Source organism: Salarias fasciatus, chromosome 5, assembly GCF_902148845.1.
Source record: "Salarias fasciatus chromosome 5, fSalaFa1.1, whole genome shotgun sequence".
Classification (NCBI taxonomy): domain Eukaryota; kingdom Metazoa; phylum Chordata; class Actinopteri; order Blenniiformes; family Blenniidae; genus Salarias; species Salarias fasciatus.
The window spans coordinates 2872011-3016189 of record NC_043749.1 but is presented as its reverse complement, the minus strand read 5'-3'; the positions used below and the strand labels follow the sequence as shown (position 1 = coordinate 3016189).

The 144179-nt window shown below is 43.2% G+C and overlaps 1 protein-coding gene across 1 annotated transcript; it reads right to left on the bottom strand.

The window, feature by feature from the left end:
- Nucleotides 1-55638: 55638 nt before the first annotated feature.
- cntn3b (contactin 3b) lies at nt 55639-126608 on the bottom strand. The gene is made up of 23 exons (XM_030091113.1): nt 126562-126608; nt 117008-117144; nt 113312-113447; nt 97213-97388; nt 91339-91437; nt 87734-87937; nt 84498-84600; nt 84022-84206; nt 83437-83573; nt 81864-81993; nt 79910-80060; nt 74995-75122; nt 73377-73552; nt 69124-69241; nt 68131-68289; nt 67871-68020; nt 63124-63194; nt 60253-60487; nt 59723-59832; nt 58250-58436; nt 56692-56804; nt 56271-56436; nt 55639-55730 (listed from the first exon to the last, which is right to left on the bottom strand). The coding sequence occupies exons 1-23, from the start codon at nt 126570-126572 to the stop codon at nt 55639-55641; spliced, it is 3174 nt and encodes a 1057-aa protein (XP_029946973.1). The 5' UTR covers nt 126573-126608.
- Nucleotides 126609-144179: the final 17571 nt, after the last annotated feature.

Here is a 144179-nt window from a genome sequence, read left to right as displayed (position 1 = left end):
CTGTTTGGCCTCTGTTTAAAAAGGAATCTGCATGTAGCTACACTCTGGGGAGTGTGGTGAACATCCAAATAACATGAAGTACGTTTATGTTTGGAATTACAGCCAGGGCGCAATTTTCCAGGACAGGTTCTTCTTCAGATTAAATATTTTCTTTACAGGGTGGGATACGATCTATTTCCCTCTTCACATGGAGAAAACTTGTCCTTTCAAGCCTTGAATGAAGATTTCTCTGAATAATTGATTGCATAAAGAAAGCATTGCTGTTTTAAAGGACATTATTTGTTATATTAATTAACCAAATGGCTGCTAAATTGGACAACAAACCACATTTTCACATCAGTTTTCAGGAGGAAGGTGCAGAATAATACAAAGAAAAAAAACCCTACTTCATCCAATAATGCCAGCAAACACAGAGCTATGGTAAACTCCTGTTTCATCCAAGTAATATGAAAACACACAGAAATACACACACACACACACACACACACACACGCACACACACACACACACACACACGCACACAGGCATCTGGAGCAAAACCAATGAACGTGAGATGTTCGTGGAACACAAGCATAGACTAACAGTTACTGAGATATGTGAGACATTCGGGGAATGTTGAGAAATTGTAGCTTCTGCCAATGCACAGAGATGATTATGAGAATATTTATGGAGGGTTTCTGTTAAGGTTTGCTGAAAGTTGGACTCGAGGTGCCTGACACTGCCGTAGGTAGAACAGGAGGTCATTTTATCGGAGCAAAAAAATCAAAAACTCACTAAATCCTGGAGATCGCAGGAACTAACGCTGCGACACCGGAGAGCAGCCCACACAGATCACAGGAACACAGACAAGACGCCACACTGATACTGCACCGGGAGATTATCGTACATGTAATGTGTTAAGGTAACAGCATTCGATAGCAGCAATGACCAAGACGAGAGGCTTTCAGGGGAAAATCGATAAATTACAGCATGCAGGAAAGCGATGAATCAAGGGAATATTGGTTAATTGCCGTGCATGAAAGATGTTTAGGCAACATCAATAAATTGCAATAACTATCATAGACTCAACACTTTAAGGGACACAGATAAGCTGAAACGTATAGGAATGCATCTTATGTATGTCATCATGAATGACTCTGTTGCTGATACAAAGTAACTACATTCATAGTTACCATACCAGACAACTGTAGTGCTTGTTAGAAATTTAAGTTACATCAAAAAAAGCAGTAACTTTCCAAAAATGTGAGTCATTTAAGGATAATTAATAAATGGTAACATATACAGTGTTATGAGATTTGTGACAAGATTATTGGATAATTGCACAAAGGCATTCAGCATCACATCTGTGGATTTCAAAAATGATCCATAAATCTGAGACATTCAGGAAGACGTGACGCTTTGCTTCTCAACTGGTAGCAACACGTCTTTCTTAATGTAGTGTAGAGAATAGATAAGGAGGCATGCTGGTTATTGTGAGGCTTTCAGGGATCGTCAGCAAATTGATGGTACACAGATGTAACTCAGATAATGAATAACTGTAGTAACTTAAGTAACGTCAGAAAATTGTGGTGCATATTTTATATGTAAAGCACTGATGAATTCAGTCAGACGATGTTCTGTTTAGTCGGTTATGAACATATTTCAGACGCTTGGATGTGAATTAATATCTTGGGTTTTCAGCTTTTAATAGTTCTGTAGCTCAAGTCAGGCAAAAGTTACACAGCAGCAAGAAAATTATAGAAATAGCAGAGAGGAGAAGAAAGTGGAGATGAAAGCCACAGAACACAACTGCTAATAAGACACGTTCCCGGCTTGAGGCCACATGGTTATCTAAATGTTCCTGTATTCTCTTTACCCTCACATGTACCGAGACACAGCAGCTTAAAGCAAGAATGTGACTCTTAAACACATTAAATGGAGCCACAGCAGCAGGTCAGAAGCAGAAACGGGTTTTTTGACAAGTACAGTAGTCTATACGATACACAACAGCAATAATAATAAGATGAATGGAAGGGCACATTTTTCTACACATGCCATCATGAGATTTTTCAAATGCTGGTTTTTTTTTTTTCCCCCAGCTTCTTTCCATAAAGAAAAAGTTTGCAGGAGTCTTCAGGATTCACACATAATGTTCCTACATGGCTGAAAATAAACAAGAGAGAGATCTGGATCGCCTTCCAACACTAACGAAGCCCCGGCTAGGACGCCCCATTCCCGACACCGAGTGAGCACCAAGAGCAAATTTATTCTGCCAAGTTTTTACCAAATTCAGGAGTTTTGTAACATGGGATTCTGTCCTCGGGCAGCGTCATTGAAATGAGGCATGATTTGAAATTCTTTCGCATGAATCTTAGCAACACGTTGCTCGTGTGCTTTCACGCCAGGAGCGTTTGATTTGGACGGGATTTTTATGCTGCCTGAATTCCTGACTGAAACATTCCTGCTCACCTCCATCTCTCGGTTTGACAATTTATTAAATAAAAAAGATTTAAATGACCTGTCGGGTTTGCAGGGCTGCCCTCTGGCCATCGCAGGCCTGAAGGGAAAGGCCAGCCTCTTGGTGTTTTCTGATTAATATTGTGCGTATAACACACAGATATCTTAATTGGGGGGATTAATTAAAGACAAACTGGTGTATCAACAACTTCATGAGGCAAATTGCCATTTTCAGGTTTTTGTAGTTTCTGTTAAAAGCAACATTATGAGTTAAAACACTAAATCTTCTGATTAAAACATGCTTCTTCTTTTGCAGTATACTAATACCATGTGGTGACTAGGATGAAGTAGCAATAGAATTTTTTGAAGAAGTGACAATTTTAACACGTTTCCAGTTTTTGAATGAGAAGTTAAGGCATAATAAAGCCTGATTCTCTCTGTGTTGGCCTAAAATGACGACACTGCTCATTACCTGCTGCTTCTGTAAAGAGATCCTGCAGGATCATATGCACGCACGTCTTGTCAATAGTTGTGGGTAAAGTGTAAAACAGGGTCTGCAGGCTGGTTTATTGATCACCACTGTTTCCCTGTAGTGAGAAGATCATGGATTTCATTCCGGGTTTTCCCGTGTGACGTTTGCACGTTCTGCCTATGCTCCTCTCCAGTTTCCTCGAAGTCCATGCATTTGACCCTGAAGTGGATAAAACATCATGAAAACCTGAACTTTTCCCTATTTATTTGCTCGCTCCCTCCCTGTCGCCGCCCTCTAAAATCTGACTGACAGGCAGAATGTGACCGAACATCGTGCCCGATGCCGGGTCCTCTGTCTGACCTCTCAAACTCGCCGGCTTCTCGAGCGGCAGTTCGGTTCAATCTCCCGGTGATGGAGCTTTGTAGTGTGCATAATTTCCCCCGCATTTGATTTTAAATGAGGCCCCCGGTGCGACGTGAAGCCCCGCACGCAGCACGTGTCCACATAGGAAGGGGCGGTCCCGAACTGATGTATTCCAGCCCACATCCCGTCTCCGAAGACCTCCGAGGTCTGCTGGGTTAAGTTTTCTAGCCGTAGTGAAAACCCAGGTGAAAGTCGAGGGGTTAGAGAGCGGCATGTTTAGTATTCACGCCGCCTGCGCGCTTCTCTCCAAGTTTAAATGTGGCTTTGAGACACCTTTTCTTTTTTTTGTTTTTTTTTTTTATAGATGCGTCTTTCTGACTAATGGCAGTGTTGTTGTGATGCATAATCGCGTTCTGTCACGTTGTTACATCCGTCTGCTTGTGTGCTTTTTTTCCGTCTTTTACTCGCTCCTGTGTTTGCACTTCATTCATGCCTCGTAATTGCACTTCATTTCCCATACTTTTCACCGGGAAATAAAATACAGTTATTATAAAAATTTCAATTACTCCAGACTGAAGTTGTGATACTTTCAGTCTTCCTTCAACCTTAATAATACCACAATTAGAAGCTATTTTCGTGTTCCCGCACCTGCTCCATCATTTTTTGAATAGTCGGCCCGAGAGCGTCACAACTTAAATTATCCGACACAGCTTGCTTATTGTTGACAATAAAAGGAGTCTATTGAACGGCGTGGATTGTTCTCGTCGCATGCATAAAGCCGCAAAAAGACGGCGCCGCATCAGTCTCTATATTTGATTAAGGGATTGTTTAGCATAGACGGCATTACAACCTCTCCTCAGAATTGATTTGACAGTCTTAAGCCGGCGTCTTTTTTGTCGCTCGCAACGTCCCCATCTGTTTGTCACCTCTTAATATGAACCGAGTCGCTCGAGCTGAAAATGTGTTGCAAGGCTAATATTTACGGAATGCCAGTTATCCTAATGCGTGCTGGAGCTAGCAGCATAATGCCCCGGCGCCGGGCTCACGGTGCAGGCTGCATGACGAATCTGCGCGGGCGTGGGTAATAGGAAATGATTAGGAGAGGCGGTCTCTGGAGCATTATACCACCGTAATGGTGATGCAGCGGAAAACGGGAGGCTTGACCATGTTTGACAGCGGTGATGATGTAATGGAAACGGTTCCTTCTTAACGTCCGCTGATGCCGTTAGAGGGCGGCGGCCTCGCTCAGCCCCGTTAATCACTTTAACCCCTTCACTGTTGAACAGCTGATCCCCGCCTCAGGAAGGACTGACAGGCCGCACAAATAAAGGCATTCCACATTTGCGTGCAGATTTCATCAAAAAGTCCTTTTAAGGTGGAGAAAAGGGAATTTTAGCATGTTTTTCTTTCCACCCCTTTGCAGACATTGCTCAGCTCGCTGCGGCTGAAAATGGTGAGTAGTTAATCATCTGAAGATTGATTTTGCTGTTTTTCTCCAGACTTGCGAGCTTTAAAACCTCACTGAGCATTTTAATGCGACCATCATCATCAGCGCCTCGGATTAAAAATAAACACACACATACACACACACACACACACACACAGAGCATCCCGGGTCGAACTCCGTCTTTTCAGAGCCGAGGGGATACCGAGCGCCCGCAGAGGCTAGCTGCCAACCCACCGGCTCAACCCACGTTGAATTATTTACAATCAAAAAGAAACCCATTTTCTAAAGGTAATGGCAAAAATCTCTTCTGCAACCCCAGTGAAGTACAGTCCCATCTTATGTTTGCAGAATGCTGTCAGAACCTCTTCAGAATCACATAAATATAAATCAGCAGGGGAATTTGTAACGGCTACTTGCGTGGGGAGATCAAGGACAATGATGATATTGTTCTGATTCATTTCTTCAAAGTGAAATCTGGTTAATATGCTTGGCATAATGCCAGCACACCTTTCAAACTGAATGAATACATATTAACAGAAACACACTGAGAGCAGGTACGATTTGAGATTAGATGGAAGGGAACTTTTTAAACATCAGTTCAGTCAAATATGAGGCAACTTTTCAGAGTTTGAATCTGGAACTTGTTTGCTTGACTGGAGAAAATATCACAGGAGAAGAATGCAGACCAGGAGGCCTGTGATTGGTCCTCTCTACTGGCTGCTGGCTTTCGCTCACAGATCAGATTTGCAGTGTTACTGCTCATCTGTCTCCCAAATGGAAAGTAAACACTACCAACAAGTTTCATGCGGTTTTACAGCTGATCCTGTTGTGGAGCTGCTGTCTCGCTATGTCCCGCTCATGAAGGTAACTACTGACTTGATGGTTATTAGTTCACTAAACTCCCATTTACTGGAAAAGAGGAAGCTCATTATTATCACATTTGATTAAATAAGACAGAGAAGCAGCCCAAGGGGAAGTCTGCTCGAAACCAAACCAAAATCAGAATCAATTAAAAAAAGAATAACCAAAAACAAAAACTGGAAGGAGATGGAAAGGTTGGGCAAAATAACAGTGGTTACAAGCAATAACAACAACAACAACAACAACAAAACACGGCTGGCAAGGGCAGAGAAGGAAGATTAATGAGGCTTGGCAATTTTAAGATGAGACAAATTAAGGGTGGCGCTACAAGACAGGAGAGAAAGACATGAAGATCAACAATCAAGGAAACAAGAAATGAAAAATAAATAAGAAAAAGCAAATCAAAGAAACAGAGTGAAAAAAACTATTAGAAATGAAGCAGTACAATGAATATCTCACTGTAAGTCACATTTCCGGGACGTCTGTGAATAAATGTGAGCCTCCTTTTCTCAGTTCCCGTTTACACGACAACTTAAATGGAAACGCATCATTTTTGCACTTCGTTTCAGAGAACTTTCACATTCACATGGCAATGTTTTGAAAATGGCTGCACTTATAGGGTAACGACAGAATGTAGAATGTCGTTAGCATGTAGTGCCACTAGTGGGTGCTGTGGGCTGTTTTTGTATAGAAACCAGACATGTGCTCTCAGAATGTGTGTGAGTTCATGGTTCAGTTGCTATTCCAGGCGACTAAATTCTAAAACTACGAAGTTCCAGGAGAACATGGGAGACAAGAACCTCTGGAAGTGTTATTTTTCATCTGTTCAGCATGTGCATAACTATTTATCTTGGCCATGGTGCACATGTGTAGTAGCATGTATTTTGGGGAAGTTTTTTTTTCCACTTGTTTCCATGGAGATGGAGTCCGTCAGCATCTCAACAAGTTGCATTTTTAGCACCGTTGTCATACAAACAAACACCCGAAATGAAAGGAAAGTTTTCCATTTGCACCTGAGGAAGTTGTGTAAATGGGGTCTGTGGCTCATTTGCATAGAGTTGTGCTGAAGCTCATGTTTTTTTTACTGTACTGGATTCATACACAGTGTGCGTCTCTCTTTGTGTATTTCACAAAAGCGTCGTCAGCTGACACGGTGTTGAAATGCTTTTGTGTTTCTATTATCGGGAGGCTTTTGCATTTTGCCCGTTCTTGTTCGCCGCCGCTCCTGCTGTGCGACCCATTCTCACCGTGCCAATTATCCGAGCGGCGCTCACACATGCGTCACCAACACGTTTTCTGAAGGTTAAGCAAAACGCTGCGAGATACTCCGAAGAGGCTCTCCAAGCCACAGAAGTACCCGGAGATGTGTGTACAGCAGGGCTCTGGATGTGTGCATTTCTCCGGATCCCTGTAGAATACTCCTGACTCCAGCTTACTGGAGATTTTCCTGCCAAGAAGCGAAGGAGTGAGCGAACAGTGATGCAGCCCTCGAACCCTTTGTTGCACTCTTAATTTGTCTTTTGCTGTTGGAATCTTCTGTATTCATAGAAGACGTAGCTTCATGCTCATCGAGCAATGGAACACCAATTAGAGAGATAGACTTTGATAAAGAAATCACACTTTGCAGTGAGAGCTGTTTACCCTGGGCATGGTGTCCAGGTGCAGGAGCAGCATTTCAGAAAAGTTGCATCTCCCCATGTTTACACGGACCGAGTCAAAGCATTTTCCTGAAAGTTGCGTTTTCAGTGGTTCCGAGCACCATTGTCATGTACACAGGTATCCAAAATGTAACAGAAGTTTGTCTTTTTTATCTGGAAATGTCATGTGAACTGCACCTCAGCTGCATGTCTTCTTGTGTGGCCAACGCCCGATGCATCCTAGAAACAGGAGGGTTAAAGAAAGTATGCTTCCTGCCTGTTTTTGGTGTATTTCCTGTAGCCAAGACATTTTCTTGTCCCTCTGGATGAGGTCTTCTTAACCAGATTTTATTTAGCAGAAGCATTTTAATGAACAGACAGGATGCTGTAAGATCTCTTCCTCTTCTTTGGAAACCATCGTAATAACATTCTTTACCATCAAGTCACCTTCAGCACTGTTTTTTCTTCCACCTTCAGCACTGACACCTGCATTAATGTCTGCTTTCCTTCCCCAGACAACAAGATAACAAGTCTCGGCTGCTGCCCGTGGGTGTAAACAGGGTCGCAGAATGAGGCCGGTGTCATGTGTAGATTGCCATGTTATGCAGATGGTGTCAATCTCTAATTAATCCTTGTAGACTGGCATTCCGCGTGTCGCTCTTCATTTGTCAGCTTCAGATTTGATCTACAGCTGACGCGCAGGACTCAGCACCTCGCCTCAGTAAATGTTATCACTTTAGGTAAGAGCTTCAGATTTCTCACTTATGCCTCTGGATTTCCAAAAGAGTGCTGCGAGATTTTATCTCCACGCGAGCGATCCGAGTGTTAATTAATTAAACAGCCCTGTCTCTTTACTCGGCTCTTTAATTACAAGTGAATTAAACAATGCCCAATGTGAATTATGTCTAATCAGAGGAATAGATTTCCCCAATTAAAGTGCCCTCCAGACTGGAGGTGAGGGTAAAAATATGTTGCAGACTGGCTCATAAATCCAAGTATTGATTGGAACACAGAGGCTGGGCGATTTCATTAATACACAGCAGCTCTCTCTTGTGCGCCGCACCGTCAGTTCCTATACACAGGGAGAGAGGATGATTGGGGATCATTAAGCTGACTGCTTATATATGTTGGTCTCTGGGTCAAAGGAGCTGCCGTGAGTTTTTTGGGTGTAAAAATATTTTAATGAGAGACCTTGGACAGCTTCCATGTGTCCTACAATCACTTGTGGAGTGCACATTGTGGAATGTGCTATTCCGTCAAATTGAATAATTTCACAGTGAAATTTGGCCAGAATGTGAATCGGTACAGTAATGAGCTATGTAGGTAATTCATCATTTTCATTCCTTTTTTTAATGATGTGAACCTGGCAAAACCTTACAGGTTGGAGTAGAATGTGTGGCTTGAAGTCTTCCAAAAGCGCTGTTTGCATAACCTTTGTGTGAGGAGACGTGTGGTATTTATCCGAGTTTTCGGCGCCTTAAAATCTAATTAGACTGAAGGCACAGGTAAATATATACAGACGAGGAGGCGCACAATGAAGAAAGGGATGGAAATAGAATGCTGAGCCGAAATCAAGTAAATGAGGACCTCGACTAAATAATGTGAATAAGAAAGCAGTGTTTGTTTCGGCTGTTAACCATTTTTGTTTTTACGGTGTTACTGAAGCCCAAATCCACATTCAAGACTTTTCAGTTAGAAGCAGAATTACTGAGCGATACAAATGCAAGCGTAACTTCTTCACGGATTTTGGGTCTCATTATTGTGTGTCAGTCTGAAAACTCTTTCATAATGTTCCAATAAGTGTTGGTATTTGGGCCCCATTCATGGACATTTCAAAAGTGAACGTGTCGTTTTTGCATTTTTGTTTCAGAAATGTTTCATTTTTACTGTTGCTGTGAAAAAGGACACATAAAACACAGCAAAGTTTTTCCATTTGTTGAAAAAGTTGTCATGTAAATGGGGCTTTAGCCCAGAAGGGATGCTCGATCGTCCGTGTCTCGATGATCTTTTGAAAGTATTATTTTAGAAAACAGGTTCCACATTTCAGTTAACAAGAGGCAGGTAAAACAGCAACAGTTAAGCTTTGTCTTATACTTAGCAAGGAGAGACAATTCTACAACTACTGCTACCTTTCATTGTCGGCATTGTAAACATTTAATCCGTTATTGCCAAAACACACTTCCATTAACTTTCATTAAGTCATGTGTTATGCAAATTATGGCTTTTTCTCTTTTTAAAGTTAGTCAGGATAACGTTCATTAATGGTTTGGCGAAAGCCCCACATGCAGGTAGGTGGAGTGTATGTTTATTCTTAGCCGATGCTGCAGCCATTGTTCATCACCAGTGCGTTTAACAGTAGGAGTTATTAACTGCTGCGATGACGCACATCCAGCGGCGCACAAGACCAGCTGTTTGTACAATGAAGGAGACTAAAAGACACAAGCATGAATACACACAAGTGTGTGTGTGTTTGTATGTATCATATATTTGTGTGTACAGAGTTTGTTTCTGAATTTTAGATGTTAATCTTACCTCTACCCTCTTCCATTAATTAAGGACATCTTGATACATTGTTGTACAATTTTTGAGTCTTTCACTGTTGATATCTAGAAAATCCTCTGGAAGAAACATACTACGATGCAGGAAACATCAACTTGTATTGAATTTATGTATCTGGGCTGACAGGCTGAACACCACACAACAGTCGAAATACTGATCAGTGAATTCTTACAGTTTTGAGGACGATGCCTGATTTACATGCAGTGTAAGAAAAGCCACAGGTAAAAGGTTGGTACAGTGGTGGAACTATAAGAACTACAGCAACGGGAAGCAGAAGAAGATGATGACCGGCTCCACCAACGCAGACGCCCTCCCCACGGATCAGTCAGGGCGTCGATCAGGGGTCACCCCAGGCCTGGAAACAGCACCCAAGGCTACACTCTCCACTCTCGCAAGCTCAAGACAACATTCAGTGGAAAGAAATAAGTTGACCTGACCCACAAATAAAGACAAAATCTCATCTTTCTTTCCTGTTGGGATTTCATTTTTTTGGTTATATAATCCGCCACATTAAGAAAACTGTATCGTCACTGCTGGTTGAGTCTCTTATACTGAATTATTCCACTTATGTGAGGTTCCAGTGAGTCACGTGAGATTGTCCTCTTGCACAGCACAGCCAGCAGAACAAGCTCCTCTGGCATTAATCAGGTAATAACTATTCTGGTACGCACTTCACACCGTCACTCGCTGCATCTTGAGCACCTTATCATCAGCACTAATGTCATCACTGCTCTGAATGCTTCAGCTAACCGATCTCTGGTTTGTTCATGCTGAATAACTCAGTCTAAGACAAAACATTGCATTTTTACTTGAAATACAATAACGTTCATTTTTTTCTTTGCTCGTATTTGTATGGATTTACATAGATCTGAAACTGTGCTTTACATTTGTCTGCACATGCTACCGCTTGCCATCCAACCCTGTCGCCACGGTTCATCTTTTATCAAGAATATCCACCGTCTCTCCGCAGAACGTATCAAAGCCATCTCCAGCTGGTATCTCTTTCTGACATCTCGATGCTTCTCCACCAGAGCCGTCTCTCTGAACTCATTGTTGACGCTCTGAATGGTTGATCCTTGACCCTTGACCCCACCGACCTTCAGTGCCTCCACTCTTGGGCACACCAGCCTCGAACAATGACGGAAAAGAACCTGTGGTTTGAGCAACAAGCTGAACTTGTAAAATTTATGAGCATGATATGATCAAAACAGGAGCAAGATGAGCAACGTGACCTGAATCATGACGCCTTGACAGCCCAACAGTTTTAAATAAAGCAGCAGAACAAGTCTAATGAGAAGAGATGTGAGGTTAAAATTAGAATATATCTGGAGTGTCTGATTGGGAGTTCTCCATGTTTCAAGAGGTGAAATGTGTTAAGACGTGGCAAATACCTGAATTTCATCTTGGAGGTGCCAAAGACAGCCTCCAGCTCTTCATTTCTACTCAGCGTCAAAACAATGACATTTGAAAGTCGGCCCCACAAAAACAACAATCCACTAATTAAAACAGTGACAAAAATGATTAGAAACATGAGCTCGTAAACACCTTTTTTTTTTTTCGTAAAGATTTAAAATCTAACACAACCTTGTGAACCTACTGACTTCAGTCGACTATTACAAGGTGCTCCTGACCTGAAACCACTTCGCTGTTGCTGGGTAGCTCTCAGAGCTGTTCTGTGGTTGGCCGTCACCATGGAGGCTGATCCACTGGAGCAACCAGTATGTCTGAGATTACAGCTCTGGGTCGGTCTGGGACTTACTTGGGGTTCCCCCAGAGGAGCTGGAGGAAGGATGCAGGGAACAGACATGTCTGGCTTCATTGCTCTTTATACTGCGACCCGATACAGACGAAGTGGGAATAACAGAGAAGCATTACACCAACAAGGCCTGCATTAATATTGTGTTCAAACACGTATAACTTACCATGGAGTGACTTTCATTTGGCAGTCACAACAGCTTTCACTCTTCTTGGAAGGATTTCCACAGGATTTTGGAGTTTGGGTGGGAATCCTTGCCCAGTCATTCATCAGGTCCAGCACTAATGTTGGACAAGCTGTCCTGGCTCACAGCGTCCCTTCCTGCTCATCCCACCGGTGCTAAACGGGGTTGAGTTCCTCCACAGTGAACTCATCGAACCAAGAGGCTTTTTCTAAACTGTTGCCACGCATTTGGAAGCGTCTGGTCATTTATTTAACCTTTATTTTACCAGGTAAGTTAATTTGAGAGCTGGTTCTAATTTTCAGTGACGACGTGGGGGGGGGGGGGGCAAAGAAACCAGTGCACACACAGGGAGGACATGCAAACTGCACACAGAAAGGTCCAGCCTTGTGAACCAAGACAGTGAGGTGAGTGCTAACCATTGCACCACCACATGTCTTGGTATCTGATACAATGCACCTGTAGCTAATTCAGTCATCAAGAAGAATAGCAGCAAAACATTTCTTAAAAAAAAAAAAAAAAGTGTTTTTTTAACACCCTTTTAACCACGAGGTTATATTGTTAGAATCAATCATAACATGCTTCTAATTGAGAAAAAGGCATTGGAACAGGAAGTCAATACATGCTACGCTCCCGGCATTCACAGCTAGCTAATAAATAATCAATGGCTCAATTGTAAAACATTTAACTAACAGGGGGGCTACGTTACTTTCTGAGATATTTCAATTGATTAAAGTTAGTATTTTTAGAATGAGAATCATGAGCTGTTCCAATTGTAGGCACGATTCATGAATGTGTAAAGATTCTGTTTGAATGGTTCTTAAAACCAATTTAAATCACATGGCGCCCATTACAAGTGTAAAAAGCAGGGCATAAAATCCAGGAGTACAAACTGTTATTTTCTTTGCTGAGCCTTTGGGGGGTTTTGTGGGAAAAAAACAAAACAAAACAAAAATATCCTTCATTATGTTTACCCAATTAGTTTTCCAGGCAAGCAGCTCAACACACCGAGTCTGTGCAATAACTTGCTGTCACTTCGGATTCTGAGATATTCATATTGCTAAACTCTATCGATCGGCTCTGCATTTAGCACAGGGATCACACTGGGAGTACAGTTCTCTGCTGCCGTGTGAAATGCACACATTGAGGGAGTTTAAAATTAAACACACTGGTCGACATGTCACGGCGCCTCATGGCAAACACCATCGATATGCAATATACTCCGCTGTTCTCATATATAAATATATAAATTTCAGAGAATGAACCCAGCTGCATGGACCCGTGGAGAAAACCACAGGGCTGACCTGAACTCTTCAAACTGCATCAGATGAAGTTCTGTGCAGCGGATGGAAAGCAGCCTAAAGCAGTGGCGGCGATGGCAGCCCAGAGAGTAGGAGTGAATGATCCTCTGTGTCAAAAACCTGCACTAAGATCTAGGGGAACTAAAACAAGATTTTCCACCTTAGTTACTAAAAGCAAGTCATTCATCACCCAGAGAGGAGCTGTCTCGCAGCTATGAAGGTGCTCAGAAGCCAGATTGAAATTTCTATGAAGACTGTTCCTGCTCCGAAGAAGAAAATGATCAGTTTTCAATTATTATAAAGAACTGTGTGCAGAAATGACAGCATTGGCACCCAGGACAGGAAGGAAGAGTTGAAATTTCTGTGGATACTTGCTGTACAAATACCGAAAAAGAAAGAAACACAGGATTCCTTGGGGCACATCCACCGGGAGAATAGAAATTTCCCCAGTTAAAAGTTTGAAGGCATTCATTAAGACATTCATTTTTACCAACTTGGCCAAAGTGTGCAAGTTAAAATCTCACACATCTACCATATTAAGTGCCCGACAAAGCCGACCATGCATATATATATATATATATATATATATATATATGTGTGTGTGTGTATACACCCACTCAGAGCCAAACAAATTCATTCCAATGGACAGGACGAAGAACAGATAAATTAAGCTTGTAACCCTAGAATGCAGCTCATTAAAAAGAAATAGAGCCTAAATCATGGCGTGACATGTGGTATTTAGCAGGTAAAAAGACTGACTCCTCCTTGTCTCTGCTCCTTCACCGGGTTGTCAGGCTCCATTACAGCAGGAGCAGACCTTCCCAGCTCGCCTCCCGGAGCACTCGCGCTGCTCCGCAGCACACCAGTCACCAGCCATGCCTTTGCTATCTAATGCATAATTTGGCGCCTAATTTGACAGTCTTCACTTCAGCCCTGTTTTTTGCCTGTAGCTTCTCAGTCAGCAGAACAAGGGCTGCGTGTATAGCATGCTATTTTTATCCGGGCGCACATCTCTTGTTGATAGGTAATTGTCGGAAAAACCTTTGTCTCATCGCCATCAGAGTGTGGGAGCCTGGCACAGGTACAGCGAGGAATGAAGTGAAATAAGGTCGCGGCAATTTTATTTACTGTATTATTTTATGAGTTGGGCGCGTGGGAGATCGGCGGGGAGGAGTTGAAACGCCCTGAAATGAGGCATTGCATCAAACGCTTGCCCCCCCGTGCCTCATTTCTACATCTCGTCTGGGAAGCCGCTTCCAATTACGAAAATGTGAACCCTTCCCTGGGAACCGTTGCCGAAGTTGTGCGATTATTCCTTTCTAGTCATGAAGCAAAAGCCTCCACAATATCATTTGTGGATAACCTCTGTCTGTGCTGGCTTAAGGAAAATGAAATGGAAACCTGGGAAACAGTTTCCAGTAAAAGTTGCGGCTCTCTCCAGTAAACACAATGCCATTATGTCTGCTTGTAATGAAATCGAGCAGCGCGGAGCCACCGAGCCTCATCTGCAGTCATTGGCGGCGCTCTGGAGATGGACTTCCCCCCCGTGCGCATTCACTGCGTTGAGTGTTTTATCAGCAAACAATGATTCAATGCCCTGTGGTCGACCACACACTGTGCTTCTCACACATCAAGCGAAGGCCTATTAGAAAATACAGGGCATGAGGGGCGGTGGGGGCCGGGGCCGTGAGGCCCGCGTCGCTTTGCACTGCGGGAAATACTGCTGACTGAGCCTTTTGGGGAGACAGGCCACGTCTGTATTCAGAGCTCGGCGAAGTCCGGGACTCCTGTGTGACAGTGGCAATGTTTGCCAAAGTGTTGGTGGTGGTAGGGGGTGGGGAGAGGGGGGGTGAAGCGAGGGGGACTGCAAAACAAATATACCACTGTGGATAAAAAAAAAAAAAAAAGTCTTAGGGCCGGTTCTGTTTGTCTCCAGAAAGCTTTGGACAGTTTTAGAAATATACAGCTGTAACTGGTACACCCGGTTCATAATCCCAATTGTCTGCAAACTCCGAGTCAGACTTTTGACACATGCATTTTGGCATCATGTATGGAATACATTTTGAGTGCAGCCGAGTCACTCAGACAGCTCTGCACAGTCTTTCGTTTATACGAATGTGTGTGTGTGTGTGTGTGTGTGTGTGTGTGTGTGTGTGTGTGTGTGTGTGTCTGTTTCTGCAGCTATCTTGTTAACCTGACCTCACAAACTTTTCAGTGGAAGAGACAAGTGACCACTGAATATAAACCATCAAACTGTATCACTGTTCCTTATCCCTTTAAGCTCGGGGCCATTTTCGCCTAAAAGTTCAACTAAAGACGTACCCAAAGTAAACTGAATGCTGTTCTTGAACTGTTTGGAGTACATGCATGGTTGGGGTCTCATTTGAAAGCTGACAACCTGTATTTTCACCCAGTGCAGTCAGAATTACTCTAGGTGCTACTGCCACAGATTTATTTATGTTGCAGCACACTGAATTAGGATGAATTTCATTCTCGCCTGAATTTTTTCCCTCTTAAAACACCTGGAAATAAGTGTGGAAGCACTGTGCGAGCTTGAAAACACAATTTTACTAAAGCCTGGGGTCTTACAGAGTTCAGGTAAAAATGTCAGAGCAGTACTACAAGAAATGAGTGTTTCACACATGTATTTGTACTGCTATGCCCCGGCGGGGTCAATTTTGGACATCCTCTGTATACCCTCTGAATGCCCTCTGTACAATGGTATATGTTGGTTTTTGGCCCGTTTTTACATTATTTTCACTCCAAAAACTCATAAAGTACTCAAAAAATCACTTCAGATAGGCTTCAGTGTGGGATAAGGCCCTCAGATTGAGAGGAGCAGGGACAGACAGCAGGTGCATCCCTCAGCAGTTGTCTGAGAAGTCACAAAACCCCGCTCGCGGGCCAGCCAGCCATTCAGCAAGCTCATTGGCTACCAGCCCTGTCAGTCAAACGTTTCTACCGACGTGATTGGCTCAGAATACGTTGATTACGAGTGATGACGACCGATGACGTGAGTCCATCAGTTTCGGCAGCGGTTGGCTGGTTAGCCATCGGGGGGCGGGATAAGTCACTTGATTGGTTGAAATATGAAGAATAAGCAACGGAAACCGATCAGTCGCCATATTGGATATCCTCAGCACGAGGGAGAGACGTCTGGATGTTTTTATCTGATAAAAAAATGGATTATTATCGGACGCGCACGCGGAGAGACGCGCCGCGTGCGCGCGCGGTGGCGCGTCTAATTCTGGATTATTTGCTTATTTCAAGACATGTTTTGGACAAAAGGCTATACTTTCTAGCTTTGCCTGGATGCATACGCTTGTACTGTGGCAGTTTTTGCTGGATTATCTGGATTATGGATCGTCTGTGATCAGTTATGAGCCTCCAAAGGTGAGTTGCGCTGTTTACTTAATTTGCTGTATGTTGGACAAATGTGTTTATATTACCCGCTGTGGTAATCACATCTGAAAGTGGTTTATACCAGCGGATTCATGAGAATATCAGCTTTCTAACGGTACATAGTACGTCTGTGGAATATGCAAAATAATTAATAAATGCATGGGGAGAAGTTGACCGGCCCGCCGGCGGGCCGGTCTGAGCTTAAGGGGTTTTTTTAAATAACCCAGAACAGTTTTTTTTCCCCACTAAAACTCTCTCACAGCGGATTTTAGTTCACTACTTAAAAAAATGAAAGAGGCCCTTCAAAAGAATAGGTTTCCCTCTGTCAGGGTATATCAACTCGCATGACAATTAACAGCCATTATAAGGAAAAACCACTAATTCCACACGAGCAAGTATAGGAGATGGTGATAAACAGGAAAAAAGGAGGAAACCTGCAGAACCAGACTCAGGGGAGACTTTCTGCAGAACCAGACCCAGAGGTACAGTCTTTGTTCTGTTCCTGTTGGGTTTAGTGGATAAAAGTAGAGAAAATATTGAATAAACAGACAGTCTGCAGGCAGGGATTCAAACCGTGGATCGGATTCGAGGTAGAAATTTTCTGTTCAATTCAAAAGATATAAATCCACTCTCAACAGTTTCTCCCTCAGACGCAGGTCCTGTTGTGGTCTAAGTAATCTAAAAATGGCTTGAGCTACGCCGGCTTTCTGATGCAGATTTCTGTTTGATTGCTGCTCCTCCTGGACTGAAAGTGCACGAAGTTTGTTTTCTCATTCAAGTCTCTGACATGGTTTTGGGTGCATCAATACTCTCTGCAAGTTTTGCATCATCTTAGCGTATGCTAGTCAGGCCTTTTGATCGCATTCGCCTTCTAGGTAAAAGTGCGCTTACAAAACTGTAAACTACTTGGAGGGAGGACGGAAATCAATGTGAGTAAGAGGTTTCTTGTCATGGGGTCAACATGCATACTTCTCTCTCCGTCAGAGCCGAACATAGCCACATTCACATTCTTCTTTCAAGTAGAACTTGCCTCTGGCAAGCTATTTTTTTCATTTCATGTTTCTATGCCGAGGCACAGGGCCATGGGCATGTTTAGGAAAACGTGAGATCATATTTGAAATTAAAGTTTTTCATATTCATGTACACTACTTTTTTTTTTACAATCACTAATGTGAAAGCTACAGCTATTCCTCATTCATACAGTCATTTTATGCTCACTTCACTGCTTCACGCTTTCATGTCATACCAAAAAAAGTTCTTTTGCTGTTCCACGGTTGGAGAAATGTGTCTCACATGAAAATACATCTATACATATGAAAATTCAACTAAAATAAGTTGCACAATTACCATTCTGTCTTTAAAAATTAGGTGTTAGAACCAAGTTTTGTGGTAGTGGGTTATTAGTCCACAACCTGGAGGGTCAGAGCAGAGGCTCATCTCCTTCTACCCGTCCAGCTTCTGGGGTTTGAGAGTCATACAAGCTATCTCATCGGGATGGATTGCCAAACTTTAACTAGAACTATTTCATGACATCTAGACCAGTGATTTCCAACCTTTTTCTTGAGGAACCCAAATTTTTAACATTGTAAACCTCAGTGAGCCCACCACCACAACCGGCAACAAGTTCCTTTCCTCCTACGATATACTCTTTGGTTTTCCACTTTGTGTTCTTGGTGGACAAGATAACTGGGCTAAAGCATCTCAAAAACTGCAGTTTCTGTGGGGTGTTGCTGGTTTGCAGGGGTCTACATCAAAAGTGGTCAGAGGAAGGTGAAGCAGTGACCTGGTGAGGGGGGTCACATGCAGCCAAGGCCCACTGAATCATGTTGATGATAAAATATGGTCTGTGGAATAATAGAAAGCAGAGATCAAACTGCTGCAGATGTTCATGCTGGTTTCACGAAAAAAGATGTCAGAATACACAGTGTGCTTCTTAATCCAACTGAGCATCTGTGCAGTACAGTCAAGGCAGAACCACGGAGGCTCCGTCATGCAAATTCAAACATCTGAAAGCTCTGCTGTCAACATCTTGTTACTAGATAGCACAGCACCAATCCAGGGTTCTAGAGGAGCCCTTGTCATGGCTCATGGTTGATTTAGCAAGAGGAGGAGCACCGGCAGGTTCATAGACAGCTGACCGGAGTAATACTGTCATTGGTGTTCTCCTCACAGCAAGAAGGTTGAATCTGGCCCTGAGCGCATTCATGCTCCCACCATCCAATCATATGAATTGACACTGAACTGTCTTTCGATGTCAGCGGGTGTGTGAATGACTGTCTGCCTCTTTGTATTAACCCAGTGATCATTTGACAGTGTGTAGCGAGAGCAGCTCGCCATTCACCCAGTGTCGGTTAGGATAAATTCCAGACCATTTGACACTGCAGTCATGACATATATTATGAGCTTTAATACCATTTAGATACTTTCTGTGAGCTAAATCACAAGTTTTGACTCCGCCACGCACCCTGCCGTGTTTCCCTTTTGGAGCCAGTTCCTTCCAAATCAGAAAAATAAGTTTCCATTTTGAGAACACACCTGCTCCCGGTTCACGTGTACGAGAGAGTGACTGGAGGTGAGAAGCAGAAGTGTAGATCTGTGAGCCCCGAGCAAAGAAGTGTCAGGACACCTGCGGACGCTTTCAAGCACCTAGTGAGAAATGCACATTGCACTGAATGAGTTGCCATTTTCAATAAGATCACCGGGAAGTAAACGAATCTTGAGTTCCAGAATCCATCCTATCCTCTCAGTGCAGAGTGGTGAAATGACAGAGCGGAGCTGTTGGGTTGCACCACACTGACATCCGTCACTTCCCCATTCAGCGTCTGTGCTATGTGAATAAGCAGGTGCACCTACGAATCCAACCCTGGGTTTGTTGGTCTTAAAATAAAGTGTGAGGAGACTAATTGGTAGGAATTGACTTTGCTGAAGTAACAGAAAGTAATATGATCCCCACAGTGGTTCACAGTTTTTCATTTCTGGAGAGATCTGAAGAGATGACCCTTTGCATTTCTTCGAGGTAACCTGACGGGATGTTACCTCTCAGAAAGGTAGAGGGCCAACTCTACAGTCTGTGATTTGTCAAAACATTACAGCGAGGCCAAATACTGGCTGTCACACTGACTCTGACCAAAATATCAAAACAAAAAGAAAGAGTTTGCTCTGGATCCCAGAGAGTGTTTAACGATATTTTCTTTGAATATGCAGCTATCCATTGACAAGGCTTTGGCAGGAACCTCAGACAAACCGCGGTTCTAAAGTTGGACTAAATGAAGGAAGCCGTCAGACAGGGTCAAAAACCAGGGCATCCACAAGCAACGGCACAAATAAGTCAAAAACACACTGGAGTCAAAAAAGAGACGCAGCTGAAACATTTCCTGAAAAGACATTCTGACAATGGACGACACACCAGGTAAAGACGGAACAGAGCAGACTTAACGTGACTCGGATTAAAATAATAAGGGGAGCCTGAAGCAGGATGACAGGCGGGCGAGGCGAAACCTGTCACAAGAGTAGAGGTGGCAAAACACAAACAGGAAATGGTGCAAGATGACCAAACAGAACTGGGTCTGCAGAAACATCAACACCAAGAGTCCTTCACATGCCTGAAGCATCAGACCGCAGCAGGATCTGCATGTGTGCTGGACAGCTGTGCACTTCGTTTCAAAGATTTCAGTCAAACTCTGACATCCAAAACAAGATGAATCAGGATGTGACAGCAAAATGTGAGACTACTGTGTAAATTCTTACCTTCAGACATGCAAACTTTCACACAGAAGCAATGCTTTGTTTCAGAAAATAGATATTCTCCTGAGCCAGAGAGAGTCAGACATTGGTTGAATCATTCCAACAGTCAATTTATAGACACCGTTTCAATTAAAACACATGTGCATTTGAACCGTGGGCGGTAGCTCGAGTAATCTGAGAAAACCTGTGCCTGAGAAAAGCCCTAAACTACACAGCAAGGCCCCCAAGCCACAATCGAACTGAGGATATTCTTACTGTTGTCATGTGTGACGGAATCCAAATCCTATAATTCCTGGATATTGCTTATCAAATTCATGCTGAAAACACGGATGTAATATTAGACCTTCTCTTATTAAAAAATAAATTAAAAAAAACACTTTAATTGGATTCAGATAAACAAAGCAATAGGGATGCACTGTTACCACATTTTAAAGAATAAGTATGTTTGAGCAACCTTTATTGGCTTGCCAATACTGAGTACTGATACAAGTGCTTATTAAGTGCCATTTAGACTCCATACGCAAACGATATGTGAAGACCATGTGTTGCTACAAACCAGCTCCACACAGCCACTGTGTCCGGGCTTTGTGAATCTCCAACCAGCTTGAAGGCTCCAGTTCCGCTGCTTGACAGCAGTGTTCAAAATGCAACCTTTTAAAATAGCTTCCAGAGAGGAACTTTTTGAAAATACTATGATTCAGTCTCCATAGAAACGGGAAGAATACACCACCATGGTCAATATTGGATCTGCACATGCAGAAGTACATAGATGATCGTGATAATGACGGCCTCACACACATTGAGCTTACAGAAACAGAGCCGTGTTTGATAAAGTGGGTATTGCAGAATGGGTTTGGGAGTGGCTCAGTGAAGCCCCCCTGCTCCGGATACAGCTGCTGCTCTCACGACAATTACACCACTGACAGTATTAATAGTTTGATCTACTGACTGCATACTGCGTTAATGCCGGTGAATAAAAATGAACTCCATAGCAATTAAACGCAACTTTTTACAGACTGAAGATGCACCATGCTTGCTTGCTTCCATTAACTTTGGTCTCGTTTTAGGCGTCTGAATTTATGGCGACTGGCGGCGTGTCGGTCTCATTCAGCCGACAAGGGAGATTTTAAAAAGTCATTTTTTTACTGCCGCTTTAATTCTTCTCAAGAAACACCTCTGGAATCATTTCCCTACTTTATTGCACCGCTCTTCAATTGCAGACAACTGCAACTCAACATTAGCATTTCTTAGTAGGAAAGGAAGAAAAAAAGGATTTTGTGACAAATATCAGTATGCATAGCTGTTGTATCTTTAAATCTCCATGAACCTCAGTAAAACAGGATCAAATCTGCTTCTGCGGTGTGACGTGCTTCGTCAGCTCCCGGCTCAGTTAGATATAATTACAACTATGCCATCCATGATTCATCACGGCTCAGATACGATACGTACATACATTATTACCAGTAAAACGTTGCTACATGTGAAGAAACTATATTACAGTAAGTACCAAACCATTTATTTCATTGTTCCCACATCTTGGGAGGTGATAGTGCTTCCTCCTCGGTAGCGCACGGGGCAGATGTGTTGTGACTGCACACCCTTTGAATCCCCTTCCTCTCTCTGCTGCAGTGTTAATAATTCATCGGAGTTACATGTTTGAGGCTGCTGGAATCTGTGTGACCACCACACAGATCAGGTACATCCCCCGAGTGAGAGAGCATCATGGACCGCAACACACACACACTCTCATACGAAGAGCCGATCACGATCCCTCCTCCCTGGTGTAGAAATACGCCTGAGATTCCACAACTCTCCCCTTAAATCCCAGGACACGGCGCCACGGAGGGAGGGGTGTTTATGAGGCAGCGGATGGATTGACAGCGGATTGAATAATCGGCAGTATTTATGAGGCCCTCTAAAGTATGGTGGATAATGAAAGATGATGCCGATGCTATGTGAAAAACACCCGAGTGCGAGAAATGTGACCGATATTAAAGTAATCTAATTTCGCCGAATCGAATGCATATGGTGGCGTGGAAGGCGAGGGAGGGCGTCGGCTTCGGAGCAGTGCCGAGCTGTCGATTCAATAACGTGTCCTTCCTGGTGCGGAATCTCATTCAATGCAGCGGAGGTTAAAACTGGATGATATGACGAGGCAATTCCTCTGCAGAAACCTTATTGTTCCTGACAGTGGGGGCAGGCGGCCTCGGAATGACACATGGCGAAACAATGAGGGGAATAAACGCCTGCTGCTTTGTGGGCAGAGCACAGATACGTACATTCATAATTTATGTATAGCTGTCTTGAATGGAAGGTGGGGGAAAAGGATACACACACACACACATACACACTCACACAGGCTTTTCCTTGAACTCCCAACTTCAAATCTTCACGAAAACAGAGCTTTACAAGAAACGCTCTCGGTGACGCGACGCCCGCCATTCAAATTCCAGTCAGCTTGCAACTGTTTGCACAAAAATTGTTGCTCTGATTAGTGCAACAATATACATTTTGATGCTGGAACATCCTGATCCGACGTCTTGGAAAACACAGCATGCCCGGAATGTAAAATCAATCGCGGCCTTCATTAGAGTCGGGTAAAGATTTCTATCGACACGTACAAATGTACTGAGAGTGAAATGGATATATTCAACTGCAACACATTCTGTGTGTGTGTGTGAGAGAGAGAGAGAGAGTGAGTGAGTGAGTGAGTGAGTGTGTGTACTGGGGGTGGAGGAGGAGGAGGAGGTGGAAGTAACCTTAGACAACGTGCCAACAGTGGAGACTGCTCTTTTTAAGTAATAAGATTAGCTGACAGCATGTGTGCAACAAGATAGTCTCAGCTGCGAGCTCGGTCAGATTTACAGTTCGGAGTCACTAAAGAGTTCCCAGTATTGTGATGTGGGATCCATTAAGCCTCGTATTAGCTTTGAATTAACGGCCGCCTCCATACATAGAACGGATCGGCTTTTCTTCATTGCAAGAAAAAAAAAAAAAAAAAAGAACACAAACACAATCTCAGTGAACATTACTCACTTTCGCAGTGTTCAGTCCCCAAGTGCAAGACACTTCCTGTAAGGTGAGCTTGTGTTCTATAGATTCTCACCGACACCTTCCGGCATGCAAGTCTATCATATTATGGTGGTTTGTGGTGGTGGGTGGGTGGTGAGGATGGGGGCGGGGGGAGGGATGCACTTGGCACCAGTGTGTGTGTGTGTGTGTGTGTGTGTGTGTGTGTGTGTGTGTGAACCTGGCAGAGACATGAGATGAGAAAACACACACTGATTCTTATTGTCTCCTGGAGATTGCACATCACGGTTCAGCCCGGGCGGTGTGTTTTCTAAGCTCTTGCAATGCATTTACCGTCCAAAGGGAGGATTAGCAATGAACACGCAACAGGATTGGGGGCTTTTCTGCTGAACGGCTCGATTTTCATATCTCTGTCAACAGAGGCTCGAGTCGGGGTTCAGCAAATAGCCACATTGCTTTTACCAGAGTTCTGCTTGATATAAAAATGCATGGTGGATATTATTGAATCGCTATTAGCTACAGATACGATCAGTTTGTGACATTAGCCTGAATCTGGAGGTAGCTTTTGAGCTTGCTTGTTTGTTCGAAGGTTCACTATCAAGAATAGATTAGAACAGAATAGAATCCTTTATTAATCCCAGAGGGTGCGCTGTCCATCCAATGGGAGCAGTTTGGGGATCAGTGTCTTGCTCAGAGACACTTTGGGGAAGAGGAGGAATACAACCTGCAACCTTTTGATTAAAGACAACCCTTGTACCAAGGGTCAAGGCCGTTGCCTTGTGGCAATTATGTATTTGGAGAGAAATTCCCCCAGAAGTTGGAGGAGGAGAACATGGGTGCGGTCGTGGCTCAGAAAGAGAGTCAGCTTGTAGCCGCAAAGCGTCTTCAGCAGTGGCGGCTGCTGGTCTTCCAAAGAGGGGAAGCTCATTTTCAGCATACATTGTAATATGTGTAATCTGTTTTTTGTATGTAAATTCTATTAGCTTTCATGCCTTTTGTACACCCTGTCAAAGTTAGACAGATCCTCAAAGCCCACTTGTGACCAGACAACGCCTCCCTGAGATGGTTTCATCCAGAGGCGTGGCCAGCAGGACATTTTATTGGTGACAGCACTTCCAGTCAGCAGCTCACCTGGTCAGACCAAGACAGCTGAAAGGACCTGTTACTTTTCCCCACCTTTCGGCACCAGCTCAGTCTTAGGAGTTGATCTGTTCTGCAGTTTAACACCAATTTTCTCTTCCTAAGGAAGAATATCAAATGGCTTCGCCAAAATCCGGTCCACAACATTCACATTGTCTGCCGTTGTGTGCAGCTAGCGAGCAGCTGGAGCTGCTGGAGGCTGGAGCTGTGTGAGAGAAGGGGAGAAGCTCCACAGCTGCTAGTCGAGGACAGAAACTACAGAGTGACCGAAACGAGTCTCCAAACACAACGCTAGTCGTTTTTCACAAACACAAAGTCTCCAGGGATCAGCAAAGCCTCCAAATCAACTGAGAACAGCAGAATGAAAAACTTCAGAAGCGCTTTGGTGCATTTTTTTTACTTCAAGATCGCTGATTTGCTCATTTCGCTGTCAATCAAGCTTCACACAGATCATCCAATCACCATGCAGAAGCTCAGCGTCCAGGCCAGCCCAATTCTCCATAGACCCCCAGAGACGCTGAGCGTCCGTGGGCGGGACCAGCCCAGTATTTTATCCAATGAGCGTCCAGTTTCACTGCAGCAGAACAACCCACTCTAGCTTCCGCATGGACGCTCAGCGTCCGGCTGTTTAAAGCGCCGTGCCGCTGCGAGGAGGAGTGAGAAAAAAGCCGAGTCAATTACTTCAGATAAGTAGCCGATTCTGAACAAAAGATGAACGTGTTGTAGCGCATATTTAGTCAATGAAATGTTCACACAACAGTAAATATTGGACCACTTATTTTTTGATATTTTAGGGGAAGTTGAGCTTCCCTTGCAGTCTTAGAGCAATCGCCACTGGTCTTCAGCCGTAACCGATGAGCAAAAGTGTTACACTGATCAGTGTGTATATTTCATACTGTATTTCTCTTGGTTAATTAGTTCACGTAGGTTGCAGCAGTAGTCATGATCACTCCAAATTTCTGACACTGACAGAATTCTGACAGAATTTTATTGAAGGGCCTGTTTGGTTGCAAGACAAGACTCCGGCCCTCCTTGAACCGGTCTCAGTGTGACATAGGGCCAGTGATGATTGGCTGTCAGTGGAAATCTCAGTCTTTTGGGTGATTATCCTCTTTACTGCTTTATCCGAAGGATTCTGGATTGTTGAAGTCCTATCTAGCTAACATGCTGTAGGCGCAAATCAGAAATCTCAGAAGGAACCCACACAAGCACAGCAGCCCAGAATCGAACCCATCACACTTTCACTATAACGCAGACTGCCAACCACTACACTGCATTGGTCTTTCTTCACCATACATTCTAATGCAGAGGGGGATTGAGCCAATGGGGAATTATTTAGAGTCACTAATTTACTTCAAAATGTAAGCTGCTAAGAACAACCTTCAAACACACAGGAAGAACATGCAAACTCTACAAAGCGTTCAATCCCAGAACTGAAGTGAAGATTCTCTTGCTTGGAGGCAAAAGGAGCTAAGTCCTACAGTAAGCTGCAGACCTCTAGGCAGTGCAGACAGTTGACAAGACCAAGGCCCAATCCCAATTCTCTGCTTAATCCTCACTCCTCAACCTTGGTCCTCAATCTCAAATTAAGTGCTACCTAAAAACAAGTGTTAAGGAATGTAATGTCACTTGGAAATGGGACAACCCTTAAAGACAGTTACGTCCTTGGACCACAGGGGGCAGCACTGCGCAAGAGGGTAGAAGAAAGCCAGAAGTGCAGTGTTTCCTGCAGGAAAAAAGTTTGGCCTGGGGGGAGCGCGCGCGGCGGGGAGTTTTTTGGCCGTCGAGAGGGTGCTAGCGGCCAGCGCGACGCTTCTTTGGACCGTCCGAAGAAGAGAGAGCGCACACGCGTGGACCGCTGTTGTTTTTTCCCTCTCCGTTGTCAAGGCGCTGCAGAATTTAGCGCGGTAGCGGTGGTGGTGGTGGTGGTGGTGGTGGTGGTGGGGGGCCGGCAGCAGTAATACTTTTGGTCAATGATCCATAACAACGCCCTTTATAACTGTAAGTAATGCACCCTGCATTAGAAATATTTAACATTTTGCATGTGTGACCTTGTTAATAAATGCATTCAAATGAATTTTCTTGATTTCTTTCTAATAGCCTTTGCAAATACCTATTATCTGTGATAGAAAGTTAATACAATTACTCCCAAAGTAATATACACAAGTTTTTATTAATAAAATAACAGCAAAACGAACTATTTAACAAGCATTCTGGATTCTCCTTAACTCCAAGGTAGGTCTGGTAGAATCTCAAAATTAAGGGAGATAACGTCCCTTTGTCTCGCTCCTTTCCTCAACTTGTTTAGGAATGGGACAACACTTAACCTCACGGGAGCGCGCATTTTGAGGAATGAGGAGTAAGATTGAGGATTAAGCAGAGAATTGGGATTCGCCCCAAGTCTGTGCCGGGCTGAAGGAGGCACGTCTCTGTGCTGCAGTCTGCAGCGTTATAACCTTGAACACAAACATGTAAAGTAAACTTACACTGCCTCAATTCAAGGGTGTTCAACACATTTGAGTTCAGGGGCCACATCCAGTCCAATTTCATCTTGAATCTTAAGATGTCAGAGGGTCAGGGTTAGGGTTAGGCTGTTTCGATGTGGAATGTGATGAATGAAAAAAGTTTGGCCGTGAAGGACGGTGACTGAGACGTGTTAATTTCTTTCTTGGCAAATATGTTAAAGACATGAATTATTAGTCAGCATAACACATGTTGGAACACGAATTTATATGCACCCCATGCAGCGTGGCAGTACGGTTTGCATGCATCATGGGAAACCATTTACACTGTCTGCTGCTGTATAACTTGCCTGAATGACGGCTTTTAGAGGCGTGCACGGAGAATCTGAATAGGCGTTTAATTGAGCAGGCAGCATAAAACCAGAGCCTGGCAGATGACATATGTTAATATGTCAGTTCTTTTTCTGCACTGTAATTTGTTCTCATGCACACAAGCCTGGAGCAAATTAAATATGTATTCGAATTATTTGAATTATGCATTTGTATCAGCTCCACGCTAAAGCAATGGACGGTGCAGTAATTAACATTCCTAAACTGCTGTTATGCTAAATCGACCCGCGTCAACACGCTTCGGAACGATCAGGCGTCCAGTAAGCACATCTTCATGCGAGCTTCGGATGCTGGATCTTCTCTAATTTTCATAGTTTTCTCTCGTGCTGCGGAGCTCTGTCGTGCGTAGTCAAATAAAACATTGTTTTCTCTTTCTTGCGTGTAGTTTTTGAATCGTCGAGAGGTTTCTTGAAAACAGAGGTGCCAATCATCAGGTATGACTGAAACCAAGAAATCCCTGAGCCGATCGTAGCGTCCCTACTTCTTCATTATGGCTTAATCAAGACACTCGAGCACAGATGTGGGTTCGTCCCGCTGATGTTGATGAGTTTCTCGGTTAAATATACTCGCAGGATTTCTGTCTGTGCGATGACGCGGGGGCCGCTTTGATGCTTTTGTATGCCAAGATGTGTATATCAGCACAAACATCAGGCTGCTGTAGCTGATAATTGTTGCGAGATCCAGCTAAACCGGGTTGGATGAACTTGCACGCCTCTCTGGGTTCTGGCAAAAGGACATTGTAGTGTGATGTTGCGTGTCATTACACTAATTTAATCCCCGACAAGCCCTGCAAGTGTAAATGTGATATCGCTTAAATGAAAAATGCAGAGGACGCGATACTCTGCATGTCACACTTATCGAATACGTTGTGAATAAGCCGCCGACTGAGGTCTTAATTGTCTTCCTTTAGACTGTGAGGGGTCACGCGCAGCCACATACTGAAGCACATACCAATTATCTGCGCCGATACCATGTGATTGGGATGTTAGGGCGAGTCGATCATTGCTAATCCAGTTCGCAGCGAGGTGGCTCTCCTGTGGTTGGGACACGGGGCTTCCTTGATCAGCGTTTCATGGCAGGACCTGGATTTAGTGAGGCCTGTCGGGGCAGGGCAATGTGAATTACGGCTCAATGTTCCTCGACAGTGCTGAGCCGGTGGCTTCATCTGTTCTGACAGGCTCTTGACTGTGTGTGATGATGAGAGACAGCTCCGGGTTGGTGCACTGCACCGGCCCTTCAGCTGACAACGTGAATTATGGAGACCCAGAGGAGCGAGAGCATGCATCAGCAGACCCCCACTCCTATTAATCCAGCCCTCAAAGGTTCCGCAGCGGAGACCCCAGATACACCCCGTCGATGCTCTTCAAACGCCGGCTGAAACACAATGGAGGCAACAGCCTCCAGTCCTCCACTCAATTCTGTTAGCTTCTCAAATTTCATTCCCTCTTTTGCTTAATTTTCCCCTCGATTCTCTTCCCTTTGTTCTGGTATATTTATAGTTAATAGCTCTTAAAATTCTATCAGACTCTATCAAACCCTATGAAATGAACCAATAATCATTTAAGAAATCATTAAATCTCAACCTCATTACTTTGGTTATTAGCTCGCTTTTGTCGACTGTCGTTATATTCCATAATGGCATTTTATCCAATGGTACTTTTACTTCATGTCTTTTCATAATGTCACACTTCATGACTCTGGAGTACTGTCTTAAGGCGCCGCGCTCCAGCGTTTCCACCAATCACATGCTCACTGCTCCTCTTAAGAAAGCACTGTGGTACGAATCCCACAGGATGCAATCTCTAACCAACCCCTTCTATCACTCTTCTTACAATCCTTCAGGTTTTATGATTACAGAACCGTTCCCACTCTTGCCCATGAAGCACTCAGTCTTGACAATATATTATCTCTGTACACTGAATGATGAATCAGACGTGTTAACTAAACATCAGGCAGTCCTCCACACTCTGCCCTGCAGTGTTTTCAAAAAGTAGTATTTTTAGTTGCTTCCAGGTCAGCTGTCAGGAAAACGGACTCACAAAAGGTTGAAAACGTTGTTGGAAAAGGGGACCTAAATCCCACCGCTACAAGATAAGACCACACAGAAACAGCAGGGAAAAGAGAGAGGAGGAGAATGAGACACAGATGTGACTCAAGGTGATCACACACAGACTGAAAAGTACGGAGGCGAAGGCGAGTGAAGCTACAGAGTCATCGCAGATGAGATGAAACGGGAAACATAAAGAAACTGACAAGACGTGAGACAACAACACTGGAGCTCAAGCAGCAGGGAATTCTGGGAACAAAGCAGGATGGCATCAAAAACACTGAAAAACACAGAAAAACAAAGCGGGAGACAATGGTCCCGCTGAAATGATGATGGCGTAGCTTGCGTTGCAGTTTTGTTTTGCTTTTGATGACAACGTCTCTGCAATTTAAGACCTTCCCAAGGCTACTGACAATAAAGATTTGGATTGTCTGCCATTCATGAAATAAGAGCATTTATAATCAGACCTGGAGCGTGGAAAAATACATTGCAATTCAGAGCGTACAACACAAGCTGTGCGCCCAAAACGATCAAACCTTATACCGGCAGCTCAGCGGCCTCGGACACATTTGCACAGCAAGAGAAGCACTTGCAGTTTCTTGGGCCAGATTTCCAATTTAGTGAGCTGGAAGATGTCGGGATCTTCCATTGAGGAGGGTTTTTCTTCCCAGATTGAGTCATATGCTCACTGAAATGGAGGATTTTGTACCGCTTTCATACAGTAAAGTGTTGACCTTGATTTTCTTCCACTTTGTGAGTGAAACATACAACGTGCTTTGTGTAGAAGAGGACTTTCATTTAAACCTTTAACATGTGGCTAATGATACATTTGACCACAGCGGGAGAAGATTAAAAAGCTCCGAAATGTTTCTCTAACCTCCAGCATGGGACTAGCATACAATTAGTGTCAGTGCTGTCTTATTTGGGCTCGGCGCACGTCAATCTGCAAGAAGGCAGTCCAAACAACGAATGACTGAGTAAATTGGTTTACACTTTAAATTTCCCAAACAACAAAACCCTCTTTTGTGCGCGTTTGATTTTATGTTGTCCATGTTACGCAGTGAAAAGGAACAAATCTGGCCTCCGTAGCGTGAGGTATGTAATTGTGTCACACAAGCAGCCTGTGCATTTCAGGATTAAGGGGTTATGGCAGCATGTAGCAAGTGTAATCCAGTGTTTATCTGCCTCTCAACAGTGCAGCGTGCACCATGTGAGCGCCGCTTTCCAGTGATTACCGCGGCACAGAGACCACTCGTAGTGATTGTCGATGACGGGACAGCTGTCAACAATCGCATCGCTTCTCTAAGCTTTTGCTTTCGTGCATTTTAAGTCATTTTTGTTCCTGCTTATTCTCGCCATCGATTCTCCTCTTCCTTATTTCAAATGGCCGTCCTCGTCATGTGGCTCCTCCCTACCGGTGGTCATGTTGGGAACTCGGTGGGAAAAGTTCTTCTTCCACATTCACCCATCCTGTGTTTCAAGGATTCGGTGTCTGCTGTGGGAATTGAACCTGCCAACCTAATCTAGCCTCTTTGGCGTCCAGTGATCCTAATAAATGTATAATAACAAAACAGTTATTAAACTGTATCTGCTGATTCTTTTTGATTTTGTCATTTGTTTATTATTTCATTTGTTAAGCTCCACATTGAGACTGAGGTGGGATCCTGGGTTTTGAGGTATTAGGAATGTGGGACAAGCACTAGAACGAGAAAAACCTTTATGTCTACGCATTAACCATCAGGGGCCGAATAGTTTGCTGGCAAAAGCAGATCGTACTCCTTTGATGAAACATTCAATATGTCTTTGACCACGTTATAGAATCTTGCAGTTTATTTTGATTCTGCTGGACTTTTCCGGAAAAAAATCTGTCAGATTCAATTTCTGATTAATTTTATTTTCCCTTCAAGGTGAATTTACTGTTCCAACATTAAAGTGACATTCCTGCAGCAGACAATATTCAGATCGCCCATCTTAAACAAAGTCTAATACTTGATCATGCATCACAGGGTGAAGGTTTTACGCGTGTTTTTTGCACAAAAGACTCAGGCACTCCAAAAACAGGAAATCGTGGTTTAGACCTCGGAGTGATAAATGCCATAAAGATTAATTGACACTCCATGCAAACAATTCACTCAGGCTAATAGAGCCGCACACCTCAGAGCAGTGCATGGCATCTATCTACACACTGCTGTGTGTAACGCAGACTGTAGACCGAGGGACTGAGGACGCTGTCTGAATGAGTGTAACAGCTGTAGCGGAGCCAGAGTGGGGGCAAGGGGGCGGTCGCCCCAGGGCCCACAAGGTCATAGGGCCCCGTTTCATGTGATGTGTTCACGTTTACTCGTTAAAAAATTATTATAATAAAATGTGCAGTGTGTGCTAGAAGGTATACGCATGTGAGTGTGGGCTCCAATTTGCCAATTCTTACATTACGACTGTCCATGAACGCATCAGAGCTGTAAGCCAGCGCTGATTGGCTGCGCGGCATGAACAAGTTTTTTCTTTTGCACTTGATCTGAACTCTTTAGAGGGAAGTTAAACAGTATGCTAAACACTATGCTAGCCGCTAGAGGTACAACCCAAAACCTAACATCGGAGCCACTGGTGAGTCAGTGAAACCTTCAGAAATATTATCTTTATCAGAATGCTGTGGTCTTAAACACCTGCCTATTTGAATGTGCCTTGTGTTGCTCTCAACTATAAGAGACCGCCGAGTCTATTGTTTTTTTTTTTATTATACATGAATTCCAAAAGATATAGTCTATATCCATCTGAATAGATTGTGTAATTTTAGACCAGCTGTGTTCATTTTATGTTTAAGCTGTATCAAAGATGGTACACATTTAGCCAGTAAGTTTTTAATCTGCATTTTCAGCACCATGGACAGCGGACGCTCTGAGTGACACCTGTCAGGCTGCATTTGTGAGTGTGTGTGCGTGCGTCTGTGTATTTGTTCTTCAGAACAAGTTTGTTAACTGGTTTGTGACTTTATTCTCCTTTCTGAGGCATATAGGTTTGCTTGGCTCAATAAAAGTGAGCATTAGTGTGTTGTTTGATGGTAGCATGAGGGATTGTTTGAATGGTAAATTACTATCATAAGGGCCCGTCGAGAATGCTCCGCCCCCTCTGTACTGAGACCCACGCTCCGCCTCTGTGTAACAGTCATACTTCGATCACTCCTTGAAGTATAGAACTCGGCACTGGTATTGATATGGGTCCTGATCAGCAGATATCATTAAAGATGAGCTTGCTGGACATTGAAAATGGACTTCAAATCAACTCCTGGAACCATTGCCGGTTTTCAGAGGACACTTTATTCAAGTCACGGTACAAAAACAGGTCTGTGTCTTTCAACAAGATTTTCATGCAGGACAGTGCGCCATTACATGCATCAAAGGCTTGCCAGTAAAGACCTCAAGGATGACAGGAAAATGACACGGTTCCTTCCTCACCTGACTCACACCCCCTTGAGAATTTGTGGCTCTTCCTAAGCGGGAGTTTTACCATGAAGGAAAACAGTAAACCTGTCTGAGGAGGCCGTGGTCGGTCGGGAACGCGTAAAGAAATTGACAGATGAGATGGATGGAGGGGTGGCCATCTTGGTGGTCATATTAGAATTTATTTGGAAATGATCAGTTGGTTTGCTCATTGTTTTCATACTAATCAGTGAAAATATACAAGGGAATTGGGAAAACATTCATTTTTTTATTCAGCTGTCTGATAAATCTGCACACCAGTATTTGCCAAAGAATTGCACATGCTGAGAGATTCTCCTCAGAAAAACCAACAAAACCTGATTTTAACGTCCTTAAATATTTAATTTTGAGCATTATTAACATTTTGGATTGAATGAGAGTGTTGGAGTTGTTAAGAAACAAAATTAATCCTCTAAAATACAGCGTTCCTAATAATTGTGCTCACAGTTAATCTCACTTTAAATTGTCCGTTGTTACAATGAATGACAGTATGAATTTCTGAGTCCAACACAAAGGAAATTACCTATGATAAAGTCAAAGCAGATAATAATGGAAGTGATGTGTGTTTAAAATCGTTTGATTCCACACAATCTGCGGTAACAGACGGAGGGGAGGCAATTTGTTATTGGAGCGAAAACAGCGGGCGATGCAAATCTCTCTAACCTGATGGAAAGTGACTTTCAATAAGTCCAAACACTTCAAACTGTCACTCACACACTCTTTGAATTCTCCATTCATCTTACAGTGAGAGTATTTAAGCACTTTCTGGATTTATTGTGCTGATTTAGGGTTGTTAATTCTTTTGAAAACAGTTACACTGATTCATGGACGTTTCATGACCAGAGATATTCTCCAGGGGCGGAATGGGAGGAATCCATCCTGCATGTTCTCACTTCAAGTTCATCTCATGAACTTTATTATTTTCCTTAAATTTTACAAACAACCGTTCCTTTTTCCCAAATCTACATTTCTTAGAACATCCTTCCTATCCTAACTAATCCCACTCTGTTCAGTTTGACTCTGGATTGAGACCCTGGAAATGCTAAAACATAACTGGACTGAAAATGGGAGCTTTTTGTTCTAGCGGACAAGTTCCTGGCATCTGCATTGACCCGCTGTCCACACACAGACCATCCAAACCATCAAAATATACAGTTTGAGTCCTCCGAAGATCCTCAGCACTCTAACATTTCCAGAGAACAATCCGTGTGCCGGGTGTGGCGGAGCCGCCACACTTGCACAGATGTATTATTCCACTGTAGGTGTGACTGTCATTATCACTTGTAAAAAGTTATCAGCCCAACCTAGACGAAGGCAGTCTGCGAATTGCCTCCAAATGAAACACCAGTAATCCCATTAGGAGAGATATGAGGGAAGTGTGAGGGGGATGAACGCGCCTGCTAACTTACACTGAAACGCTGCAGAACGGTTTAATACTTTCCAAACTGTCCTCGGCTCATAATGTCAGAAACGGAGGGCGGAAAGCAATTTCCTAATGTTAAACACTGTAATTGAGCTAAAATTGCACAGGTGTTATGTTATATTGAAGTGGAAAAGGGAAAACTTCCTTACACGATTCTTTCTTCTTCCGCTTTAATGAACCTTCTGAAGTCGAGGAACAAGGAATAAATGTGCTAACGTTAATTATTGTTTCAGGGTGTTCAGATTCAAACTTCTCTACCACCGAGTACGGTGTTAAAAAGAAAAAAAAGGATATCAAGATTTTCTTGTAATTTCATTTCAGCTACTTATTGCTCGCATCTGAGAGAAGATTTATCATTAAGGCTCATTATGTGAACTTTGGCATAATTCTTTTAAGTCATTTCAGCGGAAAATTCTTGAGAAAAAAATTATGAAGCATAAAAATAATCATCTATCACTGTCTTGATGACTGGTGGTGGTGGGGAGGGGGGGGGGGGCAGTGGGGGTGTAATCTGCCACAAAGCAATGTCCTGTAATAAAAATTGCAATGGATATATATATATATATATATATATATATATATTATATATATATAAAAATGTATTAAAAATATCCTTGAAATGCCATTGGACAAGCGCAGAACAAAAACAGTGAAACCACTGGTGCTCAGAGAAGCTCTGAGCCACTGTGGCATCCTGGGATTTCTGGGACCAATCCTTCAACAGCAGATGTTTTAAGTCCCGGAAGGTGCAAGGTGGAGATCGGATTTGGTTTTCCGACCAACTGGATTGAGGTCTGCAGGATGTAGAGGCCAAGTCAACACATCCAACATCCAAGAAAACACACAGCACAGAAGGCTGAGTGGTACCTGTGGCAGGTTTTAAAGGGTTAACCATCGGTTTCTTTTGTTCTTGTCTTTACTGAAAGATTCTTAAAGGTAACAGATCTGACAGAAACAATGCAGAACATCCATTCATGCAGCACAAAGAGTCAGTGTTTGGAGATTAACTATTGTTGGGTGAATTAAGTGAAGCTTTACAAAACCAACTGCTGTTAAGATCCTGCTCAAAGAACACGTTCTTAAGATATTTTGAAGCTTGTTTACAAGTTTGTAACTGGAAACAAAGAAACTCTTATACCAAACCAACACCAACAAAGCTGACTGACCAACAAGGACACATGGACAGACGAGCGCAGACAAGGAGGTCGGAGGAGACGCAGCTGGAAACACTCTGGGATTAATCAGAGATGGAGAAGACTCCACAGCCTCGATCTGCAAAAAACCAAACTGATCAACACACATTTGAAGGTAAGGCACACTGGACAAACACTCCATTGGCACCACAATGGGGAAAACACTTTTTTTTTCTGGGAAACACAACTTTACGAGGCCTCAACTATTAAAAACCTGAACACACAATTTTAAGAAATAGAATACAACACAGATACCAAAACCAAACATCGGACTGAAGGACAGTGAGATGTGAGGACAACATGGAAGCCATGCCATGGTCCACATGGGACCATGAGGGGGCCAGTCCATGAGACGTTGGTCCAACACACTGAGAAAACAAGCCATGAAGAAACAAACCATTTAGCTCTCCTGTCACACACCCAAAATGCAAAATAAAAGTTTTGCGTTGTCACTTAAAAATGTTCCTTGCAATAATAATACTTACTTCGTTTGAAGACTTAATGCGGACACTAACATGAAGCACAAGCAGAAAATAACAATCATCCATATTTTGGTGACATAAAGTGAGAAACATTTGAAATAATCTTATTAAAAGTTCCACACGTTCCTGTTGGGGCTGTTCTCGACAGATGCCACCGTGTAAAGACAATGAATTGTCAGTAGATTTAATCGCTGGTGTTGATGCCAAAACATTCAGATGCTTCATTTCTACCTTTGCTTCACGTCACACGAGGTTAAAAGCAAAAGGGATTTCTCGGTCGCAGTGGGTGAAAAGGAGACACTAGAAAAGTGTGAGAAGACGCTCCATGTCTCGTCTTCTCGACACGATTTCAATTATTACAGCCCCAAAAAGAGTTTGTGATGCAGCGGTGAGAGTAATGGATTATGGATTACAATTACGCAGAGAATAGTTCAATTCTGGACATCATCAGTCATTCCTGAGTACGATCAAAGTGTCAATCATCAAACCTTTTACACTCTATGGGCAATACGTTTCATCTTACACCACGTGTTTTTTTGTTTTATATCTTCACTTATTCACCAATGAATCATCGTTATTTGCTTTGTCTGGACATTGATATTTTCCACTTTTTCAATGGATCCAATGCAAATGATGAAAAGTATTCACCCTGGTTAAAATAAAAGAATTTAAATCATATTTGAAGTTACCTCAGGTCCAGTTTACAAAACATTTTCAAGTGAAAACAGAAAACTTCCTGTTGCATTCTGGGTGTTGAGAACCCAACAACTCAACTTTCCCAGCATGCTGCTGCTCCTCATGTCCAACAGGGGTTCTAGTAAATAGTTCCTCTGCATGTGCAGGAGTGGATGCACAATAAGAACAATTCATAGGTTTAGAGCTGTAAGAAAAATCCACCAAGTGTCTCTCAATGCGTTGGACGAATCCTGCATGGCAGCCGTCTCTGTGGCGAGTGAGCGAATGGTTAAAATAAAAAAGGCTGTGATAAAATCTTTGGCTTGAGTCCAGGTGCTTGGAGGGAAAGCAGAATTACTACTGCAGCAACACTAACCCGTCTGACGACGGTCTAATCCCAGCTCACACTCCCTGTTAGCGGGTGAACAATCCAGCGCTTGGTGAATTCTGCTCCAGAGTGATATGAAGAGCCAAGGTCAAAGGTCAAAAAGCGACTCGCTCTGCGGGAGGTTTCTGTCTTTGCCCCTCTGTGTGTGCTGGTTTCCAGACGTGCATTATGGGGATCTTTAGATGATTTTAATTGGATTATGGATGTAGATATTTGTGTTTGTCTTTCTGTGTTTTCCCTGTGATGGATGGGAAATCCGTGTCTGTCCTGCCTGGGGTCAGCCTGGGGTCAGCAGCACCATCTAATCTTCCACTGGAATAAGTGATGAATGACCTAAAAAAAAACCAAAAAAACAAAAAACAATTTGTTATCTAGTCTTCATACAACTTAATGCTAACTTAAGCAGCAAAAAGAGAAGATCAGTGTTGACTTGATGGTAAAGAAACTGGGTTTCTCGAAGATCAGAACGCTGCAAATGAAGGAGCACCAAAGTGTGAGAACTAACTTCTTACATAATGCACCTTAAAACACTGTAAACATTTTGGGCATTATGTTGGTTTATATTAAAAATGCTGATCAGATGATAGCAACTGCAGAAAAAAAAGTTTTTTGGATCAAAAAGGTATTTTAAAAGAAAATATTCAAAAACTGACCAAAATTCTAGGACAAGATGAGAGATTTGTCAAACTTTTTACCTGTTTGAGTTGGTTTCCAAGCTGTTCTCCAGTTTATCTCATCAAAAAGTTAAAAGTATATGAAGCATCACAGCTGATCAGTCCAAACATGGATATTTATCTACATGTTACTTCTCACCATTATGTCCTGTACGTTGTTCAGATGTAAAGAAATGAAACGAACAGAAAGCGCCCACACACACACACACACACACACACACACACACACACACACACACACACACCTCCCATACTGCAGATATCTGGGGTCAGAGGTTAAAGCAGGAGTGTAGAGGAGTGATGGACGCAGCAGATGGCGGACGGCTGTCACTGTGACCCAGCAGACTTTCACAGACACTGACTCATACTTTCTGCTTGAAAGTAGCACATCACGTACAATTAGAAGCCAGCGTCAGTCTGGGGAGAAAAAGAATACTGCATCTTTCACAATTACTTGGACAGATTTTAATACTGAAATTCCTAATTTTACAATTGATTTAACCTGTAACAGAAAAGCCGGTCTCACAGGAGGAGGTGAAAGATTAAAACCCACATTAATGTGAATTATTTTGAGTCAAAAACATAAAAGTCAAAAGGTTTTCCATCACTGATTAGAAAGAAACACTCAGAGAGTGACTTCTTGATGACATATCAGATTTTATGTTGACTTAAATGGTTCATAAGTGGCAGCTGCTTGCGTTCAGCCCACCAGAGTCTCCGGCGATAATGAATCCAGGCTCAGAGGATTAAAAGCAACAGTGACTGTGGCTGATTTATTCTGTTGTTCGTTACTAGATCTTAATTAAAACATCCTTCCAAGACGGATCACACCAGCTACATATAAAAGAGAGTGTTTTATGATGCAGTGACGTTAAAGAGACAGCACACCATCAAAAAATTCCCACGGGGGTGTCAAACATAAGGCCCGAGGACCAAAACTGGCCTCCAATCTGCCGAACCGCCAAGTAAACATCAAAAATGTCAAGTTAGACCTAAATTTAACATATAGCATTGTCAGAGTCACAACACTCGCTCTGTAAGCTCTAAAAATAGGATAAACGGAACGCTGCAGAGCGGTTTGTTCTCAGCACTTTCTTCTTCTAATGCAAGTCAAACTCTGACAGTTGAGTATGAGAGTCTGTAGCAGTTAGTGTAGCCCGGGGCCTTTAGCCTTAAGCACAGAGAAGAGTCTGGCGAGCTCACTTTTTTGTTTTTCCTATCTCCAGTAACAGATTTCACTAAGATTGCTGAGAGCGACTGAAGTGTAGTCCTCTTAAATCTTTGTAATTTCTCCTGTTTTCTTTCGTGTACTTTTTCCAACATGTAATTCATCTTAAAAGCTGTAAACTTCATTCCAAACTTCTTTGGTGCAATTCCTCAAACTGCTGATTTTATATGATATTTCTACGTCTTTCTTTTCTTTGAACGGTGGTTTAAAAGATGGATGACAGCCCTCAACGCTCCCAGCTGACAATTCGGTGTCTCAGAGAACTCAGACGTTACCAACGCAAAACTCTTTTCCCAAAGATCTGAAACAACTGACGTAGCACCAAAAACACATTTTCACTGTTCTGATACAAGTTATAACCGCTGATTACTTATGATCCTGACATAATATGTCCACTTTGGTTTCTGTTTAGGTCCAGGTGAGAGCAGAAGTGTCCAAACTATGGCACAACTGTGACTCAAAATGTTTAGATGATCCACAAGCAAGTTCTTGGAATATGCTCCATTCACATGCTCCTGGTGGAATCGCACCGCTTTTTGAAACAAGAGTTACCATGATTGTATTTCAATTCTACAAAGGTTAATGTCACATCGTGCGTGCCGACTTTAAAGGAAAATGCCAGAGAAACACAGGATACCAGGACACAGAATTTCAGGTTACTGCGTATGTGCACAACGACATTATTAAATATGTCTTCTGCACATGCGTGAGTAGATGGTCAATAACGATTTCCTCCAGACTGTCGTGACTCCACGTCCATGTTCCCCTGGGTTTGATGCAGAGTGTCTGCAGGGCATTACAAAGCTTTAAAGGTGCTGTAGGCAGGATTCGGCATCTCCGCCATTTTGCTTAGGGTTACCTAAGCAAGATGGCGATTTGACCCATCTAAGATGGCGATTTGAAACCCAGCACAGTCAATCCTGTCCTGTTTTCTCTGACATCACGCCCTTACGCAAGTTAAGCCCCTCTCACAAGAACGTGCGACGAACGCCCCTCGACCAATCACGGTTAGAGCCTCAGGGGCTCTTCTGATTGGTCAAAGACACCTGGAGCGGTCGAGATTCCTTTTCAGCTCAGAACAGAGACAGATGGAAACGCTGCACCCTCGCGGTAGTGCAATTATGCTACACTCCTGAAGGATTATCAATGGATACTCTAACATTTAATTCAAAGAAAACACAGAAAAATTAGCATTGACTAGCAAAATCCTGCCTACAGCACCTTTAATAGTCACATTTTTTTGATTTTTCAAAAATTAAGGACCTAACTTTCATTAATAAAAAAATTCTGGAGATTAGAGAAAAATGTTTGATGATATATAATCATAATAATATACATTACAAATTGTAATATGTGCATCTGCTTAAAAAATCATTTACAAAAAATAAAGCTGTGTAATTTTTTGGAGTTCATGATCATGACATTCTAAATGGTGCAATATAGCATTAAAAGGGTATTAAAATATATACATTTTGAAGGGATGATTTCTGCAGCATCCTGTTACAGCAGAGAGTCTCAAGTAATGGCAATTAAACTGGGTCCATTCAAAAGTCTGTGCTCTGTAAAATAGAAAACAGAGTAGTGCAGAGAAGGGAAGATTCTGCCTGTCTGTTCAGAAATTAATAAAGTTTTTCATTGGATTTACAAGGATTTGAAGCTGCAAAGTGGATTATGGGGGCGATGTTTCAATTGCTGCTTTCACGTCAAGAGGAAACTTTTTCCCAAAAAACGAGCAAACTTTCATCAAAATATTTTTTTTCCTTTATCTTAAGGTGAGGGTTCAATGATAGTTCCAGCCTCTGAGTTTTAGTATTCTTGATATTTTCTGACCTTTTAAAAAAAAAAAAAAATCATCTTAGAAGGTTAAATAGACTGCATTCTGTCTCTTTCACAGCCAAGTCCTTGTTTGGTCATATTCTGGGATGGAAAACTCAATTTTCTTTGATCTAGGTCACCCTTTGAGGAAGAAAAAAAAAAAAAACTTTTAGCATGCAGAGGCTTATGCCAACCTTGTTCTTCTAATTTGCGATCCCTTCTTGACGTGGAGATGCTATACGTTACGTCCGCTCACTCAGCTGGAAGATGCTCGGTACCGTCACAGTCCTCCGTCTTTGGCCAGCAAGGGCATGTTGGGGTTAAGTGCCTTTATCAAGGGCAGCTTGATGGTCGTCATTCAGAGAGGGAAAAATAATCCTTATTAATTTTGCCTGTTCAGATTTTCTCTGGGTTTTAAAGTAGAAACCATCAACTAACCTGATCCAACAGTCTGGGAAATATATTAGCAAATGTCTTCTCGGCGATCAATAACAGATGATCTCTGGTAGATACAGCAGAGGAGGACAACAGAAATGTTTTTAGACATGTCATTACTGCCTTGAAGATAAATCTGTCATCTGAAGATCACTGCTGTAACCAGGCTCCGCATGCAGGACCTGCCAGTGGTCATGAAGTCACCCTCAGAAACCTCCAGGACCGAGCCGCGGTCTCCTGGCCCTCCGTGCCCGACCAGCCGACTCCTGGACGGGTTTCAGCTCTAAAGCAGAGGGATCCGGGGGCTCATCGAGTGGTTTTGGCTTGAGCCCTCCCCGATGACTCAAAGCTCCCTGGTGAAGGTCCCTCCACCTCACTGGACTGTAAATGAATCCCTTGTTGTTGCTCGACTTTATTTTGAAGGATCTTTTCCTTTTGTGTTCGACTGACGTGTTGAAGCAGGAGAACAGCTGAAGATTAAAAACTTGCATTTTTACCTTTAGCTTTTGTCAGCAAAATCACAAATTTTCCTTTCTGTTGTATAATTTCACACGAGTTTGATCCACCAGAAATAGGAATCCTTTCTGATGGGTTTGATAGATGTGGGTAGCTTGAACCTGCTGACCCTGCTGGAGCTGGAAGACTGATGGTGACCAATGATGGCTGTAATAATTATGGCCAGAGGAGCAATAAGAGGGGAGGACGCCGAAATCAGGATGTAAAGGGTTCCCAACCAAGAGCTATTAAAACTAAATTAAACCCTCTATCCATAGAGAAGAATATTGTCATTGATGAAAACAAGCTGGCTTCCATTGATTATCCAGGTATCGTTTCTATGGTTTAGTCTGCTTTACTTTTTAACTTTTATCTAACCCAGGTTTGAGCAAACTATTGGTGAGGTCCATGGCGCTGACCGTGGTGCTGAAATAGCCTCTCAGTCGTGGAGGTGCCAGATTATCAGCAGGTTGTTGATGAATCAGTAGTAATATACATGGTGCACAACTCATCATAATCCACAATCTTTCTGTTTTATACACTTTAACAAGTGATTAGTCAAGAGGCTACAATGGCTCAATGCAAGTCCCCACTCGCTCTGCAATGTCACATATTTCACAGAATTCATATGACAACAAACAGCCAAAAGTAAATCCTTGTTAAAGTCTGTAAATGATGAAGGACATATCTTTAACTGCAAATGTCAACACTTTAAAGGTGCATTAAGGAGTTTTACAACCTTAAAAATACTTATTTTCCACCATAAATATGTTACACATTTTTAATGATGTGTACAATGTGCCCTGACATATTCATTACAAGTACCTCTAACAGCGCTAAATTGTCACTTGAAAGTCACAGTGCCGGTTCGGCACCAGAATTTTTTGGGGGAAAATTTGAAAGGAATGACGTAATGCACGCTCCGGCTGGTTAGGTTTCATTTTGTCCACCATTACTCCGCCAGATGCTTAGTGAGCAACAACTGAGCAGGATCTTCCAGAAAGTAAGAAAAAACTGGCTTCTAGCACTGCCACAGCTCCAGCACAGACTCCACCAGGTAAAAGAAACTTACATTTTACTTGAGTGCTACTAAACGAGCGAGGAACGAGTCCCCCTCTTCCATGCACGTGAGCCACAGGCACGAGTTTTTCACTAAGCTGCATCACGCCCAAGGCCTGCAGGGGGCGCTGTTTCGCATAAAACGTGCAAACTCCTTAATGCACCTTTAAAGAAAGCTTCAGGTTCATTATATCAACACATGTTGCTTCTACACACAAAATTCTTCTGGTTCTTGTTTCTAGGTAACCACATGTGCCAGCCTAATGAAGTCTTACTAGTTTCACTTTAATAAAGTGCAATAAAGTTTGTTTACAACTAAGCAGTATTAAGAAATATGTGTTAATTGGGACCCATTGACACATTCCAGCAGCTGCAAAATTATCAAACACCAATGGGAGGAAAGTCACATTTCCCAGATGGCAGTATTCATATGGCATTAAGTACCAGCTAGACGAGTCAGTTTCCTCTAAATTTTCAGATAATTGATAAATGTAGACTCACATAACCTCAAACTTGAAAAAAAAATGCTTATAAAGTTAATATTATCAATCAACATCACTTCTACACATGGAAAAAGAAACAGCTTGTTTTTTGTAATTGCTTGCAAACTTGGTTGGTGAGGCCAGTTTAGTCTTTCTATTGTCGCTTTATATTTCTATGAGGTTTATTTATTACAGAGTGAAGTAGTATGAAATACGATTCCTCATGTAAATGCACAAATTAGGTTATCACATTAGTTTCCCACTGCATCATTACATCTGTAATCTCCCCCGTCAATCATGATGATGGCTTACTGAGTGGAACGTAAGGCGTGGGTGGGCTGCACTGTGTGGACTGAAACCAGCCTCATCTCACTTTAATTACACTAAATACATGAACACATTCAATTCAAAGAATGTGTTTGATTACATGTATTATGGTGGGATTCAAGGGAACGCCACACACACACACACACTCCAGACAGAAGCAAAAATATTAAACATAAGGTTACAAGCAGGGATCATTTCAAGTTCAACTCCAATCTTTTTTTACAAGGTGCATCACATTTTATGTGGAGAAATCACCCAGCAATGTCAATATTCTGCGTGTCCCCTGTGTGCTTTAGTGTGACCGGATCTTTAGTTTTTCTCTCGCAGTTCAGCGATCGTAAATTGTTGTAATGAATTTAAACTATTACCGTCATTGGAGGAGGAAGCGGCAACAGGAAAAGGTTAAGCAATGACATTCGGGAAGACTTCAAGCAGAAAGTCCTTAAAGTCCAACAGTGAAGCAGAGTGTACGGCGAAAAGCTGCCTGTGCAACAATAGCAAAACATTAATATTTGAAGTCTAAATTAGGTCTCGATAATTATGAGCTGTTTGATATGATGATTTTCTTTTCCTCGCACTAAAGATTGCCTCTAAAAGCTTTACCCTGCTGGTGGCATCGCGCACTTCCCAGGGTGATGGATGGCGCTCGCCTCTGATCGCTCCTTTTCATGTTGTTCTCCGGCCACACAGGGCCGTTACCCGCTCATTAATAACCCTCAGTGATTAATATCCAAACCCCCTCCTGTGTCCCGGCCCTTGTTGTCTGTGAGAAAGGCGCCCTCCTAATTAGTGAACACTGATGGAGCATCTATAATGACTGTGGACAATGTGCTGCAGCTGGAGAGAAATCTATGATTGGCCACCGCCGTACAAGTCTTGGTCTAAAAGCCCCGTGAATCATTTTCAACTCCTGCATCTTTGTGACCATTAGACCTCCTGATCAAAGCTGCAGCGCTGCTGTTAATTACCATGTCAGGACTTGCCAGACCATTATGTTTTGAAAAAAAGGAAAAAAGAAAAAACCCAGCTCTTTCATTTTAAATCTGACGCCTGTGTCCTGAAGTTGACATTTCCTTGTTTGATTAGTGAAGTGTTCAGCGTCACTCATATCGGTGATTATGTGACATTTGGAGCCACAGTGACTCTGATTAAAAGTGACCTGATCCAAAGACTTGAGCTACATGCTGGATTCTTCTGTACCTGTGAAACCACGGCGTCTGGAAATGGCAGACTTTGACTTTTTGTCGAGTCTTTTGGTTTCAGCCCTTATTAATCCATACTGCATTTTTATTTGTCTAATTCGTCCATCTGCCTGAACTTATTCATCTGTCCATCCATCAATCTGTGAAACCATTAACCATCAATCAGTTCACTCATTCAACATCAGTCTGTCCATGTAATGGATTGATTCATCCATTCAGCCAAGCAATTATTCTTTCTATTGACTCATCCATTCTGCCATTATCTCTCAATCCATCCATTTATCCCATGAACCACCAATGTTTCCACTCATTCATTTATTTGTAAATGATGACATTTTGCCATCAAGAAATTACATTTTGTGTGTTTTCTGATCTATTGGCATCTTTCCCCATCCATCCGTTAACACATGTATTTGTCTAAATCATCTGTTTGCCTCAACTTATTCATCTGTCCGTTTAATGGATTGATCCATCCATTCATCTATCCGTCCATCCATCAATCTGTTTCTCCATTCATCATCCATCAAATAAACCTCATTTGAAAATATATGAATTTAGCAAAGCAGTATAAACCATAGAATGAAAGCATATGAAACACATTAGTGTTAAAATAAGTATTAAAGTAATACGGCCATGACTAACTGTACTCAGAGAGCTCCATATTTTCTCAGACGGTACACTCTGAAAGGTTTGAGAACCACTGTTTTAATAAAGGAATATACAGTAATTCCTTCATGGAGTTTGCTGACGGTATCAGTCAACATGTCCTGGATGGCGTGTGCTGAGCTTCCCGAGTGTGTCTGCACCTCCAGACACCGAACCCTGAAATTAACATCATATACTTTATTATTCGCCTTTGCTCTCATCAAGTTTGGTGATCTATTAAAGGATTTTTTTTTTTTAAATCATCACTACACTCATTTGTTTTGTTAGATGAGACAATCTACTGTCACGTCTGTCTGTTACGTTTCGTTTCGAGCCAGGAGCTGGTTGTCTTCTTCAAAGTGTCTCACTCTGTTGGGAACGAGCTCAGTGGTGAAAAAGGGGATTTCTTTGTTGCATGGCAGGAATCTACCGCTCAGCATAGCAAAATTGTGTAATGATTATTAAATCTCATACCTCTTCATGATATTCAACATGCTGGGTTAGTTTTCCCTCTCTTTCTCTTACTCATGAAAGACTCTTTAGAATATCTTTTTTATACCTTGTCATGTTGCAGACCCGTTTCCAATTATTCCATATTTCCTGTGAGAGTTATCAGCAGGTGGAATATCTCACAGCTAATCACACTCTTGCAGTTCGATGTCCAGCACTTTTGAAACACGTTGTTTGACTGTTTTCAAATAAATGACAGTTCTATTTTTCGGATTCAACAGTCCCCCCCCTGCAGCAATGTGGTTTTATTTGACTTTCTTGGCTCCACAATTCAAAACATGTACTTGTTACATTAACTGGTAACTTTAGATTGTGTGTGTATGTGGGTGTCACTGTGTATGTAGAGGATTGTGTCTCAAATTGTGTTCGACCTGCGATGATCTGGTGACCTTTCCAGGGTGTATCGTACGAATACCAGAGTCAGCCAGATAACAGGCTCCAGCTCCCTTCAAACATGACGAAGGAAAAACAGGATTCCATCAACCAGATAGGATCGCACTGTAAATTCCCCAGGATATAGAGGCATGTTATCATAAATGCAAGGTGAATAATCCATGACAAGGTCAATGGTCATACTCATCATTTCCAGTGAGCGCACTATAGCAGCACTCCATTATAGATGCCGCTAATTCACCGACATGTGAATATTAAATACACTTATATAGCTTTTTGTCCCACTTCAGCAGTCCCATCACATTTCACTGAACCAGTCATATTCATCCGTTCACGCTTCGGTCGTACACTCACACAGCAATGATGACGGTGTGAAACGCAGAGACATTTCAACACATGAGCAGGTTGAAATGGAAAATGGAACCATCAACCTTGGGACTGAACGATATTCAACTCTGTAAATTGAGCCCATATGTTGGAGAAACGCAAGCATGATTACAGGTAATCAGAGTCTGTGGCGTGGGACACTGTGGCAGTGGGTATTGTGTTAGTATTGTTTCTTCATCAACCCGGATCAAGGATTTGAGAATATGTTTTGTATATCTCACCTCTTTTAACATCAAGCCTGAGCCGCAACAACTTTATGTCAACAAAAGCAGGAATTAACTTGACATTGGATGCTGATCTACTAAAGAGCCAAACTGCACATTGCATCAAACAGATGTGTAAAATAACACACTACTGATTCTGTGCAGTTGCTTTCATAACTATAGAATGTCAGGCCCGTCTTCAAGGTCTTGAGAATATAAGAGCCACTGTTGGTGAATTGAATTTATGTCAACAGGATAATGTACAGTGCGATTTTCAATGTCTGAACACTTTGTTTACTGTTGTATTTCCTCCTGAAAGAGCTGAGAAAGGAGGCTCAAACTCAGTCACCCTTCAGCAACAACACTGCTGTGTATTGAGCAGCGTTGTCTTCAAGACCTCCGGACCAAAAACCGAAACAAGACAAAGACTTTAAGGGGTTTAGACCAAGTCAAGACCAAGACCAGAGCATCCCAAGACCAACACGAGGCCAAAAGGTAAAGATCAAGTCAAAACTAAGGACCAATCCCAATTCTACCCCTTGGCCTGTTTTAAAGGTGAATGGAAGGAGCAAGAACAAACGCCAATGAAATGAAACAGCACTTGGCTCATCACCCCTGGTCGCTCACTGGCCGTGACGTAGGCCGATGTGACGACTGTTTGCCCTCACTCGTTCTAGCTAGCGATTTCAAAATATAACCATTGGCTCAAAATAAGGCTAAGATTTATGTGGAGTAGCAAACGATCAGAATATATTTTATTAATATGAATAACACTCATGTTTTATAATCAAGTATGTTTAATTATTTACATTCACATGTTTATTTCTGCCTCTGGTCTTCCATCTTTTCAGCAAACGCGGTGCATCATGGGAAATGTGTCATTATCCTTCTTTTCAAGGGCTAAGGGGCACAGTTAGGATTGACCCCAAGACCAGAGACTCCCTGGATAAGAGGGCCAAGACTGAATCAAGAAAATGATCAGACCAAGACTTTAAGGAGCCAAGCAGAGTCAAGACTGCAGCGCCCCAAGACCAACTGTCAAGTCCTCTGAATTTCTGTGCCGCTCCAGACTTGAACGGAATGTTTTCTTCACAGGGATGTTCCACAGGATTCCACTCAAAAAACCAGTGCAAGTTTTCTTTCAATCTTTTATTGTCGTCACATGTCAGGTTTCAGATACAGGCTATTGCAGATTTCTTCAGCTTTTTAAATTCCTTTAGAATTCTCTAATACTTCCACTTTCCAGTTCTTAAGTTCTCTGGGATTTCTTTGCATTTCTTTTTTTTTTTTTTTGTTTGTTTTTTTGTTTAACAATTCTTTGAATCCGTAAGTTTCTTTAGGTTCCTTTAGTTTTCTTTTAGGTTTCTTTAGAATTCTTTAGGCTTCCCTTAGGTTTTGCATTACATTTTAGCAGGTTTCCTTAGTAGGTTGTGCCAGTTTCTCTAGGCTCTTTAGTTCTTAGGTGAAAAACCTTTAAAAGGAAAAAACAGAAAATGTAGCCAATTACTCCTAGGAGTAATTATTTAAGTTTTTTTTTCCTTTTTTCAAAGGTTGAATTCAAAGTAATATGACAACTAATAATGATTTGGCCATAAAGCATCAAGTATTTTTTAACAGAGGCAGACTTTAAATATTTAACACAGAGGTAGCAACCAAATGCAGTAAGAAATCAAATGCTTTTCCGCATAACACATGCTCTCACAGTTCCTTTTTAGTTCATTTTTAAACGCTTACCAGCTGGCCATCCACAGTTGTGAAGAGTTCTTTGCGCCGATTAGTCACAGAGAGGAACACTTTTCTGTTTTATTAACCAGATTAGGTGAGCTGTGTCCTGCTTTATGTGCATCAAGGCTGCAACACGGGCGTCTCCTCCTCACCCAGCCGGCCAGGGACATCAACCAGGTGACTGGTTCCACCTGGTTTTTCTTCTCCTTTGCAGGGAACCAAGACTGCTCTTGAGAACCACTTCACTCATAGAGACATTTCCTCAGCTGGCTCAACGCAACATTCATTTGGAGACTTTATTATAAGGTATTTTCTGTGTTGTTCCGTCTTATTTCTGTCATATCGAATATGAAATACGTTCCATTTGTTCACTCCATGGAAAACTCCAGGAAACACACATGGAAACAGTTTCATTTCCAGCAGGTCACTTTTGTTTAAACAGCTTAATGAACTGAGACACATTTGTGTTCAATTTACTGTCCCCCAAACAGTCCGGAATTTTACATCCTGTCACTGAAATAAATGGAGGCGGATTTCTTGACGCAAACACAAAGTATTGCAACAGTCTCTCCCGCTTGCGTCGACATACGGTTGCTTTTATATTCACCTTTCAGTTTTTCAAATTTTCTGAAAAAAAAAAAAAAAAAGCAGAGGTTATAAGGGAAGAAGGTCAGATTCTTTGAAGAAATATGAAACATTTCTAGCCAAACTAATATACAAAAAGCCTTCCGTGCTGGATTTTCTAATTATTTATAGTGAAAGGGCCTGTTTGAAAGACCGGAATGCTTTAATTATAAAGTCCTGATGCACATAAGTGAATCAGCAATACATTGAAAGGTTTGAAGATGACCTCATGCTGTTCATAAAACATGTCAGTTAAAGCATATCCACACTGCAAACATCTTAAACTGCACAGATTCTGCTTGTAATACTCCAGCCGGGCTGGTTCTGCTGCTCTCAGAAAAAAATTCAATCAGCTTTAGAGTGGATGCTTTGTAAAACATATGAAATGTTCCTTCTGTGCTTGTCGCCGTATGTTTGAAATGATCCACACAAACTGGAGGTTTTCATTATGTTTTTAAAAACGGTAATCGAGCACGAGAGCGCGAACCGAGCCGCTCCACAGAAACGCTTTGATCCACATTGTTTCTCATTACAACAGAGCCGCTGACAGTGATCATTTACATGCATAATAGATCGCACGTCCTCATCTATATTGTAAAAACCAAACATTCAGGGTCAACAAGGGGGTGAATGAAAAGAACAACAGTCTCTGACACAAAAACATGTCTTGGAATCCCACGGCTTACTTTGAGATGACCTCCGGTCAGATATAAAGAAACGTCTATTCTTCATAGATACTGAGTCTGAGCAGGGCTAATGACGGGTAAAATGCACAGCAGAGGAGCCAGAGCAAAGCTGTGCTTTGATGAATAGGGTGATTATATTCTGAAACACTCCTTTGCTCTACAAACTGCTGTGGCATTAAATAATCCCGTTTAGATCTGGCTGACTAAAAAGGGGCCCGCCTCGTCGCGACGTGTGAATCCCACATGCAGAAGCTTTCTGCCGGTTTGGTTTAGATTATAGGGGGAAAAGTGCTTCTAATTTAATCAAGTATGACTATGATGTTAAAGTTAATCTATGTGAAAGTTAATACTCTTCATTTGCACATCAGGCTTTCACTTGGTGGCTGTGAAGAACCGCCAGTGAACTGCCATGAATTATTCACCAGCAGGGTTTTAGAGCTCCACAGGTCTGCTTCACACCCAGAGTCAGTGTTGTGTGGGAATCCAGAAATCTGCTTCTTTTTAAATAGAAAGAAACACAAACACGATCAGAGGCTTGAACTGCAGAAAACTTCCCATGAAAATCTCTACAGAGATGCACGACAAAGCTGTCAGACAGATCAACATCACGACACTGTCCTCACCTTCTAAATGATACGAGCGCTATTAGACTGGATTCAGCCTTTTTAACACGTCTCAAGTGAAAAAACATCAATGTTCACATTCACACGTCAATGTTTTGAAAACAACTTCCGTGGAAATGGCAGGAATGTCAAAAACAATGTAGTTAGTAAATCAGGCCACAAGTTGATGCTGTTGGCTGTTTTTGTAATTAAATTGTAATAAAGCTTTTTGCTTAAGGGTAAAATTTCCTGTCCACTCTTTGAATTGAACTTGGTGGCTGGTTTGATTCCTGAGTGTGTGTCAAAGTCTTCCAAATTGTTCTCGACGTAGAACGACCCTCCTGCATGGAAGCCATCACCGTCAAGCTCAAACATACCAAGCAGTCAGCATTTTGTCCCAGACTGGTTCGAAACTGAAGCACGTTCAGGACTTTCTCATTCGGGGGAGGGGAAGCCAAGGAGACAGTCTGGATCTCAGAAAGAACACAAGAAACAGAACATGGACCATGAAGAAAACTTCCATTAAATCTACCAAGGCTGCAGTTTGTCAACCGACGTCGTTGAATCCAGTATAAAAATACAATCCGTCCCTTTCTAGTGAGCTCAACCTGCAGCTTAGTGGTGACGTGACTGGAGGCAAAGGTGGGGAGTAAACTACATTTCCATTGCAAATCCAAGCAATTTCAACCATTTGACAGCCGAACCAGAAAAATATCTCGAAATAAAATATTTGGACTTTTATATACAGCCAAAAAACACTTCAAAAGGTATTTTACCAGAACATTTCAAAAAATTGAAAAGCTACATAAATAATAATTTAATTGAAAAATTGAAAGCCGTTGAGGGAATAAATATTTTGCTCGCTAAAACTTTTCAACCCGAGTAGCCAAAAAGGCTCATTCAGGTTGAAGAAAGTTTAATTTTTCAATCACAAACATGAATTCCGATTCTTTTCACCGAATGAATACATGAGAACTAATTATGCAAACAGGAACTGGTGGGAGTGAATTTATGGGTGTAATTTCATGAAATGCTTGAAAATAAATGTTTTGAGATTTCCAGACTAAAATCATGTCAATAACAACCCAGTGGAAATGGAGTGATTCATCTTCTGGTACATGAGAGCAGAAAGTCTAGATCCAGAATCTCAGGGTTTAAATTCAAACACTAAATAATTTCATTCATTCAGGCAGAAACATGAAGGAACACCAGAATCTGGAATAAACATTTTTATTAAGTTATAGTTTTACAAAAAAATCCAACACAAATTCACAAACAATGATTAACATGCACAATTTTTTTTTTTAGTATACAAGACAATACAGTTACTTTTCAATATGAAAATGCCCTTCTACATGTCAGTATCTCACAGAGATCATTGATTAATACACCAGTATTAAAGGTCAGAGAACACACTATATAAAAGCAGTAAGGTCATCTTTGCTGGCCATGTCTTAAAAAATATATGCAAGCTATTTACACTGCACCAGGTGCACTCCTGTCTGAGCATCGACGCACACAGAAACCAATCCAGCTGAATCCACCTCATGGATATAAATAGATATGTAGTTTTCGAGTGATCGATACATTTCAACATCGCCCGCTGGCTCCGATCACGTCTTTTGCTTTCTTCAGATTGTACTGTTGTTTTAGAGACGACGGGCTCAACTATGGCCGACCGTGTAAATAATAAGAGAAAAACCAGCTCATGCTCACTTTCAAAATATTTCTGTGCATCCTTGGTGATTGTGTTCGGATATTAAAGGAATCGCTAACTTCGCTCAGATCAACACAAAAACTGCTTTGAGGCGATGTCACACCACAAAATAACACGGTGCCCTTCGTCTGCACAGGCGGCTGAAGCTATTAGTCACGGCTCTAATGGCGACGATGCTCGTTGCTCCGGATGATTTTGGTATCATAGATAAGATTCCCGTGGTGTGGAGCCAGCGTGGTGCCCTGCCTGTCCAGCTAGCAGCTTCCACTTCTCTCTTCCTGCAGCAGACTCACGGCTCGTTCACACGACAACGTACCAAGTGAAAACGCGCGGTTTCAGAAAGGTTTCGTGTTTACACGACAACGTTTTGAAAACGACGACGGTTTACACAGGAATGGTAGAAACGCTGAATAACGATGTAGTTTTCATGTCGGGCCGCTAGAGGGTGCCGTTGGCTGCTTTAGTGATGAAACGACACACAACGAGAACATGGACAGACCACCAAGTTAGATTGTTATTACGGTGACTGTCACTCCAAAACCACCAAGTCCAGGAGAGTCTGGACATGACTGGAGTCCTGGAGTCATGACTCGCTGGAGGAAAACACTGCTATTGGAAATCTATTCGCGCATGTGCTGAAGAACTATTTACTCTAGCCATTGTGTGCATATGCACAAGTTTTTTCAATGACTCCACGCACCGTTGCCATGTAATTGGTGACGTGAAATGCAACAACAGATTTCTGTTTTCACTTGAAAACTCGGCCGTGTAAACGGAGCCGGAACGCTAAAGTGACTCCCTGGCTCCATACTGTGGTGGAAAATGGTATCGCGAGCTGCAACAGACCGGGACTCGGTGATTTGCTTGCTAACGTTTGCAGAAAGCCCTGCGGCACGACACTCGGACATATTAAGAGTTGTTAAAAAAAAAGTTATTTCTTCACATTGTTTTAATCTTTCATAAAAATGTTGCCTATTGTACGTTTAATTCCTCACAGTTTATTCAAGAAACAGAAAAATAAAAATAAAAAAAAAAAACACCACTGGTGTTTGTAACCATCAAACATTTGTGGAGCTGCTTAAATTCAACAAATTAGGGCTTAATAAAAGCAGATAGTCCCACACAGCCAGTCATTTTGTATTCCCCAGCTGAAAGCAATGCCAGCAGCGCACACACACACACACACACACACACACACACACACACGCTCACACACACAAAAGTGACAGAAGTCGAGCTCTGCGTGGAATTTCAATGCTTTAAATGCTGGTGTGACTGGGATTTTTCTGTTGTCGGGAAACAAAGATAGCAGTGGTCCTATCGCTGGAGCGCAGCGCAGCGCTGCCCAACAGTGGGTTTGTTTCAAAGAGCAGCTCAAAAGAATCAACCAGCTAATCGATTTCAGGTCACGGCTCTGATTCAAAGTCACAATCTACCACTACGATACAGAATACTTAAATCTGAACAGCAAGTTCTGTGGAAAAAAAAAGCCCAAAATAAGCCAATACAGTGAGAGCTCTGGTCACACCGTGGAGAAACATGACGAGAAAGCTTGAAAAAAATCAAAGAAAGAAAAAGGAATGCCTTTAAAGTCTGGTCGTGAAGAAGAGAAGTGAAGGACATCTGAAACATCACCGACTGTAACACAACAGAACAAGTGCAAGAAGAAGTCGGCCATCAGTCAATCAAGCAGCTGAATTGTGACAGCCGTAATAATGGGGCAGGAAAATCAATATCCCATTGACTGGTCTGCAGCAGTCTAATCAACGAGCAGAGGGCTTTATGGAACCAGTCAGGGAGCAGATAGGACAGCCTGATTATGTCGGCCGGTCGGACTTTTTACGGGGCCTCTTGGGCCTCGCACCTGTTCAGACGGGGAAGTGAGGACGTCCAGTCACCTTGCATCAATTCCTTGTGCTTTCATTCGACTTTGGGGTGGCAGATGCGTGTGTGCCGGGGGGGGGGGGGCGGTGGGGCGGGCGGAGGGGTGGAAGAGTGCAAAATGCAGACGACGACAGCTTCTAGCTAACGAGCGTACGCAACCCCGCGTTCGGCAAAGGCACAGCAAAGTGTCGCGGTTCGGCTGACCGCGTCCCCGGCTGAACATCGCCGGGACCCCGGCGAGTCGGCTCGCCACTCCGGGTTCCAGACACACTCGTCCTCGTGATAAAAGGGCGTGAAAAGTGGCTCCCTCAGCAGAGCGTCGGCAGGAGTCCCACGCACGGAGATGAGTCGGTGGTAAATGACAGCCATGCCTTTAACTCTATTTCCAGTCAGGGCTCTTTTACCGTGGTATTCACATCAATTATTCTGATGCCTTAATAGCCCATAAATTATGCTACGGATGGAGTCATACATTTATTATACCACAGGCCATAAATACAGGGACCGAAAAAAAGAAAAAGAAAAAAATCCTGCCATATATCTCAATCCGTAGCGGCTTTCCTAAAGCTTCCAACCCTTTTTTGTCTCAGGTGCTCCGGCGTCTCAATGAAAATTTAATCAACATACCATTTCCAATAATGGGTTTCCTCTACATTTCGTGGGGGGAGGGAGGGGGGGGCAGACAATGCCTGAATCTTTCTCCCAATATAGATGAAGAGAAACAAACAAACAAAAAAAGGGATCGGACTCTAGTGAAGGCACTGTTATCTCAGAGTCTGTTGTGCGCCGGGCCGAGTGGTCATCTGGGGTGCAGACGGGATCCGTGCCGGGCGATATGACGAGCGTATCTAGAACACAGGTCGTCTAAATGGAGAGGAGGAACGGTACACAGGGGATACGCTTGACACAGTAACACTGCACGTCTCCTTCCTCCCTCCACAATCCGGGCCTTTCCGCTAGACTGAGAGTGCGGCGTGTGATAGGCATTTATTATTTAGAGGAGCATGAGATAGAGAGCAAAATGGTGAGATCTATCAGGGTAACGTCGGGACGGGGGGGAGGGGCTGTGAAACAGACCTCAGGTTGTGGGGATAAGTGGGTTTCAGGCACAGTTATATTGAATTTGCGATGCATCTTTGATATATTTGACGAACCTTCGAGCCTGAAGTGGATGGATTTTTTTTTTTTTTTTCTTTTTTGGCAAAAAGCTACACAGAATAGAAATAAGGATGGTGTTAAGCTGTGGAGACGTATAGAATCATTTTTGCCTTGATGAGATTATGAATTCCTTTTTTGGGAGATGTTATCATACATTAGAGTTAAAGAGAAAAGCAAGCAGCCTCAGTCACCTACTTTGGTATTGACCGTATGTGAGAAGTCGGGGGTTTTAAGGCATTAGCATCGCTATCGATACTAAGATGATCAGAACTTCTAAACCTAGAGGGGGAGGGTGGCACTTATGACGCTGGAAGAAATACCAAAAAGATATCATGCAACGCGAAGCGTCTCATCTCTATCTGATGTCCCTTTCAAAGAAAAAGTAGCGTGTGGTCCCTTTAAGAGTCCGGTCCTGTCCCGGTCCCGTGTGCCAGTCCGGTGGAGGGTTAGCGTGGGACAGGCTGGCTGTGGAGGGGGAGGGGGAGGGGTGGAGAGGAGAAGAAGGAGGGCTGCGACTGGACATCACCAGATGGAGGAGAGCAGCGCGCCGGCCAGGACGGCCGAGCGGCACAGCAAACTGAGGCGGCCCGCTCCGGAGCCCCGCGCTCCCATACCTGAGGAAAAAAACCACAGGGAGCGGCTGGTGAAGACCTGAGAAACACGCCGTTTCCATCAAACGCAGGAAAACCTGCCGTTTGCTGCACTATCTTCCTTTAAATTTCATCATCAATCAAAAGCCAACTGAATTTTTTTCCCCCCATATCTCTATTATTGCTGGCTTTCAACAGGAGAGGCTATTTAAGTATCGCAAGAAGATAAAGTTGGTATCACATCAAAGCAAACTGAGCCGCCTCGCCATTTTGCACAGCGAGGGGATGGGAGCACAGAAACTGCTTTATATGCTGCGGCGCTGTGCAGCCAGTCAACAAGGAATAATAACCCCAATGGCAGAGATGGATGACACCGCGCACACATTTCTGAAAAGGTCACTTTTCTCGCACTCGAAATAAGTCTATTACACATGGTCGGAAAGGGATGCGATGAAGCCAAATCAAATGTTCATTCTGAATTATTGAATCCTCCCTTAAGCTTTATCAGTGGCCAAAGAGAGAAATATGAAAAACAACATAAGGACAGAAAAACAAGAGACTCACTGAGCTTGTGGATGTGGATGGGCTCGCTGCCGACGCCTTCGCCGCCCTCGCTCACGACCTTGATCTGGATGAGATAGTTGTCGTTGGCGGCCAGGCTGAGCTCGGCCGTGGTTTTGTTGGTGGCGATGGTTTGGATGTCGTTGTAGCGGTGCCTCTTCAGCAGCACCTGAGGCGTCGGAGGAGGGAGGGTCGAGGTTAAAATTGCCACTCTGACAAGTTCGTTAAACCATGACACCATTAATGTTAACTTATGGAGGGAGAAACTTACATGGCAACGTTTTCAAGTGAAAATGGAAAAGACTGGAGTCTACCGAAAACAACTTTTGGCAGTGAAACTCCTCATTGCAGCAGATGAGTGTGGTCTGTCATGAGTTAATTCTGTAGATAAACCTCAGGGGAGTCGCAGGGAACCAGTACTTACCAAATACCCGGTGACCTTTGACTCCGTCTCCATGGCGACCACGGGGTCCCAGTGCAGCGTGAGTGTGGAGCCAATCATTGTCCATTGTATGTTGAGTGGAGCTCGATCTGGAGCTGGAGGAGGAAACCGGCGGTCAATAAACAGGACACGCTGGCGACTGTTTTCTGTGGTCGTCTCTCTGAAACGCTCGCATGCACAGCGAACAATTTGCATCCCCGGATTAGGAAGACGTTTCACTTGCAAAACAAATGAATTGCGGTTTCACCAGAACACTAATTAAGACACAGTGAATACTACGCAGGCTTTGAAGTTCAACACACTGCATCTTAGTAAACAGCAGCTATGAACAAACTTTAAACCTCTTCTGTGCGTTTCCCAAAGGCAACTGGGCTCGAGGTTTTGAAGACGCTGTGCCTCAATTTCATTAATTCTGATGTAGAATGAACTGATGGAGTGGAATGAGAGGCGAAGCGTCTTCAAGACTTCAAGAAAGTCAGGAAGAATTGCAAGCACCATGACTGGAAACCTTACAGAAGTGTCTCTGCTTTCCGTTGAGCTGCTAAAACAAACATATTATGTAACGATGGATGCTGCCAAAAAAAAAAAAAAAAAAGATACCGAGAGCCCACTGTGTGCCTGTGTTCAATTTGAATTAGCTAAAGAGAAACTCTTCATCGTACACAGCAGAAACTGTCATTTCAGTTCTGCTGAGAGCCATTCAAGTGTCAGTAACCTAGCAGTAACCTATCACTTCTCAACAGACACACACCTAAAACACAAAAACAAAAAAGCATTTATTAACTGTCCAACAAGCAGGAAATAGGAAATAGACTTGTGCAGATCATTGTCAATAAAGTATTTTGATGAATTAGCGTAATCAGTCTTATTATCACGTCCGAACCTTAAATAATCATAATTTCTTCAAGCTTCAAGTCAGGTCAGTTGAAAGTGATGAAACATTTCAGATGGGAGGCGAAACATCATGAAATCTTAATATAATTCATTGATTTTAATACTTCAACTGGCATTCAATCTCCTGACCACTGAATCCGTTGGATTTATAAATTTGAGGTTTCACTCGTTAAGTTTGAAAGAAGAACCAGAACTTCATAAAAACTAAGATAGCAATCTTTCCAAATGACTTTAAAAAATAAATATGACTTTTTATTATTGTTGTGGTCTTGTTTCACAGATTTCATTTCAAAGACCTGATCCAATCTAAGGCGAGAAATCACTTCTGTTTATTCAAACTACACTTGACAAAATGAATGGCTTTAATACGTCTCCTCTTCTTGCTGTGCTCCGGAGAGGCTGAAATCATTCCTCCTCCTTCAAGGGCACCTTAAGACCGCTCGGATTCGCTGCAGGTGTCGGCACTAGACCTCCCCGCGCGCGGATGGAAATCTCTTTTGTCAGACTGATTTTCATAAGCGCCAGCAACAAAGTCCAAGAAGCGCTACGCCTATCAGGCCGAGGACGGCGCGGCGTCCCGCGACGGGCTCCGTGAATGAGTCTCCACTGGGAGACGCTCTGAATGGCCCTCCGGGGACGGACTCACGTGGTTTCTTTGTGGTGTTGTTGATGGGCGCCGACTGCGGCCCGGGGCCAGCCGTGTTGAAAGCGGCCACAGAGAGGTAGTACACTGTGTTCGCTTTCAGCCCCGTGATGTTCACCAGCGTGTAGTTTCCAGTGAGGCGCACTTTGCCAACGGTGTCGGGCTTGGTGTCGTCTTCCCAGTACACGACCTGGAAAGAGAGAGACGGGAGGAACGGGAAGCGTTACGGGCCGGAGCAGCCGACGTCTGGGAGCCAAATCTGAAATGCTGCTTGTACTCCAGAAGTGTGGGGAGGGCGGAGATGCTGGATGATACATCTTTCACCGGTACAGTCTCAATTACTGATGCGCATCCTCACAGCCAAACATGTAAACAGTCCATCTGCAGGTCAGATAACTGACCACGGACGAGAAACATCAACCTAAAGCAACGCCATTATCAAAAGTGAAGAGGGAAGGGAGAAATCTTTCAAATATTAAAAAAAAAAAGCTTTATTTGTACTGACAAATCACAGCTTTCTACAGCAAAGCGCGATTCCCCCGCCATGCCAGACGAGATGCAGATCCTGCCTTCCCCGAGGCTACCAGCCCACATCTACAAGTGCCGGAGACACGGTGGTATTTGCAGAAGCAAACTGATTCTACTCGGAGCTTTTCTTTGCATTACCTTTAATATTCACGCTTCTGGTGCAAACTGGCAAATGAGTTAAGTCAATAATGAGCGAGATTCCAACATGGAGGCAGCCCTCTGGGAGGTCTGCGGTTTGTAGTGGATTGTATTTCCAAGTTGTTATCAATTAAAGCTCGTCTGTGGTTAGAGCCGGGATTCAATTGATGGTAAGACAATCTTTTGAATGTGAAATTCCTCACTGTGTGAGTGTGCGTGTTTGTGTGTTTGTGTGTTTGTGTGTGTGTGACCACATCCATCGTTTCCATACTGCTGGTCGATTTGAGATTCAGCAGCCTGGATCCACTTCAGGACCTGCGCTTGGAGCAAGGACAATGTGGCCAGTGCTATGGCAACTGCACAGCTTTGTGCTGAAGGGCCAGAGGTGACAGATATTGAAAGAGCACCAAGGAGGAGGCACAGTGGCGGAGGAGGAGGAGGAGGAGGAGGAGGAGGAGGAGGAGGGCGAACAACAGCAAAGTCCTCTTTGCATTCTTGAAAAAGATGAGGGGTTTTCTTTTGACTCCTGTGGGGGTTTCGCGGTCGCCGCATTGAAGGCCCTTATTCGTGATATTATTATTATCGCTCAGGACGAACCCTCTGCGGAGATACACGAGACGATACAGTGAAATATGGTACGTCAAAGACGGAGGGAAACTAATTTAAAGGACAGCAGAAGGATGGTTATCCTCTGATAAACAAGCCGCAGGGAAAAGCTCAATTATCATCTTATTTTTTTGAGAGGGGGGGGGAGGACGGGAAAAAAGAATAGAAAAGAAAAGAAAAGAATGACTTTGCAGTGAGTCATACCTCATATCCAAGCACTCTTTCAGCGAGGGAAGGGAGAGCTTCCCAGATCACTTCAATTTGTGCTGCAGACACACTCCGAGCCCTAACCCTCTTAGGAGCCACGCTGGGGACTGCAGAAATAGAGCAGAAATGCAGTGAGAATCCCACAGACTCATCCAGCACCATCTCAAACACACACACACACACACACTAATAGCAATAAGAGGTAAGGCACAAAATAGACCTGTAGTTTCACTGAAAAGCTATTTCCCCGCTCTCTTTTAATGGGATCTGTGACTGACATAAGGGAAGACTATCTGCCCGGCAAATTCAATTAACAGGATACCTCCCTGACAGCGCGGCGTGGTAAGTGTCTGCTAGGATTTCCTGTAATCTACCGGCACGATAACTAATATCCAGTTGACATTCCCAGCTTGAGAGGGGTGGGGAGTAACAGCACGAAGAGAAGGAAAAGAACCGGTTTCATGATTACTATTCAAGGTCAGAGTTATAAGGAGAGAGATTATAGCTTGTTTAACTGTGAAGTCTACCTTCCTCCGCCGAGTACACGGTGCCGATGGAGCTGAAGGGCCCCTCCCCGCGGTTGTTGTAGGCCCCCACTTTGACGTCAAACGGCGAGAACGGCGGGATGGTGTCGTTGCGGAAGGAGTAGCGCGACACGCCCGGCGTGGAGATGACGGCCCGCGTCCACGTCACCGTGCCCACGGGCCGGAAGGCGATGATGTAGCCGAAGCCCTCGCCGTTCTGCAGTTCCTCGGGCACGGGCTGGGAGCAAAACACAAAACTATAGTGATATTAAAAGGCATACAGACAAAGAAACAGACAGGCCCGACTCTGCACCTCAGAGCCAGATGGGATGACTGCGCAGCGGGTGATGTTTTTTAAGTTATAAAGATAACTTTTTTTCATGAAATTAGAAAGATTTCTCCTGTTTTCTGAATGTCTTGTATTGCAAATTTTTCCCATGTAAGCATGGTCTAATGTGAAAACTCATCTCAGTACTGCTGTTTGCATGTCACACCACACAAGGCGTGACTTTTAGCCAGTGCTAAAGCACAACATTTCAGCCCAGGGCCCAATTTCATCTTGAGTGGGCGAGACTGGTAAAATAGTGCCTCCCTCATCTTCAAATTGAAATCCCAGAGTTTTTCTGTAGTGGTGCAGGATGTTTTTTTTTTTTTTAAATACGAAGAAATACGACTCAAGGAATTGACTCCATTCTCAATATAAAGCCAATTTCAGTGAAATCTTCTGGTGCAAAATACAGTGAGATATCGCCAAAACTTCTCCTCTGGCTGTTACATTATGCATGTTTTCACAAACTCCCCTTGACAGCATGACTTTGAGGCTAGTTTGACAGCAGTGAGGTAGCTTCGTGTTCACCACAGCATCACTGACATCCCAGCTCAGGTCTCAGGGTTGTGTTGTGTCTATGATTTGTTTTTGCAATTTTTATCATTTGCTTGGGAGTATGGCCTCTTGAGGGCCAGTTTGGGCCCACGGGCCTTATGTTTGACATACCTGAGATAAACAGATGCAAAACGAAAGTGAAATCCATTTGCGTACATGAGTACACGCAATGTTAAACGCGATATCAATAAATAAAGTCTTACAGGTTTCAGGAATAAAAAAAACAAAAAACAAAAAACTATATTTGTCTGACTTTTCTTCACCTTTGATGAGATGCTCATAAAATACCTTTAACCTTCTAAGTAAATGTGTTAATAAAGTATTCATTTGTACAAATTTATAACAGTTTTACTGTTTACAGGTGGAAAAATGTAGACTAAATTGGATTATTTTCTCACTGGGGTTTTGCAAAAGATTACGCACACACTATTGTGCATCATTGTTTTGCCTTATAAATTATTTCAAGCAGTCAAAACCTACATATGACGTATAAATGGTCCTAAGAATTGAAGCACAGCCATACAGTCACTCCACCACTTCTATGTGCACATCTCAATATCTCACTGTGATGTTTTTCCCGTATTATTTTAGATTAAAACCATTTATGATGTGCTCTGAATTGGGAAAAAATATTCTTCACTAAAGCATCGGGATGAAAATGTAACAGCAGCACTTATCTCAATGTGTAACATGTCTTTCCAATCATTAAATTCTTTGATTCTTGTCGATTTATTGTTCACATTTTGTAAGACACTGGGAATTTACCCAGTATAGTGCCTCCTGATCATCACTGTCTTCTTTTAGAGCCAAAATTCTGTTCTTTCAGTGTGTTACTGTGCGCATCAGCACCGCTCCCTGTGTACCAGCCTGTCAAATTTTATCAGGTGAAGCCTCCTATTGTAAGAACACAGCGCAAAGTGAATAAAATGGGAAGGAGGCGAGGGACAGGCAGGACAAGAGGAAGTGAAGGGACTGGAGGAACACGCAGTGCTACCAGAGAGGAGTCCAAGCTGCTGTATTGACTCTAACACAGCTTTACCAAAGGCTGGGAGGGAGCATATTGGAGATGTGGGGGTGCTATTGACAGAAAGAGGTCCAGTAGAGGCAAGCAGAAGAAATCCTATAAACAGTGAGCATCAACACAGTGAGCTGGCACCTTCACCAGCACCTGCCAAAACATGTTTATTCTTCCATTAAGGATCGTCCGCTGACAATATTCCAAAATGTGATATTATGGAAAATCAAGAAGAAAAATGTCCTAGTTTATATTTAATGTTGCAGCTTCCAGTCCTGACGGCTCTGCTGGTTTTAGATTTGAAAATACATGTGGTCTAGTAATGCAGGAGGTTTGACCACAATGGGAGAGGCGGACTTAATAACACCTCAGCAGAATGAGGGATGTGGGGGTGGGGCTGGGGGTGAGCAGCTAAACTAATGAGAGCCATCGAGCTAACTGCTGCTCTCAGTGTCTCTGGTGATGAAGTTGCTGGTGTTGTACCGCTCGGACTGGTGTTTGGGCAGAACATCATTTACAGTCTGTCTCATTTTGTCTCATTCTCATTAATATTAAAGAATCTCCAAATGACCGTGTTCTCCTGCGTACCTACGTCACCTAACGCTCACCAGGTTGTATTGGGAATCATTTACGAGTATGAGTACACCGTGCAGAATCAGATCCCACACTGGGATCGGGATCGGTGCATTCCTACTCCTCCTCATTCTGTTAGCTTCCCACATTCACCTTCCTACCACATTTTTTTCCTTTATATAACTGTGGCTAAAGTGAAAAACTCCTCAGAGGAAGTTCTCTCCATCTGTAGCTACTTTTTGGAGGGGGAGTGGAGGGAGAAACGGCCCTCGTGAGGCTGAGCCAGATGAGAGGTGTCTCCCTCTAATGTGGGTCATAAAATTGCTCCCATTCAATTCTGCACAATTAAGCAAAACCATTACTCGGCAATGGAGAGAACAGTAAAATGTGACAGATGACTTACCTCCCATGTTATCACTAATTCAGCCTTGGTGCCGCCTCCACCTCCGACATCAGTGGGAGCCGTATCGGGAACTGAGAGGTAAAGCCCAGAGGGGAGCAATTAGAACACAGTTTACCCAGCTCAAGCGAAGGCCTCCACAGTGCTGGTGGCCTTACGGCAGACACCGCCTCCCCTTTCACACCCCCCACCAATCCCTCTCGCCACGCAAACACAAACATTTCAGGAGAATTACTGATATTGCTCAAATGCATATGCGGCGAGCCAGGGAGTGTAATATTTTGCAAATGACATTTGACTCAGCCCACTCCGGTTCTATTCCCAAACGGCCGCTTGTGCACCGCGGCGTGCTGGCGAAAAAATGACAGTGTAGGTGGAGGGAGCACTCAAGCGTGTCCTTATAGTATCCTTTGGTAAGTGGAGCCTGGCTTTAGCGAGCGCTGCTGACGTCTGATGTCCGCCAGAGTTTGGTCAGTCGGGGTTGAATGCCGGGAAGAGAGATCCCACTTTTCTCCCGTATCATTCTTTCCAAGCCTCGCTCTCTTTTCAGCATTATTTCATTTTCTAAAGAGAACCTGTTCCACTTTGCTGTATTTTTCGCGTGTGGTTCCTTTACCATAAGCCGCATGAGGACTTTATTATGAATGTCATCGTGAGGTGAACCACATGTTTAGAGCCGTCTGAGCTGAGAGGCTGCTTCAAACCAGATTTTCCAGAAACAGTCTCAGCTCAGCCAATATATGGTCGTGCACACCTGTGGTTCCCAGCCATTCTCATGAGGAGCTGGAATTTTTTACCATTAACTTAAACAACTCAATCACTACCACAGTCTGAACAATTCTTCACAAAGAAAGGCAAGTTAAATCAAGTTTTCTTTATTAGATTTAGCCACAGTGTGTTCCAATTCTCTGAGGATAAACTCTTTGGGTTCACAAGGTGTTTGGTGCAGAGTTTCATACTTTCATTAAGCATTTTTCACCCCATAAGATGCGTTCACCTCTGATTTTCTCCATTGCTTCTATGAAGCCATATTCTACTCTCTCTATTTACAACAACAGCTGCAGTCAATAAGATGACGAGGCTCGTGTTAAGTTACAAGCACTTCTTGAACCAAGTTGGCAAATCCAGCTACGTGAAGAGAAAGATTTCAACACTGTGTAAAAACCACCTTTTCATCCTGTGTCTTCTTCATCAACTGGCCAAAAACATAACAGAGTGAGATCAATCAAATCAGTGATGCAGCGAGAACCGGCCAATCAGGGACAGAGCAGGGCGTTTTCATGGCTTCATCATCCTAGGGGAAAAAAAAAAAGGCTGAATCTAAGTTTTAGATACTGCATTGGTGAATGCTGCATCATGGTGGATTTGGATGAGGGTCTACACAAAGCTGACTGTGTGTATACCCCGTGTACCCTGGACTACACCACTGCTGACACCTCCTGCACGAACTCCTTCCTCCTTTTTCAATCCGATCCTTTTTCCTGCATCAACACGAGATTCAGATTCAGTTATTGTTCCAAACTAGCTTATCTTCAGAGTCGCTGACCACTGGAAATGCTGATCAAACCTGGAGCAAGAGTTCTCTGCTTTACTGGTGAGATGTTCAATGGAGTCTTTCAGTTTCTCCTTCAAGACAAAGGAAATGCATAAGCCTCATGGCAAAAACGAAAATTAGTACAACTGGGCACCTTTTCCACATAATTTAGTTCTATGTAAATGATAATCTACTGTCTTGTTTTTCTGCAGGGTTTCTAATCTGCCACTACTCAGATTTCTGTGTTGACTGTGACTCAAACAGGAGCAACAAATCCTCTGTAACTCATAACAAAGTGGAGCTTAATATGCATCTGGAACAAGGTCAGGCTTTATTTCCCATATCTGCATTAAAATCAGTCAATAAAATATTGAAAAAAAATCATCCAAGCACTCTATTTGAAAAGAGATGCAAAGTTTTGGAAGAAGTTTGGGATTTTGCTGACTTTCAGCACTCAATTAATATTAAGTTAAAATGAAAAAAAAAATAAATGCAAGCCTGCAAAGCTGCAGAAACTACATTAATTGTTCAGACCTTCTGAAATGAACAATTGATCTTTCAATCCATCATTAAAAATGAATTTGTCCTCAGTGTTTTTTTTTTTTTTTTTTTCAGGAAACACGAGGCAGGTGGGCCATTGAAACTCTTTTTGCAGTGGGAAACAAACGCAACAAAGGTTTTAGGCCCATTTAAACAACATTTCTCACTGGAACACGTCATTTTGCAGTTTTCATTTCTGATAAGTCTTGTGTTTACGTGGCAATGTTTTCAAAACAGGAGAGTTATCATTCCAAGCCACAAGTTGGCGCTGTTTTTGTAATGAAGCCGTGAACAATACACCATTCCCCATTTTCAGCACCGTTGTCGTGGAAACTGAAACCCGAAACGCAACTAAATACTGGAATGATCACCTTGTAAAGCAAAAAGAAAATAAAACCTTCATTTCATAATGAGAACATTTATGCCTTCAACACCGTTACTGGAACAGAAGACAGCCAGTCAGTGAACTCACACCAACGCATATGCTTCCTGCTAATGACTGTTATTGTCTTGTAGGCTGAACAGCCTGTATCCTGGAAATGACTTTAAGTGTTTTCTCATGTTGATCCACTTGTTACATCCAGTAGTGTTGCACTGCTGTCTGGCAGTGCATCTGAAAAAAAAAGCCAACAAGCATCATTTGATGCTGAAAATAAGCTGGAGCGGTGTTAACGTGTGTCACCGTGTGTCACCGTGGCTCGCAGTGACCTGCTCCCTTTACTCTTGTGAAGCATTTAGCCCCATCTGCAGCAAGAGCCTTTCATACTCCCTCCATCTCTGCTCCACTTTTCCTTTTCTTCTCGCCATCCGTCTCACGGAGCGATTTGGCTAAAACCTCGGTGGGAAAGTACGCGGACGAGTTTCGGGGATACTTTGAGAGTAAGAGTCCCACCTGCAGCTTCGAGCACTTTGGACTCCAGTGATGTACTCTTAACACCTAAATGGCTGAGTGTAGACGCACAAATGGAGCGCTTGGAGCCGCTGCTTTTCGGCTAAATGTGCCAGCACTGTGCTTTTTGGTCAATCCATTGGATTAGGGAATCATATTTTGTGTTTGTATAGAGCACCTTGTCATGCATATAGCTCTCATACAATGATGGACCCCTGTAAGAAGATACAATAGTGATTTTATGCAAGATTCTGCAATTTTATAAGTTTTCAAGTCCAAAAACTTTCCAACTGGACAGTTTTTGAGAGGATCTTTGACAAGCCTTCTTTTATGTCGCCTAGTTTTGGCTAAAATACGTAGAAATGATCCAATTTAAGGAGACACAGACTTAGATTGACTCATTCCTGTTAGCGATTTTGTTACTGGTCAAGTTGACTCTTTCTGGCAATCCTAAAAGAGGGTCAGCTGTCCCTGTGAGGGAACGACTGTTTTATTCATCTATTCAGCCTTGGGTCGAACATCTCTTTTGTCGATTTTATGCTGTTTTTGTTGTTGTTTTAAGCGATGATATTTTCAAATGTCGACTGGATTGGGATGATTAAAATGTTAAATCTGAATTTCATGAAAGGGTAGGTCAAATTCGTCTGAAGATTGCACGTGCATGTTTGACATTGAAAGACTAGTAAACAAAGTTAATGGAGACAAAAAAATAAATAAAAATAACAGACATTAATGAACTTTTGGATTTCTTGAAACCCTACTGATGGAAATAATACCAGAAATCTGCAGAAGAGGACAATCAAAGTAGGAGAAGGAAACTGTCATTTTCATCAACTTCATCAACATAACAAGAACAAATGAAGTTATTTCAGGTTTTCTGCCCTCTCTGATCTGAAACTAACTTATCTCAACTGATCACTGCGGAGGCAGCGATTCCTCCATCTGATTTATGCTTTGTAGTGGTAGGAGGAGTTGTAGGAGGTAATGTTGTAGTCAAGACCGTCTAACCCCAGGCCGAGTCAAGACCAAGACCTTGCACACATGCAGTGGTCTGGAATAAGTGTTTGACAATCGCTTTACCAGTGGGCATAACTCAAAATAAAAAATACGGACCAAATTCTGAGAAGAAACATGGCAGGAAGTAGAAATGCTGTTCTTGAAAGAGGCACAATCAGAGGCACTAAGAAACATCTGGCGATGCCCTATCACCGGAATTCAAACTTTTAATCTTCAAGTAGCCCGTTGACACTGCCGTGGTTACTGGTGGAACCGCCGTGTATATGTAAGCTTCCAGGAGACGGACAGAAATACATACGGAATGAGGAACACGGGCGGAAGGCCTTGAACATGTTAATATTTGTATCTAAATGAGATAACTACATTTTCCATCCTTTCCAATACATCCAAAAGGATTTAGACTCAAATCTTCGAATCTGCCAGACAGAATAGCTCATGTTTTCTGCATTGAAAAATTGAATTATACAACTGCAGCTAAAACATGTGGCACAGCGTCCACAACTCCAGCAGAGCTTTGAAACATTTCCATTTTTAGCTGCGTATTAGTCAGTTGGAAGAAAAACCTCGGCGAAAGCTTAAAGAAATCATTGCTCGGCTACTGCGTGAGCCAACAATTTACTGTATGCCAGGAAGCCGCCACAAATTAAAACAAACACATTTTGCGAATCGATTATCTGCAGTTCTGTGGTTCCAATCTGAGCCAGGAAGTCACGGGAAGGCGTGCCGTATATTTCCAGTAAGACGTTACTTGAGTGTTGAGTGGGACTCACTGGCGTCCTCGGTTCTGGTCTTGGCGGAGGAGGGGCTGGGCTCCCCCAGGCCCACGGCGTTGCGGGCCACCACCCTGAACTCGTACTCCACCCAGGCGTTCAGCCCCACCACGGTGGCCGTCAGCATGTTGCCGTTGACCACCTCCGGCACTGCGGAATGGAAACGAGGTCCTTAATGGAAAATGCTACTCCCATTCACCTCAACTCAAATTGAATGATGAATAAATAAAACCCCGCCCGGGGGGAGTGTTTGTGGATACCTGTGTCTACGGCCTGCCAGCCCACGGTGAAAGGAGTCCGAGCCTGGATGATGTAGCCGGTGATCGGGCTGCCGTTGTCCCGTCCGGGAGTCCAGGACAGCTGCGCCGTGCTGTCCGTGATCTCCTCCACCGCCACCTTGTCCGGGGGGCCCGGGGGACCTGCGTCAATCGCACGTCAGGGAAGAGGTGAACCCGAGGCGTTCGCCCTGTTTGTCGAAGCGCCGCTCATCAAACTCATAAAGGCCTCCAACACCTTGTTACACATCAAGGCCTTTCCACTCGCTTTAATTACGGGCTGCGTCCTTGATGTGTGGGTGTGTGTCTGATGAGCGGGGCTACTAAATGATGAGTGAAGACGGGATCACAGGAAGCGGGAAGATGAACTGGATGGGATCATTTATTAGAAATGGAAATGGAAGCTGCAGCAGAGGGAGGAGGAGGAGGAGAAGAAGGTAAGAATGCACGCTTTTGTTCCACTCTCCGGCTTTGCGGTGTTGTTATTGTTTGCTCTCGCTGCTCCATTATTCAAATGCCTTCCATGATATTTTGCAGATGTGTAAATGAGCCAATTATAGTCATTTTCTGTGATAAACATTGCCTTCTCAAAGTACCTGGGACAGCTATTACAGTTTGTTAAGGGCATGAATACCAATGTGAAAAACCGAGCCGGATACACCAAACACACATCACTGCGGCTAACTCAGCCACAGAGTCACACACGGCAGCCGGCACGGGCGTGCGCACCAATTTTTATTTTACTTTTCAGTGCATAATGTAAACAGAAGCCGACTCTGCCTGGTGCGGCTGGCTTTTTTTTTTTTTTTCCTCTCGTTTACTCTGTAATGTATCTTTGCAGGAAGCCTCTGGGATTTTTCGCACCTTTCCTTCAAACTCCTTTCACCAGCAATGCTTTGAAGCAGCATTATTTTGCAGCGGGCTATTCGCACGCCAGGCATACACAAACAAGCTGTTGAAATCAATTGGTTCTCTTACCTTTGACTACCAAAATGGCAGAGGTGGACAGGCTCTCCACATCGGTGTCAATAACACAGACGTACTTCCCACCATGGTTCAGCTGGATGTTACGAATCATCAGATCGCCCGATATACTCTAGAGGAGATGGAAATAAATAAGGCTAAATAAGAGATGTGCTGTTGTTTCATCACTCAGCTGCTTTTCTGGCTCTGGCGTGTTTTAACATTTATAACAGCGTCTCCAGGCCACTGATTTTTTTTTCCTTTTTTTTTTTTTTTTTTTTTGCATCTATTTACACACCAACAACAAGCATGGCAGATGTACCCTGCACAAATAACGCTATTGGCTGTCCTTCAGGCACTACCCGACCATCCAGCCTCCTCCCCCGCCCCCCCCTCACAAATAACAACCGGCTACACGCAGGACACGCAAAACAAACACAGTCGAGCTAATTGGCAAGGCAATACCTAATTATTCCCTCATTACATAAGCTCAAGCAAGATACGAGCAGAACTCTCAGCGTATAGAGCAAATATTATTTTACACAAACTGCATGCGGAGGCCATCAGGGACCAAAACAACACAGGACAAAATTGTTGTATTTCTTATACGTGAGGGCATTTATCAGTTCTCGCTGCAGAGAGGGAGATCTTTTTAACAAATCCAGTTTTTAACAAGACTATAAATCCAATCACACAATTCCTCGGTCCAGCCACAAACCCCATCATTTTTGTGAAGAGACATTGTTTTCAAGACGCCATGTGAACGTGAAACTTTTCTGACACGAAAACGCAAAACGATGCTTTTTTGCACTTGGAATGTTGTGTAAGTGGGGTCTTACGCTTTGCTGTTTCCAGTTGCTCGTGAAGCATTTGGTGTTTTCGGGACCATGATTGTAACCTAATTAACTTGCGTTGTCCACTGAAGTATTATTGGAAAAGTCTTTCTCTTTTAAAGGAGCTGTACCATGCTTTTCCTGTGCCTGTCACAGTCATCTACAGTCAATAATAAGCTATTTTAGCACCCCGAGCACTACGTATTACTTTTGCATTACAAAATATTACCATTGCATAGACCCCACGCTGATTGTGGATGAGCGTGTCTAACAAGTCCATGTTGCATATATCTGTGGTGCCTGTGTACCACAATCATGTGAAGCAACAATGAATGACAGTCTATGGAGGCAAGAGGTTCTCCTAAAGAACACTACGATGCTGCACATTCGTATTTGACGCTTCATGATTGGTTCCACCGCCTGACATGAACCAGTGAGCCAGTTTTTTTAAGGGAGAGGGAGGGCAGTCGAGCTCAGACTGAATATTCATATAGGTTACTCAAAAATGCGCGACTGAAGAGAAACATTAAGAGAAACTTAACTCAAGTTTTTATAAAATAATCACAATAACAATACTGAAAGCTCATAAGAGTTGATTTTTCATGATAAGGGTTCTTTCAGTGTCATCTCCTTACAGATATCTAGACTTTCATCTTCTACTGATGTGTGGACTATAACGATCAACCATATCCAGCTGTGTCTTGCTAACTTTTTTACGTGGCACACTTTGTATCGTTATCATAATAATCCCACCCCCTTGTTTATGATTTAAACACTTTGTAAGGTGTCTATGCATTAGGCGTAGACATCTCAGGAAAAAAGTCCTTTCTTCAAAGAAATTTAATGTGAATCAGTGGTTTGATAATCATCAAAGTGCCGTCCTTTTAGGATCGTGTGCTTCTGACAAACATTTTAAAGGGGATGTTAACGGACTACAAACCACTTATAGCTTCAAAGGCTTGTGAAGCATGAAGATGGAAAAGCTGTGGTTTGACATTAGGAGTCATTAATCATGTCAAAGAGAATCTGCAGACAGTGTGAAGCTTTCAGTCAGAAAGTTATACCTGTAGTGGATCTTTCAACAATAACGATCCAAAGCGTAGTGGTCAATCCACCAGGGAACGTCTCAAGAAGAGGAAACGCAGTTACTGAATCGCTCAAATTGTGAGTGCCACAGAAATATGATACAATTTTAAATGGCCTGTATAAGAAATGTGTAAAGCTCTGACAGTCAGATACTGAGGAGCAGTTTCAGCCACAGTGAGCAATACTAGCTTATAGTGTTCAAAGGATATGTCCATATTTTCATTGAAGCAGAATGTGGTTGTGTTGGAGCAACATGAACCTACTGCGGTCCAGCTGTGACTGAAACGCCCACAAATTCTATGGACTGCAGATCTTTATGTGTTTCTGAACAACTACGCTCCACAAGAGAAAAAAGTCTTTGACAGCAAAGACAATATTTGTTGTTGGGTGAAAGAAAAAAAAGAAGCCTGTCACAAACAGAAATGGACAATCCGAGGGTGAAAGGTGGAAAATGTTCAGTCATCAATCCAAAGTGGAGGCTTCAAATTACACTGCTAATTTTGAGCGTCACTTCCAGTGATGGGCTGCATGATGGAAAAGCGTTCCACTGGTTTACAATTATCCAAACGCAAAGACGAGCCCGCAAATGGGCATCCTATGGTTTTTTTTTTTTTTTTTGTTTGTTTTTCCTGCAGAACTCTGTCAACCTCACCGGGGTTTGCTACCTGTGTATTATTAGATCCATCCTGAATGGTGTGAAATTCACGGAACCTGATATTGCACAGTGTGAGAAAAGAAAAAAAAGAGAGCAACCTCTTTGCTGTATAGATTGTGGATGGTCTTTTGATGGTAACGTCAAGAGTCTTATCTGCTGGAGAAATGTGTATACCGAGGGAAGAAGACGTTTACAATCCAGACAACGTTGCTGTGTGTTTTTTTTTTTTTGTATTTTATTTTGACTGCTGATGGGAGGTTTGTCTTGAAGTGGTCTGTCACAAAACACGTCAACCTGTGAAGGGAAGTGTGCTAATTTGGAAAGCAGTCACCTGAGGGGGGTAGAGGCAGGTAAAACTCTCTGCAGTCACAGTAGATTTCATCACTCCCAGCGGCTGCTGATCACAGCTCTGCGCTGCCATGTCTGTGGGCACCGGCGCCTGCGGATCTCCGCCTTCTCCTCGGCACCTGACAAAGCGCAGCTGAGCCGGATGGCATCTCCGAGCGGGATGAAGCAACTATCTCTCTCTCTCTCTCTCTCTCTCTCTTTTTTTTTGTTCCTTTTCTTCGCCTGACAGTTTTGAAAACCTCTGATTTTGCTCTCGGATGTCAGACGCCACCTGGCCAACCTTAAAGCTCCCGATGGGACGCGAGGCCCCCCCAGCCTTGGCAAGCAGGAAGTGATGAGGCAGATTTGCTTTAATTATGTTAATTAATTCATCAGAAGCTGTTGAGCAGGGGGTTGGTAATCTCTCTGGACAGGGGAAACAGATTCTGTGAAAACCAGATCTCATTAAATTCCCGTGCACAGTTCAATGTCATTAGTAATTGCTCCTCGTATTCAGGAAGATATGAGTTTGGCATGACCACAATGCTGTGAGGGAATTCAGATGTGATGGCAACCTTTAACACTTGAATTGGCAGAAATCAGATTACCAGCCTTGGATGATGAGTGGAAGGGAAAAAAAAAAAGAAAAAGAAAAAGAAAAAGGTGTGTGATAATTCATAATAAAGTGACAAGTGTCTGAACAATTACCTTTGCCCTTCATCAAAGGGAACAAATACTCAACAAAAAGTCATCACTTATCATTATTTCAAGGCATAAGGATTTCAAATGAACATTTACTGGTGGCAGGCCTGCCCTTGGTGAATGCCAGCCAGCTCATTACTTAATTATTTCAGGGCTTGAGATTCATAAATAGGTATGCAAATTCAATTATGGCACAGGGAGATGATAAGGAAATGTTCTCCCTTGAGGTGCGGGAATTAGAAGTTGAAGGGATGAAAAGTATAAAGACTTCATTAATGAGGCTCCTCTGCACTGCCGCAATGGCATTTCACCGATATATTTTTAGAGGTGTAGCACATGGCAGCTCACAGCGCCCATTCAGAAGGTGAAGATCCTGATTATTGGCCCGATAAAACCATTCGCGGAGGGCTTTTAGGGCACGCGAACGACCGAATGTAAGTGACTCCTAACAGATGTCTCTATCTTTTTGACTGTCCATTCACCAGTCACCACGGGGAAACTTTCAAATGGTCAAGCCTTGGCAAGAATCGCTCTGCCTGGATATTATCGGTGCCTAAGAAGCCTCAGCCAGGCAGTGGAGCATGCCCTTGCACATCACACAGTATGTCCCAATTAAACTCGGAATAGCTCAAAAGTCTCGGAGTTTAACGCCCGGAGTGACTCACCCCGCCCACTCTTTCGAAGTGATCGCTGTCTCGCTGGAAGTCGATGAGCTGGCCGTTGAATGCCCACGAGAAAGAGACATCCAGGGCCGGATCGCAGGCGATCTGGCAAGGCAGCACGATGCTCTCGCCAACGATGATCTCCATGTTAGTGGGCCTCATGGTGATTCTGGTGGGCTCTGGCCAGGCAGACAGATAACAGTGCGTGCACGTTAAAACCCCCACCGCAGCACCCACCGTGACCCCGCGCCGCCCACCGCTCACATTAGCATTTTTAATAAGCGCTTAAATTCCACGCTTGTCCATTAGTAACATTTAATGACATCTCCGACTCGCACTTTCCGTTCCAGATCAATTTGGAAAGAGACGATTGAAACTGGATTATACGGGGATGGGAGCACATTCCCACCGGTGGCAGCGGTGGATTGGAAGCCTCGGCGTACGCCGTGGAAAGGTCACAGTAATTAAATTCCATGACATTAAATGGTTCAGCTGTCATTGCATGAGAAGAATAGCAGCTAATGAGAAAAATAAGTTAGGTGGCTCCACACACAACAGATTAAAGCAGGGGACCACGCAGACGCGTTGTGTCACCACGCTCATAAATAATGACCTTTAACAAAAATCAAGGATAATGTTTGCTTCTTGCTTTACTGACTGCTATTGTGCACAACGTACAGCAAGCCGCATTCATTTCACAATGAACAATTCATGATATGGTAGGGAATACAAATGAAAGAAAAGCGAGGAGTTTCCAGTTTAACAGGAAGTTTATTCAGAGATCGGCCTGATCTATGAAAGGTTTGTAATTTGTTTCTCTTTAGACATTTATTTAAAAAACAAAAAGCAATGTCATCTTTGAAACCTGTACGATTTGCTTGGTGGTTTGATGGGCCAAATTCTGCAATACGGGACAACTTTGGCCCATGGGCCTCATGTTTGACACAGCTGGTTCAAATGATGTCCAGTTTGTCACATTTTCAGGAATAAAATGATTCATGCATCCCTCCTGAAATCATTCTTGACTTAAACAATTATAAAACATCTATCTTAACATACCTTGTCACCCAATATCTATATGCTCTAAAAGTAATTCAGTTCCAAATTTGACGAATTTGACAATTTTCAGATCGCCCTGGACCATCTTCTAGTCAAGCTGTGAAATGTTTAGACTGTTAGGAAATCTTCGATCAACTGAGCTTTCCCTCTTCTTCCTGCGCTCAGTCTGGTTCTGCAGGTTACTTCCTGGTAAAAACAGTTTTCCTTCCCACCACTGCTCGTGTTTGTCCGTAGGTGATTGTTTGGACCTTCCCTGTGAAAGCGCCATGTGACGACTATGTTGTAATTGGTGCTGAAGTAATAAACTGAATTGAAATCGAACTGCAGGTTGCCATGGCGACTATATGAAGAAGTAAGCCTGTGTGTGCAGTTCTGAAAAAGCCCTCCGATCCAACTTTATGCCTGCTTTCTGATCTTGTCATGTTACACATAAGCAAATAATTTCCAGAATTAAATATATAGTAATAAATAAAACCAGTTTAAAAAGTCAAATGAGAAGTAAAAACACAGGGACGTGTTAAACATGTAAAGAGAGATTTGGGTGCAGAAGCGCAGGACTCACCAGTGATGAGCAGCCTGCTGGTCGTACTTGCTGTCCCAAACTGATTCTTCGCGATGCACGTGTAGCTGGCTGCGTCTCGTCTGGTCACATTTGCAATCTTTAACGTTCCATTTGGGAGCAGAGTAATCCTGAGTGATGAAAAAAAGAGAGGAAAATACTGTTTTAATGCATTGACCAAGGTGAAAACAGTGCATTCAGTGGATCTGTGTGTAGGTTTTTTCTTTTTTATACTCACACTATATTCACATAATGTGCTGGGGGTTTTTTTTCCATGCAGTGAGGCTACTCTAGTGGTTTTAACAAAATTATATTGGTGTCAAAGCAAAAAAGACCGCACGAGGAAGCAGGCTGACCCCTCGAGCTGCTTTACAGCTCTCCGCTGAATCCCAGAGAAATGAAATTCTTAAAGTTTCGCAGCAGGCGAGGTGACCCCTCGCCCTGAGTCAGCGGGAGCTAAACTGTGGGACACATTACTAAATGAAGAAATACTTTTTACAAAGAGCATCCCTCAATACCTCGCTGAATAAATAAACGCGCGCTAAAGGCCTTATGTTGCTGGGGTCGGGGCGGGAGCGGGTTCGTGCTGGGAGGCCACTGTCGGGGTAGAAACTTTGTCAGAGTCTAGAAGTGCAGCTGACATACTGCTGCTAATGTGTTCAAGGAAAGTGAAATCCTCCTGGATCCAGTCAGCAGTTCAACTAATGAGCGACATTGGGCTAATTCTGCTGGTCCAGACGTCTCTGCTGATTAAGCTGCTGGTTTTATACAAACTTTCTTTCTCCTCCTCTTGATATTTTGCCAGAACAGAAGTACTCCATGCAGCATTGGACCTGACTCTCAACATCAACTATTTGACAAACTTAAATCCCAAATAGTCATTTTTCTTGAGACAGCAGATGCAGTAATGAGCCATTGAATAGCAATAGTAAGAATAGTAAAGTAGTACAGATGGAGCAGTGAAACGTTTGAGTATTGTTAGTTTTATGAATGTGCTTTATCTTATTCAAAGTCACATTTTTAACTTGTGTAATGAAATAGGAGGGATTTCCTTTAAATTAAAAAGTCACTCCATACGCATTGATACAATATGAGATTAGATACGAGATTAAATATTCGACGTTTGAATTTCTGATAAAAGTGGATTGATATTTCAGTACAGCTTTATTAATCACAACAGACTGTTTAAGCTTTTGCAATAGTGGCAGCATATTCATGTTGTCATGACGATTCCTGGCTAAAAGTGCTAATACTCACCTTTAGACATATATTATATTGCATCAGTCTATAATAATATTTAAAAAAGCTCTTCAAGGCTGCCGGATCAGTGAATAAGAGCTATAAAGGTGGGGTTCATTTACCAATACACCATGATTTGCATATGAAAATGTTATTTCTGTGGCAAGTTGCAAAGACAGAGATGTGAACATAAAAACGTTTAAATAGTATTGCACGGTGAATGATCTGGAGCACTAATCCAACATCAGCCGGTGTGCTGCTCAGTGTTACAATGTGTACAAAATCCATCTTTCTAAACACTGTTCCAATTTACAGCATGACTGCATACATGAGGAAGCGTCGCCCCTGCGAGTGTCTGCATACATCCACCTTGAAAAGCAGACGTGGGCTTCACATATACTGCTCTAAATGTCAGCCGGCTTGGGAACTGGACCAATTTTCTGCCGCTGTAGACGCAGCTTCCCCGTCTGCAGCCGGCCGAAGAGACACGGCGCTGTTTTGACAAGATGCTCCGCTAGTATTGTTCTTTTCCAGACCTCCTTTACAATAAGCGGCGCCGGAGTGATTCAGACGCCGCGCTGTGCGCACGTGGCTTGCCTTGAAGTGGGGGCTTTTAGTCGCTGTTCAATCGTTTCTAATCGGGATGATGGAAACTCCGCTGACGAGCTGCTCAGCTCTGATTTGCTTTTGCGATTCCGCACCTTTAATTGCTCCTTTAGTTTTGTGTGAAATCCTGCGACGTGTTCGATGAGAAATCAGAGAGAGAGAGAGAGAGAGAGAGAGACAACAAACTAAATTGAGCAGCCACTTTATAAGGCAGAAAAGTGGCTGCTTGATGTTTGCTTATTGTCTTCATCACGTCAGCTCGTACACTTTCCGGTCCAGTGAGACTTGAGGAAACTGCGTCAATCAGACTCAAGTTATGGCTTTGTGTGTCACGAGGAAGAGGATAAGCAATTAAAGCTTGAGTTTTAGAGCTAAACTCTTTCTGTCATGGAAAAGCTGATGGATCTTCTGCGGCAAATCCATCTGATCATCTCTTATGTGCTTAACTCTTCATAGAGCTCTCAATAAAACATGTTTTTATTGGGTTTGAATACAGCAGGGCTTTTCAATTACAAATTCAGAGGGGCTAGATTAAAGACTAACACCATGAGCTGGGACATTTTCTACACACAAGCAGAGGAAAGTATCTTTACACACACAGATGCAATGAATTATATTAGGAGTGTCAAACAAAATTTAGTTCAGGGGCGACAAACAGCACCATTGAGCTGAGTGGGCAGAACCAGTAAAACGGTGCCATCAAAACCTTTACATTTAGATTTTAAACAGTAAGTACAGAAAATGATTACAATTAACTGTTATGAAACCTTTTGATGGAAAAAAAACTTCTCCTGTACCTGTTGCATTTTGTTTGTTGTAACAAACTGGCCCTGACAGCATGTCAGGCTTATAGGTCAGTTTGATAGCAGCTAGTTTGCTATATTTCATGGCAGCATCACTGTTATGTCCGCTCGTGTCTTCAGTGTTGTGTTTTGTCTGCTACTCTTGAGAATTGTTTTTTTTAAATCAGTTTTCTTGAAAATTTTGCAACCCAGCAAACCATGAGCTGTTTAACACATGATGATGCAGCAGTCACTTTTATCTGAAATATAACCTAATAAAATAGCAATAATCTAATTTCATCTGTACATAAGTGTATTCCTCAGTTGGATTTTCATCGTAAAAACATATGGTAATAATTTTAAAATGAGTAAGGCATGCTTTTTTAATATTTCTGGCAGGTACAGTTGAATGAGACACAATAATAGAGGTGCTCTTGAATCAAACTAGACGCAGCCACATTTCAAAGTCTAGGTCTAGGTAGAAATTGTTCAAGCAAGCAGGTTTTTCCAACACACCTTTGACGTGTTTCGTTCTTCCATCTTCGTCAGAAACGTCACCTGGTGGCGGTGGACGACGCCTGACGGAGCGGACTCAGCGTGACGGGTCCGTCGACAGGTCAGTCACGCCTCAGCAACGTCACGAACCACCACTATATGACGTTTCTGACCAAGACGGAAGTCGAGACCTGTCAAGCCTACGCTGTAGAAACCCACGTGCCAGATTCAGCATGTCCTCCTCAAGCACTGCGCTTTAAAGCTGCTGTGAAATCAGGAGATACTTGAAGTCTGGAATGTGATGAGATCTGGTTGGAGCACCGCTTGAGGCAGAAAGGCCGTCCGGCTTCAAAACGAGCCAAATCCACAGTGCAACTCGCAACAACTTGCTGCGGAAACCATTCTAAATGTGAGTGACCAAACAGAAACTTTTCAGTCTGTCAAGGATTCATTTCAGACTTTTAGCTTCAGGGTAGAAAAACATGTACGGTTTCTTTTTTTGCTGAGGTGTGTTTTTCTCAGGTCTGGCCAGTCACTCAGCAGTTCCTCCCAGGCCACTCAGAGGTTGCTCTCAGACCGTTATGTGTCAGAAAAGGAAGAGCAAAATAAAGTCAGCCCTTCAAACATCCTAACATGAGGGTCCTCTCCTGATGGCAGGTGAAAACAAGCAACAAACCAAACCTGCGATTGGGCCACACTCAAAGATTCAAAGTTTCTCTCTGCAAGGTTACAAAGTCTGTCAGCACTTACTCCAGCCATGTTTTCAAATTCATTCAGAGAGGAGAAATAGTTGACAAAGATCTAGAAATGATTCCACAGTTTTCTGAATTTTTCAACGAGACCATTCGCCTTGAATTAGACTTTCTCAAAGTGGAGGAAGGACGACTGAACTTTCAATCAACAATTAGAAGTGAACATCTGCAAGTGATCGCATGTGCAAAATGTGGGTTTATTTCCAAGCATAAGAGCCAGAACAGAAAGAATCCCTTCCCCCTATTCAAGCCAAGGTTTGTTTGAATGTCTGTCTTGTATTTCGCTCAAAAATACTAAAACTTAATGGAATAAACATAAACATGATCAGGAATATCGGCCATTGCATTGCATATGTCTACTAACAACGTATAAAACTGATTAAATTTCCACATATTTAATGGTTTATAGTATAAAAAATATGTCTAAATGATAAATATATCTGACTGTGTGCCTGTAAGAGGTTGGAAACACTCATTCAGTTCTACAATGTGACAAATTATTTCCAAGACGGCCATCTAACACGACCAAATGTGATGGCACAGTTCTTTATATTTTCCAATTAAATGTTCAAATGAGGTGCACTGACTGAGAGTAAGAGGTGATTTTCAAAGGCAATGGATCAGACAGGCATCGCCTTTTTACATGAATGTGTGAAAGGTCTAAAGAAGAAGAAGTGCTTTGATTTACACAGATTCTATAAATCCTACACAAACACATCATTTTTCAATGTGTCACACTGTATATTCCGTTTCTGATGAAATTAACAGCGTTCAGAAGAAACGGTCAGACTGCAGTCGCTTCCCTGGTGACAGTTAAATCTTACAAATGCTGCGTTGATAAGACTCACATCCTCATCTCTCACAACAAGATATCTGCAAACGGCGGCGCTCGCAGATTATTAGCCACGTGCAGTTTTCCTTGAGGGTACAGTGCTCCGACTGTCCTCATTAGCCTTTCCCTTTATGCAGCCGCACAAATGCCAAATACACCATTGACACGGCACTGAATGTGAATGAAAGAGTGCACTCGGACTTTTATCCTACCTTTCAGTTCTCTGCAGGATCTCATTCCCTTTCTTCCACAGGCTAATTGCTGAGGGCGAAGCCTGAGGCTTGCATTCGAGAGTGACTTCGCTGCCCGAGCGAGCTTTAACCAGCGGCCTCAGCGGACTTTTGGAGAAGCTCGGAGGCGAAGCTGCATGTAAGGAGAGAGAGAGAGAGAGAGAGAGAGAGAGAGAGAGAGAGAGAGAGAGAGAGAGAGAGAGAGAGAGAGAGAGAGAGAGAGAGAGAGGCGGGAGATTCACAAACAGGGCAGTGAGAAGTTGTTATCGTGACCCGGGTCCAGTTTAGACAATGATTCAAGTGAAAACGCATCATTTTAGTATTTTAATTTCAAAAAAGTTTCACATTTACAGTGCGACGTTTTGAAAATGATGGTTGCTTACACGGAAACAGCAGAAATGCTGTAAACAATGTAGTTAAAATGCCAGGAGAGTTGTTTGTTTTTGTAAGGACATCATGCAGACATGAGCAGCGGACAAAACGCTCTAAACATTAACAATGTTGAGAGCACGGACATCAGACAGACGACAAATCTGGCTTGAACTCAAAACTACTGAGTCCAGGAGAACATGTGCTGGGAGTCATGAAACTCTGGAGGAAAACATTGTTACTGTCCATCACGCATGTGCAGAAGAACTTTTTGTATTCACCACATAATGTACAGCGTTTCAGAAAACCTGCAATTTCCCCGTTTCCATGGAGATGGAGTCGGAGCATTTTCAAAAGGTTGCACTCGGAGTCGTTACAAGGAAGTTGTATTTTTTTCAGAGGCTCTGAGAATTGTTGCCATGTAAACAGATCTCCAGAGCACAATGACATTTTTTTTTTGTTTTCACTTAGAATTAATTGTTGTATAGCCTAAGCGGGGTCTGAGAAGTTCCTTCATTTAAAAAGTACAAGCAGCAATTTATTAATGATTGAACATGTTAGCTTAATTACAGCTGGAGAAACTTCAATTGCAGAGAATCTTAATTGTTCTGACAACATGTACATTTACTATAAGATCATCTGCGTAAATGGAGATGTATTTATTCCACACAGCAGACACTGAGGCCTTCCATACAACTGAAGGACTGTAAAGGGAACTTTACATCATGATGTTCTCTCTTTGCATGCTTGGGTGGGTGAATTAAAGAAAAAGGAAAAAAAATAAATAAATCATAGCACCTGGCCGGGCCTGCAAACTACAGTTTTCATCTTTTCTGGCATTTCTGAGCGTACGGTTTGAAAACGTTGCCATCTGAACATGAAACATGAAAAAATGAGGGTCTCTGTTGATTGTTCAAGAGTATCGAGGAACTCCTCCTCAGATAAAGATGGATTCAGAGACTATTAAAGGCAAAGCCAGGTCGGTGAGCAGCACAGAAAGAAAAACTGTTGTTTAGCACTCAGTGTCACAGTAATCCATTACTGGATGTAACTCTGATTCTCTGGTGATAGCCGACCGCAGCTCTAACCCCGCCGGGCTCGAGGCAGACGACCCACCCATCGACAACCTGAACGTCATCCGCCCTCTCGGCGTCCAGCCAGCAGCCAGTGTCCACACTCATCATCACATTTTGTTAGCAATCATTAGGACCCTTAAGTGCCATGGCATGTATCAAGGCAGAATTGGATTTCTCATCGAGTCAGTCAGATAGAAGTCATCAAAGCCCTGCGAATAAATCAATATCCCGTCTACATGAGGAAGCGTGCACAATGCCACAAAGCAACGTGTTTGTAGTATCCAAATCAATAGATGAAACGGCTCAAAGTAAAATGAGACACTCTATCAGATTCAGATTTTTGCCAGCAGAGCCCATGGTGACATCAAATGAGTGTGCAGACTGATTGCTGAGGAGCGCCATAGCACGGCTGCGGGTTTTTATCTTCAGAGATGATCAAACGCACAGACAGATAAGCAGGATAAAAGCAGAAGGAGGGAAGGCAATCTTACCTAACACCATTAGCTGGGCAGCGGAATAAATAATGCCATGTTTGTTTTCAGCCACACACTGGTACATCCCCGAATCTGACAGGTTTAACGCGGTTATGGAAAGGGCCCCGTTTTCGATTTGCACCCGGCCCTGCGGAGGAGAGAGAAACACTTCTGCATATCCATTGCAAGACCAGCCAAAGGCGCAGCAGCAATTACTGGAGCACCGTGAAGGGAGGGGGGGGGGGGGGGGGGGGGGGGGCAGCGGGGAGGGAGGAGGAAGGAGGGGGACAGGAAACAAAAGGCCTGGAGAGCCTCGTGCAATTTCACGTGGATGTCAGAATAGAAAGAGAGAAGCCTGTTGGCCTGCATTGTGGATAAACAGTGGAAAAAAAAACGATTTTGATGAAAGCAGTGACAGAGTATTAAAGCGTCATTTAGTTTCTGTGGTTGTTCAGCTGGAAAAACGCTGATGACAGCTCGGATGATGACTTTTTTTTTTCCCTTTTTTTTTTTTTTTTTTTTCTTCTAAGCCCGATATACTCATCAGGGATCCTCAGTGCTGCAGTATTTGAGGAACAATACCACCCTGATGGCAACCACACACCTTAAACATCAACCATATATTATCTGTTATCAAGGCAGAAAAGGTAAAATCAGCATTGACATTCAGCTCAGATCCAATCACAAAGCAAGATTACCTGCAGAGATAGTCGAACGTGCATTCCAGTCCCAAGGTGGTTTTAGTGAGTGCACGTCTTGCATCAACATGCATTACCCTTTATCCAGTTCAGGGACAATGCATAGCATAAAGGATAATACACATGATCTGGATCTGGATGACATTCAGATAGAGCCACTTTATGAAAACCACCTATCACAGCCCAGCAACAGCCACACGCTGCAGAGACAAGTACGTCTCTTTCATATTTCACATCAATCGCCACTTGCATTGAAGGAATGCAACATAACTGCCCGTCGATTGCAGGAGCACATTTACAGAGATCAGTCATCATTATACAGATAACAGCGCTGATTGAACGTACACACACAACACAGCTTGGACAATTACTGCAATCTCAAGATAATGCCATTTTTTATGAAAATACAATAAAATGTTCAGAAAGCCTTTCCCACTGCTGCTGCATGATGAATGGTTTTACAAACTCACCCTAACAGCATTGCTTTGACACTAATGCTGGTTTGCTTTCTTTAGTCGCAGCGTCACTGATAACTCAGCTTGGGCCACAGCACTGTGTTGTTTCTTAAGAAATGAGTTTAAAATGTTTGGGTCAGATTCGAGGCAGACTGGAGCCTCTATCGGCCAAGTTTTGACTTATGTTGCCTTATGCTTGACACCTCTGATTTATAAGGAACTGCAGGTACTTAAAATTGTGTAGACTAGAGGTAAGAAAATGGCATTAAAACCTTTGCATAATGACATTTAGAGCAGTTATATCACAGCAAAACAGATCACCCATGATTCAGTTGAAGCATCTGAGCAAAACTGTGCAAAAGGGAACACGTGCACGCGTGAAACTGCAGGATGTGCATTCTACTATCTCATTTTTTAAAAGACATGACATCCTCCTACCTCGGGCGCCACCAGCTCGCCATTCTTCAGCCAGCTGTAGGACGGTTTGGGCTTCCCGTTGGCCTTACACTCCCAGAAAAGGTTCTCCTCTATGGACAGGGACGTGTCCGCCATTGTCTGGAGCCAGTGAGGTTTGGCTTTGAAATAAATGGAAAGGATTACCTATTCAAACACGTGTTTTAATTATAGAAGCACTGGATTAGTCAAGAGCGGTATCAGAAATCATGAAGCCGTAAAAGCCGCTTCGCATCCAAATTTAAACTTGTGACAAAGTTTAAATCCGACGAGGATTATCAGCAAGAAGCGGATCTACAGGTTGGTAAACAGATTTGAATACTGACTGGAAATTAATTTGAAGCCAGCGAGATAATATTCACAATATCCCAGAGTGGGTTTTCAGTGAGATCAATGGAATTGAAGATGCAGGCAGCCTCCATTGTTTCAATCCGTCCATCGTCTATAATGCGTCTACTCTGGACAATCGCAGGGTGCTGGAGTCAGTCCAGTATCTGGATACCTCTGTCTGAATAATGCTTCCCATACATGTGTGCACATGTGTTTATTCGGTTTGAGGAACTCGCTTACCGTGGAACGAAATGCGACCCCGCGCCGCGTTTTTGCCGCGCCTGTTCTCCGCCATGCACTCGTACGTCCCCGCGTCTTCCTGCTGGAAGTTAGGGATCTCCAGGACGGCGTTTGAATTCTTCATCTTGACTTTGCTGGGGAACGGGACGCCGCTGGTTCTCCTCCAGCTTATTTCTGGGACGGGGCTGCAAGAGAGGAACAAAAAGTTCCCGGGATTGAAACTGTCAGTGGCTGTGATCAAAGCGCGATTAGGCACAGAAGGGAAGGAGGCAGACGCCTTGTGAATTACTGCTTCCAACAAATCAGACTGCGATTGCTCACATTTCAGATGCCGTTAAAACAACTTTGATTCCTGTCCTTTTTTTTTTTTTTCCCTTCTTCTTGCCTTTTCATGCTGCGGCCTCTTTACTCTCCAAGCTTTAATTCATGCATGAATCAACCTACACACATGCATGTACACAATCGAGCTGACTTACTTTCCCAGAGCAAAGCATTCCAGCTTCACCACCGACTCCTTCGCAGCTGGAACCGAGTCGGGGAAATGAACTTCTATTTTGGGTTCGTATTCGCCCATTACTCCTACGAAAAGGAGACAACACATGACAAGCTTTTTACATCAATGATTAACAGCAGACATTACGCCGGTGTAGGATCAAAGAGAGCCGTAACGCAGCGGGACAGCGAACACAAAACTCTTTATGCCAGCGGAGTAAAAAGTGACCAGAGAAGAGCTTGTAAAGAGGAGAGAAATCAGAGGTGCTTCATAAAAGATTCAGAGGATGCATCGGGGAAAGGACTTGCTTTGGAAGAGATTTATCACATTTGGCAATGTGACTTCATTTATGACTTTATTTATATTCACATCACTAGGACGAGTCAAAGACTTCCCTGCACAGATAGGAGTCTGCCCTTTAGCATCAGCCATTACCAGCCCACCGTCTGGAACAGGGCTGCAGATCAGCACATTTCTCTCAACCTGGCAGCCACGCTGACAGACACGTTGAAATAAAACAACACAAAAGAATGAAGATATATACATACACATCTTTAATTTATGACATATGCAATTAGCGCTTCAGCTGATTCATTATGAGTGCGCTTGTTTCGCACTTCACAACAGGGCCATGGCAACGACTTCAGCTCCGACAACGAACCAACTGTGTTATTCAAGGGATCAAAGGAGGAAAGACTAAGACTGAAAGACGCAAAGGTCATACATCTCCATGCATTGGTAGAGCATACCTCAATCAGTGAATTAAAAACAACAATGAGAACAATGCAAAATGTGCTTTCTTTTGAAGCAGGGCCTCACACACACACAGATGAAGTGAATGACATCCAGCAGATAACAGCCTTGACTCTGTCTATAGCAGAGGTGTCAAACATAAGGCTCGAGGGCCAAAACTGGCCCACAACAAGATCCAATCCGGGCTGTTAAACCACCAAATAAATGGTAAACATTTCAAAGAAAACATTTGAAAGCCATGAAAGCTGTCTACCTTGTTGCTATCAAACTAGTCTCAAAGCCAAGCTTTCGGGGGGTGGGGGGGCTGTAAAAAACATGCAGAATGCAATAGCTATGGGACAAGTTCTTTGGGACTATGAACAAGGGACATTTCACTGTATTTCGTACCAGAAGTTATCACTGCACTTGGCTTCATGTTGAAATTATAATCCTTTTTGTTTTGGTTTTCAAAAAATATCACCAATATTCTGCACCATGAAAACAAAAAACAAAAACACAAAAACCCTTCAAGCTTATTATGAGACTATTTTACATTTTCCGCCTACTCCAGATGAAACTGAGCTGTTTGTGGCTTCTGTTTGACACCTCTGGTCTACGACATGCTGTCAGGCCATTAAAACCTAATTGATCAATTGTTGCCTATTTCGAATACATAAAAAGCAAAAACATGATCACAATACAACCAAGGACAAATGATAAAAACATAGCAGTTATCAATTGTATGTAATCTGAATTATGCATATGTATGCATACATACACACTTTTGAATGGAGAGAAAAACCATCCCTGAAATACATCTGGGTGTGAATGGAAAGCACAGCGAGAACCAGATTTGTAATACAGAGCTGAAATCAAGCCACACATCACAGTGACAATAATGTAGACTATGTACCTCAGAAAAAAATCCTTCCTGGCCATTACTGCTCAGATTTAGTTACACACTGACAGTTAAAGTAGAGAAGCCTGGTAAAAAGAAAGAAGAGGAAAAAAAAGCGTGTGGGTGGTACATTTTGGAATCCGCCAGCTCCGGTGGCAGGTGGACCAATAGTTCATTTCCAACTCTGGTCCGGAGGCGAGGGCTGATTAGAAGTCACAAAAGATTGCACTCAGCACGAACCGAGTAGAAACTGTGCCGAAAACAGGCTGAATACGTAATCCAATCCCCTTCAACAGGCAGCTCTGATCATCCCGACGCTTCACTATCCTGGACATTCGGACAGCGACACGAGCCTCGAATCAAGAACCCTGATGAAGGCTGATTTAGTGTAAACGCGGCAAATCTGTTCATGACCTGCACGTTCATACATGCGAATGAAGGCGCTCCAGCTGAAGGGAGGATCAACACACCCCATATTGCACTTAAGTATGTGTAACGAGTCGTTTTCCTCATCCTGAAGAGTGACCGATCGAATGCGCTTAAGTTCTTTTTCTGAGCTCTGAACAGTAACAGGTCTTAACAAGCTTTCCCAAGTGAAAAGTTAAGCCAGAAACTGCTGACGTTTCCGGCCACAAAGACGCCGTGAAAGTCAGTCAGCCGTGGCTGATTAACAGAGAGCACTGCCCGCTTCTGTGTTTTTACCAGGAGACCAGTGACAGCAGACGGAAACACTAAAATGACGTGCTTTCGCGTGAAACTTTGTCTTGTACATGGAACATCAAACTGAAAGTGCAATATACTTGTGTGACAATACAATTCAGCTCTCTTCACGGTGGATTTTAGTAAATTGGGTATTAGGTAACGTTTGAATTTGTCAAATGAAGCTTAATAGTCCTGGTTCACAGTAAATCAGAAGAATGCTTTATGATGCATACTAGAACATTCGCATTCATCCTTCAACAATGTTGAATGCTATCAGGGGCTTTTGTGTTGTTTTTACATGCTCAGAAATTTTACTGACATCAAACTAACAGAGTCAAGAGTTTCAAATAACTTTTTTTTTTTTTTTTTTTCCCAAAAATTGAATTTAAAAGCCCCATAAAATTAAAAATCCATTGAGAGTTTTTTTTCCAACCCACGTCTGTGGGTTAATTGTTCAATAATAGGTTTTTTTTTGACAACAATTTGGCACAGATCAAGAGATAAATTGAGTGTTTTCAACAAATTTGCCCCCCGATGATTCATCCTACACTGGAGAGCATTTGTTAATCCTTCCTCTAATAGACATCATTTGTCAAATTTCTACGCTCTTTCGTGCTCTGTCTTTGTACTTTAATGAGATGCAAAAGTGTTTTTTGTTGAAGTGGATCAAGATTTCCAAAAACTCCGGAGCTTGTTTGGTGTGCATTGCATTGACAGAGCACTGCTACTGTTAGTACTACTGGTACTAGGAACTACTGGTATCAATACCACCAGTACTATATTCTAGTGCTACTTGGCACACCTGGTACTGGTAGAACTACTTGTACCAGGCTCTGCTTCATCACAACCAAGCCTTCCAGGCAGGATTGTGCGTCTGATGTGCTTACCGTCACTCCTGAGGACGAGTGGCGTTGGAGAGCTGAGGACCTTCTCCCGTGTGACCGTGTTGTTTACCACGCAGGTGTAGTTTCCAACATCCGAGGGCTCAACTTTGGCAAAGTACAGACTGCCCGTCTCTTGAGAGATGAATCTGCGGCTGTCTTGTTGGACAAAGAACGGGTATTCGTTGAAGATCCATGCAAATGTCAGTTCTAGAACAGAAAGGAAAAGCAGCTGAAGTTAGAGCGGTTCTGTCACACTTCACTGGTTCCACATGTTAGACACACTTGAGTCTAAAGCTGCAACGGCTGAATCAGGAAAACTCGGCAGTAGCCCTAAAATGTTGGAATATCATGTCATATTTCTCTCCTTATCTCAGCTTGCTTGAAACGAGATACCGAGACACGGCGGATGTGAGAGCTATCGGTGCAGAAAAAATGGGAGACCCTAAGGAAAGGGAGCGAAACAAAATGGATTACAGCGCGTCAGTGGCCGTCCCCTGACACGTGGCCTCCATTCCCGCGGTCCCAGAGTGACTCCAGTCCCCTGGTGGCACAAAGTCACAGACCCACAGACGGATTGAGGGATGTCAGGGTTGACATCCAGGAGTAAGAATATGCTCCCGCGCCCTCCTTCATGAAGCAGGTCCACCTCGAGAAAGGAGTAACCTGCCATGATGAATCACTGTGTCATTTTCGAGAAGCGCGCCAGGCGCAGACTTCCAAGAGCGGAGCCAGCGCCGTGTGTAATCTACCACTTCGGGGGTGAGGGGCCTCGAGTCAAAAGGTGCATGCAAAGACTGTCAATCACTCCCAGCCGCCCCCCCAACCCCCCTGCCTCCACCACGCCCCGAGGAAGCGAGCCGCTCGGGTGGGATGCGGCCGTCCGAGCAGAGTGCAGCGATGCAGACGCGAGGCTCCTTCTGATTAGGCCAGCAGGAGTCACATAGTTCAGAGTCAGCACAACCTGCATCGGAACTATGGAGCAGTAATGAGCAGTGATAGAAATTTGCCGAGCGCTTCTTTGTCAAGCGAGGGCCGAGAAGAAAATGCAACACAAAGGGTTTTATGCGACGGACGAAGGTGCAGGCAAATGGAGTACACAAGTGATACCACAAACATTTGCTTGTGACAGGTTCATTTTTAATTTTTTCATGTCAGGCATTTGCGAAAATGGCAGTGGAGGGAAACCAAAAAAAAAATAAAACACGTCTAAACAACTGGAGCGTAATGAAAACCAATGGGCAGCAGCGTGTGCTGAAAGTGGCAGATAAAGTTCAGGGGAGTTCAAGGTTAGGCACATTAATGCATTCAAAATTGAAGAGAGGAAAATGGAAAAATAGTGAGGAGAGAGAGAGAGAGAGAGAGAGCGAGAGAGAGAGAGAGGAAGGAAGAAAGGCACATTGGGCCCGACTCTCATTCACTCATGAAAATGTGAAGAAAACACAATAGTGCCACGGTTCCAGCAGCCAACTGCATATAAGCCCGTGTCAGAGAGGGGGGCTGTCAAACTGTATTTCACACAGAGTACTCTGACCCATTATCCCATAGACCAGCTGTACAATGCACTGTGCTACAAACTGTTGGCTTGTGAAGGGAAGTGCGAGAAGAGAGACAAGCTCGGCGGCAGCCTTTGTACCACTTCTCATGTCTTTCTCTTGCTTTCTTTATCCAGACGCTCGCAGCAGCGCAGGGGCTCGGCGGCCGGGGCATCTTTATCTCCCGCTTGTATCCACTCATTTGCAGAATGCTGTTTTCGCCTCTCGTTTTGAACAATTGGAGCACTATTTTAGGGGTCTGTGAGGCGCACAAACAAGAGGAAAGTGCACCCGTTCAGGTTGGGCTCCTCATTTTGCAGATGACTGAGGGTGACGTTAACGTCTCACTTTTTTGTAGCTCCGTCGGAGATCAAAAATGAGTCAAAAATTGTAAAACTGACAAGTTGACTTCATTCTTAATGACTCGGTCCCGTCGCTCTTGAACAATCTTGAATTAATCTGACAATTTTATGCGATTCTGACCCAATTTGATGCAGTTCCTCTTCCTGTCACACAGTCCCGGGGTTTTCTCAGCATGTCCCCAATCCAAAGAAAAGCAGATTTCGCTTTACTGTTCCTTCCCTGCACGTTCACTTATCCAATCATAGTCAAGACAAAGTCTGATCCCTCCAACTTCTATACCAGCTTCGTCCTGGTCCTGGGTAAGACTGGAGGATGGGAACTCTGAATCCATGTTGCCCATCAATCACCCACAAATACAAACACATACACACACATGCTTTCACTGTTCAAACCAATGGAGAAAGGACATTTTTAAACTGTGGAAGAAAACTGGAGTATTTGGAAAGAAATCCATGTAGTCCAAGGTAGAACATGTAAACCTGAAACAGAAAAGACTGAGCATGGAGGGGCTCTTGTGGGGCAAAGGGATCAACCACTGCACCGATAAGAACTGATTCTCCCACAAAGAACCAAAACATTCATGAGAATTGGATGCCTGTTCTCAGTATTGATTGTGGGAAAAGTATTTCGGGGTTTTATTTATATGTACGAAACAAACCGTGTATTCACAAAGCGACTGCCCAAACCCAGAGGTAATCGCTTTAAGCCTGAGTAGAGCATCATCCATGTGTCTAGTAGCCGTTGTTTGAAGCCAAAGGTGTTTGGAATTGTTGTCAGGTCCTTTGTAATCCTCCTGCTATGCTGAGGCAAGGTTGGTAAGTACTGGGAATTCCTGAAATTCAGCTTGCTGAACCACTTTTCTGTTTGCACTATCAAATGCTAATGAAGATTACCAAGCTAAGACGAACCAAAGACTAACTCTAATGATCGCTGCTGTCTGCCAAAACTAGTCTAACTTAGATTATCTTGCCTTTGTGGCTAGGCTGGCGACGCTACCTTGACAGCTTAACACTTGTTGAAATGTACATTTGATCATAAGTATTTGTGAACGCAGATCTGTTTCCTTTAGATTCGAAATGATTTGCTCACCAGTGAAATCTGGTTTGCATACATTTTTAAAAAAAATAAACATTGTAACTAAATATCAAGTGATTTATTTCATAACAGCACTTTATATTGAGCAAGCAAAGCAATCCACTGTTGAGGAGTGCACGTCTAAGGTGCTGTTCAAGCAGACAGTGTCACCTTTCGACAGCAGCAGCAGCCCCTGTGTTTCTGTTTCCACGCTCCGAGCGAAGCTAAACCAGCCATCTGCTTACCGTGGCTTTATATTTACAGACAGGAAGAGCAGAGCGCACCAATCTTCTCATCTACGTATAATAAAGCAAATGTGGGTTTGAGTATATTTCATTCAACCTAATTTGAGAAACACACCGCTATAATTAAAAAGAAAAAAAATAGACAAAATTAAGCAAAACAAACACTCGGGCGAGGAGCTGATTTGTCAGCATTCTGTATAAACAACATTAGCGGATGATTATTAAAAGCATGTGTGCACATAAATGGGTGTAAAAACAGATTAAGTTTGCAGCAAGGCAGTAATCCTTTATCAAAAGGGCGCAATGAGAGACGAGTGGAGGTAAATCCTGTGAGTCATGTTTGAGGAAGAGCAGCCAGGCTGCGGGAGGGAAAAAGAACAAATGGTGAAGTTACCTCCAGAATGAGGCGGAGGTCCACAAAGCAGAACCACTCCCTGGCCCTCGCGGACGTTCACGGCGCTCCTCACCGTCTGGGTTTTGAAGTTGTCGAGATCTGAGGGGAGTCACACGAGATGGGATCAGCGGCGAGGAGGCGTTTGGAGGATGAAGCATGGAGGATTCTTTTTGTTTGTTTCTATTATATTGTTTCAATGGCACACATTTCCAACAACCTCACAATTATTGTACATGAATATACATTGGAACAAAACAGGACCTTTTTTCAGCTTCTGTTCGCCACTCCAGCCTCATTTAAGCCATCAACATACACGCCAACGCACAGCCAGAAACACTTGAAATGTAGCGGTGATCCGCACAAGGCAGGCTGTCTGACGGGTTGATTACCGCGTTGCACTGTTGTTTATCTCAGCCAGGTAGCACTAGTATTATTTAGCCAGATACGGCACGCTGCCGGTAATTGAGTGAGCGACGTTGGTCCTCGCTAAGATGTGGCAGTTCAAGACGGCGCCTCGGCTACCTGCCGAGCATTGTGATTGCTCCCAGACTTTCATCTCCTCCTCGCACAAGGTGCCTGGTAATTACTGTTAATAATTCCTACTTTGATCCTAGACCCATTTTGCAATATGGATGTTTTTTTGTTTTGTTTTTTTAATATTTAGGTTTGTTTGCTTTATAGGGTAAGCGAGGGGGAAAATCCTTCAGTTGGCGGCAACAGCAAAGCATTTTAACATCTATATCAGGGTTGTCAAACATAAGGCCCATGGGCCAAAACACAAATCACTGATTTTTGAAGAGTAGCAGACAGAACACAATACTGACACCCGAGCTAATATATCAATGACGCTGCCGAGACAGCTAGCAGACAAGCGTCAGCCTCTATATCATATTGTCAGACTGAGTTTGTAAAAACATGGATAATTCAACAGCTGGCAGAGATTTCATTTGGACATTTCACTGTATTTTGCAACAGAGCGTTTCATTAAATTTGGCTTCATGTTGAGATTTTAGTCATTTTGGGTCATGATTGGTTTTGTGAAAATATCTACATTTCTGTGTGTATATATCTAAATATCCTCATTTTAAAGGATTTCCCTTTTGCTGAGTCAGTAAGGCGTGGTGTTTGACGTTACATTTTGCACACCATTTTGAGAATCTAACGTCTTAAAACACCCTCCCAACACCTTCTGCTGCCTTGAGAAGCATCTGGGGCGTTGATGAAATGGATGGCCCCGACTTGGCGACGCTTACCCTGTGACACCAGAAGCAAGAAATTAGACTGAAATGGGATAAAATGAGGCAGGTGGGAGGAGGGGGGCTGAACAAACATGGCGGGAGAGCATACGTGACAAATGACAGTTTGTAGTGCCAACAGCAATAAGTAACATCATTATTAAATGTGGTGTAATCTTGCACTTAAAAGCATTAGCTTCCCCATCAATACTCTCAGCACAATCTATCCCCTTGCAAATGAATGAGCAGGAGCTGGCAGACAAAACCCCTAAACCTGGGATGATAAACCACCCCTGGCTTCATGACTGATGGAGGGAAGCTGCCGCAGTCTGCTCTGCACTCTGTCTGCGCACTCTGGCGACCAGCCTGGAGTGAGCCTTCCAAACACAAACAAAAGAAAGTCAGTGTGACCGATAAGGGAAATTAGGAGGGGGAAGATTATGGAGAGAAGTGGGACGGAGTGTTGGTAAGATTAATGAGCTGCTCTCTGATGACCGCCGCGGTATCAAACAGAGCCAAGTCACGGCAGGACACCGAGGAGGCCACAGGAGGAGATGGATAACTTGAAATGCAGACGCGGGCAGCATACTTCGGATCTCACGGGGCCGACGTTTATGAAGCCGAGCAGTGACGGTGGAGCGGGGTTCCAACACAAAGCTGATGAAACAGCTCAGCCTGACAGCAGCTGATAATTATAACGGCGTCTGCCGAAGTGAATCAGACAGACGCCGATGATTACAATGGGAACGATGACTCCTTCGCCCGGATCGAGCAGAGCTGCTCCAGGAGGGGTCTCCATGCAGCTCTGGCTCTGCGCCGGAGGGCATACACTTGGTTATTCTGCGGCCTCTGAGTGGAAAAAATAATGGGCTGACCACACACTGTAACTCTGAAAGCTCACTGTAGCTGCAGTGATTCCTCTGTAAGCAGAATCCGTCTCTGGCGTACGAGAATAGCCGGCACAGAGATGACAGTGTGTGACCATTACGGCCCGGAGATGATTGGCCCGGGCAACGCTGCGGCCCCGTTACACAGAGTGTGATGTATAAGACGATGCCACTGAGTCGACTCCGTATTCCATCACGCAATAGCACAATACCTGGTCGGCCCTTACACTTATGGCCGGCTGCCGTTTGCGCTCTTTAGTTCCGCTTTCAACACCATCATTCTCGACCTTCCACTGAATTAACTGTGGCAGTTCAATGTCCCCAATGGATGTGCGACTTCTCTACACTCTCCGCTCTGCTTTACTCGAAGAGCAACGCGGGTGCACTTTGCACAGGATGGTGAAGGAGTGAATCTTGTTTAAAATGACGAAAATGGCAAGAAATCTGGAGGCGATGGCTGATTTCAGGGCGAAAAGCACCTCACCGGCTCTAATGAAAGCACATGCATTAGCAGTTAGTTGAGCACAGTTGCACTTTGTTGTGTCTCACTGATCAAAAGGATTCAACGCGAGAATGGGACATGTCTTCTACGCAAACAAGTTTCTCATGAAAACGCATCGTTTTTGTGTTTATGTTTTGGGAAAGTTTTTCATCGACACAGCAACTTTTTCAAAATGATGTCCATTTACATGGAAAATGATGTGGTTAGCATGCCAGTCCACTAGTGGGTGCTGTTGGTTGGTTTTGGAACCATAAACAAAACACTTTTTGAATGAAACATCGTGTAAACTGGGCTAAAGACTGTTAAGTAGGAAGAATCTTTCTGCATCTCAAATCAACTGAGTTAAATCAACTGGACTTCATCGTTTTATTCTCACTCTTTGCCCTTCATTTGTGTCTTCATCAGTTCATGCCATGGCCTCGACTCGGCTGGTTATTTTTGTGCACCACCTCCTGTGAATGGTGAATTTTAAATAAATGGATCAACCCCGAAAATACGACCCTTTTAGACTTCTAAATGGTCGCATCCTTCAAGCAGATGCTCTTTGTTTGGGCTGAATAAATCCGAGGTGGTGAATCCACACAGCACTGGCTGTATGTTGCAGACTATGTGTCATGGTTTCTGTCTGGCATGCCAGTGTGATCACATCAGCTTCAACACAGCAGGCACTGCTCTCTGGCTCCATATTAGAGCCACACAACATGAGGCAAATCGACTGCTTCCCTCTGGGTCAGCTGTGTACCTTCACACACTGAGTGAAGGGAAACTTAAACTCAAATGTTGGCTCTACAGTAGCAAAACTCTGCTGCATTTTGGAAAATGAACACACTGGCAAAAATCGTTGTCAACTGCAGATCACGTCCATCTTCCACCTCAGTTTTAAGGATTTCAATCTACGTTTTTCTTCTTCAGTCCTCATTTACCTCTTTGACTCATCTCCAATTCAAACCTCTAAACAGGCACTTTACTACGCTGAATGCGCTGAATTGCAGATAACTTCTCTTTATCTGATGCCATAATCCATTTTCTGAAGCATATTCTTTGACTTTGTGTACTAATGTATCTTTTCAAACAGTATAGCTTTTGAATATGGATGTATTACACTGCTTCAACACCTGCTACTTGGCGAAAGAAAGAATTCTCGGCCTCCAAAAGAGTTTGTCGGTGGAGCTACGCTGACCCGATCCAGATGGTACCACAGCAAAGCTTTCACTGTGTAAATATTCAATTTAAAAGGGAAAATTTTGATTATTTTCAGCTGAGCTTTTTCACTGGAAATTTGATTCAAATCAAATTATGTGCTGGTACATAAGGCACCGCTTGGCACTGCTTTCCACACAACCTTGTTACACCGGGCTGAGTCCAACGTGGGGCTGGAAACATGACAGTCAAACAGAATGTAAAGGAGAAAACAGTTTAAACATGACAGTTGGACAGTAAGAGTTCCAGAGTCTCTAAATGACTGGAATCAGAAAAACAAACAACAACTAATGAGTTGTTTCTCTGTTTCTCATTCTGCTCTTAAAATGCACCAGGAATGAAATACAGTAATGACAATATACAGGTCGGGACCGAGTATATCACTTAAAACCAATGAGTCGATGAGACGATGAGACGATGAGGGGGGTGTCAAATTACAAACTGCAATCATGTATTCAGTGCATGAACATACTGGAAACTGGAAGAGGGCTTTCCGCAAGGGAAGGATTCATGTGAAGATTTTCAGACGGATGCAAAGAGAGCTAGTTTAAGACAAAAAAACAGGATTGTGAATCATTAAAAAGCTTCTCTGGTGGAATCTCAGAGCAGTCCTGCAAATGAGCACAATACGTTCTCTTTACATTTCACACACTGCCAGCACCTTTGATTTGTTCAGTAAAGGGAGAAATGCTCTAAATGTTTGTAACGACTGGCAACTGCCATGAAATCACGAAGCCAATTTATTTGTTATTGACCATGTGTTTAAACGCACACAGTGAAAAAAGGCTTGCTCTCGTTTGTGTTTCAGCCACTGCTCTCATCCAAGTTGTGCAGAGGAACCTTCGACACAACGGTCTGCTTTGACCTAATGCACACCCGGACAGATTCAGACATTTTGGGCCACTTTTCTGCATTTGAACTGGCTTGCATGAGACAGAATATTGAAAATCTGTCATTTCTTTATTTTCACTTTTACCATTCTCATTAAAGACTCTTCAAATTGCGGACCTGGCTCTGACGCATGCGGTCACATAATACTTGCTGGGTTGTATTGGAGATATTATACGATTACCACGACTAGTACTGCAGTTATTAGTGTTTTGTTATTGTTGGGGAAATGGGCTGTGGAAGCACATGCTTATCGCAGCCGTGGCCAAATTTTGAAGGCGAAGCAAAGCAGCAACGGAGCCACGACATTTCTATCGTAGACCACCGGCCTCATTACACCGAAAAACACAGTATCAGCCTTGCTGATCTCCTAGACCTCCCTCACTGTGCATTAGGCAAGACAATAAATGTCAAGCAGCTCTGCTCTTCACCCAGTCCCCGCAAGTGAGATTCATTACCGAGCTATAGGGATAATGGCAGTCCATCTCCCGAGAGGAAGCGAACGGCTCGGCTCTCTATCCTTGGGACATGATCAATAGTCAGCGGGCTTGATCAAGAGAGGAGAGGTGCCTCTGCGGTGCTTGTCTGGAAGGTAGGACCCCACTCCTTAGCATCCCTTCCCAAGCCAGCTTCTGTCTTTAGAGCTGCCAGAGCTGCAGACAGCCTGTCACGCTCTGAACTGTGCACCACCTCCAGGATATATCATACATACATACAGAAGAGGCTGGCTTTTACACGGCTACAAACACACCTTTAAGCATTATTTGTGCTTGTCTACTCTAAAATCCGGATCACAGGGGCCGCCCTATCGCTTGGCAAAATATGAGTCAGTTGGTATTGAGCATACATGCTGTCAGAGTTGGAACCACTAATGAGAATCAATGGGGTTCAGAGGCAGTCAGAAGCTACCTCACCCACTGTGTTTGTTGCATCTGACATTTCACTCGATTACCATTTCCCCTCTTAGAAATCCATTCCCAAACCATCTAAGTGAGGAATCAGAATAGTAAAATCCCCCCACCCCTCCAAGAAAAGAAGAAAACGAACAAAGGCACAAGCGTATCACAAAGGCTGACACATGGCGGATAACAAGGGATTCCACAGTGTCATGACTGTGTCAGATGGGAGCCAGAAGCGTGTTCGGAGTTGTGGGATCACTTACATGCAAATTGGAGGCTGGCTCTGCGGCTGAGGATGGACCCATGCGTGTTGAAAGCCGTGCACTGGTACACCCCGGAGTCTTGGTCCTTGTCCAGGTTGCTAATGATCAGGCTGCCCCCAGACATGTGACGCCGGTAGTCATTCCCCAGATCAATGAGTGTTTCGTTTAGTGACCATCTGGAAAAACGCAAACACAATCAGTAGCTGAGACCTCTGGAGACGAGCACTTGCTGCGTTTATCACAGAGATCGATTTGATCGGTCCGCCCACATCGTGCTGAGGGGATAAAAGGTGAGTAACAGGAGTCGGGTTCTGTATTATTAAAGGAGCTATGTAAAAGGCCTCTGCAGCAAGAGTAAAAAAGAAGACATTTATTTCTGTGCGGACAGCCATGAATCCCAGTTTACATCAGTTAGACTTCATTAAATTATTTAGCTTTGCTGTTAATTCAGGCAGAATTCCAAGAGAACCAAGCAAATTTGCTTTGGTGACTATTGATTTTCTCCTACTTGCATGGTGAAGTGGATTTTTATTTCATCTCAGTTTTAATTACGTCCTCCTCCAGGAGGTTTGGTGCAGTTTGTGAGGCTGCTTGCAGGATGTCTGGGAACTTCATTTCATTAATGTGAACCTTAACGACGCATCAACAAAATGTGTAGGCACAGAAATGGAGGCGAGGGAGTACGAACACAGGAAAATAAAACTATAAATATATTGCCACTAATTCGTGGTATTCATGGTAGAGGATGATCCTACTGACCATTTGTCTGAATGGTTAGGTGTGATCTCTCAGTTTGGACAGATTGCTATGGAGGTCATCTGAGTTCATCAAGTCTGGATAATTGACGACTTTAATCGATGGGATTTCACTGGACAAAAGCTCGTCTGATTTCCTTTTAGCCCAGATGCATCATGGGACACAGTCTCACTGGAAAAATTGACAAATTACTTTTCACTTTAATTAAAGATGGGCTTTTCTCCCTCTATGAATTGTCGAAATGTATGATTACATGTGTGGAATAGTGTCAATCTGGCACAGAATATTTCTCAGTGAACCTGAGAAAATTCCTTTCAGGCCCAAACATCACAATGATAATGCAACAGACAACAAACAGATATAAATATGAGTCCAGACCTTGTCGTCTGCCTCCAGCCTCTCTCATATGTGCAACATAACACTGTTGGAAATACAAAGCAGGTGTACAAGTCATCAAATAATGACTTGAGATACTCTAATGAGGTGAAAGCTGGAGATCAGAAACTGCGACGGCTCAGACTCATCATCACAAATGTCTTCGGTTCAGTCACACAGCAAAGGGTGAAATGAAGATGAAACAGGTGTCAAATTACTAGCATGATGAAAGGGAATCGCCCTAAAAGCAGACCGATGACATGAAAGTTGAGTCGGAGTGAAGGAAAAGACAATCGTAAAGGATTTTTACAACGAGAACAAAAAGATTCGCAAATTAACTTGAGGGTGAGCAGAACAGTTCTCCGTCAGCTTCATGAGTTAGTCGGAGTAAAGCTTGGTCGTGATCAAACAAAATCACAATGCACACCTACGAGCAGCAGCTGGCTTTAGCCACACGTGTGTACTTAAAAGATAATTCACATATGTGAGCGTGAGTGAAAGTGTGGACCCTCAGTGAGAGAATTCATTCATGAGTCTCCTTGTTGTTTACGACACACCCGGAAAATTGGAGACATTCCCATAAGCCTCAGCTCAAAGTGCTCACACTAATTACCATATGTTAGCACTGGTTGTCAAAAAATAAATCAGAGAGACAATAATTCAAACAATGAACACTCACCAGTGTTTTCAGACTGGCAATAGTGTCCTCATTATATTGCCTAAATAGAAATGTTCATTGCAAATGCACTGATACAACTTTTTCTAAAGGATGAGTACGAGAACGAGTGCACTGTATGCATGCATGAGTACGAGTACTAACCTTTAGCTCCGTGCCGATACAGACTCCCAATGAGTTGAAATATGAAATTCCATGAGCTAGATTTATGCTGCACATGCAGATGATCCACAGAGGCTACGTGTTGCCATGAACCACCGCCGCACAGCCGCTACGCCCATGCTACACGCACCTACAGCGGCCTTGAAGGCTCCAGTATACTGCTCCGAGGGACCGAGCCCACTGTGTGCCACACACACACACAGATTCCAGCTCACTGCTAATGAGCATACCAGTCATACTTCAATCATGTTTAGCATGTAGCATCACCGGTGTGTGAGCCCTGAAACTCTTTAGCATGTAGCATCACTGGTGTGTGAGCCTTGAAACACTTTAGCATGTAGCACAGCTCAGAGTAAAATCCTCCCGGATGCACAGAGCAGTTAAACTAAAGAGCGACAGTTGGGCTAGCTCTGCTGCTCCAAATGGAAGAACACAGTTTACAGTCTGGCCTGCTTTTGTCATTCTCGTTGATATCTAAGGATCTCCAAATTGGTGGTGTTCTTCTATCTTCCTGTTGCTGACACTGGTGTTGGTGAATCCTAAATCGAAAACAAAAGCAAAAACCTGATGATTGACTGAATGCATACATTAGCACTGACTCCACAGGATGCTCCACCTCAGTAAGAATGCAGCAATCCTCCCACTGTATTTGTGCAATCTGATTCAGAGCTGAATCTACACGCAGATTAAAACCGCCTAAACATTTTCCGTTATTAAAACGACGACTGCACGAGATGGAGCAGTCTTGGCAGATTTGCGAGTTCTTTGAGTGCTTTCTAATTAGTTTTCTGTTTGTGCTTTTGTGTTTCTGACTTATTGCTTTCTGACACCTTCATATTGCATTGTCAACAGACCATTTCCTTCGGAGAAAGGTCACGAGATACTCCGTCATGCGAGCTGAATTCACAAAGTGACAGCTATTAATCACCGCTACCATCGGAGGCAACGCGCCGAATGCCGCTCGCACCAAACAATGAGAAACACTTCTCTTGTAATTCACTGAAATCTACAGTCTGTCACTGCGCCCGTGACATATTTGAAGGAGATGAAAACTCTCTATACCATCCAGGGAAGCTACCGGGATTTTATCTGGGAGCATTAGCACAGATGAAAAATTGCATTCCTCTATAGGATTTGAGGGGGGAGGAAAAAAAAAAAAGGCAAGACACTGCTGGAATGGCATGTGTAAATCTGCCTCAGCAACAGTGCTGCCAAATGACAATTCCAAAGATAAGGAGGGGGAAAAAAAAAACAAAAAAAAAAAAAAACATCAATATCATTTTTTTTTTCTGCCAGGCAAACTAACAGGCAGTTAGAATGATGCTTCATGCAGTCTTAAAGCCAGTCGTGGCTCTCCCCGGTTTCCTGCCTGACAGACTACAAAAGACGGAGCTGTCTTTCATCTTGTAGCCTGCATTATTCATCTAACAGCCTGTGCCAGTCACTTAATCTGACTGATTTTGTCACCGTTCCAACAATATTACTTTTAAATGCTGCTCCGCTTGTCAGGAAAGAACTGAACTTTTCCGAGAACGCGCGCAGAAATATTCCAAACAAAATGCTCAATTTGCTGTGAGGGTTGATTGATGGCGTGTCTGCGTTCCTCGGAGGAGGAGGGTTAAATGTGGGAGGGTGGAGGGGGCGAGCTCCAGAAGCCAGCATGACCCGGACCCTTGAGCAAACAGCTGGCGGGGCCGGGATGGCGTCTGGACACGGCGCCCGCCACACCAGCCCGCTCCCCGCCACAGAAACACCTGACACAGCCTGGGATATTAGCAGACGCTGGGAACCTGTCAGCGCCGAGCGCCTGTTTGCCTTTTTCAAAATGGGATTTAGAGATAAGGAGAAGATCAACACAGACAAACGAGCCGCTGTCGGTTTTCGGTCAAAAAACGGCGCCGCATGGCGCCTCGCACTTGACATTAAAGCGGTTCTATTTATGGGATGTTTTTTTTTTTTTTCCCTTTCACAGTAAAAGCGGCTTTGTTAATGGTTGTCGGCCAGCTGTGCACAAAATAATAAGGCTGCATTTGCTGCTTCTCCCACGGTGACAGCGAGCCGAAAGTGAAAAAATGTGAACCTTCACACTCAGGAAACGTGAGGAAATGTCCACACGGCACGCCGTGTCTTCATCACACCAACGAGGCTGTGATTGCTTTACACTGGAGGGAAAAAAAAAAAAAAAGAAAGAAGGAAGAGATCTCACTTTCTCTTCATCGCCACCCCATCGCAGCTGTTTCGGCCCACTGTTTGAAATCCGTGCATATGTTCAAATTTGCTTCTCTCCGTCAGGTGGAATCGCTTCTCCAACCCTGATTTCGGCGGGGAGAAGAGGACAAACAGGAGCGCGGCTCTCAGCTGTGTGCAGCCCTCCTGCAGACGCCGCCCGATGATCAATGGAGGTGTAAGATTGCAGAGATCGCTTACAGCTGCGCCCAGAATCATGGATTTATTCACTGTTTAATAACTATGTAGAACAGGATATTGTGTGTCAGCTGGTTGGAGCAACATCATTTCAGGCAGGTCATTCTTCACTTCTCCATCAAGATGATTAAAATGTCTTCTTTTTTTTCGTCTTTTGGAATATATTAGTGCTTCCTAACATATTGAAAAGGAACCATTTGTTTAATGGCCAGAGCTCACGTGGGGGGGGGGGGGGGGACGTCCAAGGCTTTTCCTTCGCTTTTTTTGAACAGAGTTATAATGACACAAGCAAATGGATTTTGTTTTTCTTTTTGTTTTTTTTCTCAGAAATCACCAAAGGACACTGCCCTCCCTTGTACTTACTTACAAATTGGTCATAAAGACATTAACCGGACAGTAATGAAAAGCCTAATTTTGGTTCACTGCTTTCAAGCTGAAGCCAGAGATGAGGAGATAATACTAATGGCGCAGATCAATAGAAAGCGATCGAGCTTTTAATGAAGTCGTCAGTTCTGCAGGTATGAACACTAATTTGTGATCTGCTTACAGGCATGTTAATTCTAATAAGTTGCTGTGAGTTAATGAAAACCAATCAGGATTTTTGTTTTTGCTGTAGGATGAAATCTACATGCGACTAATCAAGCCCTGATAAATGATGCATGTTTGCTGTAAAAAATGTTCCTCATTGGAGAGTTCTGCCTTTAAATCTCACTTAATGACTATTGATTGCACAGTACTTATTAGACTATACTGGGGCTCAGTTTACACCATATTTCCAGTGAAAACACACAGGTTTTAAGTGTGTTTGTTTCAGAAAGGTTCTGCATGTTGAGAGCGATGTCCATTTACACGGAAGTGCATCACAGGGAAATGGAAAAACTACCAAACGAACACCAGCTTTAACACAAATCTCCGAGCCATCGATGGACATCTGCAGGAGTTCAGGTGAAGCTGATCTTTGGAGGATCTGCTGACAACACGTAATCATAAGTTGTGTCCACAGAACACTGCATTCCCAACAAAACAGCCAAATCTTCCAGATAAACAAGATTCAGCTAAATGAACTATAATCAATAACCAATTTCCTGCAGTGCATGCTCAGCAAAAAGCAGTCAGCACACGCCATGATAGCACTAATTGTACTCATTTCTAAAGCGCCGCCCACACGACCTTAAATCCCTCCTCAGCTGCATGTGTGAATCAGATAAGGTGCAGCTTTTTAAACGTGAGCCCGACATGACGCCCACTGCGTCCGCCGGCGGCCGGGAGGAGCTCCCAGCGAGCCGGACGCCGCTCGTCCTGCTGCCGTGCAGCGGGCGCGGTCCGATCTGAGCATGCTCCGAAGTGAACTCCTCCTGACCTTGAGGGCCGCATCAATTTTGCATGAGGTGTCCTCATCAAACAGACCGCGGGGATAGTGCTGCAGCAAGCGGTTCACCTGGCTTTTCCTCCAGGCCAGACACCCAGAGAGGCGACGGCAACCACACACACCACACACACACACACACACACACACATGCACACGCTCCCCGGCTGGTAATGGAAATTCAACTGCTGACCAGCGTTGCTCCCTGCAATTACCTGCAACCCGTTATTGCTGCTGCTTTTCTAATGAATTGATGCTCATTTGGCTTTTAAGCCAAGTGTGACCCAGTAAATACCCCTGAAACATGTGTGCCTGCCTTTTGTGTGCACAGTGAAGGAAAACAGGAGGGAAGAGAAGAAAAAGAAAAGAGGAGTCAGAAAATTGATCGATCGAAGGGGACGATTCATCCAGCAAATCAAATTCATTTGGAAATGTAAAATGTGTTAATTAAAAGAAAAAAAAACACTGCATTTCCTGTTGTATTTATGAAATCTGAAAACAATTGTAGAAAATGTCACTACAGCCTTCAGACATGTTCCACTTTGTGTCTGTTTTTTGCCAATTTGGCTATTTCTTTTTCTGACGTCCACCTTATACAGCATTTTCAAGTAAAAGCAGAAAACCTTTGTTGCATTCCAGGGTCCTATTTATACGACAACGAGGCTCAGAGTCATTGAAAATGCTCATTTTTAAAAACAGCTCCCAAGATGGAAGTTTCCGAAACTGTTCCCTCTCTGTGGAATTGGAGGAAACTGCAACTTACTCACTGGAAGCGTCTGACGTGTAAATGGGACCTGAGCTGTTTTTAGCTATTTTTACAGTTTCATTAGCTGCATTAATAATAGATTTTGGTTTTTTTAAGGTCTTAAGCCATTCCTTTTTTTATGTGTTCCTTTGGCCTTTTTCACCGTTATTCTTGCTGTTTTTAGTTGTTGACGTTGTTTTAATCATTTCATTTGTCCTCATTAAAGAAGCTGTTTGATCAATTGTTTTAATTATTGATATATTTCAGGACATTCAGCTGTTTCACTTTTTAAAGTGGTCTTTATGAGTCAAGATGTTTCCTGTTCCACCCATTTTTAAGCAATTTAACCATTTCAGCTGTTCAAGCCGTAAAGTTTTAGCAATTCAAGCTATTTTTTGAGATAAAATCAACATTTAGCAATAAGTCATTGCAGCTATCTTACCTTTTTTTCCTAAGTTTTATTTATGTCTTTAGTTTTTATATTAGTAGAAGTTTCTCACCAGTCTAGCTGTTTTACATTGCTTTATGAATCTATAATAGTGTTAAGCTTGTTTTTCTTCGCATATCAGCATTCTAGATGATTAAATGAGTGAGATCTTTGAACTCGTCTCTCTGAGACTTTTCTTTCAATTAAATCATGATTTGCTTAAAGAGGTGCATATAAACACCGCCGCACTTCTCACCTGAGGTGAGAGGCAGCGCACAGGTGACACGGTGGGACGTGACAGACTTCACTCAAACATTCTTTAAATCAATCGTTGCTTTTGTCTCCGTGAACTGTGAGACAAGAAATAAAAGGAAAATACAAATAAAGATATGAATGTTTATTCATATTTAATTTTGCGAAAGATTCATGCAGCCACAGGTTGAACCTTGTGTTAAGGCACAGTGGTATATATAAGCACACACATACACACACGCACACACACACCATTCATATTCATTTATCTTCCAGGTCTGACTCACTGAACTCAAAAGCCAGTCAGATAAATAAATGTATACTTTTCAAGCACCAACAGAGAAAATCGGTTCACATTTCTACTTCCTGAAGTCGTAGAAATATTCTCCACTTTCAGCGCGCAGTCCCACATCCCTCCAGTTTATCTGCTGGAGTTCAAATGATCTCTCAAGGCAAAGGGTCACAGAGCTTTTTTATTTTTTTCCTGCACTGTAAAGGGACAAATAACCCCTCTGAAGATAAAAATCGATCATACTTGGAAGGGCTTCTCCGTCCCGTTACCTGGCTCTGTGCTGCAATTGAATCCTTAAGAAAAAGAGTGAAAAAAATCTTCGAACACCCCCCTCCTACACACACACACACACACACACTCACACACACAAACACACACACAGAGCTTTTTCATCCTCCTATTTATGTCCCTCTTACCCCGTGCCAACCGTAAACAAAGCTGGAGTCATACATCTGCCTGAAGTCACATTACATGATGGCAGACACTCGGCAGAGCAGTTTTTTACCCCCCGCCCCCCCGCCTGCCCCCTCCCCTTTCCAATCACTGCTGTGCCCTTGATCCTGTGTTACAGCAGATTCATAGTAAACACAGTGACAGGTGTATTCATAAAGCAGAGCTCGGGGCCCCGGAGTGCGCTCCCGCTCTCACGCTGGACTATTCGTCAACTGGAGGACTGTCACCGCCCCCCCACCACCCGACCCCACCAACCCCCCCCCCCCCCCGTCCACACATACGCCGGGGTGTGGGCGAGGTGAGGGTGGAGCGCCGTGGCTGGAAACAAACGCGGAATCTGGCGGTGTGAAGCCGGCTAGCGACTGTAACTGGGGAGGATTATGAGGATAAACACAAATGACAACCCGGCGCTCGTCTCAGCATTTCTGCGCCGGAATATTTAAATCAACGAGACGGCATTGTCAACTTGTGAGGCAGCCCGTTAAAGGACTAATCCACTGCCGTATCCCTGGTAAATATCGCCAATCTGTTATGTTGGGGCGATTACAGGAGAGGCGATGTCAGGGAGTTCTTGGTTTGTTTGTTTTGTGTTTTGATTTTTTTTTCTTTTTTTTTTCCTTTTCCATTTAGCGTTGTTCACTCAGGGCCGAAAACATGATGAATTTTTCTCGAACAAACAAGTGTTTTGCAGCTGATCGGCAAAGATTAACACAATGAGTGATATCGCGTCCAAACAGGAGTGTGTTAGACCCTGTTTGAACCACAGAAATAGCATGAATGGAAATGAATGGAATGACTGTTTGCTTGCATTTGCCGTGGAGTGCCTGATCCCTCACAAGCATAAAAAAAAAACGTGTTACCATGGAATTTAGCTAGTTGGTGTGGGAAGTTATCAAATATATCGGTGCGTGTCTAAAAAAAAAAAAAAAAACGAGGAATTTGTGAAAAAAAATGCAATCTGGGAAACGGTGGGTTATGATGTTAAAGCTGTGGGAAGCACAAAGGCAATCAAAGAGATTCAGAAAAGACTGCAAGATCCAAGAAGATGTACAACGCAGCAAATACCTTGTAATAAAGTCAATAAAGTAAAGAAGTTGCTGAACAACATGAGACTTCAGAGTGTCTGAAACACCAGAAAATTCTTCAACATCTCAAGAAAAAGTCGCAGTTCGACACAAATTCACGATTTCACAAGAAAGTCGCCTCGTTGGCGACACTCCTGTCTGTCAGGCAAACCCTTCAGACGATCGGGGCCTTCGTGGTTTCCTGTATTTGCATTTAGTTTAAGTTTCCACGTGTATTCGTGGAAAACGTTTTCCCTTCCACAAACACCAAGAGCCAATGATCAATCTCAACTGGAGGGAATTCAAATTAAAGAAGCGAATCACTTTCTGTGCTGACTGGACTTGTGAAGGAGCTCCAGGGTTGGTCATATTTGAAAGTTGGAGTGTTGTGTTTATTCTCAGCAGGTGATGCCAGCGGAAATCCTAATTCAGTGGTGCAGCTGCCATCTCTGGATGGGTCCACCTCGTTACACTGGGACTACTGGCCAAAGTGCTGAACCACAGTCAGGGGGATTCTTGCTAGAGACAGACCCAGTTTCCCACTTTCATTCTTCAAATCTGTGAATTTGTTTTATAAATGTTAAGAAAATAGAGAATTTTAAAACTGTGAGATATTATTTAATTAATTAATTTATTTATTTATTTTTCAGATTTAGGATTTTTTTTTTATACTGAGAAAAAAACCAAGTAAATGTTAAAAAAAAAACCTATTGGAAAGTATTGAAAGGATCAAAATGATATTGTTTTTTTCAACTTAGTTAAAAAAAACTCTTTATACAAAATTAAGTTCTCAAAAAATGTCTTCAAAAAGCTTTCCAATTGCTGCTGTTTCATCATGATTTCCTTATTGTACTATTATGTGCTTTTGTGCTGGAGTCTTGTGCAAAATGTGTTACTGTAAAATAAAATGAGACATGTTGTGTCATATTTTCAGGCTTTAGCGGTTAGTTTTAAAGCGATACTTCAACATTTTGGCAAATTGGCCCGTTTAGCGCAATTCATTCGTCATTTCGAACAGTATACTTACTTTTTTTGTGAGGGCGAGCTGTTGTTTATTCAGAGTTGAGTCGGGGAAGGTTTTCAGGACGGACACAATGGAAGAGGATGGTATTTTGGTTCCCCCTCGTCAAACTCATCAAATACACAATCCAACAACCCCAAAACACTTTGGTGGGCAAATTATAATCTGCCCATTCACTACGCTGTGAAATATTAATGCAAAATTACGAGATTGAGTTGTTTATGCGAAGATTGCTAAGACGGAACTACTTGTCTGGGCGTAGTGATTTCAAAAGAAAAAGTAGTTCCCAGTATTTGCTTCAGTGTCGTAACGCTACAATATTATTTGTTGGTGTTCCACAGCGTAGTGAATGTGCGGATTATAATTTGCCCACCAAAGTGTTTTGGGGTTGTTGGATTGTGTATTTGATGAGTTTGACGAGGGGGAACCAAAATACCATCCTCTTCCATTGTGTCCGTCCTGAAAACCTTCTCCGACTCACCTCTGAATAAACAACAGCTCGCCCTCACAAAAAAAGTAAGTATACCGTTCGAAATGACTAAATAATTGCGCTAAATGGGCCAATTTGCCAGAATGTTGAGGTATCGCTTTAAGGATAAGAGAAAAACATGAAGGTGGCCATATACAGTATGACTAGCCATCCATCAATACATCCAACTACTAATCCATTCATCAATTAATGCATCCATCTATTAATCTATCCATCCATTAATACACCCACCCATCCCTCCATCCATCCATTCATCCATCGCAGCATACCCCTGAACAGGCCACCAGTCCATCACAGGACAAACACAGGATGTATGGACACCTGCCCTAAAAAGAGTTCATTTGTTTTCTTTTGTGTTTTTATTTGTGGATTAATAATTTAAGCCGTTTCTTTGGTAGATAAATCCCACGCAGGGTTTTGACCCAGATCTACCCTGCAGTTGATTTGAAAACTGTAAATATTGTATTTGACTGGTTTTGGGGTGAGGTGAAGGGTATTTCATGTTGCGTCTAGACAGGATGTAACAGAAGCTGCTCTGACTGTATGGATTTCTGTTTCTCTGTCTACAGATCCCGAACCCTGATCCTCTACCTCGGTACCGCGAAGGCTCTGTAGCCGCCTGACCACAATTAAAACTACGAGCCACGCCCATGCATAGAGCCACACGTTTCTTTATTTCTGCACATGAGCGGCGCTGTTTATCCTGAATCGATCCAGCGTCCGCCACCCCGCGGCTGTGAATCCACAGCGAGCTCACCAAATCTGTATTCCTCTTGGCCCAACAGAAAGCGTGCAACAAAAGCAATCTTTACTCTTGTTTCTACAACCTTTCCGGCACCCAGCTGCTTCAGGAAATTACTGAGCCCTTTTTTTTTTGTTTTTGTTCTAAGGAAAAATGGAACTGTAAATTTGGGAGATGTTTTTGTTTTTTCTTTTCTCTCTCTCTCTCTCTCTTAGCATTTACTCTCCCAGCAGGAACCGGGGTTTGGGCTGAGTGCTCCATAAGAAGAGGAAATCAGATAGGATTGAAAGAAGGATGCTGTTGAACGGCATTGTTTGGTTTAGTCTTTTCACAGTTTGCACATACTGAACAAAGAAAGCTTCAAGGTCTCTCATCTTATTATATATATATATATATAGGCTGCTACTCTACAGACAAAGCAGCTTCTCAAGCTGTCTTTATTTGAAAAAAGTCTTCTTTTTGATTAGCAATCAATGCTCCGTTTACACAACAACGTGACCAACAGAGCTGCTGTGGCTGACTGACAGCAGTAAAGTTTCTGATGCAAACCTCCAAGTAAATCTGTGTGTGGAGTTTGCATGTTTACCCTTGGCCTTGTCTTCCCCGGTGACTCTAATTTGGCTGTCAGTGTGAGTGTGTGCATGAGCGATTGCGTGCCTCTCTGTGTTTGCCCCGTCCGCCGGTGCACGCCGCCCTTTGCCAAATGCTAGCAGGGACTGGCTTCAGCTCGCCGGGACTTGGCTCAAGTGCTAATAAATAAATGACTGGGGCTTTTGTGACAAGAAAAATTCTCCTACGGGCAGGCATGACAACTCCCGGGAGGGAAACAAGAAAAAAAATCACCAAAAATGTGTGGAAGCATTTTGCTCTAAACCTTCAATCCAAGCCTAAAATGCAACGACTGAATTCAGCCTGTGCATTCAGGGTAAATTCATTGTGTTCTTCAGGGGAAACTCTTTAACAATGTGGCTGTGCGTTGGTCAAACTGGGCCAGTGGCATTAAAATTCATATTGTTCTCCCATTAACTCTCCTGAAAGTCTTTATTTTCAGTTTGCATGTGAATGAAACTGTCTAGAACTCAGACAGCGTTTACACTACGAGGTTTTCCAAAGGAAACGGAAAACTTTGGTTTCATTTTAGAGACACATTTACATGACAACAGTGCTCGAAGTCACAGAAAACACACATTTTTGAAGACGCTCCGTCTTTGTCTGTGTACACAGAGAAAAATGCAACTTTTCTTAAATGTTATCAATGCGAATCTATACTACAGTCATTGTAAACAGTTTTATCGGTAAGAGTTTCTTCGCTTTCCTCCAGCCCCTCACAAGTTTGTCACACACTCAGTTTCCAATTTCTGCTTTATATAATTTTAAGTGTTTAGTTTAAAAATGTTCTTATGATTTACTTTGCATTGTCCGTCAAATACGTTAGTAGTAAGGTTTTTCTGTGGTACTGCAGCAGCATTTTGTTGTCATACAGTGATATTTGCTGGTCCCAGATGGTATGTATCAGTGTATTTTGATATTTTAGACAGTTCTTTAAAAAGGTCAGGCGACCGGCCAAACTGGAAAGGTGCAAAGTGAAAATCCTGGAAAATCTGGTACTTCTCAAAAAAACAGAAAAATCAAGACATTCCATTTTTGCTGCATCACTGTGAAGTTCCTGACGCCCCCCAGACGAGGCCCGCTCCACGCGTTGAGAAACATTTGCTTTAAACACCTTTTAAACATGCCAAAAACCCTAAAAAAAAGACTTCGTCACTCCTTTAAAGCTCAGTGTTCCCGTCATAAGAACTCCTGCCACTAGAGGGCGGAACTGCTCATTCACACTTCTGCATTTATTTCCTTCCAACTGAACTGGCAGGCTGAACTTCTGCTACATCTGGCCTTCTTCCACTGGAATCCCAGGATGAAACTGATCCAGGTAACATCCGCTTCCCCACTGCAGCAATAAACGCAGGTAAATCACCTCGGAGGATATCGACAGCGTGCGACACTCTCATGTTGGCAAACCAAACTCTGAGTGAACTGACAAGATGGCTGCTGCAGCTGCTTCCCGCCAAGGGTTAACGCCATCTCCTCTGACAAATTCAATATAGTGTGGCCCAATTCTCAGTGTGGATATCCAGCCAAATGGATGAATTTTACTTAATAGCCGGAGTAACTGAGGAAATTAAGCGCGCTGCTCTGAATGTAATACCCTCTCGCCTGGCACATCTAATTATACAAATACAGTTCATTTGCAGAGTGTGGGCTCTGTGCAGAGTTTGCAGACTCTTGGTGAAAGTCGGAGCATGACCATTTCCTAACAGCGTTTCTCACAGCCAGCATGGGGAATTCTCGAGACTTGGATTTCAGCGCTAGTTAAATGAAATGCAGAGAATTTAGTTTTTTTTTTTTTTTTTTATATCACCAAGACAGGGGAAAAAAACAAAAAACAAAAAACTGTTGTGTCTTTGCCCAAAGGGAAACAAGTCAGGGGCAATCACTGTCAAAACAGCTGACGTAACCCAAATAACGCTATGCAAGACTCCCTTCAAGGAGTTAAATTATGACAAAATAACTGTGTGTCTTTAAAAGCATTACCAAAAGTGCCAATCCACAGTCTGAGGGATTTTCTCACACTAGCATCAAGTCCTTCTTTTCAACCTGGTTTCACTTTCTAGCGTTTATAACGGAGGGCAGCGACTCCGAGCAGGAGCGCGTCGACCTCCACGGACATCATCAGCGTGGAATGTGTGTGTTGTCGCCGCACGGCCAAGAGAGACGGAGGGCTTTGAAGTGCTGTGAAATCGGCAAAAGGACACACTCGCAGAGATGAAAAGGCCCCACAAGACGAAGTTAATTGAAGATGTACGTGAAATCACAGCAATGCAATCGACTGTATCTTCAGAAGGCCCGAATCCTCTGCAGCGTTGGGTTAAATGTCAGGGCCGCGGTGACGAACCGCACATTCTACAACGTGAAAACACTTCACACGCAAACCTACCCCGGCCCCAGTGTCACCTTTCTTAGTGCGGTTGTCTAGGAACTCGTGAAGCTGCTAGCTTTCTCAGATTCATGTACGTCTCTAAGCAAATACATTTGGAGTTTTCTTTGTGTGACCTGATAAATTAACCAAAATTCAACCCCATTTTCATTTGAATCGCTTCCTATTTCTACAAATTAGGAGGCTAATTAGTTGCAAAACCTTTCACTCTAATCATTAACCAGTCGCTAACAAAAAACATCTGTTTCGGATGTTCAATAAAGAAAGAAATAAGCAGTGTGTGTTTTTTGTAACGAGAAGGAGCTGCTTTTTGCACGTATTTTACAAATCCACCAGGACTTTCTCATTCGAAACAAATTGTGTCAATTAAAATGCAACAATCAAATATCAAATCGACGATGGTGGTGGAAAACTTGCAGGATTTTTTTTTTCCCTAAGTCATACGAGTTTGATGGTTTGAGTCGGTAACCGACAATTTTCTAACTGTGTTTCGAGCGAAAACACATTATTTTTGTGTTTTCGTTTCAGAAGAGTTTTGCGTTCACCCAGCAGTGTTTTCACAACGACACAGAAATGAGAGGAATGCTGAAAACGCAGTTAGCATGTTGGGCAACGAGTTGGCGCTGTTGATTATTCTTGTAACGAAATCACACACGTGCCCGTGTGCCGTAACGGTGACTCGTAAAACGGCGATTTACTTGGATTCAATATAAATTTATAAAAGGATTTCATGTACTTTCATTGGTTGTAAAAGGTGTATACCCACTCCTGTACTCTGTACTCCTGCCCGCTGCTCGCTCAGCTGGAGACGAAGAAGAAGAAGAAGAAAAAAAAAACAGAGGCGCTGCAGCCCGTCTTGACTACACTATTCCCCAACGCGGCATCAACACCACTCTGAGCCCGAGAGACAAAAACCTCTCCAAGCACACAAGTGAGCGTCAGAGGGGCTTTAAGTTGTGGGTGAAATAATGCGGGTGATGGTTTCGCCTTCATCTCTGGGATGGCTCAGGTTGCACAACAAGTATACTGATTCCCCCCCCCCCCCCCCCCACTGCTGCGGCTTGAGCCGTGTTTTCAGCACAGACGCATTATAGGAAATGTAAGCATTTAACAGAGAGTCACTCACAAGGTTATTGCCTCTCCCCCCGCTGCTTGCTGTGCATCTACATGGTGCTGACCAAGCTCCGAAATACAATCTACCATCACCAAAAGAAAAAAAAAAAAAAGAAACTCAGAGCCAGCTGCCATTTTCTGGCAGGCTGGAGACTCCACCAGGGGAATAGCCGGAGAGATATCAAAGGATCTCCGGTGCAAATGAGTCACTGGAATCTCCTAATGATTTCTTAAGCCGTGCACCATATTATAAATCATCAGCTCCAGTTTGCACTGTAGCTTAAATCTTATCATTAATAAAGTTAACCCCGCTCATATCTGCGGTGGCGGCGTTATTCATCAACCGTAGTGGCGACTCGCTGACTCCCAACTCCACATCACAGCGCCGCCTGGAAACAGATAAGCCTTTTTTCAATTAGAGATGGATGCTCAATTAAGCAGCTGCTCTTTGAAGCCGGCCTTTTTGTTGGATGGCACGTAATCTCTTGGCGCATTCACGCCCAGAAAACGTTGTTCTTTAGCAAATCAATGGCAGTCAGCGCTATCGGTAACCCCCCCCCCCCCCCCCCCCCCCCCCCCACACACACACACACACACACACACACTTTTATTTCTGCAAAAGTGCAGACAAGAATTCGTGGGCAATTAAGCAGCATCGAGTTTTTGCGGGCTGGGGCGGCGGCGGGGCGAGGTGGCGGCGGGTCGAGGCCGGGGCTTGTGGGGAATGTAACTTTGATGTGGTAATTTACCTGTACTGCGGAGGAGGGCTCCCCTCTGCCGCGCACATGATGGTGGCCTGGTGGTCCGGGGAGTTGATTGGTAAAATGAGGTCACTTGGCTCCGTCCTCCATCTTGGCCCTTGAAATATGACATCCTCTGTACAGGCTGCAGAAAAGGAGAGAGAGTCCGTCGTCATGCAGGCGGGAGAAATGCGTCCCTTCACCCTCACGAAGATAACCTGGGAAGAATGCAGTGAACACACATCCTGTGGAGGGAAACAGTTCATCTCGCTGAAAAATATCAACTTCCCCGACACACACTGTGAATGCCTTTTTCCAATATGTTACACAGCATATCACCTCCTGCTCTCCGAACGCCGTTGCTCTTTAATGCACCCCGACTCCTCATCATGTGTTGTGTACATTATTTGCTGGCTGTGCTGCAAAGAAAGTAAATCCCACTTCACCATTGTTAGGCATTAACCGCTAATGCTGACATATTTGGAATCAGTTCCTCTGCACGCTCCAGCATTTTTTCCACAGGAACCCGACACTCGAAATAGCGAGAGCGGTGGGGAAAAGAAAAGAAGGACCATGGCACTTATGTGTATTTACTGCAGTTTTGCATACCGGGCCAGTTTTCCACAGCGCCTGGACTCTCCGTGTCACTTTATCATCATGATAAATCAGCATTATGCTGCTGGCGTCCTTCATGTGATTTATGCCCCTCTTTTCCTGACTGCCTTGTGAAAACACAAGAAATACTACGCGGAACACGTTGTTTTGATTGCACTGTAACTGTTTAGCTAGCCAAGGTGTTTGTGAGTTCCTAATGGAGTCGTGGAGAAGCCGCTAATCCCGAACCCTGGCGTCTGACATTAATTCCTTGCCAGAAACAACATCGTAATGTCACACAACAACAGTTGAGGACTCAAGTCGAGTGCCTAAGTCAACAATTGCTGTCGGAAGCAACACATTTTCCTCTTTAATTAGTGAGTCCCCGTCACGTGACGGGGCGGATAAATAAAGCCAAACGGTCTATTTTCAGAATATCTATGTCATACTACACATGCACCAGTTAATTGAGGCCATAAGGATCTGCCAGCAGCCTAAAAGGAACGGATGTGGAACACAATCTGGTACTAAATGAAAGCAGAGTCAACAGACGGCCAGAGTAGGCCTAATTAATATCCTACTGCTAACAGATTGCAGCATGTGGCTAGCGGTTCTACACGTGGTTTTAGCCGGTAATAATGTGTCAGGCTGAAAAATGAGACGGGACCCTTGAATCGCAGCTTCAACACCATCCGCAAGCGAGGGAATCTGTGAAAAACTTGGACTGCGATCTCAAAAACTTTCGAGACATCGTTGCACAATGAGCTGTTAACAAAAGATCAAAGGGTGCATCGCTACGCCCAACTGTTTGCTCCCTCAGCCCCCCGATGTAAATTTGCATGAAAAGGCACCCAGGCAAACATCTGAAGGTGTCAGTTTATTTTGGAGAAGTTGGCACGTCGTCTCAGAATGTGGAGCCAGGCGGCGTGTCACTTCAGATGTTGATAATGAAGCAGCTGTACTGTTTTTTTAGAGGCGCTTCCAGTGTACGATCCCACACGCCGAATAAGAACTAGCACCTACAGGCACAGCCCTGTTAAAAAAAAAACAAAAAAAAACACTTGTCCGCTAGGAAGGTGAGACTGCTTGGATCTCACTCCCTCGGGGACAGGGGCGTGAATTACCCATGAGCCAGTTTGAATAACATTCATTGGGATTTACAATGTCATCCGAACAAGGGCTGACATTCCAGCCGAGCGTCGCTGCTTCTCCCTGCTCCGGTCCCAGGTGGCCGCGCAAGGGCACAATGAGGCAGGGTGGCAAGTAGATTGTGCTAAAACGCGGGGCCGGATTCGCTGCTTGGATGGCGATAACGATCTGGACAGGCCGTAAACAGGAATGGGGATTGGACTCCCAGTTGTCTCTGGCAGTGTACTGTAAATGTGCCGAGGGGACGCCGCTCTGGGGAACGGCGAAGGGCATCGAGCTGGAACGCTGTTTGTGTAACGAGCGCAACTTAATCAGCTTCGGTTGGGAAGTTTTTCTGAGGTTATTTAGAAGTGCTCTGATGATATCCTCTCATTGCTAGAAAAGCATATGTTGTTTTTGTTTGTTTTTTTTTGTAATCGAAACACCACATGCAATGACTGAGACACGTGTCGGTCTGTCTCTCCTTTAACCTTCACTTCCTGCTCGGCGGGACGCAGAGATCATAGGAGAGGCTCGAGACTGAAGCTGTCATAATTAGATTCACACACGTGGAATCAAACGGAATCAGTCACTTTCATGACCCTTCGGTAGATGTGGGAAACTGCCCATTTCCTCGCCTTCCTTCACTCCTGTTCGCACAGAAACGTTCTGAACGTTCCATTTTGGCTGTTCGTTTATCGACCATGGCACTGGGAGTCACTGAAGAGGGTCTCCAGAGTGCTACGTTTTTTTAAATGCTCCTTCCACTCTTGTATAAATTTGACTTTTATGACTTTTCTCTCCACTATTGTTGCGGTCAATAGTCTTTCTGCTATGAGTAGATAGGCAGCAATAACAACAGAATATTCCAGAATAAAGCAAATGCTGCTCAGATTTTCTTTAACTATTCTATGAAATATAGTACACCATGCCCTGTATTAGTGGAGATACTTGTTTTACAGATGCCCGTTACAGATTGGGTCTATACGACGAGTTAGGACGGCTAAAAGGAGCTGGAATGTTTAAAATGTATGATTCTTTGTACATATGCTTGGGTGGTTGAATTATACTACACAGCTGAGCAGGTTGAGTTTAGGGTTTGGAGTAAGGGTCCTCGAGCTGCAGCCTCCACTCCTCAGAGTTTAAATCACGTGTACTTCAATGCTAATTTAGAACTGGGTAGTCAATTCCTTGATGTCCTAAAATTTGTGTTATTATAATATTAATGGCTGTTAATAGCTTTTGTCATGCCAGCTTTTAAATCACAATATTTTATGTCTTTCGGCATATAGTCTGTTTCTGCTGTTATATTAATGAGCTTAGGATCAGGCTTTAAGATCTAAATGCATCAATACGTTCAGCTATGACAAATTCAGCAATTAAATTGTGTGTTCATGAAATCATTTACAATTTTAAGTGAAAATGCATAAAAATGCAAAATGCAAAAACAAAAGATTACAATTTACACATTTTTTTGAAAACCATGTCTGTTTACATGGAAATGGGAAGGCTGAAAATGATGCAGTTCCCAGCTGGTGCTGTTGGTTGATTATATATTGAAACCACACACACATGCACACAGAGATCAATAACCCATAAACATTAACAATGGCGAGTACACGGACATTCGTGTGGGCAGACGACCAAGTTGAATTACCGTCAACTAGAGAAATACCATTCGTTGTCCATCTGCTCACACCTGCAGAAGAACTTTTGGACTGAAAACGTCCTGTAAACAGGGTCTGAACGCACATCCTGACCGTACACTCAATCACACTGATTGTGAGTGAGAGAACATGCAAACTCTGTGCCAGGAGTCGAGCCCCGGTTGTTCTCCTGCTGAGCCTTCTAATCCCTGCTCATATTCATTCTGACACTAATAAAGAACAAAAGAGCAGAAGAAATGCATTTCGAAAACCGACATGAACCCAGGACAACAAGAAACAGATAGATTTAAATATAACATGTGTTAAAATATCTTACCTGCAAGGCATCCGGTGAGTGATAGCAGAACAATTTGTTTCCATGGTAACATCATCTTGAGTTGCCGAGGGCTAATAAGACTCTCATCCAATTGCTTGTGAATGGAAGGTTTCTCCCTTGAATGCGAGAATTTTAATCTGAAGGGAAAGTAATTATGGAAGTGATTAAAATGTGACATTTTGATCCAAATGCGACAAGCATTCAACAGCAAAAAAATAAATAAACAACCAAAAAACATGATCACAGCACTGCTAAGTTACGTAATTGGTTCTTATTATTTTTGAGTTGCTGTAAGTGAATCTTGAGGAAGTGAGAGGCGACGGATGGGAGAAACACACACACACAGACACACACACGAAAGAGAAAAGCCAGAGTATAAAACCAGGCAGTGATTTTTTTTCCCCCCTATTCAGGTGGCACAGAAGAAGAAACAGCTGCTAAATGGGTGTGTTTTCTTTAACTGTGCGTGTTTCTCATCCCGCCTAACAAGCTCTATTCGGCTGCTTTAAAGCGAAGCGGGGAAGGAAGTGATTGACCTCAAAAGATGCTTCTCTCTCCCAATTTGACTATTAATAGGAGCTGGCAGACTGTGTACCAGCACTCCACAAAACGCCACTTCAGACTTTAACAAAGAGTTTGGTGGCAGGCCGGCTGAATGTAAGCAAAGTGACTGTTTTCATTTGGGTGTACATAAATCACGATTCCTCAAGATCAACTAAATAAAATACAAGAGGGCCACGCACCAAAACAGTAAAATAGACGGTGTTGACTGACATTGTGAATGCACTGCAGGAGGAGAGGGATGTGTCATCCCATACCATCGCTGTCAAGATAATTATTACTTCAAAGGGGGGCACTGCATTTATTTTACACATCAAACTCAGTTCACTTCATGCGAAAGCGCTCCTCGGTTCAATATGCTGCGCTCACTTTGAGTCTTTATGTATTCTCAGATGTTGTTCTGCTGTATTGTTACTACACCCACCGGCCACATTATTAGGCACACTCACAGAAACCAACGTAAAGCAGTCCAGTCCTGATGCAGCTCAAATCTGTAACTCACCACTGTATTCTCTAGGATTCCTCTCTGTAATTTCCTGCATTTACCATCTGCATGCCTAAATGTGGTCTGGCTTTCACAGAAATACATCAGTCTCATGATTTAAAGTTGCAGATCATCAGGTGATTCCGCCATTTGCAAAAATTTTTTCCACAACTGCGGCAGTAAAAAGGGCATGGAATTAATCAAGTTCAGTCGGTGTTTTGCTATATGTTCTGCACAGGTTGATACTGTGATGAATATCTGATGTATTGTATAACCCACAGTTAGCTGAGATTTCCTCCAGGGTGTCACTAACTGGGACCTGGACGGATGGACGAGAAGGAAACTCCTAAAATGAAGGCACTCAGGTCTATTAATGGGTTTCACAACATCATCAACAGGAAGAATCCGTCCTTGTTTTTGCACTCAAATGTGTGCATTTCCAGAGAAAACATGTTATTTTTCATTTGAGTGGTGTTTCACGTTTACATGACAACATTTTGAAAAGGATGTAGTTAGCATGCTGCACCGCGACTTGGTGCTGTCGGTTATTTGTAATGAAACCACACAAACACGCGGAGTGAGAAGGCATTGGAGTGCTTTCAAAAAGTTGTTTTCAGTGGCTGTGCTGTCGTGTAAACCCAGTTTTTCGTTTTCACTTGAAAATACTGTCATAAATGGGAACTTGAAGTCATGTTTTTCTTCTGAGGCCACAGTCCTTGAACGTTTCTCTGTTTTTCTGTTAAATTGTCGTTAATTTGTGTATCATATATGCCCCTTTTGCAGTAGCTCTTGATTTTGCACGGCTGTTGCCTGCTGCTGATCTTCTAAAAGTTTTCTTAAATCTCAATGAGGCTTCTTGGTTAAATGACGGTACATAAATAAAACAAAGGTAATGCTGTTTAGTCTTGGTTGAGGGGTTTTAATTAAACTCTGTGGTCATTGTGGAGGTAGTGAATTGCAGTGGTGTTCAGCGAGAGCACACTGCATCAAGACAAGTCTAAAATACTGTAAGACGAAATGCAAAGTATTCCAACATTTAGCTTCAGGTTTTGCAAATGTGCCTAATGAAGTGGAAAGTGTTTTTATGCAGCAGCACTTTTCTGAGTGGTTCTCATCATTTTTGTGACTCCCTATCTGGAGGAAGCAGGTTAACTCGCCTCCGTCTTAAAGGAAGGTGAAATAACCGAATCAACTTTCATCAGATGAAAGAAAGATTAACATTATTGACAGGTCTTACAATTATAGGTGTGGACAAAGTGGGATTCAATGGTTACTCGGAGTCAGTGTTTCCAGCAACGTCTATTGAAAAGTAGTTCAATGCCATTAAGAAATAAACCTCCAATTAGTATAACAGCTCACTTTACATCAGACTATTATTATTAAATTATACCTCCTGTTGGAAGTGTGTGTGTGTGTGTGTGTGTGTGTGTGTGTGTGTGTGTGTGTGTGTGTGTGTGTGTGTTTTATTCACAGCCTCAGTGAAAGAGAGTTGGAGTTATAAAAATAAAGCTAAGGAGAACCCATGAAATGCTAGATTTATATTTTTATTTTTTGAGAGAAATGTCACAGGATCAGGGTGAGACGTAGTTATATATTGCCAGAAAGTTTCTGAGCGTTCGGCACGGGGGCTAAGCCAGATGCTGGCCTCAGATATCAGGATTTCAAGAGCTCTCCCTTCAAAGGAGATGATTTTCAACCATTTTAATTCTTTGCTCACTGCTTCCCAGGAGGCTTATTTTATTCAAATGAAAAGATACAATTCCTCCAACATATGGCCAAATGAGTTGGAAGGTTATGCATCATATTCATTTAGAAAAATTTGACATACCGTTTATTTCTTTTGGAGAAAACATGGCAGCAACCAACATCCGTATGTAACCCGAGTGCAGATTAACTTGTTCTCTTTAATTGTTTAATACAGTTAAAAATCTGTTTTGTGTAGGTCTACAGATGGTCCAGCAACTGTGGGAATGGGGCGAGGGAGCTATTATGAAACTGATACAAACATTCTGTTTAAATTGCCTTGTTCAAAATGTTATGTATTAAAAAAAAAAAAAAAAAAAGAAAACCATCATTCTGATTTGTTAGTTAATGCATTCATTTATAGTATTTGCTTATTGTCAAACTATCTGTATTACTTATCAGTTAGCAACACGTGCTAAATCATGACTTGCCCTACTCTCTGATTGGCTCGTCAGCCCTCATGCTGACCGTCAACATCGACTAGCTGAGAGGTGCAGGAGTGGCTATACGCTATACAACCTGGACTCCACCACTGCTTGCAGTTCTGTTTTATCTTAGACTAAAGCTCCCGACTCAAAACAAGAGCATTTCTGCTTATGAGACAAAAACTCTGCATTTTAAACTATAAACCTGTTTAAGTTATACAAATGCAAACATCTGCCATTGAAAATATCAGAGTCACAGTGAGCAGAGCTGGATTTTAAAAGCACAGACTTGAACAGGCGTCTGAACAGGTGTTCACAGGCTTGACACCGAAAACGCCTCAAAAATCATATTCATCAAATAAAGTGGGTGTTGAATGAATCGGAGACAACCTGCAAATAGTGTGTGACTTCAGAGTTAATAAGGCCAGTTTCACCCTTAATGGGTGACAAGAGACAGATCTGCTTTGCTAATATTTTTAAATCTATTTATTACATGCGCTCCATCATAATTAAGCAGGATGTCAACCAGGTTGTGGTTATGAAAGAAATGCATTGCTCAGCTTCCTGCAGGCCTGGATGACGTCTAGACTGAAAAACAGACTTTTCCCTTCAGTTTCAGGGTTTTACACCCCTGCATGTGAAGTTTCTTCCAGGCTCCAAAGTACCAACTGTGACCATTTCTTGTCCTACAAGTCTGACATTTTCATCACTCAAGTGCAAATTTAATGTTTGTGGCTGTGTTAAGTCATTGCGAGCAACTCCCCAAGTGGGACTGCTTTATGGTTCGGCTATATTCCCTCTCTGGTGCGGCCAGAAGCAGACATCCAGCTCTTTATATCACACTATCAATACTTCCCATGTTGTAAAATTACACTGTCGTCAAAGATTTTATCATCCGCCCCGTCCCTATTTTAGGATCACAAGGAGCTGCAGCAGCACTCTCACCCGCGATCAATGATGCGCCTTGCCGTTAAAACTTTCTCCAAGAGAAGGTGGGACGGCTGGGAAGCTTGCACGGCGTCGTATCGGGGGCACAGAAGGGGCTTTGCTCAAGCTCTGACCTACATCACAGCCAGCAGAAACTGATACGTCTCTCAGGATTAAGAATTCAACCCGACCTCTCATCCTTACAATACAACCCTGTTGTGTGGATTAACCCAAGGCTATCTTTGGAATTCAAGACACAGACCTAAATACTAACCACTGACTTGTTTCATCAGCTTGTAACTATCGGATTTTAGCTGTGGGTTTGACACGAAAGGCACCACCGCTGCGAGTTCTCTCACAGCAGCGAGAAGGAAAAAAGAAAGGAAAAATGATGCCGTTTGCTTGATCATGACTCAGTGGTCAGCGTTGGCTTATCTGGAACATCCCGGCGCCAGTAATTGTTCCTCATCTTGTGTAATTGCAAGCCCAGCCAGATTCAGAGTGGATTTCCTGGTGTCTTTCAAAATTTAGGGGTCGTTTTGCCACTCTAAAAACCCATCACATCGGATTACACGGTTTGAGATTCCACTGGAGAAAAAAAAAGAAGAAAATGTGTGCCGCATTTTTCAGTTTGAGTGCGGTATTAACCGCCATCCGCTTTCTGAAGGATCCCACCTCGTCAACGTCATCCCCTCCCCATCAGTCCACAGCGACGGCAGCAGGAAAATCTCCTCCAAAAGACTTTCTTCTGCAAGTTGGGTGTTAGTTTACGGCACAGTCTCTCTGCTGATATAATGGATGTTTGTCCCTGAGCACAGCTTCATCCGGCAAGCCCGTAAAACCAGCGGTGATGATTTGCTTCTGACTTCTCCTTTTAAAGACGGGTTTCTCAACAAGCCAAACATTTCAGGTTTAAGTGCGTGAGGGATGTGTCATGGTGACGGCTTTGCAGCCGCTCTCTGTGCAGAGTTCACAGCGCTGTGCAAAGGTTCAGCACACGAGTGGAGAAATGCTGCATGTGCACCGGGCAGAAGCATCGGGGAGGCTGCAAATTTATTCTGCAGCGGAGGGATACATCTCCAAACATCTCCGACATGCCTGCAACAACTTCACAGTGAAGTTCATCCAAAGACTGTGTTCCATAAATATACTCCTTTCAAGGTGAAGGTTAAGGATATCTCATCTTTCATTAACTTTGTATATTGCAAATCAATATTTAATTTTTAAAGGTATTCTTGCTTTTCCAGCATGAGCTCTCACCAGCAACTGTCAGAAATTGAACAGAGGGCCCAAAATCTTCTTTCTGTGTAAAACCAAAATCACTTGAGAATCTTTACTAAGCCTCCATTAAAACAATTTGTTGTCCTTTATATTGTAGCAGCTGACTGTGGCCCCATTCACACGACAACGTTCCAAGTGAAAACATAACTTTTGCATTTTCTTTTTAGAAAAGATTACACTGCAACTTTTTTTTCCCGTTTATTTGGAAATAGCAGAAATACTGAAGGATGTAGTTTTCATGTTGGGTCACTAGTGGGTGCTGGGAAGAACTATGCACTACAAGCCTGAAGAGCGGGGGTACGCTGGACATTCGCATGGATGGACAGACGACCGAGATGGACTGATGATACAGTGACGGTCAACTGTACTGCTATGGAGTCCAGGAGAACATGGACTGGGAGTTGTGACAGTGTGGAGATCACCGTTGTAGTTATTGTACAGATTTGTACATGTGGAAAAAAACTATTTACTACAGCCTATTTACTACAGGTTTGTATTTTGACTTGAAAACGTTGTATAAAAGGCACCTATTCTTGTCTCATGATACTCTCTTTTCTCACAGAACACTGAGTACTTGTTAAAGTCTCCCCAGTATGAATTGTTTAAGTCAAAATCTATTTAAAGTAATCATTAAATGTTGGATGAAAATCCAAACAGCCAGCCACAGCCCGATCAGTCTCATAATTCTACTTATAACCACAGGAAGGCGCATTGAGTCACTGAAATTAGAATCAAAACAGGAAAGTAGAATCAAGAATACCAAATTTGATAAATGGTGGAGCTCCTTGGCATCTTTAGTAGCAGTTAGCTGAAACTCAAACAATGGTTTCTTTTCTTAAATCTCACATATGGTACCTTCCAAAGACAAAAGTAATTGTTTGACCTTCAGAAATCTGCGCCGAGGATCGACTGAAGCTTTATTAGAGCCGAAATGAAGATGGACTGAGAGAAAACAACTCCCTCTCGGCTGACGGCGCCGTGTCATGTTTATTTGCCTCAGCTTTCACCACGGAAATGATGAGCAAAAGAGCGCTCCGCCAAATGAAATGAGGCGTCACACTTTCACCTCCACAGAAGCTGAACCTAATGGAAGTCATTGGCTAAACGCATCCCTGAGCAAATGAGATGACTTCTCGGCTAGCGGGGCTGTTGTTTGGCGCATAATTGATAGGAAAGGTGGTTAAAGGCATCCATTCTGCCCCCCCCCCCCCACACCCCCAAGGGCAGCATAATTGCAAAGGAATCTAATACGTTGGAGGGAGAGGGGGAAGAAGACTTTCTATCGAAGTGGTGTGAATCACTCAAGGTCTGCATTCTGCTTATATCTGATCACGCCGAATACACAAAAAGCCTCATTCTGTCAGAGCAGCGTGGCGCGATGAAGCCGCTGCAGAATCTGAGGCATCCATCCCCATGTAGGTATTGTCTTTGGCTATCCGCTGTCATCCCCGTTAAATCACCCAGCGGGGGGAACGTGGGAGAAAAAGACCCGCCGCCACCGGGGGCCGGACTCAATCTGAACCCACAGCTGCTCTGCGCCTCTGAATGAAGAATTCACAATCGACCCCACACTCATGCCTCCTCATTTACCCCGACTGACGGAGGACTGGCACAAGTCCATTTCACACGAGCACGGGATGGGATTTGAGGGGGGAAGAAGAAAATAAACAGATGAGCGGCGGTGATTACCGAATAAAGGCGATTCTCTGCGCCGGGAGGAGAAATGAAGGAGCAAAGAGGGGAGGGTGGCTGGGGGGGGGGCACTGTTGGTATTGATTGCACCATAACTCTGCATTAGGGCTCTCAGGTGAGTGACTAATGCTTCCCGTTGGCAAATTATGCATTAAGGTTTCAAATAAAAAGGCATTTGATGTAATAGGCCCACATCCGCCGCCACCCTCTCCAAGCCAAGTCTCAACAGCTGTTACATTAACATTCATGAACGCTCCGGTCGCATGCAGCGCTCCCTCATGAGATGTTTCTCCCTTTGCATTACAGCCAAACAGTAGCCACCGTACATGTGCGATTGGCATGTCACCATGTGGGTGCATGAATAATAGAAGCGTTGAGCAGCGTCGCTGAGGTCAGGGGGGCTTCATGAAGCCATAAATACAAGCGAGAGACGCGTGAAATATCGGCGGAGTGACGAGCGGGGACGTGCCATCACTTCACACTCCATTGAAAAAGGAGAGAGAAGGAAAGAGTGATTTCACATTCACGAGTGACCTTCTGTGGATTAAAAAAAAAGAGAGAAAAACACAAACTGTTTACCACTTTAGAACTAAACATCTGTGCAGGACGGTCTGCAGCTGGGCATTTCCACGTGAAAAATCACCGAATCCCTGGAAGCCCGCCCTCAGTGCCTCCCCACGGCTGCTCCCCCTCAGCTGCTGCCTCCACACCGGGGCAGCAAACTAAGTACACTCAGAGAGACTCAGCCCTTCTACCCCCACCACCACCACCACCACCATCATCATCATCATCACCACCACCACCGGCCAGGCACATCCCCCAGACCCTCGTCCTGCAGGCAGCCTCACATGACTCCAGGTCAAGGATGAGGAGCGAGAGACACTCAGGAAGGCTCTTTATCTGCCTTCATTCCTCCCCCTTTTCTTATGACATTCAATTCGTTTCGCAGCCTTTTTCCCGGGAAAAAAGAAAAGAACAGGCTGCAGAATGTAATTGCCACTCTGGTTCAATCAAAAGGGGCTTTTGAAAGCAAATGGTGCTACAGTACAAACTCATCCCCGCACTGCCATGCTGGATATTGCCGCGCGATAGAATAATTCACCGCACGGCTTCAAAGACGAGTCGTTCGGCTGCCTTGCTTGTTATTCTCTAAATATGTGCAAAAGGATGTATAAATAAACATGAAGGGGAGGCTGGGAGGTGGAGGTATAGAGGTGGAGGGGTCCCTGCGAGAATAGGAGGATACTTTGAAGATGCGGCCGCCTGCATTTTGTCTTCCACCCTGTTCTGTCCGTTTGCGGTCTGGGTGGGAGAGGAAAGGAACGGAGCACCACTGGACAAATATTTGGTTATCAAGTCAAGAAAGAAAACTGGATCCGAGCTGTTAAGATCAATTATTTACTGAGCATCCCCTGTGGGCTTCAATTATCATGATCCTGAGAGATTTAGGAGGGAAAATATATCAGATTATCTTCAGGGATGCGGGGGATACAAGAGCATCAAGGAATGACTACTTTAAATAATCCACTATCTCTTTTTTTTTTTTCCTCCTCACATGCCCTCACAGCACAGACTGAAATAATTGCCAGAAACAAGTTGGGAGAGAGAGACAGAGAGCGATTCTCCAGGCGGACGGTCCTGATGCTGCTCCTGTGTGTGGCTGGGCACAGCAGCACCATATGGGCTTTTTGTCCTAGATGAGGAGGGGGAAATGAGACCCAGCAGCAGAAATCCCAGCAGGACCATGCGAATCAGCAGCAGCAGCAGCAGCAGCATGCATGTGAGGATTACTATCAGCATGCACCGAGCCTCTCTCACCAAATTCAAACCAAGACGTCTCAGCCCGGAGGATGCAGCTGCTGCTTTTCTTTTTTTTTTAAATTCTGTTCTACTCGGATTAAGTTGTTTGCTGCAGTTCTTCTGCATGAAACTTGCACGGACTTGTGCATGCAGGGAATAAAACGAGGGAAGAAAATGACACGCGCGCATGCAGAGATGATCTCCGGCGGGTGACTTACTTGTCCTAGGATGCAGATTTTTTCCTCTTCATTAAACAGCTGTGATTGTAATCCCACAATCCTCTAGACGTCTCGTCTTACGCGCATTTTCACACCAACTCAGAAGCCAAATAAGAATCCAGCCGAGTGTGCGTGTGTATGTGTGTGTGTGTGTTTGAGTGTGTGCGCGCGCGCTCTGCTCCGAAATTCTGCTTGGACCTCTTGTAAAAAAAAAAGAGAGAGACAGAAAGAGAGAAGAAACAGAAAATCCAGTCACAAGTGATGATTTGGGAGGGCTGGATGAGAGGCTGTTCCTCGACCTCCTTGTGTTACACTCCACAGTAGATATGGATATTAGAGAGAGAGAGAGAGAGAGAGAGAGAGAGAGAGAGAGAGAGGAGAGGAGAGGAGAGGACAGCCGTGCGCCTCTGAGCGGAGACTCACATTGTGCGCATCCCTGCGCTCGCTCGGCTCTTTGCCTCTTTGTGCGCAGGAAGGAGAAGAAGGAGAAGAAGCGCCCACTGGTGACGCGTGAAAACACCCTCACTGCACAGTAATGCGCCACCAGCCTATGGGCACCTGCCATTCCTCCGCGAGAGACAGAGAGAGAGAGAGAGGGGGGGGGGGGGGGGGGGGGGGGGGGGGATCGATAGGCAGAGACCGGACGGAAATGTGCCAAACAAAAAAGGAGGAATACAGAGAAAGGGGCTTTTTTTTCTTTTCTTTTTTCGTGTATACTTGCAAACTGCACTTCGCACCGGGCATGAACGCGCATTTGGGACGATCAGGCGACACGTGATGAGCTGTAAAGTTTAAACAGCTTCCATTCAAAGCACTGCCCCAGCAGTGGCGGTCCAAGCCCCTGAAGGCGCCCTGTGCACACTTTGATCCGGAGCCCCCCTTCATCCCACCTCAATCGCATCTGAGCTTGACCGTTAATTAACAACATTGGTGGATTATATACAAATGTTTGGTAACACTTTACTTGAAGCCCCCCTGCATAACACATTATAAATACATTCATAAAGTATTATAATGCCATTATAACATGTGTAGCTATAGTTATAAACATTCATAGATGATCACAATGCCAGGACCTAACCCTAACCCTAACCCTAACCCTAACCTTAATCCTATGCTGTATACTGCTGTATAGTGAGTTATAAAGCATTGTGATCATGTATTAGTGTTTATAACTACTTATAATGTGTTATAAAGAGGGGCTTCAAGTAAAGTGTTACCAAATGTTTTAGTCATTATCAGCTGTGTAATTCACACCAGACTTCTTTTGTTAAACCTTTCGCTTTCAAAACACTCAGGTGGCACCGACCGACCGGACACACCGAGGAAAAGCAACAAAATACAGCAGCAGACGTCACACTGCGTAAACCACTAGTCCTGATAGGTGGCTTTGACTTTCAGGGTCAAAATGGATTCAGAAGTAAATGTTCTGGAAATGAGCAAAAATCAACCACAAAATAAAATCAACAACTTGACAGAATACTTTAACACGTTTGTGGCTTGGTACTAAAACTGACAAACATGACACTGATATCTTTAAAAATGTATAAATAATAATAATTTTAAAAAAAAACGCAGACTGTCAGTCAGTAAGCATGCAGGCTCGGATGGATAAACACATTTGGAGAATAAAAATTTATTATTTTCGAAAGTTATGCCACCTTTTTCTCTCAATGTGCTTACGCTACTTTTTTCTTCTTTTTTTTTTAAGAAATAAAACCCCTAAAATGTACATGCTGGGTGGAGCCCTCTGGTGGTCATCAGGGCACGATGCATCCTCATGTGCGTCTGGCTGCGATCTGCAGTGTTGGTCAGGAGAGAGAGAGAGAGAGCGAGAGAGAGAGAGAGAGCAATCTGATTCTAAATAAGTAACTTAATAACAAATGCAGCTCCTTTGAATTTTTCTGATTCAGAGGTTTTAAACACCTTTTGCTGCTCCAGATCGGTTTTATTTGACGTAAAATCACAAAAACGAGTCTTTTGGGCTTCAAGGTTTCAGAGCAAAGTTGTGTTAAAGGAATTTAGTGACATTGATGTCTCTATAAATGAACAGCAGCGCTTCTTGATATTCCAGGAGCAAGAGGTGACACTTCCACATTTTAATGTGAAACATGGACATTCACCACTGTATTATTGTCTTTTAATTATTATTACTTGTGGACCATGCAGTGGAGCAGTGGTTGGCAATCTCGCCTCACAACGAGGAGCTTCTGGGTTCATGGGTTGTAAACCTGAACTCAGTGATTCAAGACTTTTCACAAGACAATAACACATATCTATTTCTTGGCTTCACTGGACTGTTAGGGGGAAATAAAAGGTCAGAGAAGGCTGTAACCTCTCTATTGGGCAGTCTTGGTAACCAGACAGATATTTGGTGATTTCAGAGCCGAGAAGTCAGACGAGGTTCAGAACTTCTGAGAAAACTGCTGGCAGATGAAAAGCAATTCTCCACATAACTTGACTTGGTTTGTTTGTCTGTTACACATCATTTTCCTATTCCATTTATTTCCCTAATCTTTATGTCTTCCACACATTTATGATAAACAGAGCATAAAAGTGTCTCGGAGTAAAACAGTGATTTGTTTGAAGCCCACGGCAGGTATTCTCACTTCCCCAGCCGAGTCTGCGTTGGTCTCACTGCCACACTGGAAGTGCTTGTCAGTTAATTGATGTGAATATTACCTGGCTGAGATAAACAGAGGTTCAGTGTGCTCATCGCCATCAACGCAACATTCAACCTGTCAATCAATCTGCCCTCTGTCAATCAGTGAAATGTTCCCAGTGTGCAGGAGCTGAAGTGAAACATTCTATTACAGCGCGAGCGTAGAGAACTGACTCGGCTCCTATGGGAGTATGCACATGGAAGTGAAAAACAGTATTCAGATGATCCACCGAAGTGTTTTTAAATCATGAGGGTTCGTCCAGAAGCCGCTCACCGCTGCTGCATGAGCAGTACTGGAGGACCACAGGCGAAGGTGCTCTGGAGCCTCCTGCTTTGTATAAATATGATGTCGCCTAATTTCAGTTTCATTGTTTTCATGATGCAACCATCTGAAATCACAGTGTTCTCTGCTGGATTTTTTTCTCCCCCTTCAGCTCTTTGTAAAAATGTTTTCAGGGGGATTCAATCACATGCTTATAAACACACAGGCTAATGATGCTGGATTCTGTTTGACCGGACAGCGATGAGGGGGAGAAACAAACCCTGTGAAAGTAAATGTGATTAAAGTTGCACCAGTGGTGTGCAGCACTCCTCGTGACACACTGCAGACGTTGCACCATTCGAAAGACACCGCACTGCAACTGCATGCAACCTTTCCCAGGTTCCTGCTGCTCTGGTGAGGAACTGGGTGACGAATGTTTGTGGACCCACGACCAGACTGCAGTGTAGCTGTGAGAGAGCTGGACAGTTCACCTCTGTTTGGACCTAAACTGAGATAAAATCTAAATTCAGAGTTGTGGAAAGACATGAATTAAATGTTTAATTTTTGTTTGCAGTAAATGTGTCATTCAAGATGATAACTTTACAAAACAACTTGCCATGCAAACTTTTGCGTTTGCATTGCAATGTTTTGAAAATGTTGCCCGTTTACACGGAAATGGCAGAAATGCTGAAAACAGTGTAGTTACCATGTTGGGCCACTAGTGGGTGCTGTTTTTGTTTTTTTAATGAAAGCAGAAACACATTGACAGTTGCAAGAGGACTTTATGGACAGATGATGAAGTTTGTTTTAATTTTAGAGGCGACTCTGAACTCCAAGTCCAAGACAATATGGATTGGGAGGAAAACTCTGGAGGAAAACATTGTCATTGTCCATCTAATGTCTAACTATTTATTCAGGCCGTGGTGCAAACGCATAGCAGCATTTTCAAAAAGATGTGTTCCTCCATTTTAGGGTAAATTGTATTATATATTGCACATTTCTGTTTTTTAGTTGTAGTTTATATCTTGTTGCTATATTTTTTATGCTTGTACGTATTCTCTTTTTCTCATTTTTATTTTATTTTGGATGATATATTTATTCTATACTCTTCATTTTTTTATTCAGGGTGATGTATGGCTACATCGTGCGATGGCAAAATTTTTTATTCCACTTTGTGTCCTGTATGTACGGCAGAACTGTTAAAGTCAAAGTGAGCTTTGTTTTTCTCACGATGGAGTCGGAGGACTTCGAAAAGTTCCACTTTGGGAGCCGTTTTCAAAAAGTTTTGTTTCCAGTATTTCTGCACACAGCTGCCATGTGAACAGACACTCAAAACACAAGAGAAGTTTTATCTTTTCACTTGTAAACGTTGTGTGATCTGGCCCTCTGTCATCGATCCAACTGGTAAAGTCAGAAGCTTTTGACTCAAGAAACAACGGGAGACCATTATCTGGTTAACCGCGCTGTCCCAGGTGTAGACCCTGTTAGAGGAGGTATAACAGTTAGGGGCCTTTTTTTTGTTACTGGGATTGGCCTGGAACCCAGAGCTCCACCGGAGGGAAATCTCAATGCATGAGCTTACGAAGGCATGTTGCAGAATTCTCTGCTTCCAACATCGAGGAAGACACTTTGGGGAGGAGATCCTTCTCTGCCCAAGCATGACTGTGGCCCAGTGCACAAAGCGAGCTGGATAAAAGCACGGCTGGGTGAGCTCGGAGTGGAAAAACTTGACTTGGCCCGCACGGAGCCCTGAACTTCACCTCATCCGGCACCTTGGGGACGAACTGAAATGAAGAGTGCAAGTCCTGTATCAGTGTCTGAGTGAACCGGCGTCCGTTCCAGTGAGCGGGGGCAAATATTCTGACGGCTTCCAGCTGAAAACCTCGCCAGAACACAATAAGTCACTGCATGTCTCTGAACATATTAAATATTTCCCATATTTTCAAACAACAAAACAAAATTTAACAAAATGTTCATTTTCTCTAAACAAGCAATACCCGGTTTGCGATGTTGTATCTCTGCGGCCGGTTGTGAGAAGTTTTATTTCCTGCCTTGAAGTTAGAAAAAAATTAGACTTGCACATGTCAAAAGAAAACCATAATGAGGCACTTTTCACAAGCTGGACTTTACTTTTTATTTTTATCTTAAAAGCTTTCGGAGTGGTTTAGTAGAGGCGGAATGGGGGGGTCTCTAGGAAAAAATGGTAGGGAGCCACCACTTTAAACTGTTAAGATCAAAATGTTAAATTTAATTGACCAACAAGATTCTGCACAAAGTGGTGTGATTAGACGCAGGGAAATTACACGGAAGTGAACGGCCTGTGGATTTCCACAGAAATAACGCCACAACGTGACGCTGCTGCTGTGATTCAGACCGCGGCAGCTCTGCCCAAGGGGCCCAAACAATGGCGGAATCAACATTCCAGGCTCATTCTCATTAAATCTCGATTAAAAAGACTGAGCTGCCACTTGGCACTTTGAGCCACTTTATCCACAACAATCTGATGGATGACACTCCAGATCTGGCGACTCTGGTGTCGTCAGCCGCTGTGAAAAGGGTCGGTGTCAGTTTTGGTTAAAAGTGGGATGTCTCATTTTCGGAAAAGTCTTCATGTGCCGCGCCAGCGATTAGCTTTCTATTTTAAGGGAAGCCTTGAAAGATGCACTGTCGTCAAATAAAAGAAGAAAAACAGCAGGGTGAGTGGCAGACACTCAGCTTCGTGTTTCGCCAACTGCCACTCATCACGCTAAATAAATCTCGCTATCGCCGCTTAGATAATTGCTGTTAGTTTTATCCGGCGCGATCCATTTGATTGACTTAAATATTAAAATGACGGCGATATGAATATTTAATGTTTCTGAGCAGAGGGACTGCGAGTGCGGAGAGGAGGTGGGGGGGGGTTTCAGAGGAGACTGATGGGAAATACAGAAGAGGTGAAACTCCATTAATTAAGGTCATTTGGTGTCTTATTGGTTGAGGAGAGGTGGAGGAGCCGGGGTGGGCCGGTTTGCGTTTGGGCGGGGGGGGATGACAGATCAAGGTCAGCGGCGATATGAGGCCATCACATGCACCGGCGCCGCACGTAATCCGCCCTCATCTACAGGTAACCGGGGCGGCGCGACGAGCGGCGAGAGCGGCGTACGTGCAGAGACGGCTCTCTGAGAGCGCGAAGCTTCCTGCTCCAATGTCCTCAGATTAACCAGATTCGGCTGAATCTGACCTCCTCCTGGAAAAAGGCAAAAGGAAATTAATTCTTTCTTACACATAATCTCAGGGTGACATTACATATCACGTTTTTAATAATATGCTGCCCATTCCTACACATACAATCTCAACCCCTGGGACCTCTTTGGAGATGCTAGAAATCACACACAGGGCCTGAAGGGTTTTGTTTTTTTGCCTCCTATAGATGTCAAACTCATTCAGAGCAGACTAAGGAATCCATGTCCGTAGCTCCAACTAAAAAGTTGCATTTTCAATGGCTCCGAGCCATGTTGTCATGTTGTCGGACACTCAAAACACATTTCAAGTTTTCCATTCTCACCTGAAAACGATGCATAAAAGGGACCTTTGAGCCAGTCGGGCAGGTTTCAGGAAAAACGAAGAGGCTGTGAAAAACTCTTGGTCCTTTGTGCTTTCTGTTTAAGTCGTACTGTCCATCACTGTCTTAACACTCAACCAAACTCACTTACACGCAACACTGTGATGAGCTTTACAGCATGCTGGATGAAGCATGAAAGTCTTCTTCCGCAAACCTTTGACAGATTCTCCTTTTCAGAGTGAAAACGTGTTCTGCTTGATTAGCCCGGCATGAATAGCGATGCGTATCATCGGTTTCCTGTGTGAATAGTCATGTAATTTTAACCCTTTGAAATTGGTTTGGCACAGACCTCTTGACCTGATCTTTCACATCATTTATTTCTCTTGTCCAGGTCATGCCCCCGACCGTATTTAAATTATTCTTAAACTGCATCGTGTTGATTTGGTTGCTTCTTCAGTTTCTGAGCTGGAGCAGAAAAACAAGCTCTACTTAAAAATTCTTTCTATTTGTACTGCTTATGCGAGAAGATTGTTGTTTTCAGGGCCTACAGTTGCATATTTGTTCATTCATAAGCTTTGTTTTTCCAAAGCCAGCCCCTTCCACATGCTCCAAATGTTGACATAATTATAGCGCATTTACGAGCATGTTCCATTTGACCGAGCTGAATTTATAAATCACTAATGAAAATGTATTCCTGATACTGGGAGCATGTTTCTTGTAGGTGACAAAGTCTCCATTTAGCATTTTTCAGGCTGTTACTCCATCAGAGTGACGGGCCCAGAGGCGCTTCTCTACCAGCTTCAGAGGACTTGATGGAATTTAAACCACGTCACACACAGCCATTTGTTTCAGATCCAGTATCTGTGCAGCCAGAAATATTTCTCCTCTCTTTGTTCATGTTACATGTTTTTGTCTGAAGGTGTCGGTGGAGCCGTCGGGTGAGACTTTTGAAGGAATTACAGTATTTAATGATGAAAAATAAAATAAACACCAATTTCTATATCGCTGAATGAATCCAATGAGAAAAGAACAAATAAGCTCAGTCATTACAAAAAAAAACAAAACTTTACTGGTACAAAACATTAGTTGCTCTGCTGTGTGAGGAAGGGAGGATTTTATGAGCACAACAAGCCTGAAGGTCCATTTATGAGGAGCTGTATCTTCTCCACACAGTTTCCTTTAATATCTGGACCATCAGACTTACTGTCAGACTCACAATGTCCTTTTTTCTATGTTTCAAGTTAAAATGCATTTTTTTTTAGTAGTCGTCTAATGATACTGCAATTCAAATGGCTAATGCAGATATGATCAACGCTGGCGAAATTAAATAAGTACAACAGGAACACAGAAGACATAAGTATAAAATGTGGCTTAAAAGGTAAATTATTGCACTGTATGTGGGAATGCAGTCAACTAAAAACCGTTTGGATAGAAGTGAGAAACTTAACTGAAAAGATCATTTTAAAACAGATTACATTAGATTCCAAATAATTTATAATGGCTTTACAAACATAAATTTTGCAAATAAGAAATTACTTTTATTGATGTATTGCTTCAAATTGGAAAAATATGAATAGACCTAGAACATCCCAGTGGTAAAACACTGGTTGTCTCGCTTACATTTGGAAAGGATAAAATGCATAAATAAGTAAAAGCAAATACTGAAATGACCAAGTCCAGGAGAATATGGAGGTCGTGACACTCTGGAGGGAAAACATCTTTTCATCCATTTGCCGAAAAGCTATTTATTATGACCATGCTGCACGCGTGTTTCAGAAAAGCACTTCAGAGCCAGAGCATTTTCGAAAAGTTGTGTTTTCAGGGGCGTCGAGCACCAATGCGTTGTCATGTAAACGCACATCCAAAACACAACTAATGCTTCTGGTTTTCACTTGAAAACGGTACCTAAAAAAACACGTCATCAAGACAAATGAGCATTTTACTAATAAACATCCGCTCACTGTCATGAAAAAGGCACTTTCTCAGTTTACCAGTTTCCTGTTCAAACATCTCGCCCTCATTGATTATTCGGGTGAATTTCATCTCAGCAGTTTAATCCAGGTGGGTCGGCTTCCTTCGTTTCAGCAGCTCCATCTGCAGCGCATCACGTTAAACCGTTTGGCCTCCAGGACGTTTCAGTCACGCCACTTTCTCCCCAAAATATGTTTTGTTTTTTTTTTTTATTTTCAAGGAAGGACTCCTTTTTTTATACAGGAAAAAAAAAGCAAAGCTTTTTCACATCAGCCTGCCTGGTGACAGAAAACTCTCAGTAAATAAAGGTTGAGACCAAAAGCAAGTTCACCCCTTCGTTGATTTCTTGTTTTTTTCCAACACGTTGCATTGAATTAGAAAAAGGTTTTAACTCATCGCGGTGTCCATTAAGTCATTTATTCAGACTGAAGGCATGACCTTTATTCTGTTTCGGCTTTTCACCGAGGTTTAATCTAAATACCAGCAGCAGCTTTCTATAGAACGGCCACCACGCTTTTATCCGACTTCTCCGTGTTCCAACAGCAGCTCATTGGAATGAACGAGAGGTTTTCAGGTCTCGTCTGAGCAGCGGATGCCTCCATTCATTTGAATCAGTCGTATTGAAGCACGGAGACATCTGAAAATATGCAGGGCAGCGATCCCCAGAAGCCCAGGACTGAGAAACATTGATCCGCATTATATGAGCGGTGAAAAGAGAGAAGAGGAATCCCATTATATGGTAAACTAGAATCAGTGAAAGAAGCAGAGGCATTATGCAGTGTCTGTAATGTTCAACACCGCAGATCCTGTAATCGACCAGAATAATGTTGCAGGAATGGAATGGGTTTCTTGTTACAGGCAAAATTAAGAGCAAAATATATCGTGGAGGAGAGCCACCTTGAAAACAATGGCGAGCAATAAATGGAGGCCATTAGCATAAATTCAGCCTCTGTCCAAACACTGTAGCGTTTGAAAGAGAACGTTATTAGGGTGCAGTGTGTCACAGGGCCTATTTCACAATGTTAAATGAGAACAGAAAACAGAGTCTGAAAACGCAACTTTGTAATGCAAGAAAATGCAAAAAGGATTAATTTTTACTTGAAACGTCGTGTAAGCAGAGCAATAATCTTGGAATCACAATGCTGTGTAGCTATTTAACTAGCAGGACCCAGTTGGATCAGTCTTCTTATACTTTAAATCTCAGTATTGAAACCTAAAACTCTCAGGAGAAATGCCTCATTCCTGACTTCAATCCCACACACTGCACATTTTCAGGTAAATTTGGAAGATTTTGACTTTTCTCTGGTCAAATTTCTGTCTTTTCTTTTTTCTAAAAATGTAAGTTCATTTCAGTCCCTGGTGGTGTGATAAAATGGCAGGACTCGAGAAGGCTTCTCTGAGAGAGGCAAGTTGTTATGGTTGTATTTTTAACTGTTGGTGTCAGACTGTTCACATTTCGAAGCCTCAACCTGAGGTGCATTCTTGTCCTCAAGGCAATTCTCCTCATTTTGAAGCGCTTTCACCCCCGTTACACATGATCACCTCGTGTTGACACACCCGGAGAGTGTGTGCTGCGCTCGTGATGGAAATGCTGTATCCTTCAGTTCTTTCAGCCAAGGGTGTGTTGAAAACCGTGCAGGAGAACAAACAGATTTTAATTACAATTTTTTCCAAATCCGATGACATTTTCTTTCCTGACGTCTCAATCACAATTCCCCTGAATGCTACATGAGATCAAAGTCATCTTTCATTCTATATACCTTGCTTTTCACAGCAGCTTAGAGGTCATTTATTTGTTGGAAGGCCACTAAAAAAAGAATATAATGTGCTGAAGCACCATGGCATGAATGAAATGCGAAGCATGGAGCTTTCTTTCTGTAATAAGTGGAGCAGTGTCAATGGAAACGGGTGACAACTAAAGAGATGTGACAAGATAAAAATGTGCTGCAGTGGTTGGAAATAGTCTGAGTTCAAGTCGGAGACCTTCCTGGGTGGAACTTGTTTGTTTTTGCCGTCACCTCCTTTCCCCTCTACAAACCAAAGACACATATGTTGGGTTAATTGGTGACTGTTGTGAGAGTGTGTGGGTGATTGCGTGTCTCACTGTGGTAGCCTGAACGAGCCCCGCCTTTCACCCGGTGCTAGCAGCATGAGATGGATAGATGGATATACACAGTGGAATCAATTATATTCGCAGCGTTGCATTGGATGCAGCGATTCAGAAAAGTCAGTTTTCTGAAAATGAAAGAAAACATCGGTCAGTTCAGAGTTCTACTTTATAGTGAAACCCATCGACTCCTTTGTTATTGCTTTCTTATTGGCCTCTGGTTGGTTCTCCCTTCTTGCACAACAAGCTAACCAAATCCACAAAACTTCTCCGATAGCTGTTGCATTATGGGTGTTTTTACAAACTCACCACTAAAGCACAATTTGGAGGCTAATGCTAGTTTGCTAGCTTTCATAGCAGCAGCACAGATAGCTCAGTTTGGGTCTCGGTGTTGCATTGTGTCTTCTTCCGTTTTAAAAAAATTGTTTTTCTTTGAAATTTTTACAATTTGCTTTTTATTGTGGCGGGGTGGATCGGAGCCTCTCATGGGTCCTTATGTTTGACACCCCTGTCGTGCTGCGTACCCTCACATTATGCGGAAAACAGATCCGACTCGTGACATATTTTCCTACTTCTGCGTGCTTTGTGTGATTGGTAACATTCAGTCATTTGCACTCACAATCACACAGACACTCACACGCCAACGGAGACAGCTGCCGTGCAAAGTGCACAACACTCGGCCGTGCCTGAGGACTCTTCACCACATGGAGAGGCCAAGCTGAGGGGATCGAACCGCTCTTCCAACCGAGCTGCATCCGCCTGAATGTCAGCCGGGATCGGTTTCAGCCTTCTGCAAACTGCATGGAGTGGAAAAATAGATGAATGGATGGGGAAAAGCTATTAAAAATTAAAGTGAAAAAAGAAAACAAACTATAGGGACACTAAACTGGGAAATTCTTCTAATCGCTTGATGCAAACATGCAGATCACTGTATAAGGGAATTTAAAAAAAAGGAAAAAAAAAAAGGTGACCAAGCTGTGAAGCATCAAACTGCAGCTCTGAAACACAACACTGAGTGTTGTGAGAGAGAGGAACTGCCTGTGTACCACAGTAGCTCGCTCTTTCGGACTATTTGGGAGCGGGGACCAAACTTCTGACCGGACACCACACAGAGGAAAGTTTGACAGCAGCACAAACAAGTAAAAAGTGATGATAAAAATGAAATTCACCTGAAGGCGTCCAGTGCTTCCCGGTGAGATACACACAGCTTTGACTGAGAGAATGGTGAATTTCTTTTGTAAGCTCGGGGCTTGGCAGCATCCACAATACTGCTCTCATTGTTGTTTTTGCCAGTTCTGTAAAGTTGGAGGTATAACAACATCCACTGGCGAGAATAACACTTTATGTTTTATTGGTGCACTTTGGGTCTGTGCTGTGAAGGAGAACAACAACAAACAACACACACACACACACACACACACAAAGGAGTAGGAGATATGGGCAACACCTCACTGTGAATGTGTCAAAGGTGGGCCGGGTAGAAAAAGTTGGACAAAAAAAAAAAAAAAACAGACACAAAGAAAAAGAAATCAACACGGTTACATAATGTGCAACAGTCCAGGGTGTCAGGATTTGGACAGTGAAACAGTTTTTGTTCTCCAGGCTCCGCTTTTTCGACACAGTCAATCTCAAACAAAATGTAAGCCATCCAAGAAGCTTTTAGCAGCCAAGTGTCCATGTGCTGGTGAACCTCTGCAGTCAGGCCTCTGTGGGTTAAAGAGGTTGCAGCTCCCACACAGCTCTTTGTGTTGCTGCGCTGCGATTTGGCACATTAAAGTGGTATCAGTGCTCATGTGGCATTATTCAAGCTGCCTAAGTATTCACAAAATGGACTTCATATTTTTCATGTTTTGCAACCAGTGCAAGGAAAGAGACATCTGACTGAAGTACTGGACGGTTTGTGTTGATTTGGTGAAATGTGTCAGTCTGTAAATGTTAATGTATTCATACACTGTATTTCACAGACTTGAATACTGATATGACTAAAAACAACTTAAACAGGAACATCACTGACAGGTTTTGAAACAAGTAAAAACTCTTTGAACCCATAAAAGCAAACAGGAATCTTGCATTTATCTTCCTTTTCGATCCCTTTGGTCACGATGATTTCTGAAATTTCTGGTTGTTGCTTTGAGCGTTTCAGAAACTGTGGAACTTCTGTGGTTCAAAAAAAAAGGAAAAAAATCAAGAAAGCAGCATTTCTCTTTATGAAGAGGTCTTCTTGATGTCAGAGGTCAGAAAAGCCAAAGACCAGATGCAGATGGACTCCAGCAGCACAGCACCACAGCATTTGACATTCCAATTTGCTCAGAGCAGCATACACAGACACCAGTTCACATCGACTTTCCAAAACTGGACAGTAGCAGATTGGACAAATGCTCAGCTCAGGACCCGTTTACTCTGTAGATGTGAACTTGTTCTGAAATGAAAATACAAAAACAATGAGTTTTCACTTCAAATGTTGTGTAAATGGGGCCTTAAGACTAGCTTCCCCTCAGAAACAGGGATCATATGCTGTTGATGGTTAAGTCATAACACTGAATGTGCTAAACCTAACACACATGTCAAAATGAACGGGCTCTTAGCTATTTTTCAGGGTTTTAGCTAAATTTTGCTGTACATATCTTTGCTGACTATAGAGAGTTTAAATCCACTGGCGTTCTTTCAAACTGCCGTAACGTTGCTTCGACCTGGAGGTTTTGCTTTTATATTTCTTGCAAAAGGACCTTGAAGGTAAAGACATTTTCTCTGCTTGAGGCTTCGACCAGAGCGCAGTGGTAGAAAGCATATTGATGGAATTCACTGGGAATGAATGTTGATGTTTTGTTTAGTGACGGAAGAGAAGGACCCCTGTTCAGGTTCAGGGTTGGCACATTTCAGCGTAGAGTTTGGATGGTGCAGATGTGCCTGCACGTCTGGCTTCCTCTCAGTGGCTGTATTTACATTTTCACTTGTTTTTGGTCTCCGGTTTGACCCCAACGTCGCAGACATGACGAAACAGGTCACTGTTACAGACTTCACAACCGCCAAGCCTTTCAGCTGTTGCAAAGTCTTTCAATATGTTTAAAAGCTTTTCTGTTTCCTGGACTGATGACTCCAACCTTGCTGACACCATAGCCTGTGTTCATGTGTTTTCCTACCAGAACTTTCCAGCTGTGTCAGATTATTTTTTCCTTCTCTTTTCCACCCAGTTCTGAACATTTTCTCGGTCCTCATGTTGACTCCCAGAGCTTAACAGCCGTTCCTCAGTGACAGTTCATCCAGTGAAAATTGCGAGCTGAAAATGCTTTGATATCTTTTTATAGGCTTCCTCTGCTTCATAGGCATCAATTAGCTTCATTTCAGGTCCTGAGATCCAGCTGCGTGGTTGTTGAGTGTTACCTCAAGGTTTGAGGAGTCAGCACTCATCGGCTCGGGATCTGTCATCCGCTGACATTTCCTAATAATATTTCCTCACCGCCCTCACATTTAATCAAAACCCAAACAAATTAATGATGCATCTGAGCCTTTACAAGTAGTAGGTCAGACTTTTTTTTTCTACCATGACATAATTACTGCTTCATTTTTCATTAAATTAAAGCTAATAGTGCATTAAGTTAGTGAGCGTCAGAGTCTTGGGTCTGTCACTGTGTGATGTGTGTTAAAAAAAATGAAGACTTACAGCCTTATGTTTCCTATAGAAAACTCCCTCAGTGATCTATGGTCTTTAGCAAAATGTCTTTTGGGTCTGAGGAACCCCTGTTGAAGCTGTAAGATGGTTGCAGATTTAGATTCACTACAAAAATCTGTGGTAAAAGGAGACGTTTGAAAACGATTCAGGCAGAGATACCAGGAACGCCCCGTCGAGGTCAAATACCAAAAATATCAAAAAAGCTATCAAGAAGGAAAGGGCCTGGAACGCACTGCTAACACCAGAACCTGCAAAGACAATCTTTCAATTGTTGGCAGTCAAACCAAAGTGAAATCGCTGACATGCAAAAAGATGAGCAGTATTCAAACTACATGATACCAGTCATGATGCAGACTGAAGATACAACAAAGTAACAAGTAACATTAAATTATAGAGGAACTGAAATAATACAATAAAACAGAAAACGACTGACCATCACTTGAATACGGACAAATCCTTAAACTCTTTGTGGCAATTTCTGAATATGGCGCCCCCAAGCCAAGCTAATGAACAAGGGCACCTGTCTGCTCGAGGAGGAAGAAGAAGAGCAGTAAGGGCGCATGGTGGTGGAACAGGGGGACGAGGCCGAGGGGCACAATGACACCACGCTGCACCGGATGAAATGCGGGCCACACTTATAGGCCATGTAAACAACTGTGACCTCAATGGCAGACGCAGGTCACAGAGTGCAGCCTAATGTGATCCGCTCCACAGTCTCCTCCATCAGCCACACCTTTCACGGTGAAAATAGCTGTGAACTCAGTCAGCGATGGAATTATAGGACAGGACGCTGTGTATGAAGCAAGAAATGTACTTATTTACTCAATTGACTAATGTGTGTGTATTAGGGATGTGACGATTACCGGTAAAAATGATAAACCGCGGTAAAATGTCTGACAGTTGTACTACCGTTTCAAATTTTAATTACCGTTAAACCGTGTTTGATTGTCACAATCCGGAAAATCTCAGGAGTTGTGAGAAGTGCAGCAGCAGGCACTCAGTCGGACACCGGCGCCCCGTGCGCATGCGCACTGCACAGTAAACTACTTGTAAATATGGCGGAAAGCAGTACTGCCGGAGATTTATCCACCGACCAAGTTCGAAGTCTGGACGTACTTCGGCTTTTTTAAAGACGCGGAAGGGAGACTGGTGGAAGGCAGCCACCGAAAATGCCACAAGGAAGTATCGGCAAAGGGTGGAAACACGTCCAACATGATGGTTTATCTGCGGGACCACCGGCTGCAACTGTGGAGCGAGTTAAAGGTAAGTTAGCTTGAAATGAATGCATGCAGGGCTGAGGGAACCGTGAAAACTGCGTGTTCGCCTCGTTTCTGCTCCGGCACAATGCTAGCTGTGTGGCTAATGCTAAATGCACCGTTGTTGCCGACAGAAAGTCCGACATAGAAACAACTGGTTAATTGCCAGAAGACACCATTACATGGTGTGTGTGTGTGTGTGATGAATAATGATAATTATTTAATAATAACCATTATAAATTTGCTTTCCTCTTACTTACAGAGAGGGCGTGTAACGGACAGAACCAGGACAAATCCTCCAGCTTCTACTTCTCCAGTCACAGTGGTACAAACAATAACCCAGGCGTTTGAAAGGAGGGCTGCTCATGCACCGACATGGAAACATGCCAAAGGCCTCACAGCAGCTATCTCATATTTTATTTCGATTGTTTTTTTTTTCTAAAATAAAACATTGTTCATTGATTTAAGTGTGCCTATGAGTATTTCACAGTACCGTGATAATATCGATAACCGTGATAATTTTGATCACAATTATCGTGATGTCAGATTTTCATATCGTTACATGTCTAGTGTGTATAGTATAGGCCTATCCCAATGTGATGTTATGATCCAAAAAATGACCAAAAAATATTTGAGTAAATACAGTAAACTGGAATACAAATACAGTCACTGTGCAGTAATGCATCACATTTTCTATAAAGTTTCTCTAAGCAAAACAATACAATTACATCAGTAACTCGTTTTACATAAGGCATTAAAGTACGAATTCTAATGCAGTCCCTTCCTTTGAAGTCTATGTATGGGACTGGATGACAACCTGGCACGGGTGACAGGAAAACTTCTCAATGAACAGCAAGAAAAAGTGATCTATAACATGGTAATGGAAAAATAATGTCATTACATTGAAACAGATCCATCCTGCAATCCTGCAATGCTATACTCCAGAATATCAACCATCTCCACAATAGACCTGATACTGAAAAGGAATCAGATGTCCATGAAGCAAATTTACCCTATGAGAGGAACTCTGATCGAGTAAAGGAGCTGTGTTATGTGTATGTACATAGAAGTCAGTGGTTATCTATCATTGAAACCTTTTAACAATTAAGCAGTGGTTCCCAAACTGCTTTGATTTCAGTACCCCATTTACCCGATTTATGAATACAAGTGTTGGCTTTGTCTGACTTCAACATGTTGCCGTAAAACTGCAACAGAAAACTGCATCTTATCAATGCAATCCTCATTTTGAAGACTACAACCTATGTGATTAATGTTTTCCAAGGAGATCTATCTAATCATCCTCATGTTTGCAGGTGAAGCTGGCTTCAGCCTGGCCACGGGCCAAAGACGAGGCAATATTATTGGCCAACGAGTCACGGTGGATGTCCCAGGCCAGCGTGGGTGCCATATAACTACATGTACTAACATCCCCAGTCTTGGCTCATACAATACACAGAAGCTCCTCATCTTCTTGGGCCATCTATTCTGATTTGATCCCTGAAAATTAGGGAGGTCTCACCTACTAAACTGCGTCACTGTGGGGGACAAAGTGAATTTCCACTGTAGTCCGCTCATCAGGGCCTGGCCACGGTGTTGTTACCACTTCACTTTACTTTCCTCAAGCCTGTGGAGGAGCTTTCTCTGCATGGAGATAGAGGGTATGAGCATAGGCGTCAAAATCAGAAGTTCCTGCTCCATGCAATGGACACTGCATGCGAGGACATTACAGGCCATCAGTGATCACGCCGTTTCTTCTGTCATTCCATCAAAAGGGCAAATATTCTGCATGATGTGGATGAGAGTCTGTGGCCAGACAGACAGCAGAGGTGGACATGAGGGACATTTCAACGATCCTCTGTGGTAATGACAAAACAGTTGAACATTTTGACCTGCAGTGCAACACAATGCCAAAGGGACGACACATTTTGGGGGCACTGAACATTTGTTTGGCATAGGAACATAGTTTTTGAAACATGAGTGAACAGTTTTGGGAGAGATAGGAGCTTTCGCAAGTGAACTATGGTACTGCTGAAATGTAAGACTCTTTTATTTTCAGAATGTAATTTCTGTTTCAAAAAATAAGCCAAACAGATGAAGAAACAGGAATCTATGCTTATTAGGAGGCATTGCACTGGGATCCATTTCTATGCAGATAACACCTGTTTCTATATCTTGAAAAGAGAATTAGCTACAAACTATAAATCATATATATATAAATTATATAAATATTATACATTTTAACTAACTGCAAAAGCTTTCTTTTTTCACCTGAGTTATTTTTTTATATATATTTGGCCCTAAATAGCATGTAGAACTCTAATTCTCTAGTGATTATTGTCAGTGAGAGCAGAAAGAAACTGATCCGACGTCTGTTTTTGCTCATCTTTTGGAAAAAACTAAATATAACATTCCAACTATAGACGAACCAAAAATGAAAAAGAAAACATATCATCTATCCCACTCCACTTCACCTCCTGACAACAGCATTCCAACACAATTTATATCACAACAATGGATTCAAATATCATTGGGAACATGAAATACATTTGAAAAATAAAGTGAATTTCAACTG

Bases quoted from the DNA above. Each gene is read 5' to 3' on its own strand.
- cntn3b (XM_030091113.1), bottom strand. The intron at 97,389-113,311 runs GTAAATTACCAC...GCGTTTTTCCAG, and splicing joins AGCCCTCCTCCGCAGTACAG to ATGGTCACTAAACGAAACAC. The intron at 58,437-59,722 runs GTATGACTCACT...CTCTCTTTCCAG, and splicing joins AAAGAGTGCTTGGATATGAG to GTCGTGTACTGGGAAGACGA.